The 144,179-nt window shown below is 32.6% G+C and overlaps 11 protein-coding genes across 19 annotated transcripts; 4 read left to right on the top strand and 7 right to left on the bottom strand.

The window, feature by feature from the left end:
* The first annotated feature begins 2,353 nt into the window (after nucleotides 1-2,353).
* COQ3 (coenzyme Q 3) lies at nucleotides 2,354-6,624 on the top strand. 2 transcript variants are annotated; one of them, XM_078313608.1, is made up of 10 exons: nucleotides 2,354-2,684; nucleotides 3,065-3,154; nucleotides 3,382-3,460; nucleotides 3,539-3,616; nucleotides 3,945-3,993; nucleotides 4,087-4,136; nucleotides 4,690-4,839; nucleotides 5,285-5,365; nucleotides 5,749-5,873; nucleotides 6,404-6,624. In XM_078313608.1, the coding sequence occupies exons 1-10, from the start codon at nucleotides 2,425-2,427 to the stop codon at nucleotides 6,438-6,440; spliced, it is 999 nt and encodes a 332-aa protein (XP_078169734.1). In that variant the 5' UTR covers nucleotides 2,354-2,424; the 3' UTR covers nucleotides 6,441-6,624. The 2 variants fall into 2 exon arrangements, with proteins under 2 accessions (XP_078169734.1, XP_078169735.1); XM_078313609.1 differs by having other exon boundaries at nucleotides 6,374-6,624.
* Nucleotides 6,625-9,763: 3,139 nt separating this feature from the next.
* LOC144564780 (abscisic stress-ripening protein 2-like) lies at nucleotides 9,764-10,660 on the bottom strand. The gene is made up of 2 exons (XM_078314380.1): nucleotides 10,498-10,660; nucleotides 9,764-10,140 (listed from the first exon to the last, which is right to left on the bottom strand). Exons 1-2 carry the CDS (start codon nucleotides 10,600-10,602, stop codon nucleotides 9,943-9,945), a joined length of 303 nt encoding a protein of 100 aa, XP_078170506.1. The 5' UTR covers nucleotides 10,603-10,660; the 3' UTR covers nucleotides 9,764-9,942.
* Nucleotides 10,661-26,698: 16,038 nt separating this feature from the next.
* Nucleotides 26,699-33,868, top strand: LOC144564090 (Nucleotide/sugar transporter family protein). Its single transcript, XM_078313607.1, has 12 exons — nucleotides 26,699-27,196; nucleotides 27,669-27,838; nucleotides 28,784-28,869; nucleotides 29,126-29,175; nucleotides 29,331-29,398; nucleotides 29,508-29,608; nucleotides 30,306-30,318; nucleotides 30,929-31,113; nucleotides 31,455-31,541; nucleotides 32,382-32,476; nucleotides 32,906-33,068; nucleotides 33,507-33,868. The coding sequence occupies exons 1-11, from the start codon at nucleotides 26,868-26,870 to the stop codon at nucleotides 33,030-33,032; spliced, it is 1,311 nt and encodes a 436-aa protein (XP_078169733.1). The 5' UTR covers nucleotides 26,699-26,867; the 3' UTR covers nucleotides 33,033-33,068; nucleotides 33,507-33,868.
* Nucleotides 33,869-40,249: 6,381 nt separating this feature from the next.
* Nucleotides 40,250-45,951, top strand: LOC144564813 (E3 ubiquitin-protein ligase CCNB1IP1 homolog). 2 transcript variants are annotated; one of them, XM_078314411.1, is made up of 10 exons: nucleotides 40,250-40,387; nucleotides 41,151-41,217; nucleotides 41,322-41,429; nucleotides 41,640-41,712; nucleotides 42,125-42,170; nucleotides 42,259-42,289; nucleotides 42,660-42,915; nucleotides 43,939-44,096; nucleotides 44,597-44,777; nucleotides 45,718-45,951. In XM_078314411.1, exons 3-10 carry the CDS (start codon nucleotides 41,360-41,362, stop codon nucleotides 45,722-45,724), a joined length of 822 nt encoding a protein of 273 aa, XP_078170537.1. In that variant the 5' UTR covers nucleotides 40,250-40,387; nucleotides 41,151-41,217; nucleotides 41,322-41,359; the 3' UTR covers nucleotides 45,725-45,951. The 2 variants fall into 2 exon arrangements, with proteins under 2 accessions (XP_078170537.1, XP_078170540.1); XM_078314414.1 differs by lacking the exons at nucleotides 40,250-40,387; nucleotides 41,151-41,217; nucleotides 41,322-41,429 and adding an exon at nucleotides 41,433-41,536.
* Nucleotides 45,952-46,277: 326 nt separating this feature from the next.
* LOC144564815 (profilin) lies at nucleotides 46,278-142,694 on the bottom strand. Of its 5 annotated transcripts, none has more exons than XM_078314420.1 (4): nucleotides 142,691-142,694; nucleotides 48,521-48,653; nucleotides 47,462-47,599; nucleotides 46,278-46,662 (listed from the first exon to the last, which is right to left on the bottom strand). In XM_078314420.1, the coding sequence occupies exons 2-4, from the start codon at nucleotides 48,641-48,643 to the stop codon at nucleotides 46,528-46,530; spliced, it is 396 nt and encodes a 131-aa protein (XP_078170546.1). In that variant the 5' UTR covers nucleotides 48,644-48,653; nucleotides 142,691-142,694; the 3' UTR covers nucleotides 46,278-46,527. The 5 variants fall into 5 exon arrangements, with proteins under 5 accessions (XP_078170546.1, XP_078170545.1, XP_078170547.1 ...); XM_078314419.1 differs by lacking the exon at nucleotides 142,691-142,694 and adding an exon at nucleotides 85,073-85,078; XM_078314421.1 differs by lacking the exon at nucleotides 142,691-142,694 and adding an exon at nucleotides 79,743-79,747.
* LOC144564812 (phosphatidylglycerophosphate phosphatase PTPMT2-like) lies at nucleotides 59,702-63,353 on the bottom strand. Its single transcript, XM_078314410.1, has 6 exons — nucleotides 62,779-63,353; nucleotides 62,228-62,350; nucleotides 61,697-61,790; nucleotides 61,492-61,574; nucleotides 61,141-61,230; nucleotides 59,702-60,544 (listed from the first exon to the last, which is right to left on the bottom strand). Exons 1-6 carry the CDS (start codon nucleotides 62,965-62,967, stop codon nucleotides 60,239-60,241), a joined length of 885 nt encoding a protein of 294 aa, XP_078170536.1. The 5' UTR covers nucleotides 62,968-63,353; the 3' UTR covers nucleotides 59,702-60,238.
* LOC144564808 (ATP-dependent 6-phosphofructokinase 6-like) lies at nucleotides 92,375-96,995 on the top strand. Its single transcript, XM_078314405.1, has 14 exons — nucleotides 92,375-92,828; nucleotides 93,388-93,434; nucleotides 93,538-93,577; nucleotides 93,885-93,947; nucleotides 94,172-94,309; nucleotides 94,755-94,913; nucleotides 94,987-95,040; nucleotides 95,138-95,206; nucleotides 95,442-95,571; nucleotides 95,731-95,771; nucleotides 95,862-96,086; nucleotides 96,190-96,235; nucleotides 96,331-96,485; nucleotides 96,586-96,995. The coding sequence occupies exons 1-14, from the start codon at nucleotides 92,604-92,606 to the stop codon at nucleotides 96,754-96,756; spliced, it is 1,563 nt and encodes a 520-aa protein (XP_078170531.1). The 5' UTR covers nucleotides 92,375-92,603; the 3' UTR covers nucleotides 96,757-96,995.
* On the bottom strand, nucleotides 99,700-105,416 carry LOC144564806 (uncharacterized). The gene is made up of 15 exons (XM_078314403.1): nucleotides 104,579-105,416; nucleotides 104,051-104,106; nucleotides 103,801-103,859; nucleotides 103,644-103,709; nucleotides 102,865-102,948; nucleotides 102,430-102,537; nucleotides 102,156-102,218; nucleotides 101,964-102,044; nucleotides 101,735-101,800; nucleotides 101,341-101,496; nucleotides 101,082-101,159; nucleotides 100,867-100,905; nucleotides 100,638-100,720; nucleotides 100,400-100,472; nucleotides 99,700-100,219 (listed from the first exon to the last, which is right to left on the bottom strand). Exons 1-15 carry the CDS (start codon nucleotides 105,280-105,282, stop codon nucleotides 100,043-100,045), a joined length of 1,893 nt encoding a protein of 630 aa, XP_078170529.1. The 5' UTR covers nucleotides 105,283-105,416; the 3' UTR covers nucleotides 99,700-100,042.
* Nucleotides 107,809-112,637, bottom strand: LOC144564810 (RNA-binding (RRM/RBD/RNP motifs) family protein). Of its 3 annotated transcripts, none has more exons than XM_078314409.1 (10): nucleotides 112,302-112,637; nucleotides 111,944-112,006; nucleotides 111,776-111,854; nucleotides 111,601-111,681; nucleotides 110,904-110,991; nucleotides 110,395-110,440; nucleotides 109,575-109,669; nucleotides 109,203-109,272; nucleotides 108,897-108,979; nucleotides 107,809-108,129 (listed from the first exon to the last, which is right to left on the bottom strand). In XM_078314409.1, the coding sequence occupies exons 1-10, from the start codon at nucleotides 112,554-112,556 to the stop codon at nucleotides 108,099-108,101; spliced, it is 891 nt and encodes a 296-aa protein (XP_078170535.1). In that variant the 5' UTR covers nucleotides 112,557-112,637; the 3' UTR covers nucleotides 107,809-108,098. The 3 variants fall into 3 exon arrangements, with proteins under 3 accessions (XP_078170535.1, XP_078170533.1, XP_078170534.1); XM_078314407.1 differs by having other exon boundaries at nucleotides 109,575-109,672; nucleotides 112,302-112,636; XM_078314408.1 differs by having other exon boundaries at nucleotides 109,575-109,672; nucleotides 110,904-110,988; nucleotides 112,302-112,635.
* On the bottom strand, nucleotides 122,132-125,293 carry LOC144563897 (GDSL esterase/lipase At1g28600-like). Its single transcript, XM_078313363.1, has 5 exons — nucleotides 125,116-125,293; nucleotides 124,644-124,862; nucleotides 123,189-123,337; nucleotides 122,631-122,904; nucleotides 122,132-122,340 (listed from the first exon to the last, which is right to left on the bottom strand). The coding sequence occupies exons 1-5, from the start codon at nucleotides 125,291-125,293 to the stop codon at nucleotides 122,132-122,134; spliced, it is 1,029 nt and encodes a 342-aa protein (XP_078169489.1).
* Nucleotides 132,060-134,912, bottom strand: LOC144564809 (GDSL esterase/lipase At1g28580-like). The gene is made up of 5 exons (XM_078314406.1): nucleotides 134,540-134,912; nucleotides 133,590-133,808; nucleotides 133,168-133,316; nucleotides 132,489-132,762; nucleotides 132,060-132,396 (listed from the first exon to the last, which is right to left on the bottom strand). The coding sequence occupies exons 1-5, from the start codon at nucleotides 134,784-134,786 to the stop codon at nucleotides 132,188-132,190; spliced, it is 1,098 nt and encodes a 365-aa protein (XP_078170532.1). The 5' UTR covers nucleotides 134,787-134,912; the 3' UTR covers nucleotides 132,060-132,187.
* Nucleotides 142,695-144,179: the final 1,485 nt, after the last annotated feature.

Here is a 144,179-nt window from a genome sequence, read left to right as displayed (position 1 = left end):
TAAGATATGATCTCACATCTTCTTAAATATATATTTTTTTAAAAAACACTATAGCACCACCGAGAATTTCTTTTTCTTTTTTGAAAACTCGCTAGTTGCTAACAAGGTTAACACCACCGAAAATTTCAACGGTAGAGAGGAGAGACATCGTATAATTTTTTTAATTGAGGATATGAATAAAATTTTGGGTGCCCAAGGGTAGGAGTGTCAATGAGTACGATACGAGTAAGGTGCAAGCATTTTCATACTCATACTCACTAAGAATGATCTTATTCGTACCATACTCTTACCCATTAAGATTTGACCTTATCCTACTATATTATTATCCGTTAAAATTATCGGGTAACGAAACGATAGCGGATGAATAACAAATAATACTATTATAATAATTAGTTTTATTACATTTTACAAATAGAACATCAAAACTCATTTATTTCTCACATATGCAATAATATTACTAATAAAAATAAATGTGCAATCAATTTCAACTAAATTGTATTTTTTATAAAACAAGATAATTCAAAAACAAAAATATATCTTTCGACAAGTTTAATTATTTAATTAAAGAACAAGACATACAAATAAAAATAATATGTTTAATATTTTCTTACAACAAAAACAATACACTAAATAACAAAAGTATTAACTAATTATTGCTCAAATATTTTCATTTTATTATATTTTATATAATTACCCTAGAGGGTAACGGGTACGAAATAGCTTTTACTCTTATCCTTATCCGTTTAGCTAACGGAAAAAAATCCTTATCCATACCCATATTCAATAAACTAACAAAAAAAAAATATTACTCATACACGCCTTATCAAATACGGTACGGGTCGAGTAAACGGCTAAAAGGGTATCATTGACACCAGTGTTTTAAAATGCGGCCGCATGGGCCGCATATGCGTATGCGGTCGGCAGCCGTGCTCAAAATGGCCATGCGGTTCTCCCATACGGTTTTGACCATGCGGCCGCATATGCAGTCCCAATATGCGGTCATGCGGAATAAAAAAGCGCATATACGGATTAAAAATGCGGCCATGCAGTTCTCCCATGCGGTTTTGATAATATAATTGTATTTTAATTAAAATTTATGTCAAAAAACTATCGTTGGTTATGTCATTATGTGGAAATAAATTCAAATATATGAATATGAATATATATATATATATATATATATATATATATATATACATAGAGAGATAGGCTAATGTGCTTCCGGTAGCATATGGGCCGAAGGGCTACCGGTCCAAATTTGAAATTTCAAAATTCAAAAAGTCGATCTGAACCGTTCATCTTGTTCTCCATATTAATATGTGCTTGGAGACCAAATTTTACATTTTTCTGAAATTTTTTACTATTTATTAAGCCACTTTGAAAATCGCTGATCGAACGGTGGCTTAACAAAACAGTAAAACCGTTGGATCAGCGATTTTCAAAGTGGCTTAATAAATAGTAAAAAATTTCAGAAAAATGTAAAATTTGGTCTCCAAGCACATATTAATATGGAGAACAAGATGAACGGTTCAGATCGACTTTTTGAATTTTGAAATTTCAAATTTGGACCGGTAGCATTTCGGCCCATATGCTACCGGAAGCACATTAGCCTATCTCTCTCTCTCTCTCTCTCTCTCTCTCTCTCTATATATATATATATAGGGTCTGTCTAAATTGCTGCTAGTAGCATTTCAGCAGAGGTGCTGTCGGGGCTATATTCAGTCGTATGATGTCCAAACAACAAATCCAAACCGTTAGATGTTTAATCTATATTATAATCTACTTGGAGACCAAATTTTACATTTTTTGGAATTTTTTTACTATATATTAAGCTGATTTGAAAACCGCTGATTTCAGTAAATTTCTGCAGCATTGAAATCAGCGGTTTTCAAACCAGCTTAATATATAGTAAAAAAATTCCAAAAAATGTAAAATTTGGTCTCCAAGTAGATTATAGTATAGATTAAACATCTAACGGTTTCGATTTATTGTTTGGACATCAGAAAATAAAAAAATGGTGGCAGCACCTCCGGCTAAAATGCTGCCGGCAGCAAATTAGCTAGACCCTATATATATATACGTGAATTTTTATTTTAAAATCCGCATGAAAATCTACATATACGGTATGCAGTGGCCTTCCGCATGCATGAACAAAACTGCATTTTAAAACACTGATTGACACCCCTACCTAAGGGCTTTTATGAAAAAAAAAAAAAAAAAAAAGCTTCTAACAGAACCAAAATAATGTTGGTGTCTATTTCGCTTTAAGATTCGTGTCAGAACGGACGGTTCATATTTTATTCTACCGCACTGGATCTGAATCCTTTTGTCTTATTATTATTATTTTAGTTTCGGAGAGCTTGAACATAAAAAAAAAAAAAAACCAAACCCCTACCGCATCTCCACCGCTTTGCTCCGTGTACCATGGCCATGAGATCATTTCTCCGGTCCCATCGATCCCTCTACCGATCACTTCTCCATCCCGACCTGCTGAGAAACCCGAATCCGAACTCTGTCTCACGCCCTCTAATTCCAGCTCTGCTATCACTGAGATCTTACTCCCCTGCGTCCGATCCTACAACAAAAAACCCCATCCGAGACGCTGCTGCTGAAGAAAGAAACGGATTCAAGTCCTCTCTGAACCCAATTGAAGTCGCTAAATTCGCTGCCATCGCTGAAACATGGTCGATTTTTTTATTTATTTTACTCTTATTTTATTTTACCAAATGTGAAAGGATTATGTTTTGGAGGGGTATTTATGTAAAAATTAGTGTAAAAAGTACTGTTGTATGCTCATACGGATAAATTTCAGATAGCACATCAGTTAATTAGATTGTAGAATTCGCAGTAGAGCTAATTCATGTGACACTACACCAAAAACTTGATAGTTTAGTAGTGCCCCCAAAATATCATATGACAGTGTAATTTATCTGAACTGGATGGAAAGAATAATATCTTTGCATATATCAAAAGGACCTGAATATCTTTTAATTCCATGACCTGAATAGTCAGTACAAATGGCATATATGTAACCTCTATTGACTAAAATTTAACTTGTAACCAGGTGGGATCCAGAAGGCCCATTCAAACCATTGCATTTGATGAACCCAACTCGAGTTTCTTTTATCCGCTCCACTCTGTGCAGACATTTCAGGTAGTTCTGTAGCAAAGTTTGATTGTATTGCTGTAATTTTCGTCAATTCCAGTTTGACCCTTTAGCATATCTTCATTGGCTTCAAATTATATATTAGCAAGTCCAGAGTACTGAGTGAACAAACTAAGTATTTCAGCTGGAATCCTTCTGGAAATCTCAATTAAGCACCGTGCAAACTTAACTGAGATAGAAAGAAAGACCTTATTCTTTGGTTTATGATATTGCAGGAGAGATCCATATTCACCAAGACCTTTTGAAGGCCTTAAAATATTAGATGTTGGTTGTGGAGGCGGTATTCTCTCGGAGGTGTTATTTATCTCTTTTACATTTTATCAGAAATCTCTCTCTCTCTCTCATTTTTGTTTACATGTTTTGTTTCAACAGCCTCTGGCACGGTTGGGGGCAGATGTCACTGGCATTGATGCTGTGGAGAAGAACATTAATATTGCAAGAGTTCATGCTGTAATGTAAATTTACCCTTTCTCAGGGTTTTACTTATAAGATGGTCTAAATTTTATTGCTCAGGGTTTTACTTACTAGCCGGCTTGTACTAGTACCCGAATCAGGTATAGTTTTCCTTTGCCTTGAACCCGATACAGATATTCGAGGGATAAATATTTGTGATGCTTGTACTATTTTCATGGAGGCTGTCTATTAGCTTTGCATCAAAATTAATTTGATTATTCCTGCTATATATATATTTATCTAGTGGGTCCTTGACTCCTTGGTATTTGATTTTATGACTCGTGTTTTTTTTTTTTTTTTGCTGGTGCATTTTGTGCTAAAATAGGCATCTGATCCATTGACCTCATCAATCGATTATACCTGCACGACAGCTGGTAATTTCTTTTTTGTTTCACACATGCACAAATGCCTTTTATTATATATTGTACTATAAAGCAGTAAGAAATAATTGGGCCTTACCTATGTAGAGGATTTGGTCAGGGAGAACCAGAAATTTGATGCTGTCATCTCTCTTGAGGTATCTCCTCTCTTCAAGATATCCTCTTCTGTTTACCCTTTACTTTTTGTTAGTGCTTATTGGTTCGAGCAATTACGATTGGGTCTCTAAAGGTGGAGTATACAACCAAGTTGTTACCAGGACCTTTTGTGCAAATTATTTCTCAAACTTACTAAAATAAGTTAGTAGTAGATATTTTGATTGGCAGAGAAGCAAAATTGATCTTGCATGTGTGATGCTTGTATCTTAACAGACATATACCAGGAGGACCGTGTTTCTTATTTTGATTTTTGATTGACAATTTGTAAAATGAAAAATAAAATATGAAATTTGGTTCTTTTGCTTAATTGGTGGATCTATTTGAACCTCTTTTGGTGCTCTGGAGGTGTTTTGACAGTTTTAGATAATATTTCGTGGTTTTGCACGGTTAAAAATTTGGAAAGCAACTTTGAAAATTTAAAGTATAATCATCATGTTAATTAGGAAAGTCAAACAAATAAAACAATAATTCTAAGTTGTTTGAAAATCAATTAGAACTAATAAAATAGTTTTTTTTTTTTTTTTTATATTACAGGTGATAGAGCATGTTGCAGACCCATTAGACTTCTGCAAATCGCTTGCTGCACTTTCAGTTCCCGGGGGTGCAATGATAATTTCAACCATCAACCGTACCATGAGGGCATATGCTACAACAATTGTTGCTGCTGAATACATTCTCAATTGGGTTTGTTCTCGAAGCCTTTACCTGTATTTTCATGTGTGACCCTGCTAAATTTGAAAAATGTTAAACAACCCACTGTAAAACAAGAAACAATTTTTATCATTCCTACTTGGGAAAAAACATGACTAATATCCCCTGTGCTCGTGAATTCTCTGCTTTCTTCAAGAGGTGCCCTAATTCCCTCCATGTTTATGTCTTAATGCAAATGAGGTAGAAAGGAGATTCTAGTTTGTGTTATTCTGAAGAAATGAAGAGGCAGAGTATATGCATTTTATTCCCCTTATATATTTAGGGATATATTTCTTGTTTGCTTGGCTTTAAATGACACCTTTTGAATGTAACAAGCTGAGAAAGTATCATTTCCAATGTATAATGCAAGTATCATTCTTTAGTACCAGAATATATTTAACTCTCTTATGGATTAATTTATTTTTTATGTATTTTTTAGCTCCCAAAAGGGACCCATGAGTGGTCTAAATTCGTAACTCCAGATGAGTTAGCCTTAATACTTCAGAGAGCTTCTGTCTCGGTAAATGTTCTTCTCTTTTTTCTCAAGTTTTACAAATAGTTCCTTTGTTTCCATAAAAAACTCAAAAACTTCTGTATTTGGGAAGAAAACAAAGAATATGCTATATGACAGTACTAAATGTTGACATTATATTGTGTAAGCCATGTTTCTTCAAAATTGAGACTTAGTGCAATAGACCAGAAAATTTCCTTATATCTTTATAACATTTCGTGCGAGATTTGAAATGGAGCCCAAAGTATGATAGGACTGCAACTATGGCTAGATGTGAATTGTAGTTTCTCAAATGTGAATTTGTAGAACTTCAAAGAGTTTTTTACCTGTCTATAAATCATACTTTTACTTTTTATTCCATTAACTTTTTCTTTTTTTGGTTGTATGTATAGGTGCAAGAAATGGCAGGCTTTGTGTACAATCCCTTGACGGGAAACTGGTCCTTGTCAGATGACATAAGTGTTAATTATATTGCTTTTGGCATCAAAGAGGGTAGCTCTGACAGTGAAAAGAGGAGGTTAGTACTTTCTAAATTGTAAAATGCACACAGACCCCGACCTTTTGTTTTATTATTTGGATAACGGACAGATACCCTACAAAGTATTTTGCCTACTTATTGCTTTGGCTGGTGTATTTCTGGTTCCTGTATTCCTGATTATTATGGCTAATTAAGCCTTGATGAATAACTAGGGTTTTTTTGTAAATCTAACTAGAAGTTGCCCTAACTAGTGAACACTTGTGTTATTGAGTCACAATTCAACCCAAATGCTGCTGCATGTCCTTTGTGCAGTTGTACAGTCCCAATGAAGCCAAGAAGAAAACTGAAAAAGAACAATAAGAAAAGGTGTTCATATGAGTAACTATACTTTGTCTAGTAAGGTGCCTTTAAGCTTATGCATTTGCACTACTTCAAAGGCGCTATTATTCTATATTTGCAGTTCAATTCGATTTGTGTCAGTTAATGATAAGAGGTTTCTAATTGTTTCTTAACTTACAGTTTAATTTGATTTGTATCAGGTTATGATAAGACGAATGTAAACTTTGCAGGACTGTTGTTGAACAGAAGACTGATTTAGTTTCTTAACATTTGTGGATCTTAGGTCATGAAACTTCATATGTGCACTAATTTCATAGAAGGCAGAAAAAAAAAATTATCATGTTGTTTATTCTTTAAAGCAAAATTTTTTGTCTGTTTTTTTTGTATGTTGATGTGATTATCACCAATAAAGAAAAATTGAAATGTCAATAACATAGGTGATAAGGACAAACACGTTTGGCAGTAAGTGCACTGAATAGTTCGGTTAAGGAATGAGGCTATGGTACTATGCATAGCGCACTTTGCTCTGTAATATGGATGCAGCCATTTTTATAGTGCAAACAGCCGATCCGAAGTGCTCAGCGGGATCTCCATTTTCCCCTTTTTTGAATTTTTTTTTTATAGATAGAAAATTACTACTTTCGGATGGTTGAGAATCTTTAGATCCAAGTGATTTTGTACTTGTTTAACTAAAAAATGTAAAATTTTACCTCTTAAGAATATTTTCGTATGGAGATTATGACGAATAGTTTGGGTCGATTGTTTGGACTTTTAAAATGAAGATGTATATATAGTATAGACCAAACTGTTCTATGCATAGCCTCACTCTTCGGTTAAGTATGTTACCTTAGTATGTAAAATCTTTTTGTTATGTTCTTGAAGCATATACGCGCCTTGCTAAATTCTAATATTGTTTAGATTTTGCTCTTTAATTATATAAACAAAAACCCATTGTGGATCCGGTTTTATCATTGTACTTCAAAAAGATAAGCTGCATGACGCTCAATTTTAGTCAGCAGAACGGTGAGTGTTCTTACGGGTGTAATTATTATTGAAGGTTTAATTGTGATGAAGTGAAGAACATGTAAAATTAGAAGCTCATCATAGTGATGGCTAACTGTGATAAATCATTACAAAAATTGCCTTCACTGAAGAGCATGGCTGTCACGTCGTCCAAAATGGCAAGTTGAGAAATAAGAAAAGGGTTGATTTGTTCAGACACTTCAATATTTGTGGGTTTGCAGTCCCACTCTTTTGAAGTTTCGAATGCAAGTCTATCAATAGCAGTGTTCGTTTAAAATAAAGATAAAAATGAATATAAAGTGCAGTTTGACTCTTTTGATTTGTATATTATCTGAAATTTTCATCCTTATTAGGACCTTATGTGATTTTTAATTTGAGCCGAGTATTGGAACCATAAATCTAAAACATGTTGCTGACGCTTCGGCCTCAAAAGGCTGGCGCCTCTTTTCTAGAATGATTGTTCAATTTGAGGTTAAAAACCTTTACTCGTACACGAACAATGCAGAAGATAAATTTCATTTATATCCTTCAAAAATCTCGAAATTATGTATTTTTCAACTTTTCAACTCTGCCAAATGGTTCAAATTGATTTACCCTTGCATTTTTCACTCCATTCTTTCTGAAGCTACCTTACAGCTAATGAACCCAAGTACCCAACCAACATTGTCCTTAAATTGATTCTAAATTCTTCCCTGCATGGTGCTCTTTACATGTAAATCATTTTACATGTTCATCAAGAAGTCGCCTTCTACTAGAATGAATATTTTTGCATGGTTAATGATCGGAAATCGCATTTTGTCAATTGACAACCTTAACAAAAGAGGTTGGCATTTAGTTAATGTGTGTGTTCTTTGCTAACAGAATATTGAATTGTGCGTCACCTCTTTAATGATTCCCTTTTTCTTTTAAGCTAATGATGGTAATGTTATTTCAGGTAACATTCAATCTGCTTTGAAATGATCATTGGAACATTCTAATCTCCAAATTCACCCAATAAACTTCACACTTCTGAACCACAGTCCACAGTGCATTCTTTTAATCTCTGTTTTCATTTATTTGGAGACAAAGGTGTAATCTTATTTTCCATGAACAATCAAAAGATGTCAATGCTCTTCTGGAAGAAGTCTATACTGAGTTGAAGTCGTGCAACAATCCAGCCCAATAGTTTACATTATTATATAGCAGTCTCATGATTTTTTTACTTTTTAACAAATTCCAAAACCTCTTGAGAATTATTGTAACTTCTGGACACTTTTTTAACATTTTTCTATTAAGACAAAAGGTAAGGGCTTAGACCTTACTTTTTTTCTCAAAAAAAAATGAAGATAATTCATCTAAATAAAAAAAATATTGATTAAGAAGGAAATGAAGTACATCAATACAATGGACGAGAGTGGTACATACACAATCCTGAAAGCAAATACTTTTAAACAAATGGATATAACAATGTGCAAAACACAGCACCGTTTAGTTTAGAAATAAATAAATCGAATCAAAGAACACAACTTAGGATAATTAATGACAATGCTTGTTGTCGCTTTGCTTTTTTGCCTCTTTAGCCTCTTTCTTCTCATGTTTCTCATGGATTGCAAATCCAACGCCTCCTAATGCAACGGCAGTAGCAATCTCTTGCTTTTTTCTATGTTCATGTGCATTCTCAGGATCTTTTTTTGCCTTGTGCTTCTCATGCTATTAGTAGAAGAAAAAAAGAACTTGTCAAATTAAGTTAATGTAATTCTTACAAAAAAAATATATAAAAACTAAAGAAGATGGAGATAATAAATTCATTTTAAAATGATCAAATAATATGTATTGCTATATATATTATTATTCAAATTTGAACATTTGACAAAAATTTATTTTAATGAACATCATTTCAAGATGTTGATTGAGGTACCAAAGCATATGCGCCGGCTGCAACCGCTCCAAGCTTGCCGAGCTGCCCCATGTGCTTGTGGTTTTTTTTTTTTTTTCATAATCAGGTTGCGACTGATCCGACATCCTTTAAGATGAAGAAAGGATTCAAAAAGAAAAAAAAAAGATTATATTTTTCTTTTCTTGATTTGCTATAGAGGAGAAGATAAATGTGTATTAGTTGGAGGAAGAAGCCTCGGCATAAGATGAGTACTTATAGGAGGAAAGCATGATGTTAAAGCACAGAGATTACAGTTTTGCCCTTAGCCATTCATACAAGAGACATAGTTTGGTTGACTACTCGAGGGTACTTCAGACTTTTTTCAATAAAAATGCTAGTGTTTTGGATTCTTTAAGCAGAATGTTGGGAAGCACTAAGTGTAATATTAATAATGTATGTTCTGTGAAATCAATAAATATGTTGTTTTAGTATGCTTGAATCTTTTTTATTTTTGAAGGTCAGAGGCTAAAGTTAGCTTTAGAAAAGTGTCATCTCTCTTAACCTGACACTAAAACTAGTCAAGCTTATAAACTTAATTAGCTCCTAGAGATATTAAAGACTTGCAAGCACTAGAATTAAAACATAATCTAAGTCTTTCTTAGTTCTTACCCGAATAGTCCATAACAACACCCTCACCTTATTATTAGTTCAAATAAAATATCTTTTAATGGTACATACATGAATCTAGATACATCAATACATTATAGACGCAATCCTGAAATCCAAATACTTTGCAACAAAGGATATAACAATGTGCAAAACACAACACTGTTTAGTTTAGACTTTAGAACATAAATAAATCAAAACAAATAACAGTACAATATTGGATAATTAATGGAAGTGCTTGTGGTCGCCATGCTTTTTTGCCTCTTTCGCCTCTTTCTTCTCTTGCTTTTTCACCTCTTTCTTCTCATGTTTCTCATGGATTGCGAATCCAATGCCTCCTAATGCAACAGCAGTAGCAATCTCTTGCTTTTTTTTATGATCATGTGAATTCTCAGGATCTTTTTTCGCCTTGTGCTTCTCATGCTGTTAGTAGAAGAAAACAAATTTTACTTGTCAAATGAAGGACATGTAATTCTTACTAAAATAATATGGAAACTAAAGAAGATTGAGAAAAAAAAATCATTTTAAAATGATGAAATAATTGTTTTTTTTTTTAAAGCTTCGCAAAAGGTGAGAAATCATAAGAGGCTCGAACTCTCAACCTTTTGGTAATCACAATCTTAGGACCTTTTCTTCCAACCAACTGTGCTACGCTGCCCCCTCAATCTCCGATCAAATAATAGGTTTATCTATGTATATTATTAATAATTATTGATATTTTAATTTGACAAAAAAAAGAAAAATTCAATGAACATCATTTCAAGATGTTGATTGAGGTACCATAGCATATGCGCCAGCTGCAACTACTCCAAGCTTGCCGAGTTGCTCCATGTGCTTGTGGTGTTTCTCTTGTTTGTGGTAATCAGGTTGCGACTTATCTGACATCTTAAAAGATCAAGAAAGGATTCAAAAGAAAAAAAAAAAAAAGTATTTTCTTTTCTTGATTTGCTATAGAGGAGAAGATAACTGTATTAGTTGGATGAAGAAGCTTCTGTGCATGTGTGATGAGTACTTATAGGAGGAAAGGATAATGCATAAAACATAGAGATTGCAGTTTAATTTGCCCTTGGCCATTCATACAAGAGTAGACACGGTTTGGTTGACAACTCAAGGGAACTCTGGACTTTTTTTTAATAAAAAAGGCTAGTATAATAGTAACATTTTGGATTGTTTAATCATGTTGTTGAGAATCAATAGGTGTAAAATATTTTAGTTTGCTTGGTAAAATACTTTTAGCTGATCTGGTGATATATATCTATATATATTAAAACAAATAAAGAATATGCCATATATGTATGAACCTTGATTCTTACTTTGTAATTAAGAAAAAATCATGATCGCACTTAATTTAATCTTTTTTTGCACGTCTTGTTTCTTTCAAATCTTTAATATATCATATTTATCACATCATAACTTTCGTATTTATTTGGTAGAGCCTGCGTTTTGAATCTTTCATGGTTTACAAAAACCTTTGTCTATACCAATTTTTTAAATGTTTGATAACAATATCCTTATTATTATAAAAAAAAAATCTGACAACACTATGTTTACTTTCTAAACACATACATTCACAAGTTATTCTAAATTTATGCATTCGGGTAGCTGAAAAATGTTTCTAAGCCAACATAAACAATTTAAATGCAGAACACTGAATCCATATACTAAAACAAATTTGGTACCAACCAGTTGGTACATATTAATTACAATGTTCCTAAAACAATCGTACACATTCAATCTAACCGTAGTCCAGCAACAAACTGCCTAACTAAAAAATACAAATAAGCATTACATCCAAACAAAGGGAATGCATTTTGGTTTTGACAATTCTAAACCAAGAGTGAGGTCATGGTACTATGCATAGCACATATTGATATGCACTATAGACTTAAATTTTCGGTTTGAAAGTCCAAACAGTCAATTCAAACTATTCAACATGGTCTTTATATGAATATATATTAGTAAACTAAATTTTATATTTTTTACAATTCATTTTACAATTTTTTTAGATGGGTAGAAAACCACTTGATCTGAAAATTCTAGACCACTCAAAAATAATGATTGTTTACCCATCTAAAAAAATTGTAAAAAAAAAAAATCTAACAAATGTAAAATTTAGTTTATAAGTTCATACTTATATGAAGATCATATTGAACAGTTCTGACCGACCATTAAGATTTTCAAAACAAAAATATTGATTCGTAGTAATAGAACAATCCACACTTTGTATAGTACCATAGCCTCACTCCTAAACCAATTCTAGCTCACATCTAATCATCTGCTTTTTATGCAATTTTTTATCACTTGCTTTGTACAATTTTACGTTCATTTACGAATTTGTACGGTCATATTTCTTGATATGGCTAATGGGACACTGTCTAACACATATCAACCAAAATGCCGTGCAAAAGGGCCGCACACGGTGTTTTACATTCTCTCTTTGTTCTTTCCATGTCATAAATGCTGAAACCAAAATAAATAAATATAGGTTTACACTCACATAGGTAAGTTCCAAAATGAGTAATGTTCAACCTCTCTGCTCAAATAACTTTGATTTTGAAATAAACATAATTAATGCATAATAAAGCCTAATAAAATAAAGGAAAAATTTCTGCTATACCCATACAAACTTTCGAAATAGCCAATATTCCCATAAAAATATCATAATATCCAATATACTCATGAAAACTCAAACTTCTTTCTTTTATCCCCTTTCATTGATTTGAGTTAGGCTGGGGTGCTATGGATAGCATAGTGGCCTCTATGCTACGGCTCAATATTCGAGTTTTCAAAATCCAAACGGTCGATCCGAACCGTTCATCTTATTCTCCATATTAATATCTGCTTGGAGACCAAATTTTATAATTTTCTGAATTTTTTTACTATTTATTAAGCCACTTTGAAAATCGCTAATCCAACGGTTTTACTGTTTTGTGCAGCCACCGTTGGATCAACAATTTTGTAAAATACTTAACAAATAGTAAAAAAATTCAGAAAAATGTAAAATTTGGTCTCCAAGCAGATATTAATATGGAGAATAAGATGAACGGTTCGGATCGACCGTTTGGATTTTGAAAACTCGAATATTAAGCCATAGCATAGAGGCCACTATGCTATCCATAGCACCCCAGCCTAACTCCATTGATTTAATATTATATTTAGTTATTCTAAAAACAAAAAAGACAAATATACCCTCCTCTCTCTCCTCTCTCTCCTTCTCCTTCACCTTAACCAGTATACACAAAACTAAAGATGAAAATTTGACATGTAAATTAGTCAATCGCCAAGCCCATACTTTTCTTGGGAAATACTGAATCCGTTCAAGCTCAAACTAAGGTTAAAAGCCCAAAGTTTCCATTTACCACTTTGCTTGTTGGCTCTGGTGCTATTTTCCGTCTGGTTATATCCTTGGAGATTAAATGAGCCTTAAGTCCTTAACATTATGATCAAAGATAAGAACAGTTAATACAAGTAAATGGCATATGGCAATTATAACTTATAAGTTGCTTGTTATTCAATGTTTTGTGGGATTTTGTTGAGCAGTTAATCACCATGTTTCTTCCTTTTGTAATTAATTTCTGTGTTAGCAGATAGCAAGTGGCATGCCAAAGGGAGCATTAGGCTATGGGGTTGTGAGAGGGGCACATGCGAAGCAACCTTGAATGGTCACAAATCAGCCGTGAGACGATGCTTCAGGACAACCCAGTAGGTCCTCTTCTTGATTCTGGGAGCAAAGATTGTGATGTCATTCTCTGAGATGTCATGGGTGGTGAAGCAGAGAGGAGGGAGGGGAGAAGAGAGAAAGAGGAGGGTATATCTGTCAATTTTGTTTTTAGAATAATTAAACAAAATGTTAAATCAATGAAAGGGGAGAAAAGAAAAAAAAAAAAAGAGTTTTTATGGGGATAATGAATATTATGATGTTTTTATGGAGAAATTGGCTATTTTGAAAGTTTGTATGGGTATACTAGAAATTTTCCCTAAAATAAAACTCATGTTAATATTTTTTAAGAGTACAAAAAAAAGAATATGCAAACAAAATGACTAAAACAGAGGACATGCAATTGTATAATTAATGTACAAATACTCATAACATGATCAAGCCCCACCTTTTATAATCAAAAGCGCTATATAATTAGAACAATATGATAAAACAAGTCATTCAAAAAAATTCAATTACTTTCATAAACACTAAATCTTCCAAGAATCCAGACACATTCAACAAAAATAAAATTTTAAAAAAAAAAAAAAAAAAAACTGAAAGGAACGGTAAATGTCCCTTAATAGTTTTAACCTTTTTTTCTCTAGTACGTTTTTTTCAAAATAAAAGAACCATTATTAACCAAATACTCTGATACTCTGCTATTAACATCTCTTAAGCAGTCTGACTAATTTTACACTTCTTTCTGGAACTCGAAAATTGTCTTGAAAAGACTGGAGATCTCGCGTCGGGAATGCACTTGGGAGCACTAAGAATTTGCCAATCCAATTCAAATGTAAGATCCGCTTTATTTTCATTCTCCAAAACATGTTCTTGCCCTTCGGCTTCATTTACATTCTCCGAAACATGGCTTTGCCCTTCCGCTTCATTTCCATTCTCCAAAAAATAACTGACTTGATGCTGAATGTCACCAGGAAGGGCAACAATTTGTGAAGTTGGTTCCACCGGAATAACTTTAAATACATTAACTACACATTGAATTATGAGACAATCATCCTTGACATTAGACTCTAGCACTGCTCTTTTGGCAAATGAAAAATAACCCCACTCTGTATCGGTACCGAATTTTGTAATTTGTGCTGTTTTGTTTAACAGTGAAGCACATCCACTTTGATCCAAAATAGTAAAACTATATTGTGCCTTGAGTTGTTTTAATATCATCACCCGCAATATAGGCTCTCTACATGTCTAGCCCATAATGGCCCATCTCTCTTTATCAACATTTTGATCCTCATCCGAAACGTCTCAATATAGAAAGTCTATCGGAGGCCTTAGCCGACCAGAATATTTTATTTATAGAAATTATAACAAATGATATAGAAAATTGGATGGAATGTAGATAGGAATATTTTTTTTTTGTTTGTTCAGAACTCCGTAATAGACTCACCACTAATGCTAATTCCGGTTCAGAATTATAAATTCGTAATTCGTTTATAATTCATTCGCTAACGGTTTGTTTTAACTCGTTTATTTACAATTTGAATTGACTGACTCGTTTAATTAATGAGTTGAATTTGAATATATTCCAACTCACTTATTAACAATCCGAGTTACAAAAAAAATGTAGGTAGCACAGTTGGCTAGAAAAGTCTTAAAATTGATAATTACTCAAAGGTTAAGAATTTGATTTCCCCTGACAACTTTGTAGCCTCTGTAAAAAAATTTTAAAAAAAGCTCGAGTTATATGAAAATTTGCTGAAGACTCTCTATTCTAAATGACTACCCAGAGTTACGGATCCAAACCCAACTCTACTCACCCAAATCCAACCCTACTCACCAAAATATGGACCGACATAAATAACATTATAAACGAATTATGAGCCAATTCGAGTTGGTAACCCAATGAATTGAGCACGAGTTGGAGATAATTCACTCAAATTCGGTTCATTTGTAGCTCTACTCTTGTAGGATACATGTGTTTTGTATAAAATTGATTGTAATTTTTTTTTACTTGTGACCCCTAAATGAGTAAAGAGAAAAAATAATTAAAGAAAAAAAAAAGGCAACTCCAAATTAAACGAGTAATATGAAAATAAATATAGTTAATAAGCTATGCTTATTAAGAAACAAAAAATATGCTTATTAATAGTGTTCAGTAAACATAACTTTCAAATTTATTGAATTAGTTTCAAATGACAAATTCAAATTGTTGAAATTGATTTGCTTTATGAATGATGTGTACATACAAAAATTTTAATTTTTTTAATTTATTTAGTATAAAGTGTAGTAAGAAAAAAAATAATAAGTTACTTTAATATATTCATTTTTCATCATTCTTTGACCGCTTGATTTTATACTAAATGAATTGAAAAAATTTAAAATTTTACATATACAAATACATCACCGATAAATTTTAAAATTATACTCGTCAAGTCCTCTTAAAGAGTATAGCACACCCTCTAGATTTTGAGAGGTTGCAAAAAATTAACACATTTTATTAATCTTATCTTCTCATAAAATTCAACCAAATTAGATTAATTTATATATATATATATATATATATATATAGAGTTAGGCTGGAGTGCTATGGATAGCATAGTGGCCTCTATGCTACGGCTCAATATTCGAGTTTTCAAAATCCAAACGGTCGATCCGAACCATTCATCTTATTCTCCATATTAATATCTGCTTGGAGACCAAATTTTACATTTTTCTGAATTTTTTTACTATTTATTAAGTATTTTACAAAATTGTTGATCCAACGGTGGCTGCACAAAACAGTAAAACCGTTGGATTAGCGATTTTCAAAGTGGCTTAATAAATAGTAAAAAAATTCATAAAATTATAAAATTTGGTCTCCAAGCAGATATTAATATGGAGAATGAGATGAACGGTTCGGATCAACCGTTTGGATTTTGAAAACTCGAATATTGAGCCGTAGCATAGAGGCCACTATGCTATCCATAGCAACCCAGCCTAACTCTATATATATATATATATATATATAGAGAGAGAGAGAGATGGGCTATGGTGCATTGCAATGCACCAACCCTCTTATGCATTGCACTATTAATCATGGATTTAAAGTCCAAACGACTAATCTGAACCGTTCATCTTGTTCTTCATATTAATATGTGCTTGGGGACCAAATTTTACATTTTTTGAAATTTTTTTACTATTTATTAAGTAATTTTGAAAGTCGCTGATCTGATGGTCCAGAAAATTTTACTGTTTTTTATTGTTCACAGCAAAACAGCAATTTTCAAAAATACTTAATAAATAGTAAAAAAATTCCAAAAAATGTAAAATTTGGTCTCCAAGCACATTTCAATATGGATTAAACATCTAACGGTTCAGATCGGTCGTTTGGACTTTAAATCCGTGATTATAGTGCAATGCATAAGAGGGTTGGTGCATTGCAATGCACCATAGCCCATCTCTCTATATATATATATATATATATATATATCTTTTTCCAGCTCTTTAACTACCATCGGTTCAAACTTCAAACTAAGGTGTGAAAAGTTTAATAAATGAAAGTATTCTCTGTGAGTATTGACAATCACACAGTGCGATACTGCGATGTGTCACTGACAGAATAAAGAACCCCACCTCCTTGTGGCCCCACGCACTTTTCCTCTTCAAAAAATTTCATAAATAGATCTTCTACAAACAATTATAAAAGTTAAATTTCCATAAATATATCCTCTTAAAAAATTCCTTAGATGATTAAAACAAATTTATTCATACAATTATAAAAGTTAAATTTATTTAATACATCATCAATTGGCGATTTTTTCATTTTCATTTCAAAATATTTCTATACAAATAATTTTAATTTCGATAACATTACAAAAATAATTAATTTTTAAAATTACCAAAGGGCGTAATCTTTTGCAATTGTATGGAGAAAAATGTGCTCATACCACTTGTAATGTAATTATAAAAGTTTAAATGCCACTTTCAATCAAATTGATAATTTAATAACATTGCTAAATTAACAACCATTTTACATTTATGAATCAAAATTGTAAATATCACAAAAATATTTATAATTTTCCTACAAGGGGAATGAAGATGCTCTATGCTATACAATCATTTTTTTAAAGAATAATTATATTATTCTCCTCACCTCTATCCCCCCCCCCCCCCCCCCCCCATTTATTCCTGCGCTATCGCTAGTAACAATCCCCACTAATAACTACCTTAATTAACTTTTGAATTAAATTATATTGTCCCCTAATAACTTCCTTTACTGTCGATAGTCCCGCTAATAAATGATGTAAACATGACTTGTTAGTAAGTTCAATAATACAGTATTCATTTTTCCCTTGTTAAGTATTTATCCATGTAACATAAAATATTCATAGATGTATTACTGAAAGTTGCAATTGAAATATTTAGAAATAAATGTTAATTAATGTTCAAGAAAGTGTTTATCATTATGTCTGGTAAGTATATATCATTATGTATGACAAGTATTTATCATTATTTCTGACATGATGATACATTGATTTGATTAAACATTACTTATTAGTAAGTTCAAGAACAAAGTATTCATTTTTGTGTCATCAAGTATTTATTCATGTAACATAAAATATTCATCCAATCTATTTAAGTCATAGATGTTTTACTGAAAGTTGCAATTAAAATATTTAGAAATAAATGTTTATCTGTTTATTGATGTTCAAGAAAGTATTTATCATTGTTTCTGACAAGTATTTATCATTATGTCTAAGAAGTATTTATCATTATCTTTGACATGATGATACACTGATTTGATTAAACATTACCTATTGACAAGTTTAAGAACAAAGTATTCATTTTTGTATCATCAAGTATTTATCCATGTAACATAAAATATTTATCTAATCTATTTAAGTCATATATGTTTTACTAAAAATTGTAATTAAAATATTTAGAAATAAATGTTTATCTGTTTATTGATTTTCAATAAAGTATTTATCATTGTTTCTAACAAGTATTTATCATTATGTCTTAGAAGTATTTATCATTGGGTGGGGGGTTATTTATTTAATGGTCCCCAGTTGTGCGAGGACGATACAAAGAAAAAAGAAAATTTTGTATGGGGATAACTGATGGATTGATGTTCAAGAAAAAAAAGAAATTGAGTAGTCTCCCCATTGTTGTTTTGGAAGTTCAGACCAAGAAGTTTTAGACCACCCAGTTGTGCGGGGACGATATAAAGAAAAAAAATTATTGTGCGGGGAAAACGGATGGATTGTTTTAGATCAAAAAATAGAGTTCACTGCATAGGCATTAATACTTTCCTGAGTAAAGGTAAATAATTCAATGATCCATGTTAAATACTCGCATTTTTCTTATGATTTAATGGTCCGTCATGATTTTTTTGGAAGTTAGTGCAAGATTTTTTGCGAGGATAAAGGTGCGGGGATTATTATCAAGATTAGGGCTGCACAAAAAATTCGTAGTTCGTGATTCGATTCGAGTTTGATTCGAAAAAGTTTGTAAAAAATTTGATTCGAAATAGTTCAAAATTGATAAGCCAAAATTGTATCTATTTAAACCTAGGGTTAGATATGTAAATTAAGCCAAGTTTTGGTTAAATTAGTTTAAATTAGGTTTAATTAGGTTAGAAATGTCCAAAAAGTTCAAGTTACTGCCCTAGTTATGTTTGTTCTACAGGTAATCAAGTTTATGGAGCTTAACGACTCAAAACAGGTGAGTTAGCACGAAGAAATGAGCTTCTGCCAACATTTATTGCGGCCCGGAATGGAGTTATTGCGGCCCGCAACCAAACAAGTCAGAGCCCCTTTTATTCCAGCAAAGTTATTGCGGCCCGCAATAAAGTTATTGCGGTCCGCAATACACTATAGCAGTCAGCCAAAAATTGAGTCTGAACTTAAAACGGCCATAACTTTTGACTCGTAACTCCGATTTAGGATTGCGACCACTTTTTGGAAAGCTAACGAGAAGATCTACAACCTGAGAATATAAAAGGAATGTATTGCGGCCCGCAAGGACTTTTATTGCGGCCCGCAAGGACCTGTTCAGAATTTTTCTGCGCAGTCTGTTAACTGCTACAGTACATTGCGGCCCGCAATGGAGGTTATTGCGGCCCGCAATAAACAGTTCCAGAAGCGATTTTTGCTATTTATTGGTTGTTTTTATTTCTGGAAGGATAACTGTTTTAGGGACGAATTTTAGACATTAGAAAGAGAGAAAAGCACAGGAGAATAAGGAGAAAAAGGAGAGACAAAAGAAGGGAGAAGAAGATAGCGAATTCTTCGAGCGGTTACATTGATTTCTTTCTTTTAGAACTCTTTTACTTGTTATTTCTCTTGTGTGCTGCAGCCATGATTGGCTAAGGCTATTTCTAGGGTTGATTAGGGTTAGAACTTGAAACTTATGTCATGGATTAGTTGATTTTATATTATATTTACTTGTTCCTTGGTATGATCTTTTCTTTATATTACTTGTTTGTGATGACTTAAGCGAAATTACATGAAACCCTAGGATTCGGTATTTACAATTGAGAAATTGAATATTTAGTCCTGACCATAAAGAAAAGAGTATTTGATAGGCTAAGTACCGAGAGGAGACGCTCATCTTATACGGGCTTAACCCGATAGGTTAGAAAATTGTACCAAGTACCGAGAGGTGACGAATAACTTTCTATACCAATTGGGACAGTTAAAGACTTAATAACTTTGGGTTAGTGTAACCAAGTACCGAGAGGTGACATTTATACTAATTTAAAGACGGTATTAACATAGAAATATCACTTTATACCGATAACATTAGACTGTGCCTTCATATTTATAAGAACAACCTTAATAAATCAATTAATCGTGACATTAGTGGATAGGAACCCTAAGAGACCCTAATTTCTCATTCTTGTTTAAAACCACATTTAGACCTAGAATTTAGTTAATTCAATTTGATCAGCAACACACCAAACCATCATAGAAAACAAACAAATTCCTTTATTTCCTTTTACTAAATTAAATTAGTTAGGTTAGGTTTAATATTCCGAATTGTCCCTGTGGAGACGATCCCTAAATACTACTTGACAAGGTTGTACACTTGCAACCGAATTGAGGGTAAATTAGGATTTATTACTTGTGTAGTAGTAAAAATCACATCAAGTTTTTGGCGCCGTTGCCGGGGACAACGGTGAATATTATTTCAGACCTAAGTAATTTAGTTAGTAATTGTTTAATTTCCTTTTTGTTTTCTTTCTCTCTCAATTTTTTTTTTTAGGTTGAAATCTGCAGATGGATACAAGTTGGTGGATGACATGGCTCTCAACCAAAGCCAATGGCACAACCCTAGGGAGACACCGATGATCTTGCAGCGGGGAATGAAGGAGGTGAATTCGAACCCAAACTTGGCTGCAGAAATTGCCGCTTTAAATCGCAAAATTGATCAACTGAGTGTAAATGCGGTAAACAATTCCTTTCCTCTTCCTTGTTCAATTTGTGGTGGTACCGACCATCTAGCAATTAATTGTGGTGTAGGTAATTGGGGTAGTTTTGAGGAAGTTAATGCAATTAACCAAGGTAAATTTACACCAAATAACAATCCTTATTTCAATACTTACAACCCTAGTTGGAGAAATCATCCAAACTTTTTGTGGAGACAAAATGACCAAAATACCCAAGGTAATTCAAACTTTAATAGACCAAATCAAGGTTATGGTAACCAAGGGTATAGTTCTAATGCACAACCAAAATCCAATCTTGAATTGATGATGGAGGCATTCATGTCAAGTCAAAACCAAAAGTTTGATGAATTGACCAAAAAGGTAGACATGTTGGCAACCCAAAATAAAATGCTTGAAAACCAAGTTGCACAACAAGCTACACAATTCTCCCGCCAACTAGGCACCCTTCCACCAAAACCTGATAACAATCCCAGGGATGTCAAGGCAGTTAGGCACGTGCTTCGCAGCGGTATGCAATATGAGGATCCACCCATGCCAACGGATGACTATGTGCAGCCGCAAGGTGAAGAGACACGAAGCAATGATGAGCACATCTCCACACATGAGGATTCCGCCTCAAAGGAAGCTACACCAATTGTACCAAGCGACCCTGCCAAGCAAGCAAAACCATCTCAAGATGAGCCGCCAAAGGTAAGTGCACAGGTACCTCTCTACATTCCTCCTCACAAATTTGCACCTTTTCCTGGTAGGCTTAAGAATGAGAAAACCGACAAGGCACAGGAATCCAACAAGATGAACCCATCTTGGTACTCGAAGAAAAAATACATTAATTTGATAAGAAATTACAAGAAAAGGAGAAAGAAGAAGAAGGTCAAGCCCCGACCTAAAACCAAGCGCTTCTTGGGAGGCAACCCAAGTCCTTCTCGTTCCTTCCCTCTACTTGAACCGCCATCTCTCCGCCTTTATGACGGTTCTTCACACAACTTAATCTTTCATATTTCTTTCTATTTACTTTTTAGTTTTAGATTAAAGCATTGGGGACAATACTTAATTTAAGCTTGGGGGTATGAGAAGAAACTGTATCTTGCATGCATGTTTATTTTTATTTTTTTTTCACCAAATTTTAGGATTTATAACCCTGTTTTTACTTGACCATGAATAGGATTTATGATTTTAAACTTAAATGATTGAAATTGCAAATTTGTCAAGATGTTTTACGAGGTTATGAAAAATAGAGTCTTGCATAATTGGACTTAATTGTTTGAAAATGCATAAAGTATAAAATCATGTTTAAATTTTTGTTTTAAAAAAATTGGCAAAAATAAAACCCTTGAAATTTTAACAAGTTTTTAGTAATACCCTTGGAATAATTTGAAATAACCACATACTTTGGCGAAAAACTTTGTGGAAATAAAGGTTTAAGAAATTTGGAAATTTAGGGATTTAAATTTATTTTTTTGAAAATGCAACTTGTTTGGGAAAAACGAATTTAGAAAGATCGGGATATCCATAGGTATGATTTAATGCCTAAGGATGTGTGTATTCATGATATTTTGTAAAAATGTTGAAAAATAGTCATTGAAAATTTTTAGAAAAGAAAGACTTCGTTTGCTTATGTTACGGCGACATGACGTACTTATAGCAATGAGTCATAGACACTTTGCTCCGCTAGTTTGCCCGATAAAGTGACCGGGTTTGCACTAACCATGTAGGTTCGTGTCATGGAAGGGTCGAACCAAGAGCATGCGAATGCACTTTTGAATTAAAACGGTTGGGCATGGGTTAGCTACCTATAACTAGCCGGTTTTGTTCTAAGGATAAAGATTTATAGTGTCAACAAAAGAAAAATAAAATTTTGCATATATCAACACACGAAATCCGCGACTTTCTAACCTAAGTTTGATTCAAGCTTGGGGGATTTTTAAAAAGAATTTTCGCAAATAGGAATGCATTTTTTGTAACAAATTTAGATATCCGAAGTTTACAAATTCTAAATCTTTAGGGAAATAAAAGTTAGAGTAATTGAATTGTGGGGTGAAGCATGATTAGCCAAGGGTTGCACTTTAAATTTGTACAAAATTTACGTTGAGATTTTTAAATTTTGGCAAGATCATACAAATTTTTCGATTGAAAAACATACTTGATATAGGGTTAAATTAGAGTTCCAAGTTTAGATGTTGCTTGAGGGCAAGCAATGTTCAAGCTTGGGGGAATTTGATAAGCCAAAATTGTATCTATTTAAACCTAGGGTTAGATATGTAAATTAAGCCAAGTTTTGGTTAAATTAGTTTAAATTAGGTTTAATTAGGTTAGAAATGTCCAAAAAGTTCAAGTTACTGCCCTAGTTATGTTTGTTCTACAGGTAATCAAGTTTATGGAGCTTAACGACTCAAAACAGGTGAGTTAGCACGAAGAAATGAGCTTCTGCCAACATTTATTGCGGCCCGGAATGGAGTTATTGCGGCCCGCAACCAAACAAGTCAGAGCCCCTTTTATTCCAGCAAAGTTATTGCGGCCCGCAATAAAGTTATTGCGGTCCGCAATACACTGTAGCAGTCAGCCAAAAATTGAGTCTGAACTTAAAACGGCCATAACTTTTGACTCGTAACTCCGATTTAGGATTGCGACCACTTTTTGGAAAGCTAACGAGAAGATCTACAACCTGAGAATATAAAAGGAATGTATTGCGGCCCGCAAGGACTTTTATTGCGGCCCGCAAGGACCTGTTCAGAATTTTTCTGCGCAGTCTGTTAACTGCTACAGTACATTGCGGCCCGCAATGGAGGTTATTGCGGCCCGCAATAAACAGTTCCAGAAGCGATTTTTGCTATTTATTGGTTGTTTTTATTTCTGGAAGGAGAACTGTTTGAGGGACGAATTTTAGACATTAGAAAGAGAGAAAAGCACAGGAGAATAAGGAGAAAAAGGAGAGACAAAAGAAGGGAGAAGAAGATAGCGAATTCTTCGAGCGGTTACATTGATTTCTTTCTTTTAGAACTCTTTTACTTGTTATTTCTCTTGTGTGCTGCAGCCATGATTGGCTAAGGCTACTTCTAGGGTTGATTAGGGTTAGAACTTGAAACTTATGTCATGGATTAGTTGATTTTATATTATATTTACTTGTTCCTTGGTATGATCTTTTCTTTATATTACTTGTTTGTGATGACTTAAGCGAAATTGCATGAAACCCTAGGATTCGGTATTTACAATTGAGAAATTGAATATTTAGTCCTGACCATAAAGAAAAGAGTATTTGATAGGCTAAGTACCGAGAGGAGACGCTCATCTTATACGGGCTTAACCCGATAGGTTAGAAAATTGTACCAAGTACCGAGAGGTGACGAATAACTTTCTATACCAATTGGGACAGTTAAAGACTTAATAACTTTGGGTTAGTGTAACCAAGTACCGAGAGGTGACATTTATACTAATTTAAAGACGGTATTAACATAGAAATATCACTTTATACCGATAACATTAGACTGTGCCTTCATATTTATAAGAACAACCTTAATAAATCAATTAATCGTGACATTAGTGGATAGGAACCCTAATAGACCCTAATTTCTCATTCTTGTTTAAAACCACATTTAGACCTAGAATTTAGTTAATTCAATTTGATCAGCAACAAACCAAACCATCATAGAAAACAAACAAATTCCTTTATTTCCTTTTACTAAATTAAATTAGTTAGGTTAGGTTTAATATTCTGAATTGTCCCTGTGAAGACGATCCCTAAATACTACTTGACAAGGTTGTACACTTGCAACCGAATTGAGGGTAAATTAGGATTTATTACTTGTGTAGTAGTAAAAATCACATCAAAAATTAATTCAAACCAAATTCAAACTGGACTTGGTTCGTTCGAAATAGCTAGGTTCACGAACTATTCTAGTTTGAATCTCAAAGTAACGTGAACCGTTGATTTCTCAGTTATAAAACCGTAGACGACTAAACCCTAAACCCTTCGTAAAAAAGTTCGTAAAAGATTCAAAACTGAGTTCGTAAAAAATTCGATTCGAAATTAATTCAAACTAAATTCAAACTGGAGTAATTTTGATTCGGTTCGATTCGTTTGCAGCCCTACTGAGGATCCTTCTTGAAATGTCATTTAAGCCCTATTAACAGCTAACCTTTTAATTCTCACAAATCTGAGGTGAGAGTTGGACCAAATTACCCTTTCTCCGATAAAGAAACAAATAGAGCTAGATTTTCCTAAAGTATGAGATAATGAAACACTTGTGCTGCTAGATTTCAAATTTTTTAAAGTAGAAGGCCATCTTAATGAGGATCCACCAATATTTATTTTTTACAAAAAAAAATATACATTAACAAGCCATTTTACGGTTCAACAATTTTTTTTTCAAATTATTAAATTCATAAGTTCGCTTTAATATTTCAGACGACCATACTATTTAAAATTTCTCGAATTTCAACTTAATAACAGTAATTCAATCTTTTTAATTAATTTTATTTTCAAACATTTTCAAATTATTTCTTTTTGCATATACCTAATTAGATTATAGAAGTACAGTTGTAATAATTAAATTACCGGTTCAAATAAAAACATTAATTATTTTATATATTCTTTTGTTTACTAGATGGATATTGATGAATCAACGATTTCATTCAAACATGAGACTGAAAAACTTGAATTTCTCAATTTTAAATATGAAACTCGTGAAGATTTATTTAATGGTGTTAGAGTTTTTTACTCAGCCAAAGGATACGCATAATTGATTTGTAGTTCAAAGTCAGAGAGATGTGTGGTTTTACAATGTGATAGAGATGAATAATATCGTAATACATGTGATGTGCCTTTAAATGAAAGAGAAAAAAAAATCTCAATACGTCGGATCAATTGTCCTTTTAAAATTAAATTTTTTAGAAGTGGTAATTTTTAATTTTAGGTCGTACGCTTGCAAAAAAAAATTTATTTTTATGTTTTGTTTGTTAATTTGTTAATTTTATAGTTTGAATTTGTATAGATCTTAATGAATGTCAATTGATCGTATTAAGGTTGAAAGAATCTTTTGTGTTATAAAACAGATAATATCCTTTTATGTATTATAGTTTGATTTTCATTTTTTTTTTTTATTATTATTATTATTATTATTATTATTATTATTATTATTATTTATCTGTTTAGAAATTCATTTTTTGATCCGCATGATTTTGTTTAGAAAATAATTTTTGTATTGAATAAAATAATGACTTTTGTAGAAATGTCTATTCTTGCGTTAGATTACATACTAATTATTATTATAATTAATGTCGGCAGATTTTAGATAATTTTTTAATTTACAAAGGTTTGATATCTAGCTCTATTGTTTCCTCACCGTAGAATGGATAGTTTGGTCCAAAAAAATATTTTTCTCTTGCCTCATATCTGTGAGAATTAAAAGGTTGGCTGTTAAAATTGGTACTCAGCAATTTGTATAGCTACGACCTACGAACCTTGGGTTCCATCGTGCGCACAAGTCTTAGAACCACAGAACGGAATTCATTTCCAGCGACTCAATTTTTTTATAACGGAATTCAATTCCAGTACTTCAGCTGTTTAGCAGTTTATTTTCTCGTCGTTTTATTAAATTTGATATTGATATTACCAGAATTCAAGTCGTGTATTAGGTGAGTCCACATACTCTTTAATATTCGTACGAAAGCAGTTCGGACGGACCGAATCTAAAGCCAAATTTTCTGTTATTACTATTAGGTAAGACACATTTCAGAGATGCACTATTCCAGCGAAAAGTTCCCACATGCAGTGCTATTAAATTTGGTGGAGAATACCTGCTATACTGGCTCTTTTGTCTTTTTGCACTAAGAGATAGTTATTAAACCTAAAATATTTCCCATACTAGCTGATCCTAAATATTTGTAAATTACTTAAATGTAATTAACCAATTATTCTCTCTCCTCACTTCCCTTCCTACTCCCGCGACAGCAACGCCCAAACTAAAAAGAAAAAATTTATACGAACTTTTAAACCAACAAACAAACCAACCGTACAAGATTACAAATCACGCAATCTCTCCATTTCAAAATCCCAATCCGCGTACCATGGCAAATGAATCCACCACCTCTATTGACCCGTCGTCACCTCCGAGTCCGACCGCCAATTCAACTGTGGAGATCGCATCTTCTTCGACAATGAATGGAGATGCGTCGCCTAGATCTCGGAGCTTCAGACAGAGGAGCATGACGCATTCGAATGGAGAAGTCTCCGTCTCTCCGTTTGATGTTGAGAATGGAGGGATAAGAACTAGTCAATCCATGACGAAGCTGGAGATGCTGGAGCAATCTGTACATGGATCCGTTGATCCAGTGGTGGTGTTTAAAACGGTCTTTTATATTTTGGTTTGGTACACGTTTAGCACTTGTTTGACACTGTGAGTGAGCATTTCTCTGTGTCTAGTGTTTTGGTGGATGTCTCTAGATAATTAGCTAGTAATAAGGTTTTGGTTTTTATGAAAACCAGCTAGTACTGGTACAATGTGTTGTTGTGTTGCTACTTATTCCAATTAAATGGTAATTTGGTTAGTATAAAAGCTACCCGTTCTGTTCAAATAGAAGCAAATGTCCTGAAAAAACTCAGATAATTTTTAGCACAGGTACTGTCCAGTATAAACTGGTACTTGCCTACTGAAACCACTGCATTTATCTTCTATCATATTTTGAGCATGTATAGATTGATTATGATAATTTGTTTTTCAAGTTGAAACACCCTAAACTTTATCAGTTTTGAAATGAAACGGGCCTTGCAGCCTTTTTATCAAAAAAAAAAAAGTTGAAACACCCTAAATTCTTCCACTAAAATTGATCCGGTGTTGAATTTTTTTTTTCTTTATCTTCATGGTGTAGGTATAATAAAACACTTTTAGGGGACAAATTGGGGAAATTTCCAGCGCCATTGCTCATGAACACATTTCATTTCACACTGCAAGCCGTTTTGTCCAAGATTATAGTCTTCATTCAATCCAGAAAGGATGATTCAAATTTAATCATGTCATGGAAAGATTATTTCATCAGAGGTACACATCTTATATATTTCATCATCTATATGCATTAATGCTTTCAGGTTTGGATATCAGATCTATGAGAGTCATAAGGTTCACATCAAATACTGATTGCATATTTCTTTTGAGTTAGTAGGCAAAACACCTACCATCTATTTGTATCAAATAAATAATACCTGTACAAGCAAGGAATAAAAAACAGAAAAGAAAATTGAAAGAACAAGCACACTTGAAAAGAAAAAGAAAAAAATAGAAAAAACTTTTTTAAGTACAGCTCGTGTCCAATCGGAGAAATCTCTTGCTGGAAACATGCCTTGTTGCATTGGATGACACATATCACTAAACTTAGCCACAAATTCGGCCTGTTACTTGCACCCTTTAACCCTCCACAGAAGCAGTGGCTATAGATTCTGAGATTTGACCTGTTAAACCCCATGACCTACCACAAAATTCACAAACAGTGTGCTATATGACCTCTTACATCTTGTGACCTGCTACATGCTGTTGCCGTAGAAACACTATGAGTCGATACAAAATGAACCACCACACACAAGGTCAGATATGTGGAGATAGAGGAGGAAAGAGGAAAGGAGGCCAACTGGTGCTGCCAAAGAAACTGTGGCCCTCCAATGTCAATTTTTAGTACAATCATACTAACTTATCGGCCCACCTTTGTGGTTCTGCTCAAGAGTTTGAAAATTACAGATAGAAAGCCAAGTGCCAACCATCTTATTAAATTTGTGTTAGCCTCTGCCAAATTTGAGGTTGCATATTTTTTTGTGTTTTCTTTTGATCTTTTTACGTTAGCACTAAATTACCTATTAGTGTTTGCACCATAACAAAAAATTATTGAGGTAGTACTGTAGTACTATGTTTCAATTATTTTCTGTTATTTTGGAATACCTGTTATCAAATTGGTTAATGTATTCTTTGATTGTCTTTATTCTGTTTTGTTTGTAGTTGTGCCGACAGCTCTAGGAACAGCATTGGATATAAATCTTAGCAATGCCTCTCTTGTTTTTATTTCTGTTACTTTCGCAACCATGGTTTGTTCTATTCTTTTCTATTATATATTAAAAGAAATCATATTTACCCTTGCAAAATCTTCTCTAGAAAAATGAGGTTGACTAGTTCCTTTTTAAAGACAACACAAGAAAAAGAATCTGATATATGTTTTGGAGGGTCAAATTATAATATGTCACATGTTATTCTTTTTATTACTTTTTTCAAGTATATACCTATAATATTTTGTTATTTATCTTATTTTGTATATTTATCTTTGTTACTTCCCTCTTGTTTCAGTGTAAATCTGCTTCGCCAATTTTTCTACTATTATTTGCTTTTGCATTCAGGCAAGTATCAGAGAACTTTGAATAATAAAAGACTTGTGTTATAGCATCTTACATTTAGGTTACTTATACCATGTATCTATCTATCTTATCTTACAATCAGGCAAGTATCAGACTTATGTTAGCATCTTACATTATCTTTTTTCCTTTTGCTAAAGATTGGAAAGCCCAAGTGCCAAGCTACTGGGGATTATAGTAATAATTTCTTTGGGAGTGTTATTAACAGGTAATTTTTATTTTTTGTGCTGACTCAAAAGATTGATCTCAAGAATTCCAAAAAGCTAAAAGGAACACCTTATATACTCACATGTTTTCTTCTGTTGCTTTCTGCTCAGTTGCTAAAGAGGCGGAATTTGAATTTTGGGGTTTCGTTTTTGTTATGATGGCTGCTGTCATGTCAGGCTTTAGATGGTCTATGACTCAGATTCTATTGCAAGTATGCTTTTAAATTGAATTTCCTTCTATTTATTTTTGCATAGAGACAATTATAAGCACCCAGCATTTCTATACTGCAGTAAAATGGGGAAAAACTAACAGATTAAAGAAACTTTAATACTGTATTTATATTTGAGTGAGGCTATGGTACTATGCATAGTGCAGTGGTCCATACTACGGATCAATATTTTTGTTTTCAAAATTCTAACGGTCGATCCGAACCATTCAACATGGTCTTCGTATGAATATGTACTTGTAAACTGAATTTTACATTTTTTAGAATTTTTTTACTATATTTTTAGATGGGTAGAAATCACTTTTTTTTGGATGGTCCAGAATTTTCAGATCAAGTGATTTTCTACCCATCTAAAAAATAGTAAAAAAAAAAATTCTAAAAAATGTAAAATTTAATTTACAAGTACATATTCATATGAAGACCTTGTTAAACGGTTCGGATCGACCGTTAGGACTTTCAAACTGAAGATTTGAGTTCATAGCGCGGGGCAATATGCGCTATGCATAGTACCATAGCCTCAATCTTTATATTTCCTTATCATATGTATTTAGAGAATTTGTATACAAAAAGTAAAGAAAGTTGTTTACTAAAAATTGTTTCCTGTTTCCTAATTTATATCTTTTTCCTTTGTTCTTTTGTTAAACTTCGCATTGTTGTGTTTGGTGTCAAACTTGGCTTGAAGAAAGAAGCATATGGTAAGTACATGCAATGTCTATCTTATCCTTTAAACTGCCAATTACAGTATCAATGTAACAAGATAGATCCATTCATTCTGTTGCTGCACCAAACAACTTCATTTTTCTTTCTGCTTTTACTAATTTCTGTCTAGTAGCTACATTAAAGCTCAAATTGAAAGTCACTTCTGCTAAATAAGCATGGAAAAACAACAATTTTGCGAATTTAATTGTGTTTACTCCATAACATTCTTCATATTCATACCTAACACCTTATGTTTGTGTGCTATTTAATTCAAACCCACCATTAAAAGAAATATTGTTGCAGTTAATTATAACTTAACTTCTCTACATTGCCTCTGAACTTTTGATCTGACTTGGTTTTCTTTCAGTTTGGGAGTAGGAAAATGGTTTCATAGAATTTTTAGGGGTAAAATTGTTAATAATTCAGCAAAAAAATGATTCTCCATTATTCGAGTCATAAGGTGAACGTCAATGGCAAAAGTAAGCTTGCAAATATGTGCAACACTAAGTGCAACTATGTCAAACTTTGCTTGTATTTGCAAGCTGATCATTCTAATTTAAGAAGTTCAAATAATTTTTATTTATTAACTCCTTTTTAATATTGTAGGTTTAAAGGATCCAATCACACTAATGAGCTATGTTACACCGATAATGGCGGTGGCGACATTTATAGGGTCTCTTTTAATGGATCCATGGCACAAATTCGATACGAATATGTATTTTGATAATCCCTGGCATGTTGCAAGGAGCTGTTTATTGATGCTAATAGGCGGCACATTAGCCTTTTTCATGGTAAATACTAAGTCTTTATTTTTTATACTAATCATTAAAGATATTAAATAAACCCAACACGGAAAGAAAATTATAGGCCAACTTAATTCTGTTCTAAACATGGGCCTATAAAAACATTTTTTTTTATTAAATTGTCTGAAAATAAAGATAAAAAGTATGTGATCTAAATTAAATTTACAAAAAAGGGAAGCTAAAATTAACATTAATGCAAAATAAAGAGCAATTTTTATACTTAAATTTCTCCTACTTATAATTTTGTAAATCTTTTTTTTTCTTCATCTCTATTTGTTTAATTTCATTAGCTATTTCCTATTTCCTTTTCTTTTTCTTTTTTCAATCAGGTATTGATAGAGTATGTTCTGGTTTCAGTAACAAGTGCTATAACTGTCACAATAGCTGGAGTTGTAAAGGAAGCCGTCACCATTGTGGTAACTTTTGTTTTCTATTTTCTAAGTATGTTGAATTGAGTTGTTTTATTTTATATTTTTTTTTTTTTCTTGCTGCAAGAGTACTAAAGTGAAAGCATAGTTTAGTTGTACATTATGCAGGGGTTTCAACTTCTGACCTAACCAGACCTATTAAGATTGAATGATTGGTTAACCAGGTCTGGGTCTAGAATCTTCTGACCTATCACATGTTGTGCTGACTTCAAGTAAATTGCTCATGATTCAACAAACCTGTTTTATTTCCCATTGGAAGAGGTTTTTTCTTTTTAAGAAATTTAAATTGCACCTGTTGTTTACAACTAGGAATTGGTATTTCCCATATTAAAAAGATCTCAGTTTTGCTTTCACAACAGTTGATCAATACAAAAGTGAAAGTGAATTCCTTTTATCTCTCGGAAAGTAAAAGCTGTAATACGAGTTTCAAAGAACTTTTTTGGTTTTCCTTTTACCTGAGGGAATCATGAAATACTCTACTTACAGTGACCAAGGTTTGAACAAAGGTTCTTTCTGGGGCTGACCGGTGAAGGAGGAAAAAAAACTTAATTCTCCCAATGGGAGATTGGAACTTGGGTCTCTCACAAGGAATCCAACCCAAACTACCAACTATGCTCCTTTGTGACTTGTGAAAAGCAAAGTTAAATTTCAATAAAATATGTACTGTTGCAATCTAATGCAGTTGGATTGGGTTCACCCATGACCTGTACCAGTAATTCCTGGTTGAGGCAATTTGGCCAATGGGGGTATGGTCGGGTCTGATCTGAATAATATAAAAATAATAATAATACCACCCATTGACATCCCTAATTTCATGCGTTATATCAGGTTGCAGTGCTTTACTTCCATGATAAGTTCACGCCTCTAAAAGGAGTGGGTCTTGTTACTATTATGGTTGGTGTCGGTTTATTCAACTGGTACAAGTATGTGACCAACATACCATTTTGTATTCACTTTTATTTATTTTTATTTAATTTTATTTTATTGCAAAAGGAAACACAATATTTTAAGTTACTTGCAAGAAATGTGAGCATTTTTCATATTAATTATGCACTTTATAATTAACATTGCTTTGTAAAATTTCAAATTACATCCAAATAGGTACACCAAACATATATTTACTTGACTTGATTTGAGTTCATTTAAGAGTGAAGGGAAAAAATAGTCTCAATTAAGGTTGGGCAAAATTGTCAACAAGTTATAGTATTCTCATCCCATATGATGTTTGGTTCTTATGTAAACTGTGTTTTAGTTGCTATATGAGAAAAAGGATGCAATTCCCAATTAACAGTGCTTTTGGTGATTCTGTATATGCTCAATCTAATTCTGTGTTCTATTTTTCCTGTATTAAGGTATGAGAAATATAAGAAAGGTCAATCATCAGAAGACGAAGAAAGTGTTCCACTCTCTTCAAATGGAGACCCAAAATATGTAATCATTGATGAATTTGAGTCCCTAGACAATGAATTGGAATCGTGACCATAAATGCCAATCCGGGTGTGTACCAATTAAAAGGTTAGTTCACTATCTTTCCTGGATACTTGTTTTTCTGAGCAAGTAACCTCAAAGAGGATACCACCTTTCGTTTCTTTTCGAAAGCGATCATCTTACAAAATAACAAAAAAAGGTCAAACTTTCATGAATATAGCATCTATCATGTTAATTTTATTATTAGATCCTTGCAACAATCACATAGGGGCTGTTGCTGAATTATACCTACTGTGACATATTGTACTGGGTTTTCCCAGTTACTGTTATTAAACCCAGTTTGCTGATTTTTTACTTTGTAATGATTTTTAATCTAGCCTAATTTATGGTAAATGAACCTATATTGTGCAACTGGGACTGGGTTTAACCCAAATTACCCTTGGTTTACCCAAACACTTGTGCTGCATCCTAAGCTTTGTAATGTATCTGCTAACAATTCTTTCATTTTTTTTTTACCTTTGACAGGATTTGTAAATCCCTATTCCCTTGGCAAACAGGTTAATTCGATTATTAGTGCAAAAAGAGAAAACAGCACACGATTGTTAAATCCAATTTTGGAAACAAGATTCTTTGTTTTTGTTTACACAAAAGCATAGGAATCGACACTCAGCTCTTTCTTATATTATTTTGGTAATGTCATTTTTTTTTTGGCATTATTTGTATAGCCTCCTCTAAATTTTTGTCAGTCAATTGTTTGTGATGTATAGATTGAGGAGTGCTCCGAGTTCATTGTATCTTTTTGCAATTTGAGTTGCATATTTTTTTTCCCCCACATGTAAAATTTGCACCATTTTTTTCTACACAGCGAAGTAGATATTCGTCTTTTTAAAAATTAGGCAAGCAGCCTACCTGGCATTCGCTTAAAAAAAATCAATTTACAAAGAGCAGTGATGTTTTATTTACTAAAATATCTCGCAGGAACTTTTAGGGCAGATACTTATATTATGGAGACTAGCACACAATATTGAAGGTCTCGCATAAAAAAACCAAACAATGAGAATTTATGGTGCTTTAACAAAAATAAGTAGTCAGATTCAGGTTTTGGTCTAGTAACAAAGGGCAACACTTTTTGTATGAGAGGTTGTGGGTTAGACAGTTAGACTATCATCTTTTTATCTCAAAAGACAAAAACAAAAATTAAGCAGCGATACCATTTTTGTTGTTCTAAACACTAGTTATTAAGCACAAAAATAAGCAGCAAGGTTTAGGCTCTGTGATGCAGCCAATTAATGAGAGAAACAAAAGGGAATTTAGTGCTGCTAATTAACGGCTCATTAAAAGCATAATATCATGGCTCATTAAAGAGAAAATAATGCTGCTTTAAAATTATATATTACAAGATTTTGTAACAACTATTTTTATTTTTCTTTTATTATAAATAAGCTCATAGGTTAGAGGAGAGGATATTAGATGAGAGTCAGTTTGTTTTTGTCTTAGTGTGATGCTAAGTTTAGTGTGAGTGAGTCCCCTTCGGGTCTCCTTTGGGTGAGCGAGTCCCCATTGGATCCATGTTGGGTGAGCAAATCCCTTGAGGGTTGAGTGAGTCCTCTTCTGGTTGATTAGCCCCAACAAATATCTTGTATCGTTACTATTTTATCAATATAATTTTCTGTTTTTTTTTATGTTTAAGCAATCTCCATTATGTTTGAAATATTTTCCGCTATCACTTTGTCTAGTAACAAAGAGCAACACTTTTTTGTATGGGAGGTTGTGGGTTAGACTTTCATCTTTCTATCTCAAAAGACAACAACAATAAATAAGGAGCAATATCATTTTTGTTCCAAAAACTAGTTATTAAGCACAAATATAAGTAGTAAGGTTCAGACTTTAGTTTAGTAACAAAGAGCATAACTTTTTGTAGTGGAGGTTGTGGGTAAGATTTTTCATGTTTCTACCACACTCTTTCCATTACCTGCTGATTTCTGCTTCCTCTTTGGTATCTCCTCATTCTCGCCCCTCTACTACCATTAGATTTGCCGGGTAGCTTCCTCTTCCACCTCTCCTACCACCCCGACCACAACCACGGCCTCCGGATTGCCCCTCTCACCTGCATATCGCTTCTTAGGTGACTTAGGACAAGTCTATTTCAGGTGACCTACCTCACCGCAGTTGTAACACCGTCGAGGATCGCTCCTGAACCATGTGTTACCTCAGTTGGAGACCGCTAGTGCTGAAAGTCCCGTTGCCCCAGCCTATAGCCTAATCCGGCTCTCCTCCTCGGTCAAGTACCCCTCTAGATCATTCGCTTCTAGAGTGTGATGCACCCGATGTGACCAGCTCAGATATATAGCTGGCCCATCAAGTTTCGTACCAATGGGTGATAGCTCAACTTTCTGCGACCTCGGCTCGCTCTCATTAGCTACCACACGGAAGACTCGCATCATGATCGAGACCTCATCAGGGCTCAGCTTTGATATGGCCTCGGCCAACGAATTCATTCTACCACTGTCACTCCCCTTTCCCTTCTCCATTGATCCGACTTAGATCTACTTCTCACGCATCGATCTAAGTCCGGATCCCTCCTACTCCTTTAGATCTGATCTTGCGCTCTCAAGATCTAGATCCACATCATCTCTCCCTTTCTGTCTCTTTTTCTTGACTTGATCTTGATTTATCGTATCAAGATTCGAGTTCAAAACCGATCAAACTCGCTTCTCGGGTATTGTGGGTATAGGCCCCCCACACCGGCCAAATCACCACAAAGAACCTACCTTAGGCTTGGCCAGCCTAGAGAAAAGGAGGATCGGCCAAAAAAGGAGAGAAAGAAGAGAAGACGGCTAGAGGAGGGTTGTTCTAGCTGTGCTTGGCCAACTAGGTGGCGGAGAAGGCAGAGTGGAGAGTCGATTCGATCAGGCGGAGCTCAGTAGACCCAATCAGGCAGAGCGGAGAGTCAGTCCGATTAGGCGGCGGAGCTTAGCGGACCCCGATCAGCAACTAGTCCGATCAGACCCGATCAGTGGCGTCAGAGCTCAGACAATGCTCAACGGAGCCAAGTGATCCGACCTGACAGAGCTCAGTGCGGTGCAGAGAGAAAAAGGGGCTGCTAGGGTTTCCTAAGCTCTGATACCAAGTGAAATTTCAGAAAAATAAATTGTATTTTATAACTTGTTCACTTTGAGCCTATAGGCGTTATAACTTACATCCAACTTACATCCGAGTTCCTATATTTCTCTATATTTTTTTTTACTAAAAAGACCCTATCAAAATTAGATATACCAAAAACATACAAATCTCAATGGTAGACGAACAGCATACATGAGGCATTCACTTAACAAATTAAAATTCAATTTACAAAGATGAAATGGATATATGCAAGAAGTAGGAGCAATACAATAAGAGAGGAATGGAAGGAAATTAGGTAAAACAATAAGGGTGTGATCGGAACAAGTAATTTTCGCTCAAACAAGAAATAGAATTAGAATTCATTCTCAATCTGCTGATCGGAACCCAAAAAGAAAAGAGAATAGAAATGATTCGACGGAATTTCAAGAGCTCTAAATCCTACAGCGAAATCACGGGAAAAAGGCAGGTATTTCGCGAGAATTCAATTTGCTGACGTGGAAAGTCCGTTGTACCCTTGTCTTCTTTGATTAGAGCAGCGCTGCTGTGCTGGAGCAAGAGAGCAGTGGAGAGGAGATGTTTCTGGACTAGAGAACTGGGCGGGAGAGTACTCGAGAAAGGGAGAAATGTTTGCTGGCTGATTCATCTCTCTTTCTCTGGTACGAAGGAGGGGAGCAGTGGAGAGGGAAAGGGAGAGAGAGAGCGGAGAGAAATTAGTTGAATGAGAAGAAGACAGGAAAACTTTCTAATGGCATCACGGTAAATAAGATAAACTTTATGACTAATTTAATTTATCTTGAAATCAATTCTTTTTTCTAAATTAACCGTTTTAATCACTAAAATTCAATTCCAAATCATCTCTTTTCAACTCTATTCAATTGAAATGAATTGAACTTTTATTATCCTCACATTCCGATCATACCCTAAAGGGGAAAATGATCCAACACCATATGAAAAGAAGTGATTGTACATGAAAAGAAGCCTAGTTCCAACTCTAGACCATAGCAATGCCTATTACAAAGTAAAGCTATTACAATAAGTATATCAAGTACACCAACAATGGGCTAACTTTAAACAAAATAAACTGATTTAGACAAAGAGAGCTTCCACTTCCTGTGTAAGCTGCTACACAATAATCCTTAACTAGTTTGAAATAAATACTTCAATCTGATGAACCCATGCCAAATGGATCGTAGATTCGCCATGTCATATTCAGGCGAAAGTATCGTTTCAGGTACATTGCTCCGAAGCCTATATTCTGAACTTGGCACCAAGTCAATATTAGAACGATCGATACGTTCAATCCGATTGCTGGATACTTGGATCTCTCCACGAGGCAGAAATAGGTATCCAAGGTAGGATAAAAAATTCTCGGCATTATCAATTTCAGACGCCGATCATTTCGATTCCATAATACTTCACCCATAGGACAAGAACTGGAGAAACAAATGCACCTCTGATATATATATAACATCGCCGTCAGGCGAGCAAAATGGCACGGCCAATATGCTTAATTTCACCATGTAATGGGTCATTTACGACCAGCTTGTTGCATCATGATTGACTGGATTGGAAATTTCGAAGACGACATATTGCGGCTGAACCGGTGTTGGTATACCGGTACCAACTTTAGCTTAGAAAGATTGTTATTTTGGCTTGCAGAAGAAAGATGGTTTTGTTTAGATTAAAAAGGTTCAAGGAATAACTAATGTGGGTTAGGAAATCGAAGAGAAGTACGGTATATATAAATACTTGAAACCTCTTACAGTAATAGTAAATCGGCTAAAAAAAATCACGTGTAATTTTGGAAAGTAGCGTAATTGTTTTAATTTGTTGTTGAAAATGTCATTTCTTAATTTAGGAATATTGCTGCATGTTTCCTTTTTCTTTTCTAATAAAGAGATCGAAGTATCGAACTTACGCATCAAGAGTCAAGAATTAGGGGCGAATCAGGATTTTTGTAAGTGAAGAAGGAGAAAAAAAATAATGAATTGGATTTGAATAGTTAATCGGGTTCAAATCTATTAGCTAATCGTGTATTAGATAAGAAAATAATGTTGTAACTTTTAATTTTCAATGCTCTTAACTTCTAATTCTAATTACCAATTAGAATTTAAAAAAAATATCATAATTTTAACTTTAAATTTAATATTAATTACAAACTAAAAATTTAGAAGAGCCAAATAAAATTTCAAAGATAAACAAAGTCAAACCAAGCCTATAAATTTATATAAAAAAATCGAGGGTGGGACAGTTGACCCCTTAAACTAGGTTGGGTCCGCCCTGACAGAATCCCTTTTCGGCTTCATGGAAGAATGTAAAAAAAATAAAAATAAATAATAATTGAGGGTTGAGGTACTCTGGCAACTGGCAAGGTTTTGTTTTTTTATTTTTTTAATTTGGCTGAATAATCTGGATTGAAAATTTACTTTACTTTGATTTGAGTTCATTTTAGACTCAATGGAAAAGGAAAAAAAAAAAAAAAAAAAGCTCAATTAAGGTTGGGCAAAATTGTTATTAAAATAATATTTTATTTAGAGATCATTTGATTTTGCAAGTTTAAAATGCGAAACCTCTCTTCTGGTTCCATAGTTTAAACTTGCGAAGAACTTTGTAAAAGTTAAATTTTTTTCTAAAAAAACGATTAAATATTTTTTTTACTTGGTAAAATAAAAAATTCTGTAGTGACTGGGTTTAACACATATTACAAGTATAGTACCATGAATTCCCCAGATCAGCGTTATCTTTGGTTCATGCTGCATCCTCAACATTATTATGTGTTTGACTAACAATGCTTTATTTTCATATAAAACAAAATTAAAAGGGGATAATTTTTTATATACATATAAAAAAAATATCAGATCTAATACTTTTATTTTAATATATCAATTTCAAGTTTTTATTATTAGAATATTAAAAATAAAATATGATGAAGAAACTAAAAATAAAAATAAAAAATGGTATCTCTCGTCTCTTTTTGGAAACACTAGCATTAAGATCCTTGAGCAAAAAACTTTAATATCCGTGCCAATTTAGCTCGCACGGATCTTAAAGAATATCTACCTCAGGCCGTGACACGAATCAAGCGGTGGAAGAAATAAGAACTATTTGGACCGAAACAACCAGAAAGTGTCAGATTATTTGTTCCAACCTATGTTACTCAGATACGTCTCATTGGGATTCGTATCAGGTGCGTATATGCACTTGATATGTTACCGATACGTTACCAATACGTGTCCGATACGCGATATGGCGTATCCGCCACATAGGCGTATCCTTACTCTCTTGATACAGGTTGACTTGCAGCGATACGCCTCCGACACACGTGGATACGGTCGGGATACGCGGATCTGAACAATTTTCTAATGCAGAAGAGTCGTGAACCGCGCATGAACCGCACCACATAGCGCTTAACCACTGCACTACTTCGCTTTTGTTAATCAAAGCTAGTAACTAATATATTTATTATATAGTTGGATTACCGAATTTTTTATATTTAATACAGATTTAAATTAATAATATAATTAATATAATAAAAAATAATAAATATAATAGACGTATCGTATTCTTAATTTTTGAAAATTGTCGTATCGCCGTATTCATATTCATGTAAGATAGGGTCCAACACTCTAAGGACCTGTTCGGCGGAGGCTTGAGAATAGGAATAAGAATAGGAACGGGAAATTTTGAATTGAAAAATTATTGTTCTCGTGGAAAAAAAAAAATTCAGTCTGAATGAATTTGTTTTTTCCCACGTGAACAGTAAATGCCGCCCTAAATAGAATCTTTTGCATTAGGCTGTCAGATGGACCCCACAGTGATCTATCGACTCATGCGCTTTCCAAGAGTATGTTGGTCCCACAATTCAGTGGCTTGGGACACGAAAGAGAGTTTGGATTTAGTCCGATCCTCTGGATTACCTCAAATTTTAATTTTATATCCCGTCTGTCCGATCAGAATCCAGGGCAATCCAGCCCGAGGTGGGATGCACGGTTCCCTTTAATATTCGTGCTTGAGAAGATCGGACGGTCCATATACAAACTCAAAATTTGAGTTAACTCAGGTGCATTAACTCTCCTCAGTTCTCAGGACTTGAAAAAGTTTCTATTACCGCCAATCCGCCATTACTCTCTCTCTCTCTCTCACTGCAACTCTCAAGGAAGCTGTTCAAACAATTCGAAGAAGTGCGAGGCGCAATTCTTGTTTTGCCTGACCTCCGGGACTTAGGGTTTTAAGCGCTGAATTCTCCGTTGAATTTCGATCTCTTCAATTCCGTTCTTCACAAGGTAAATGCTCTCCGCTTTGATTGGGATTTCTCCTTTATTTCACGGTTATTAGGTCCAACATTTCTCTAATTTCCGTGAACAATAAACTGTTTTCCTCAGTTATTTGCGTTCATTTTGCCTTTCTTGATTTTGGATGGCAAATTCAGCTTTTTGGCTTAATTTTATGTTTTAATAATACTACTAAATTTCTTGTTCAAATTAGGGTTTTGAAATTATAGTATGCTTGAAAGTTCTGTGAATTGGGCAATTTACTACTGTTCTTGGTACTTTGAACTCGCTAATTCAAGCTCCTCTCATTCTAAAGGATCTTTTTAATTGAAATAACTTAACATGACACAAAATATGAATCTGCACTTTAGTTAATTGTTTTATTAGATTCATGTTTGCAAATGGAACTCAAATAGCCCGATTGGCATTTCAGGTAACTTTTTAGTAGGACGTAATGATATTTTTTTCTTTTTCACCACCTGACCTCAAAGAAAAAGAAGATATTTTTTACTTGTGCTGCAAGAATCCCCTTTTTTATAATCAAGTATTGGCTCAATTTCTTTGTAGTATTGCACTGTACCATTTGAAAGGGAATTAAATTAGATAATTGACTATGTTGCCCTTGTCTTTTCATACCGATTCTTTACTTGGAATCAAACATATAAACTCTTTGTTCCACCTTAGCTTAATCAAAATCTTCGGAAAATTAGTTTATTGAAACTTGGTAAAAAAAAATTATCACATCTAACAGAATCTTCCTTTATATCCATCTAAGGTTGACCATGCTTGCAAATTTGTCCAGAAATTTGTGTCTGGGTTCAAAGTATCATAAAATGTTGAGGGTAATTTACAAAAGGCTTTTCCTTTCATTAGTTAGCATTCCTACATGTTATGAAAGTCTTGGGCATGTATTGACAAAGCATTACTAACTTGCATTTTTACAGAGTTACTGAAATGCCATAGAAGTGGAAGCATTGAGGTGAAATGAGGTGCAACGCATGCTGGAGGGAGCTTGAAGGCCAAGCTATTTCCACTACTTGTGGCCATTTATTTTGTATGCTAACTCATTTGTATCAGATTTGCTTTTTTTTTTCTCCCATAGCTCCTTTTAACAATGATCGTCCTTTTGTCATTTGGAGTGGTCACAATTCAAAAGGGCATGTAGGTGCTTCCTTTTTCTTTGGAAATTGTAAATATCATGATTTAAAAAAATTCTAAACTAATCCAATTTTATCCATTTTTTTTTGGTGGGATGAAACATAAGGCAAGGATGATGCTACTAATATACTTAGGACTGATGCTGCATGCCCAATTTGCGATCAAGTTCTTTCTAAAAGGTTCATATATGCCACTTTTCTATTAAAATACATCTCCTTTTAGCTTATTTATGGGCTACTTCATTGTATCCTCACAAAACCTTGAATTATCATGTATGCCTTTAATTGTAAGATATGCACCTGCTATTGTTGATGTAAAACTGCATGTGAAAACCGTGCTTATGTCTACAAGATAAAACCTCTTATATCTACAAGAACATTGTAAGTATCACATATGCCCCTAGAGAAAAAGGAAAAAAAAAAAAAATGACGAAGGGAGGGTCGAGTATATTGAGTGCACTGCAAGAGAGGAGGGCTACAGGTGACAATCTGATTTTCTACATATCATATTTTTAAGGTTCTATTGTGGCATAGGCATTAAAATTTACTTCCTTTTTCCTGAACTCTTTTCAAACTCATTTTGTGTTTGCAGCCTTATGAAACCTGTGCATACTAACCCTGATGATGAGAGCATGAATGTAAGCTTAAATTTTGTTATATTATAACAAGTGTGTATGTTATTTTTTTTCCTTTTACCTGCTTCTATTGGGTTTTCTTGTGTTGCAGATGGCAATGGTTGGGATATCTCCACAGATATGTATCCTGAGAAATATCAATTTTTTAATTATTTTTTTTCATTACTGCAATTAAATCATTTTTTATCCCTTGATAAACTAGACCCATCAATAGATATCGTAAGTGCATTACTGTCTGGAGACCCATATGTGCTTTTAATTTTTGTCCAATTTACTCTCCTCTTTTAGTCTTTTTAAGCAAATATGCCCAAATTACAGCCCCGCGACAATATATCTACCAATATCTTTCAACAACAAGAAAAAAACGAAATGATTTGCAACAGAAACTAATAAATAAATGAACTTTTTAGATCTAATTGCATATTTCTACCTAAAGCTAAATTTTAAGTAGAGTTTCATGGTTATTTTTCTCGACTTAACTAAAACCTATAGTGATGAAAAGCATGTACAAGAGTATTATGTTCTACATGGGGCAAAAGGAGCTGGAGATGAAGCACAAGATGAACATGGTGGTGGCCCAGTATCGTCAGAGATGTGAGGCAATGCAAGAGAAATTTACTGAGAAATTGGAACAGGTACATACTGCGTATCAAAAGATGGGAAAGAGATGTCAGATGATGCAACAAGAGGTTGATGCACTTACAAAGGATAAGCAAGAGCTTCAGGAGAAATATGCCGAGAAATCTAGGTGATCATTTTTTCGTTCTTTTGCAATAACATCACTATTTCAAATCTTCTAATCTGTAAATGATATTGTTATTTTCATTCTTTCATTATATTTTTGTTTCAAGTTTGCCCTAAATATCTATTTCCTCTCTTTTTTCTGACTTCTAATTAAATTTAAATCAAGCCCAAGACACTTTGTTAATTTCAAATTATGTGAACTAGTTTTGGAGGAATTTTCTTAGTTAAATTTAGAGAACCTTTAGGTAATGTTAGGAGATGTGCAAATTTAGTATTAATGGTGTAGTTGCCCTTTTTTGTGAACGGAATCTCTCACAAATATGCCTCACTCTTTTTTCCAAGGAGAACTGAGAATCGCCTATGTTTTCTATATTTAAGGTATTAGTTTTAAGTAATTTGGGGATTGGGTCTCAGTTAATACTCAAATTGTACAATGAATCCCAAATAGTGCACAGCTTTGCAATTAAAGAGTACAATGTTCAAGAAAAGGTATGAAAAATCTTACACAGGACAATAAAGAGCTTCAGTAAAATGTGCATGATTTATCATGTTCTTTCCTTATCTTATTATATCATCTTGTACAACTGCTTGGTGGATTACTCCTGATAATTGTACAACTGTTAGGTTTTGCTTAACTCACAGCTCTTAATGCATAGGTTAAGGCAAGAATAAAGGTAAGTCTATGGGAAGAATGAACAAATTAAAAACCTATGGTCAGGAATTTCTGATAAAGTATCCTTCGTCATTTATTTCCTGCAAATATGAACTTTAGAATTCTTGAATTTTTTTTTTTAATTTGTGAGTTCATAATGTAGTCTCTTCTTTACAAATTCAGTAAAATGTTTGGTATTGTTTACAAATTCAGTACAACATAGGGTACTGTTTTGAATTCAGTAAAATGCGGGGCATAAATTACAAAAAAAAAACTTTTATATTTTGTTAGATACTTAGCTTCAGAGTAATTACATTTTTCTCTAACAGAAACAATTGTTGCATTTTTGTATGTCTATTCTGAATAATTAAATAGGCAAAAGAGGAAGCTAGAAGAAATGCATGACCAACTAAGAAATGAATACGAATCTATCAAACGCTCAGCAACTCTTACTAATAAGTCATTTGCACGACCTGAACCTGATTTGTTCTCTGGTATCAACATCATGGATTCACGGCACATGCTGAGACAAGGTATACTCTCTCACTAGCATAATATTTGAATCTGACTACCTGACATTTAGCCACACTACTGAACCTGAGATTTGGTTAGTTCTTTATATTGCCCAATTAAAGTCTCTTTTTATATGCCAAAAAAATTTGGCAACATGTATTTCTGAGAGATTCACTCATTCTAGTGATATTATTTATCAATAGTATAAAGAAAAATCAAAATTGCACCCATACCATCAATTTTGTCAGATTTCAGAAAATACCCGGACTACTAACTTTCCCAGCGGGTCGGCCCAATTTGCCCGCTGGCAAAGTTAGCTGGCCAAAGCCACCACCAGATTGATAAGAGCCAGCACCGGATTTGGCCCGCTAACTTTGCCAGCGGATCGGGCCCAATCTTGCCTGCTGGCAAAGTTAGCGGCCCGGGTATTTTTCAAAATTTGACTCATTCTACAATCTACAACTTACCATCACACCTGACTTGTAGCATGTGTAAAATCTTTAATTTTTAACTTCAACAGGAAAGAGGGAGAGAGAAGAGGAGATATGGCCACAGGTTTCAAGGAAAACGAACCCTGGGCCATTTGAACTGGACACTGACTCAGTTGTCAACATGGGCCCACCAGCAGGTGAGACCAGCAGCCGAAGAGGCCCTACCTTTGGGTCCAGACAGATGTCACGCAGTCACAAGAACCTGTTTACGTAACTGCCTTCTCTCTTCTTTTACTAATATATTTTGTATTTCTCTTAATTTTCTGGGATAACTCTTAAGTTAGGAAACCTGTAAATCACCTAATGTGGTAGATAAATGAAGAGGAAAGGAGTTTCTTTTTTATTTCAAGAAAATAGGGAGTAAAGGGGATTGTTTTATTTTTTGGTTTGGTGTTTATGTTTTAGAGGGTTAATTTCGAGAGTAGTTATAGGGTGTTCCTAAGTTCACCAAGTCTCATTGTGAACTCAATTTTAAAACCTATCAGATTGGCTTGAAATGACGAATCTGAATCGTTGAAACCCGTTTATTTTACGAGCGATGCATCTACATGCAAAAAAATTAAATTTTTGAATTAATTTTTTATAGAGAAAAAGTAAAAAAAAATTAAAAAAATGAATGCATTAAAATTAATTTATAAACCTTCTAATTTTGACCGCTTGACTTTATACTAAATTAATTCAAAAGTTTAGATTTTTTGCATGTAGATGCAACACTTGTAAAATAGACGGGTTTCAACAGTTTGAATTTGTTATTTGAAATTAATCCGATAGATTTTAGAGTTGAGTTCACAAAGAGATTTGGTGAACTCAGGAACACCCTAATTCTACTCTAATTTCGATATATATAGAATAGTTGTTTCAAATTTTAGTGGACTGGACTGGGAATCTATTCAACTAAATAAAGAGTGTGTTATTGGTTAGCACACGTGATATGTGGTCTCAATTCAAAAATGATTCCAGGCCCAATTTTGCATTGTATTGAAAAGTATATTAATACGGAAAACTAGTTTAACTGTATCTCTTATATGGGCCAGTGCCTGAGTTTGTACTATTGTCATATTACTTACCTTGGAAATTTCCCTGCCATCACTTACTGACTTCTAGCATTGTATATTTACTGACTCTTGGCATGCCTAATACTATATTGTAGGTTATAAATTTGCCACGAGAATCTGGGACAGAATTGGACTTCTGTTTTTATGGAAAACCATTCTCAGTTCAATGGTACACGGATTGTACAGTGGGGAGATGATTTGATAATAATTCCGAGCCATTTTGTGTTAGTTGTTGTTGATAAAATTGAACGGTGAATTTGATTTGGAATAGCTGTTAGGTGTTGTATTATAATAGCTTTGTAATTGCTGTCAAATGGATCAATTTTCACCAGTGCTGTAATTTGGCTGCAGTTTTCCTCCTTAAATATTGGGATCTTTTTTCTTTTGTGCAATGATTTATTTACTCATTTAAAGCATTTTAGTATTATCATTTTAATTGTGTTATCTTTTTTCTTTTCTAAATCCAGAGTTCTCCTCTACTCAATTGAAGCATTCAAAGTATTCCTTAGCTCGTTTAACATGTCTTCTATAACCATTATTCATAACACGCTTGATATGCCTAGCAGAACAGAAGTATATATTTTTTTATCAAATTCATCACTGATAAATATTTTCTGCCCAAGCTTTATAATCTACAATTCAACCAGATAAATACTTTCAGCCCACCAGAAATTACTTATAGATAGTTGTTATCGGCAAACAGAAAACACCAACACAGCCCCAACAAAATTCAAAATTACAAACAAGTCCTAGGGATGTTCAGCAGCCCAACTGCTATGTTTCTTTTTTTTTTTTCCAAAACATCACAACGGACACAAGCTAATAAATTATTTAGACTGGCAAATGCAAGGAATAAGCTTGGGTTGAGACATCTTTCAGAAAGACCCAAATATATATTAGATTACTCAATAGCCCTGTTCAATCAGATAGTCACCAAGCCTCTCTACGATCATATTGCACTGGCCGGGAGTCATCGGTTCATCATAAATGCCCACTATTATAGCCATGGTTGTTTTCTTCACAGTTATGCCCCCAGGACCCTGGTCATTAGATAAAAAATATATATATATATATATTTAGATAACCAAGTTACCATCAGATAAAAATAGAGAAGTTTTCAAAGGTAACCCAGGTTAAAAAAAGGAATTAAAATCAGGAAAATTGCAAAGAACATAATTTGCAACATGTTTTCCAATTGTGCCACCGTTGACACAAAATTTAACCAATGTAAATTTTGCATGATTCAAATCTATGCGCTCAGAATCCAGCACGTTCAGTTAAATTACCTTCTACTGTTTAGTCCAGTGCATTCAGAATCTTGCACTGAGATCAAAAGCATTCACTAGTGTATAAGAAGATACCCAATCAATTCTAGAAATTGTAGTACTAGAAACTACTAACAGTAACAGTATGAGCTCAAATTTGCTGCCGTTTCCAAAATTTCCATAATAGTGATGCCATGACATCAAATAAAGAGCAAATCATATTGGAGCCAACAGATTGGATCAGCTAAAAATGCCACACCATTATGCGCCCCAACAAATATGTCACTTCAGTCATTTTTTCTTATGATAATACCCAAACAAGGTGACCTGCCTTAATTTCTTTTCAAACACATATATGAAAGAAAATAAGTGCTTTAGAGACTTCAACTGCAAATGACTACCAAAGCAAGCTACCCTAATCAGAAAGCAACAAACCCATAGCAGCTTAGTAAGCAACGATAGCAGATTGGATCAGCTCAAAATGCCTAAGCATGGATGCATGCACGCACGTGTGTGTGTGTGTGTGAGAGAGAGAGAGAGAGAGTTTTGGAAGAGGGGGGGAGAGAGAGAGAACCTTCTTGCCACGAATGACAGCACCAGGTTCACCTTGAATAACCATGTATTTGGTACCTCCCAGGTACAAACCAGTTGGTGCGAGAGTATTAGGCTCATTAAATTCATTCATTATCGCTTCTATCTCCTCTGGCTTGAACTAGAAACATACACAGTAAAACGAAAACATAGTTAAATGTTAATACATTAAACAGTTCTTCTTTCTACAATTAAAAGTTTCCAGAAAGTAGTACCACAGCTAAGTAAATAAGATTATTATTAAACCACCTGAGAACTATGTACATGTACACAATTGTAATTTAGGCAAACTCACTAATATCTTGCCTATAATCAAGTATAAGCTGCTATACTTGACTAAATGTAAGACAACATAAAAGGATATACCCACACTGATGTGCCACAGTTAGATTCTTGTATTTACTAATATGCCTTTATGATTTAGTTAACAGTCCCAGGAAAGAATAGCTGAAATTTTACAGTTATTGGTAATTAATTACTGAGATTTTTAATAAGATGGAGCTTTAGGCAATGATTGGATCAGCAAATAAATTAATGAAGCCAACCATTACTAGTTCACTACCCTTGACTCCAACCTTGACCTTGCAAATTGAAATCCTACTTTTTTTCCCTAAAATGGGAAAAAAGTAAGAAGAGTAGATTCTTCCATCAATCGTGTCCTATTTTAGCAATAGGTTCAACCATAGTTAAAAGGTTTTCACATCACAACCAAACTACTAGTTACTTGAGTAAGGGGCCATAGTGCCCTGAACTGCTCTATTTCAAACATGAACACTGAAATTAGTCAATTCAAGTGAGATCTGGATACTTCACAAAAAACATTTCCAGGGATCTCTTCTTATAAGTTGAAAAACTTTTTAATCTCTCGGACATTCAAGCAAAGAAATTGACGAACAATCAGATCCGGATCTATACAAGAATAACAGCACAATCTATAGACACCCTCCGTTTGATCTAAAGACGAAAGCATCAAGATTACTACACTCTGTAAGTGTTGTAAAAATCGGTAGAAAAATGAAACAGAATAGTAAAACTCCGATACCTGAGGGAAGTTGGGGCTCTGAGCCCAGGGGTTGCCATCGTGGCCGAAGATGGCGGCGGAGGTCAGATATTGACCGTCGATCTCGCACATCAGGTGATCGTCGACGTACGCTTGCCACGACATCTTTCTCTCTTATTATTTTTTTTTTTTGCTCTCTCTCTCTCTCTCTCTCTAAACTCTGCTTCGATTCTACGCGGCCTCTCTCTCTTTGATTCTTTCTACTTATCTATATGCCACGGGATTATATATCACTTGAAAACGGGAATTTATTCTTCACATGGTCTATATCCGTACATATCGAATATTTGCAAAATTTTACAAAAAAAATATTATCATCGTTTTATATTTTTTGCATATAATAATGTTATTACAAAAAATATTTTAAATTATATTATATAGATAAATATAATATTATATTATAATTTGATGTGTGGCTCGTGATATATATTGTATGAATTTTTATATAATTTGAATTGTGGCTCGTGAGTAGGGGTGGCAAAAAAATTCGTATTTTATGATTCAATTTGAGTTTGATTTAAGTTTAGTTCGATTCGAAATTAGTTTGTTTTGAAACAAATTAAATCCAATTGGTTCGAATTTTATTCAAATCAAACTTAGACTGGGTATAATTCATTCGAAATTGATTAGCAAACTATTTAGATTTGAATTTCAAATAATACAACTAATGGATTTAACCATTAATTTTAATAATGCAGGAATCAAACTTATATCACAGCTCAAAATTGTTAATATAATGGTAACTTATAATAGAAAAATATTTCAGGAGCGTAACAAATTAATAATGGATTAAGTTCCATTTGACTAGGTCCATGCCGTGATTTTAATCAATCCAACAATGTAAAGGGTAAGAAAATCTTGAACTAGCTCATAATCTATTAGTGTAAATTCATGAAAGGTAAAAGGAAACCGTGTAAATTTTGTCCCGCGAGAAAAAAACTAATGCATAAACTACCGGTATAACTAGGGTTGTCAATAAGAACTAGTCTTTGGTCTAGTGGCAAAGGCACATGGTCTCTATGTGAGAGGTCATGGATTCGAAACCCAGATGAAGGAAATCATTTATTGTATTACAAGGGTATTAAATAGTTGGGTGACTTGACCTCCAACCTTTACTCAACTAGGGTTGTCAAACAAATGTGTAGTTTGTAATTCGATTGAGTTTGATTCGAAAAATGTGTAGATTGCAATTAATTTGATTCAAAATTAGTTCGATTAAAAACAAATCAAATCCAATTCAGTTCAAATCTTATGAAAACTCAAACTCAAATTAAAATAAATTCAATTCGGTTTGATTCATTGCCACCCCTACTCGTGAGATACATCATTTTATTATGTTTCAAGGATATTAAATAAAAGGAACCGGGAATGGTCAAAAACTTTTCAGGAACCCAATTCATCCAAAAGAATCACTAAGACCGGATCTCCTTTTTCGGCTCGGCCACTACAGTTGGAATGACTGTATTATTTCATTATTTGTCAATATAAAAGAATTTTATGTTATGAATTTGATTTATTTTATAGAGTAAGGCCTATTTTATATTATGAAACAAAATCGGATCATTATTTGCTGTTCAAATTATGTCAGTTCTATCTGAGATGTCATTTTTTTCAGCAGGAGATAAAAGATGAAAAATTTCAAATTACTTTAGCAATAAATATAAATTATGTTAGTTTTATTTTAGTATGAGATGTCATTTTTTCTTCAGCAGGAGATAAAAGGTGAAAATTTCCAAATTACTTCAGCAATAAATACAAATTTTAAATACATAATTTTCCATACAAAAAAGTAGTTCATCAGACAACTAGATTCAGCAGCAGAGTGACATTCAACTAGGAGTAGACAGTGGGATAGACAACTGCTTATCTCTATATTTTAAAAATCGGTATATGTCTATGTATAATAGGGTTGCTACTTCTGAAAAAAAAAATTGTCTGCTCCTGTCTAGTCTACAGTATGATTTGATTAATTCATGACAGTCTGCAATTTGTTCATACCAGTAAAAAAATTTGGCTACCCATAGAAATTCCGGCCACTACTTGACTGGATCATACTTAATTTTCAAAATTATTCTCATTTTTCTTCATAATTTGGATGTACTTTGCATAACAAAGTTCATAATTAATTCAACTAAAACGTTAAAACTTTTGAATTAGTTATGGGTATTCAACTAAAACGTTAAAACTTTTGAATTAGTTATGGGCAAGGGCAGAATTAGAAAATTTAGATTAAGAGGAATTGAAAAATCAAATGTAATGTAATTTTATTTTATTAGAGGAGCTCAAAAATATTAATCCATATAAAATTTACAAAATTTAATGAACAATGTTATAAATTTTGATTTTATAGAAGTCGCTTTAGTACTTTTTCTTCAACGCTGTCTTTCGTACCTCTGTATCTCGTTACGGAGAACAATAACATCTCGCAAGAAGGAAGAACAACAAACTTTAAAAAAAAATTAATTATTTATGGAGGATAATAGTAGGGGTGTCAACGGTCACGGTAAAGATCAAGTAGAAGTATTTTCATACATGTATTCGTTACAAATTGTCCTTGTCTGTACTTTATTTTTACTCGTTACAAATTATTTTATATGTATCTTATCTTTATCCGTTATAGTTATCAGATAACAAAATAGTAGTGGATAAATAACAGATAATATTAATATAATAATTATTTTTATTATTTATTAAATAAAACAATAAAACATATACATCCATTTCACACATGTATAGTACTTTATTGAAAAAGAATTTCTAATCATGCTAAGTGCAAGTAAATCAATTAAAGTACTATTTTCAATGCTTATTAATATATATAATATGAGTAAAGCTAGGGTGTGACATGCTCACCAAGAAAGTTTGGTGAGCATAACTCCAAAAGTATATCGGATCGACGTCAAATGCCGAATCCAAACCATTGAAATCCATGTACTTCATGAGTGATGCATATACATGCAAAATTTTGAAAGTTTCGAGTTTATTTGCTACATGGTCAAGTGGCCAATGAAACAATAAAAATTGAATATATAAAATAACTTATAATAAAATGTTCATTTCTTTGACCACTTGACCGTGTAGCAAATAAACTCGAAACTTTCAAAATTTTGCATGTATATGCATCACTCATGAAGTACATGGATTTCAACAGTTTGGATTCGGCATTTGACGTCGATCTGATATACTTTGGGAGTTATGCTCACCAAACTTTCTTGGTGAGCATGTCACACCCTAGCCTTACTCATATAATATATATATAATTTTTTTATGAGGAGGGATCAAGTTATAACAACCATTTTCTACATTTTCAAAGTCTAAATCGTCGATCCAAACCGTTAGATGTGATCTCCACAATAAAATGTGCTTCCAGACCAAATTTTACATTTTTTGGAATTTTTTTACTATTTATTAAGATGGGTACAAAATTCAATGGTCTGAATTTGACTAGTTTTTGTACCCATCTTAATAAATAGTAAAAAAATTCCAAAAAATATAAAATTTGGTCTCCAAGCACATTTTATTTTAGAGATCACATCTAACGGTTTGGATTGTCGATTTAGACTTTAAAAATGTAAAAAAATGGTTGTTGTAACTTGTTGTAATTTAAAAATTGTTGTAACTTGATCCCTCCTCTTTTTTTATATAATTATCGGATAATGGATACAAAATAGATCTTATCTGTACCCTTATCCGTTTAGATAACAAAAAAAATATTTATCTGTACCTGTACGAAAAAAAAATTACATGTAAGATGTCCTATTGAATATGATACAAATTAGATAAACCGATAAAAGAGTGCCATTGACACCCTTAGATAATAGTGTCCCACAACAGGATGCTAATAATTGCTAAAGTATATACGACATATGAAATTAAATTTCGTATATGAATAGCCAAAAATTTTAAATATACTATGCTCCCAAAAAAAAAATAAACCAAACAATCACGATTTATGAAAAATTCGAATTTTGACACGACCGCATCTCGTAGGTGCGGCAACCTTTTTTTGGGTCGCATCCCCTAGATGCGGCCACTCCTTTTTTTTCTTTCAGATTGAACTGCTGCACGAGACGAAAAAAAAAAAAGTGGCTGCATCCCCTAGATGGCCCGTAGAAAAGTGGCTGCATCTTAGAGGATGAGGCCGTGTTAAAATTCAAAATTTTCAGAAAACGTTGGTTTATCTTTTTTGAGGTTATGATATATTTAAAAATTTCGGTATGAATAGCAACAAACACAAGGTTGATGTTTACAAGTATGTGACGCACGCTCTTTGATGAAAAAGCCTGAACAAATTAACAAAAAATAGTATTACCCGTTCAGAAAAATCCTAAATTTTATAATTCACGCAACCTTAAATGTGATGTTTACACAAAGAGAATATTCCATTTTAGAAAAGAAAAAGAATATCAAAACCAAGTGGCCTTCAAAATTTCAAATTAAATATGCCAAATTTGCGGATGCTGTCATCAAGCTGAAAAGAGAAAATATTGTGCCCATAAATAAAACATGTTGCGAAAATTGAACATGAGTGGCAGAATTTTTATTTATAGAAATTAATTAAAAATAATATAGAAAAATGAATTAATAGTGTTGGTATTTCGATGTCATAGTAGAAATCAATTACATGTCCTGCCACAAAAAAAATCCTCAATATCCCCATTTTATCTCTAAAGGAACAGAATAAATTAATCGGTTCCTTCGATAAAATTGAAATTTTCTATCAATTCATCTATTTTCCTATATTATTTTGAAATGAATTTTTATAATTATAAATTCTGCATGAGCAGAGTTACATATTCAAAAGGACAGTGACAGGAGTGGAATAACAAAGACAGTGCAATATGTTTAATTTTGCATTGCACAATGATTAATTTAGAAACCCAACTGTTTTAATTAGTCATCTAATTTGCACTGTGTGCCAGTTTCATTCGAAGCCAGATTATCTTTTTGAATAATTGGTGACACAAGTATTCTTTTTTTGTTTTGACAAAAAAATTTTGGGTAAAGATTGAAAGTGAAGACACTAATTGTTTAATATCTACAAGAGATTTTTTTTATTCAGATTTTGAACTGACGAGTTCCTACAAAGAGCATATATTGTCTTTGTCACTAAATCAAAAACGGATTTTCCTTTTTCTTACAAAATTTGCATATATGTCTAAATTTTAGTACTTTCTAAATTGAAACTGAAATTTATTCCAAGCAAGCGGACCATTATACGTAAACATAAATGCATAAATAGTACAATAACCTAAAAAAATAAAATTTAAATGTCAAATTAAAACTGCTAGATATGATCTATATCATTTTCTCTATGCACACATATAAAATTATGATATTTCGATTTTGTTTTTATTAGTATCAAGAACTTACAAAAATACACAGATGTGAATAAATTCTGAATATTGATTTTTCAAATTGTTAATTTACACAAAACTAAAATCAAAAGGTGATAATTTTTATGTGTGTGTAATAAAAAATAATATATATCACATTTAACAGTTTTATTTTAACATATAAATTGTAAGATTTTTGTTATTATACTAGCAATTAAATCATATTATAATATCAAGAAAACATAATATTGTAGAGACTAATGAAATGTTTTTCTTGCAAATTTTTTTTTTCATGTTTTAAGCTAGCTATACCTGCAGGCTGCAACATATACTTAAAATCACAATTCACAAGTAAATATGCATGCACATGCTTGCACCAATACTTCATAATTTCGGGAAGAAAAGAAAATTACGACTTGAGCAGAATCATCAAGTCTCATCCATATATGAGGCTTGTCATGTCTGTGAATTTTGTACAGTGAACAGAGGCCCGAATAGGGAAAGAAATTAGTCACAATTTTATCCATCACGTTACGTTATGTGTGTCGATCACGTGATGCAACTGTCATTTATTATTTTAGTCATGTTACGTATGTGATCATTTTTTTAATTACATCTTAATTATAATTTAATTTGTAACGGTTTCTTTTTTTTACATTTTGTTATTATTTTCTTTAAAATAACTTAAATTTGAAAATAATAATTAAGTACGTTTAGTCACTTCACGCGAATAGTGGCGTCACATATTATCATGGCGTGACCACACATGATGTGACTGTACTCCATTTTAATTACGTTGCTTCACGTCATGTCACCTAAAAATAAATTTTTGACATGTGTCATGACATGACCAAGTCACAACGTATTAGTCATGCTACATCATATCATGTTTTTCCTTCTTTAAACACGATAGTCGACAACTCAGAGGCAAAGAGGAGAGTTTCTCTTTCGCAATCTCCTTCGTATTTCTGAATTGAGCTAGTCATGAATAGACAAATCTAATTTCAAAAATAAACAGAGAGCTCACTGGATTCCAATTTATTTATTTATTTTCAGAAGTAGACGACTGGCTATCATATTGCTAGCTTCGCCTATAATTCACACATATATGATATGAGAAGTGTTCAAATGCCTCCATTTTTTGTGTCTCCACCATGTCTTCTTTTTTAAAAACTTTTGTTACGTTACGAAATTTTTACAATTAAAATTTTAATGATTTAAAAGCAAGAATCAAAAATCGTGCTAACAAAATGGAAGTTTAAACCTTAATTAAGGTTCCTCTAAATAAGTAAGTTAAGTGTAAATCGAAACCGCGTCGAAATTTCGAAGTTCTGAACCTTTTTAGATCCAGTGCGTCCGCACTGGTGGTGAGTGCGGGTGACTGACCCACACTGGCTTCTGTTTTCCTTAGAATTTCTTTCAAAATTTCTGTGAGTGCGGATGGATTGACCCGCACTGGATCTCAGTGCGTCCGCACTCATGATTTTCTGTGTTGATCTGAATGTTCTGAAATCTGCTAAGTGCTGGGTGCGGATGGGCTGACCCGCACTGGAGTCTCAGTGCGTCCGCACTAGGCTCGGACTTTTCCAAATTTTGCTGAAAAATAACACTAAGTATTGAGTGCGTCCGCACTGATGGTGAGTGCGGATGGAGGACCCGCACCGACACCAATTCATCTTCTGGAAAGCGCTGGAAAGATCAGCTGAGTGCGTCCGCACTTAGGTCCAGTGCGGGTGAGCGATCCGCACTGGATGAATCTGAGGGTTTATTTGCATAATTCCGGTGCTCTCTCTCTCTCCCACTTCATTTCTTTCATATTTTTGAGTGAATTTCTGCCAAGAGAGAAGAAAAAGAGCGAGAGAGTTTCCCTTTCCTCTCAAACCCCCGATTGTTGCGAGAAATCGAAGTTGGAACCGAGTAAGCGCCTGTGGATCTCTCCTAACTCTCTGATTCGGTATTCCTTCCTCTCCTTCTCTCTTTCGAAACCTCGAATTTTCTCGATTTCTCGGGTTTTTGTTTTAAACCCGAGATTTGTGTTCGAATTGCTCATGGACTAGTTCCTCTACACTCCTTGCTTGTTTATTTGTCAATCTTTTTCCCGATTTCCTTCCGATTTGTGGATTTCAATTTTTAGGATTTTTCTTGCCAAAACTGAAACCGGGCATAATCGTGAATTGATTTGTTTAATCCAACCGATTAGACTTGTAATCGGTAGGGTTACCTCTTGATCTTAAAATTCTAGAACGTTGAACAGTTAATCTGAGGTTTTGACCAAATTAGGGTTTAACCAATCGGTAAATCGAATTGTTACGAGAACCAAAATAGTGAACTGATAAGTGAAATTGTATATGGCTAGAGGGCCTAGATGCAAATGTGCTCAGTTATAGAGATGGTTGATAAGAAAGAAGGAACCGACAAGAATCGATACCAAAGCAAAAAAATTGATTTAGGACTGTATAAACTATTAGTAAACTAAAGTAAGCGTATAGACCACTGAACCCGAATTAAACCAGGCCTACTTGTCATATAGGTGTAAACTCGGTCGAGCAAGACTTTGCTGGACATTTCGAGACGTCTGAACCATAATTTAAGCGGTACGCTCGTCGTAATCAGGTGCGAGATTCTTGGACTTGTTTGATACTTTATTTTCAGGAATTAAACTGTGTATTCGTTTGTCATGTTGAATATCATTGATTGCATCATTGAATTGTGTAAAGCATTTGCATAGCCCAATCAAATTAAACTCGAATTTATGTGACTTGAGTGATTTGCATGCTGGTATGGTTGTTGGTTGTGTCGATCTATTATGATCTGATTTTGATTGAAAGTCACCACGAACTATGTATATGAATGGATTTACGAAGTTAAGCACTTGGATCCAAATGAATTTGCAAAGTCGGGTTGTATGCTGGCTTTGATTCCCAGGATCCTAATGGCCTTAGGTGAACGGCCCTCAATGTTTCCCAGTACCGGTTGGGACGAGGGAGGGTGATTATGTTATGATGTGTGAATTGGAATCGTGGGTGACTAGTGTGTAACGTCTGTGGCTCGGTGGCATTCTCCTACGTGTTAATGCATTTGGATGGTCAATTGAATATTACGAATATTGGAAACGATTCGAAAGAGAATTTTCTTTATGTGACTTGAACCAGACCTTAATAACTGTTAAGCCAAGCAATTGCAGATGGGTGTCAGATAAAGGGTCCAGCTCGGTGGAACGTCTGTAGGTGTCAGTAACCCTACAGACGAGGGTTTGATAAAGGATCCAGCTCGAAAGAACATTTGTAGTTGCTACAAGCCCTAATGAGTTGAGTTAAGCCAAAATATGTGTTGTGTTTGAAATTCATCTTGGAAATTCCGTTAACTGTGATTCATCTGATTAATTGTTGTCGAGCATATGCATTCCTTTTTATTATGAATATGAATTGATTTGAATTGTTGTTGTATGGTTTCATTGTTGAATATGGAGTTTGATTGCAAGTCCAATAATCTAACTGTGGCAAATTTCGCACTGAGAATTTATTCTCACCCCCACCCTTTGGGTCATTTTCAGGTTTATTACACGGATACAGAGAGACGATTCAGGATTGCGTCTGACAGCATAGCCACGTGAAATTTAGGATGTGGTTATTATGTAATGATGTTATTGGTAATGCGTATAAAAGATTCACTGCCTTGCGTATATATGTCTTAATAGATATACGCAGCAGGCTGTTATACCCGGGATTTGGGGTGTGACAACTTTAATAACTCAAAATTTAAAATTTAAAAGTTAAAATAAAATCGTTAGATGTGATCTATCTTATTTTCACTATGTGCTCATAAAAAATTATCACATTTCAATTTTGTTTTTATGTGAATCAATGAGTTCAAAAATCAACGTCTAGAAATCATCCAAATTAGTACGTTTTTTACAAGCTCTTGATGACAACCAAAATAAAATTGAAATGTCACATTTCTCTAACTAGCTTGTTTTCTGAAATTCTTTCTGGAAAGACGTATATTTAATGAAAAAATATTTAGTATTTTAAGTTAAAATATTTTTTTATATTCAGCAAAAAAATTACAAAATATTTATTTGGAAGCGCCAAGAACAAGTAAAACAGGAATTAATATAATAAGTCGTGCGGAATTCTACGGAGAAATACCAAAGAATTGGATTGTTTTAAAATAAATTAAATTCAAAATGCATCTTTTGCATCCTCTTTAAATAAATAAAAAGTAATTAATAATGTGAATAGAATAAAGTGTTTGAAAATTTTATTAGTTTGCTCAAAAGCATGCTTTTATCTTTCTAAGTGCGCTGTGAAAGATTCGAATCATATTATTGCCATGATCCATCACATGATGTCAGGGAATTATCAAATCAAAAATCAAACGGTCCAAATTACATCTCAACATTTTAGAGAATTTTTTTTAAATTATAAATCGTCTGGTTTGAAAGGTAAGGTTCATAGCAAAGACAACACATTCTTTGCCATCATATTTATAGCAGCGATTGTGGGGTCATATGGGCATAGCGTTAATTAATTATTCAATACAAGTTGTCAAACATGATCTTGAAAATTTAATCATTGACACTTATCTCTGCTACAGCCTGTGATGTCACAATTGGTATTCAAAGCAACCAGTACGGAGTCAGAAAATTAAGATTGAGACATGAATAATCCAGGTAGTTTTATTTTATTTTATAACGAAGGCTAGATAATATTGATGTGTGATTTTTTTTTTTTTTGTAAAATATAGTGAACAAAAGTACAAACTTTTAATTTATAAGATTACTTCAGTGCTTTTTCCTCACTTTGCTTCGCCACTCAAACAACTTACAGCACAAAAGTGGGCAATTGTCATTTCCAGCGCTCGTGCAGAGCTGTATCTGATTTTCTCAACAGAGAGAATCACGATGAAAGAAAAAGGGTTATATTAATAAGTATAGATTTTGTGAACTACTCGAGTTCCAGTTCGCGCTGTGTTAAAATATACGATCGAATATGTGATTTTGATGTCGAACTTGTATTGGTTCTTTCTGTAAGCTAGCAACTCTGAATCTCTGATAGCTAGTTAACGAAGGAACTGATACATTGAAAACGAACTTATCTGATTATAACAACGTTAGAACTAAAATATTTTTTAACCTTCTATAACTGACTGCGTCAAATTTGATCAATTGAAAATATCATTAAAATAACCAACAAAAATATAAAATAAAATGATTCTTAATCTTTCAAATCACTAGATAGACACGCAATTACTAATCAAATTGGACCAAATTTTAATAAATAACACAACCAAATCATAAAATAATCCATATTAACTTTTATTTTTAATAAGCATTTTTTCGGTTGTCACCATCCTTACACAAGTTTGTTTTCTAATATAAAATATTTCATAATCAGATATAAAGCTAACCAAGCTAAACCCAGTATGTGTGCTTTTGGTCTTTTCAAATAAATAGAGAACAAAAACAATCCCTTGGTAGCCAGTTATCACAAAAGACTTTAAGGTTTATATGAAAAATACAAGTAATGCAAATTGTACAATATTGAAAAAATATATATTTTCAACAAACAAGAATAGTAGTCTTTTGTCCTGGAACTTCAATGACAGAAAGCAAAGGCCAAATTCTTTGATGTCAAAAGTCAAACCACATTGCATCCAATTACATCAACCTTAAATAATTGTTTTGTAAACAAGAGGCATCCCATAATTCCCATTACATCACCCTTAACAATGGTTTTGTAAACAAAAGACTTCTTAGTTCTAGTTAAAACTATAAATTTGTGCTACAAGGCATCTAGAATAGGAAAAAGAAAAAGAGGAAGTCATGTAATGAAAAGGTCAGGACACTAGATTATATAACTGTCAGATTTTGGATAAATTTAAGATTGTACAAAATAACATTTCAGCTTAACATTCATGCTTTTAATCTCACTTTTATCTACACAAGGCCGCAGTAGGAAAATAGAAAGGTAATTTGCATAATATTTTCCAACTTCACTATGCACAATAGCCTCCAAAAGTATATACACCCCCGCAGCAGCTTATATATGTGCATGCAGTAATATATAAGGTTTTGGAGGCCACTTGGCAGATTATAAAAGAAATCAAGGAGCTTTTATCCATTGACCCTTCTATCCAAATTTGCACTAGCAAATACGACTCCAAATATTGGTACTTGCATGCATGAACAATGCTAGAAATGCACTTATTTTCGCTCCATGCCACCACTATTTACATAAACAAGCTCAACTTGAGCACTCACAAGCCAAAAGCAATATCATTTTCCAGAGAAGGTATTATTATAACTACTAAATATGAAACTTCGAGAGCATATAGGTAGAAACAACTACCATATTAGTTTCACCTAGCATGCTGGTACTTCAGGCAATGGGTCTCTGACAAGGTGTGGCCTGGTACTAGAGACCCTGAAGGAGGTGAATAGACATGCCAGCATAGCAATCACTGGCCTTCTATGGCTGTCAGGTAGGTCACGATAGCCCTCTAGATCTTCTTTTGTTACCAAAACAGCATCGTCAGATAAAGAATCACCGGCTTGAGATGGAAGAAGTTTGATTTGCTTGGTAAAATTTTGTACCAGTACAGCATCATCAGATAAGGAATCAACAGCTTGAGATGGAAGTTGGATTTGCTTGCTAAAATCTCTTACTGCCTAGATATAAAGAAAAACAGGCAAACTGCATTTAGCAGTAATAATTGTTATGATAAATAGTAATAACAGCCAATGAGGCAACTGTACACCCTCACCACAACTAAATTAGACCTTCCAAAATAACAGCAAATATCATATACTGTACAATATTTGCAACCAGCAATCTTTTCTCATATTTGCAACAGGCAAAATAATTTCTTGGATTGCTTCAAATCACAAAAGCCTAGGACAAGTACAGTGTCATCAAAATATAAGTCACAAAATGGCACTGTACTTGTGTTTTAACTTCACAAAGAGTTCATACAATTTTGGAACGCAACATGTAAATCTGCTTTAGCTTCATTACAGTTCATTCTGTATTTAGCAATAAAAGTTTCATTACAGATACAGGCTAACTGTCAATGATCATTTTGTTTCCTATAACCAGTGATTGCATATATCAGACCCTGATAATTAGCGAGTATGAGAAACTATTGGCTATTTGAGGAGTACAGTAAATATTTTGATCCCGATATGCAAAAGAACCCAATTATATATATATATGTGGCATATTACCAACATGCATCCCTAGTTACAAAATGATAGTTATTATGCACCTTCCACTGAGACCGAGCCAATAATACACGCGGGCGTATTAATCTAACATGCTCAAATGCTTCTTCTGGTGTCATGTTCTTGTACTTTACCTGAAGTATTTTTAAAATATCAGTATAATTCAGATAGGTTTATTTTTTTTTAAAAAGAGCAGCATAAAACATATAATCACTTTATTGACAACAAAACCAAAAGTAGCATCAGAGTTATTATTGTGGTCCTTTTCTTTTTCTTCTCTTTTTTACAATCTTCCCAATTCTAAACTCAGGGTCAATCCAAAAATACACAAAAACCATCAAATTAAGCAAATATGTAAATTTCCAGTCAGATCCCCTCAAAGTTTAGGATTTTACCAAATAACATAACACAATAGTGGTGCTGCGCCCCCTCCCCGCCTTGCAGTGCACATAAGTTTTCTTCCCAGAAACTGCATTCCCTGAAACAAAGCACAAAAAACAAAATCTTAAATTGCCAAGAAGTACAATATCAGATTAAATATGAAACATGTGTAATATCAGATTAAAAAATTTGACTTCCACTTATAAGTCATGTACTTACTATAGATAAAATCAACAGCACGGCAGATGTTCCCAAATGAAGGTGCAAATAGGTAATCTCTTGTGGGGAGGACTAGGTGATCCATTCCATGTGCCTAGAACAACAACAGCCATTTCAAAATAAGATATAGTTGAAAACTACAGTAAAGGAAAAGATGTCTACTTATAGTATATACCAATCAAGAAAAAAACTCTTCTGTATTCTCTACACCAGAGTTCTTACCATCCGTTTAGCATGTCCATTTGAATTTTTCTTGCATGTCTATTTAATTACAACCTGTACAGGGTTGCATGTATTGGTACAGGTACACTTAACAACAACAAGCAGGAAATAAATAGCTTGCCTGGTACAATTGAGAAGGCACTAAAACAGGTACAGGGTTGCATTTATTGGTTCAGGTACACATAACAACAACAAGCAGGAAATAAATAGCTTGCCTGGTACAATTGAGAAGGCACTAAAACCAGTACAGGGTTGCATGTGTTGGTATAGGTACACATAACAACAAGAAGCAGGAAATATATAGCTTGCCTGGTACAATTGAGAAGGCACTAAAGTCTCATAAGGTTCATTTAGGGTCACAACACCTTGCACTCCTAGCATTTTCAGCCGTGCCACATCACTTGGAAATGGAACCGCCCCAAGCAAAATATTCTATGAAATAGCACAAATTGAATAAACAAATAATAGACACAATATGCATATGGTATCAGCCAGTAAAAATGAGAGTCCATATTAGGGTGTGCCATATATGCTTGGAATTGGAAATATTAAAAAGTATATGCAAACTGAAGACTGGAGAATCTAGATTGTGATGTTGATTTAAAATTAAAATAACTCCAATTGAGGAAAAGGGCCATGATTACACAAATTGAAACTGGCTCCAAGGAAAAATTGGAGAAGCTACTTTAGAGGAATGTATATGCCCTAATCTCCAAACAATTTGGTGCTATGCGCGATTTAAGAGTTATAAATATCAAACTTCTCTCCAATAAACTTGAATATATTGAGATTCCAATAGAACCAAAAAAACATAATGAATAATTATAGGTCAAATTGAAATTGGGAAATAAGAATTTTACTGGATCAACTTCATCCCACCATCTAAACTCAGCTTGCGCCTTGTTTCTCACCACATTGTAGAGTAAAGTAGGGTAAAACAAAAGCCTAGCCCCAGCCAACACAAATACTTTCTTTGCTTTTACGGATACCATTTCACCGCCACTCGATTCAATTTCGCAATTGTCTTCCCCTAATTCAATAATCTTCATACTAGAATCGGTATTTTTTCTGAGTCAAAACGATCAAGAGAATAAGAACCTAACCCTAATCAACGCCTCTCCTAACTCCAATCCAACAACAAAGAATCCAAATTCGCGAGAAACCCCTTCTGATTGATAGAGCTGATTGGGATTTAGATCGATTCAAGCAAATCTGCATGGGGATTGCAAACTGATTCTAAAATTCGAAAGGTTCAAGCAACGATGCTCAACCGAAGTCAAATCAGCGCGATTAAGAGCTATATTGGAGAAAATGGAGAGAAAAGGGTCGATTAAACCGACACCGAATTGAAAACTTTTCAGGAGGAAATTTGAATGAAGCGCTCCCCAATTTTTGTGTGGGTATCTCTCTTTCTAAAGGCACTAGTGTGTATTTCGGGAAGGTAACAACAACCATTCCCTTCTAATTAAAGAAACTAAATTACTAAACTACCCTTCCGCAATTAATCAGTGTTAGTAATCCTGATCAGTGAGTTTTGAACTCCGGTATTTTCGGAAATGATAATTATATTCATCTCCACACTTCTATCTCTCTATTTCCAATGCTACAATTTAAAAAAATTATATTATGATTTCCATTAAATATTTAAAGACTTCTAAAATTAGAGGTTATACTATGGTTCCCACTAATTATTTATCCATACAAAAAAATATTTATCACGATAAACGTATACGAGATGATTATTTAAGTATTTTTTACATAGGTAAACACTCTAGTGTATAGGTATATATACTTGTAATACTTGATATCAGTGTTTTAAAAGTCGGTTTAGTCGGCCGAATATTCGTATTCAGTTGGAATCCGAATAGAAAATGAGTATTCGGTTTAATATCCAATTTCGAATATTCGGCCGCATATTATCTATTCGGCCGAATTTTTCCGAATAAAGAATAAGAATCCAAATAAGAACAGAATAAGTTATAATTTAATTTATTTAAGTTTGAACTTATGTTTTATTTATGCTTATTTGTAGTTTTGTAATTTATATTGTGGGTTGTTAACTTGTTCTAACTTATGTTATGTTTTATTTATATTTATTTGTAATTTTATCTATGTTTATTAGAGTTAATACCTACGATTTTTCATTTGAAAATCCGAATATGCGGCCGCATACCGTGTATGCGGTATGCGGTGGCTTTCTGAATACCGAATAAGAACTGATTATTAAAACACTGCTTGATATTAATACTTTCATATGTCACTTAGTGTCATATGTAAAAAATACTTTCAAGTATATGTATAAATACTTGCACGACGAGATATAAATACTTCTGTAACGACGAACCTGAAAGTATGTCATCATGGATCTCATTTGAAAGAGAAAATTACGTAGAAAATATTCGTGGTTTTAGATTCATAAAATTCTTCTTAGATCGTCAGAAATATGGATGAAATTGAATGAAGAAAAAAAATTCACCTCTAAAACATGTATGGTTCTTCCCCCATGTAATTTGAGATTTGGTTAGATATAATTATTTATGTAAAAATTATTCACCTTGTATGCATAAATACATCTATGCATGGAGATTAATACTTTAGAAAAAAAAATCAGTGCTGGATTTTTATGGTCTCCAAGGCAGTTATGAAAGTTAAGTGTAGAGATAAATGGAGAGATAGTGGTGCGGGAACAATTATCATGATCCTTTCATAAATTATTGTACAAGGGCATAATAGTAATCTGAATTAAATTAAAAAAAGGAGGTCGGACCAAGTCTGTTTCTTTGGGAGATGATATTCACACTACTGAATTTGTAATTAACACAATAGAACTTAAAATTTAATATTGATTGACAAGTATGCCCTTACTTATTAGTCCAGCAGTTACGACGTTTGTCATACTAAATTGGTACATCTTTAGTTTTCTTTTGCTTATGTTTCCTTTTATTTCAATCGAATAAAATAAAGAGAACTTTATACTGTTTAATAGTAATTAGATATTTTAATTTTCCTAGTTAATATGCACAAAACAAAATAACCATTAAAGAGAGAAAACAAAATTGCATGGTAGTGAAATATCAAATTAAAAAAAAAAACTAACTGATGCACAATATAATAGTTATCTAACAATGATATTAGTTGGGCAAAAATCAAGTTAACTACACAATTTATAATAATAAGAAAAGAGAAATATTTTTTGCAACAATTATAGTTATTTTTTCTTTAATCAATAAAATTTCTAAGCGATTATTTTAAAGTTGAGTAATTAATTTGATTATGTTCTGTTCTCATTTCCACAAAAAAAAAAAAAATTCAAACCTCAAATGTTAGATGGAATAGGGGAAAAGAAACTTTTACAAAATATACTGATTAATTCATTGCACAAAACATAAATTTTAATTCATTTTCTATTATTTTCATTGATTATATTCAAATTCAATTCATGAATTGAACTTGATTTTGGTCCAGTTGATTTTAGTATTTCATAACCATTATACTTTTCATTAACTAGTTCTTTTATTTAATTTTATATTCCACTGCGGTGCAACTTTTTATTTCTCGTGTTAGTCGTGTTAGTTCTTTTGTCTGGTGCATATTAACTTGGAAAATTAAATGTTTAATAAAAAATAATCAAAATGAAAATAGTATCAGGAGTTCTATTTATTTTGTTAGATTGAATAAAAGGAAACTACAGCTGTGCTAATTTGGTATGAGATGGCAATAATTGCTAGATTAAGTTTTTAAGTAGGGGAATATTTATCAATTAATTTTAAATTTTATGTTGTGTTGTGTTAATAACAAATTTAGTAGTGTGAATATCAGCTCCCGTTTCTTTGCGGTGCACGTGAAAATCCCTAAATGTGGGACCCAGTGTTAAGTGGTTGTTTCCGTTGTAGTTCCAATCTCGCTTTAGGATAAAGAAGGCGGTTCTGATACGGAAAAGGAAAGGTTACCAAAATAATGATTTTAAAGTTAGGTATTGATTTCCTCTTATAAATAAAAAAGCATCGTTTATATCGACATCAATTTTGTGTCGATTTGTCTCGTCAACATTCCTAATTTAATTGACTCGGAAATAAAAATAGCGACTCCATTTTAACAGGAATTAATTGACTCCAAAATAGAAATAGTTATTCCATTTCAAGAAGACTGTTAAATATATTTTTAAAGACTACAAAACAAATCTCAAAGCTACAACGGACTGTAAAATATATTACGCGTAATATTTGATCTAATTGGTTGGTTATTGTAAATAAGTTTATACGGTTACATAAAGAACATATGAATATATGATATAGGTTATCCGTCATTTTTAGCGACATTACAATTATTAATATGGCTTAAATTGATTAAAATGATCAACATACTACATACATAAATTGATTAAAATCATCGGCATACATGCATAATTTATGGTAAATGCACGAGAATAATTTATGCATGCGTATTATTTAATCAATCTACTTAATTTTTGCACAAATAAATTTATGCACTTGTAGACGTATTTTAGAATAATATTGTGTGTGATATTTGTTTTATATGCTTCAGTTTTTGCATAAATAAATTTATGCATTCACAATAGATAAGTTTTTATGGATTTTGAAATTTTATGGAGATGTATAGACCTATTCGGACCAACTTTGTCCTTCTCTCGAAATTTGTTTATCCTCGTCCGAAATTTTGATATATAATTTGAGTTAAATTTAGGATTAAAATTAGAATAAATACTTTGAATTAGAATTATAAGTCAGACCATTAGAAATAGAAAGTTAGAGCACTATTTTTTATCTATTATTTAATTACCTAATTTGATAATTTTTTTCTCTCTGACGAAAATTCTGAATATATCCCTACTTGTTTATTACTTGTGGTAGCATTAGAACCATCAATATGACCTGAATTAATTTGAAATATCAACAAACATTCATGACGCATTGTAAATGTATCTTAGAATAATAGTGACTCCAGCAATACGCACGGAGAGCCGGAGAGGGAAAATTTTACAAATTGCCCTGCTTCTTAAAATTTTCAAACAAAATGTCATTTTTTAAAAATAATTAACAAAATATTCTTGTGGAGGTCTCCATTGCCCCCCTTCTTTCCCCTCTCTCCCCTCCCTCTTATTTACTCTCAAAAAAATTTAGCATCTTCTCTCTCATTGAACTTTAGAGAACGCATAATAGTCAACAAATATTTTATAAACATGCGTCAGAAATATTTAATATATATTAACAAATATATGTTTTCCAATTAAGTAACAACCAATGCCAATCAAAATAAAATATATAGAAAGTAGAGAATAATCAGGAGAATTACAATGCAATATCAAATCATAACTATATATGTTTATATTTGTACTTCATTTCAACTTTATCTCTATCATATGTATATAAAGTTCAAGATATTATTAAAGGACAGTGATAACAATCCCCGCAGGTTTATCCCCGCATTTATCCCCGCAGATACTGCCAAAAAAAACATGGGGGGACCGCCCAATCATTAATGAGCGTTTAAAAAACTGCGGGTATTTAACTTGAAGCATTAAAGTATTTACCTTGAATTTGTCAGGTATTAAACCCTATGCAATGATCTCTATTTATGAAAGAATAAATCAATCCATTAATTGTCCCTGCACAAAATTTCATTTTTTTTTGAATCATCCCCGCACAACTGGGGACCATTAAACGTGGGGGGACCGCTCAATCATTAATGAACGTTTAAAAAACTGTTAGTATTTAACTTGAAGCATCAAAGTATTTAACTTGAATTTATCAGGTATTAAACCCTATTCAATGATCTCTATTTATGAAAGAATAAATCAATCCATTAATTGTTCCCGCACAAAATTTCTTTTTTTTTTGAATCGTCCCCGCACAACTGGAGACCATTAAATAAACAATTCTCTCACCCAATGATAAATACTCTGAGACATAATGATAAATATTTTATGTTACATGGGTAAATACTTGACATTATATGGATAAATACTTTATGTTACATGGATAAATATTTCTCAGGCATACTTGCAACTTTCAGTAAAACATCAATGATAAATACTCTCATGCATAATGATAAATACTTTATGTTACATGGATAAATACTTTGTATTGCATAGATAAATACTTCTCAGACATAATTGCAACTTACAGTAAAACATCAATGATAAATACTTTTAGACATAATGATAAATACTCTATGTTACATGGATAAATACTCTATGTTACAAGGGTAAATACTTCTCAGAAATAATGATAAATACTTTTTTGAACATCAATTAACAGATAAGCATTTATTAACAGTGATTGTTATTAGATAACAGTATAATTAATGCGCAGATTGTTTTTAAAGCAATAATTAACGCAAGAATTGTTATTAGAGGAATGCATAATTAATGCGGGGATGGGAGTGGGGGGTTCTTATAATTAGTGGGGGGATAAAATGAAACTTTTAGGGAAATTAGTGGGGGGATAAAAATAAACTTTTAGGGAAATTATGTTAGTTTGTAATAATCTAGAAGTCAATAATACGATAAATTATCATAAAGCTTTGTTCATGAATTGAATGTTTATTTATATATCATTTTGTTGCCTTGAGTATTATTGAATTTATGGATCATTTCGAGTTCATGACTGAAATTGTGAAACTCCATAATATAGATAATATATACTCTTAAAAGGTCACTGACCAAGGTAATTAGCAGGAACACTAATTACCGCGATAAGGTTAGTATGTGGATTAAAAGATGGTTAAGTTTTACAAACCACCTGACACGAGATGTCATTTTAATCACATAGATACATGTTCTAGGAACATGGTATTTGACAGACCCCGAATGAAACATTAAATAGAATTGTGTTCGTGTCATTTATGTTTTCATTCAGTGTCAGGTTCTACAGTATGAGGTATTTATCGTTCCCACTAAGAAATATGTATGTGTGATTGTTATCTACCGCTGTCCGTAAAAAGCAGTCATAACGGTAACTTTTCCATATGTATAGCTTAGCTGAGGAAGTGATAGTTTACCAAGAATACTATTTGTCCCTCGTATCTCTATACGAGCTATAGCATCAATGGGCCCCTTGATAGAGTAAGATTATCTGCTAGCAGTATAATTACAAGAGTAATTATATTTGATAATCTGCTCAAGATTAAGAAAAGATTCAGTTAGCAAGGATGACACACATCTACCTTGAAACTGATCTGATAGCTATGAGACAGAAGAACAGACACAAGTAAATTGTTTACTGGATCGTGATATTGTACAGTACAGCATCATCTGTGTAATTGGATGGTCATGATGTGTTTCCAGATGTCACCCATGATTATAGAAGTTAAAACAGTTTTAACTCTATTTACCAACATAACACAGATCCTAGTGGGTCACACCATATAGGAGTTAATCGGAGAATCTTATTGTGATTGATTATAAATTGGTTATGATCAATAGTAAGATGGTTATAATTAATTATACGTGTTATAATTAAATTATAAATGTTATGTAAAAATAACAAGCATAAACATTGGTTAATTTATAAACGTGTGTGACACGTTGTATAAAAGTTAACCGGTTAATTTATAAATGTGCAGGACACGTTGTATAAATTACCGAAACAACAAACCGCAAGAAAAATATATATATAATTGTTCAGAATAATTATACGAATATTATTTGTGTTTGGGCCGAGGGCATTCGGGTCTTTTCAAATTCGTCCTTATCCGCATGACATGTCATTGATCATATCCAGATGACATGTCATCAATCCTATCCACAAGGGCAAAATGGTCATTTCACACCTATGCCACCTTGCATGTGTAGAAACATGGAGAAGAGTGTGGAAGGGTGTGGAAAGGGTATTTTGGTCATTTCACATATAAAATGATGAGGTGTCAATGGCATACCTTGTAAATAGGCCGAACTTGGAGGGCATTTTGGTCTTTTGCAACCGACCCTAAACACTATAAATAGGGGTGGAGGGGTAGAGAGAAATTAGCTAATTTATTCGTACCGTTTCGTGTCGAAACGGATCGGTATTTTCTCTCTTTCTCGGTTTCTCTCCCAAATAGTATTTCGGTTGAGAAAAGAAAGTTATACGTACTTGACGTATAATCTTGCGGGTTGTTGTGGAGTATATTTACGGGATTGATGAATAGTGTTTTACCGAATTTAGCGGTATGTCAGTTTTGCATATTGATGAAACTGAGCAACCAAAAATTCGTGTTTACGGGTTTTCATCTTTTCCCTGTGAATAGTGTTTTTGCAGAATTCCGCGGTTTACGGTATTTCTGGCAGAAGAAACAAACCGCTCTCTGGTTAGTCCTGGTGGATAACCGATAGAGGTATCACACGTGTGATACTCCGAGTCGATTCCTTCCCTGGTGAGGCTCTACTCGCTCGGTCTGCATTCCAACTGTGATTTGGAAACAAGGTATAAATATGTTATATTAATCTATTTAATTGGTAAGTAGATTACTGAAGGTGGACCGCCTTGGAAAGTTTCCTGACATACCCCGTTTAGTCCTGAGCTTAAGTTGGCCGTAGAAATTTTTGTTCTACGGTCATTCCGTGACTTAAGCCTAAACGAGTTTTTGGTTATAGCACCCCGTAAACCCCAACAAATTAGTGGGTGGATATATGACAGTTAAGGAAGAGAGAGAGTGCGGGAAAAATGGGGGGATGAGAGTGGGGGTTTGTTATAATTATTCATTATTAAATTACTGTACTAACAAACTAAAAGAGTAAAAAACATAAAACATGGATATAAATTGCAAATCATAAATTTAATGGTTTATGTAGCCCTCTATGTCCAATATTGTATAAGCTTTCAAAATGTGAAGAACAATATTATATAATCATCATTAAACAAGTCTAATTGAAAATCACGTACTGGAACATTAAATAAAGTATTTCAATTTTAAACTTTGAAAATCACATATTGGGCTTATATTTTATTTTTATGCGTCCTTTGAAAAATAAATCAATGAAAATCTTTTTTCACTTCAAAGTTTATAGATTGAAAATGGAAATTGTTGGCCCTTTCTTTGACTCTTAAACCTACATATTTAATTCTTTAGACTATGGATTGAAAATGATTGAAAATAACATAGTATTAAGTCCTTTCGTTTGACTAATTCAATAAAAAAAATTGAAAGTTAAAATTAATTATAAATATTATTACATATTAAATTCCAAGCAAACAAGAACTAAATATCATAAACCAATAATAAATTGATACAAAATCCGAAAATAGAAATACTAACTGATTGTAATTTTCATCCATCATCAAACGAGAACTAAATGGATGCTTAGAGGGACGAACAAATGCTAAGAGGGGCAAATCTATTATAAGATTTTGAGTTTAGAAAGGAAGATACAGACATAGAAAGTGAAAGACGTCAAAATTTGATGAGAGTAAAAAGGAAGAAGGGGAACAAAAGAGAAAAGAAGAGAAAATGAGAGTGGGCATTTTGTTTATTATTTTAGAAGAATGGTATTTTGTTTTAAGATTTTGAGAAGCAGGACATTTTTGTAAAATTTCTTACAGGAAAGGACATGCGGTAGAGTTTTTTCGCCAACATTTACGATACTCGCATCAGAAAAGCAACCAAGGTTGAGAAGAACTTTATATTTAACATTTGATCTTACTTTTTAGATTTAATGTAAATAAATTTGCACATATGTAGAAAACATGTATAACAGGTTATCCGCCAAAAAACATAAATTTAGAAGTATCTTGAGTAGGTTGATTTAAAAAAGAATAATTATTTTAGTACCCGCGCTACAGGATCACACTTAGAGAAATATTGTATTATGATCTCCACTAATTATATTGTGTCCACTAATTATTATTCTAAAAATATATTATATATAGTCTCAACTAATTATTTTTCTAAAATTTCAGCAACATCCTTTCTCCGTGGTCCCCCTTTCAAAATCCCGACACTAATTCCGCATCAACCTTTCTCTAACAAAAATAATTGATCTCGTAAAAATAAATACTTCAGTGTATAGATATAAATACTTTCAATACTTAAATATTAATACTTTTAGTGTCATATGTAAAAAATATTTAGATATTAATTTATACCTTCGCAGATATATATAAATACTTAGAAGATAAGATATTAGCACTTAAAAAAGTAAGATATTAATACTTTGATGTGTAACTTGTTATGATAATCTCTTTTCGAGTTTCCCAATCATTCTCGCATCAACGTTCCTCTAACAAACATAGTTGACCTCGTAGGTATAAATACTTCAGTGTATAAGTATAAATACTTTCAATACTTGGATATTAATACTTTCAGTGTCATTTAAAAAGAATACTTGCAAGTGTAGGTATAAATACTTGTTAGGCAAGGTATAAACACTTGTGTGATAATGAGCCTAAAAGTACATCATCATGAATCTCATTTGAAAGAAAAAATTGCATAGATATTAATACTTTCGAAAAAAAATCAACTTGTGGAGTTTTTGCGGTCCCCGTAGGAAATTATATTTATGCATTTAATTTTTGGTAGTCCCCAGGTACTGTAGCGTGGGTATTGTTATCTTTGGGCTTTAAGAATCAACGCAATAAATAATTGTTCACATCGTAGGTACAAATACTTCCATACATAGGCATAAATACTTTTGTTCATAGGTTAGGAAAAAATTCGAATTGTGCAGTTTTTGCGATCCCCGCGAGAAATTATATTTGCACATTTAATTTTCGGTAGTTTTCCTGCGGGTACAGTACGAGTACTATTATCAGCTCCCTTTAAAAAATACACAGCGCGATCTGAAAATATTTCAAAAGCATTTTATAAATTAATGCGTGATTTATCTGGCTGATTTTGCACAAATCAATTTATGCACTTACATAGGACTTAAGGTAATTCACTGGTTATTGGTTTTGGTGTTTTGTGAGGATCATAAATGATCAAAATTGATTAAAAGCATCAATATACATACTAAACGTCTTGTGAATACATTTAGAAGTATTTTATGTGTAATATTTGATCTGTCTTCTTGATTATTATGTAAATAAATTTATACACTTTGTAGATGACACATGTTATATGTTATCCGTCAAATTGATTAAAAAATATATCAATAAACACACGTACTGTAAATCAATTTTAGGAGAATTTTATGGATAATATTTGATCGACATGCTTGATTTTTGTGCAACTAAATTTATACACTGTTACATAACTTGTACAGTGAGATTATCAATTATGTTGGTCATGTAATATTGGCATGTGTAGATTGTCAAACATTATTATGACTAGATTTATACATTGCAATTTTTAGTGTTAGAAATGTATTCATTTATATTATAAATTGGTTGAAATCCATTGATTATGGATTAGTTTGACAGTTTTACCAATTTTAACGATAAAATAATAATATGCAATTGAAATCCGATATGTAATTTATACTCAATACATACCATGAACATGAAAATGTTTTTTTGTTCGTTCATCAAAGGACATTAAATTTACAACGGTCTCTCTTTAACAATTTTTTATCAAACATCAAATGATAATCAAATTTTATGAAAATTAACATGCAACTAATCTATAGAAATGTCGGTAATATGTTTTATTTTTTAAATAGATTTGTTGTCGACATTTTAAAATTGAGTGATGCTTCTATGGACATAAGGACCTATTTGTAAAATGAACGCCCTTTTTATTTTCAAAGTTCAAATAATCGATCCAAACCGTTCATCTTGTTCTCCATATTAATATGTGCTTGGAGACCAAAGTTTACATTTTTCTGAATTTTTTTACTATTTATTAAGATGAGTACAAAAAATATCAAATTCAGACCATTGAATTTTGTACCCATCTTAATAAATAGTAAAAAAATTCAGAAAAATATAAAATTTGGTCTCCAAGCACATATTAATATGAAGAACAAGATGAACGGTTCGGATCGACTGTTTGAACTTTGAAAATAAAAATATGTTCATTTTACAAATAGGTTCTTATGTCTATAAAAGCCTTTGCCTTCGAGATAAGATGTTGCCAAAGGAATTCTATCCGTTTGAAATTTTATTGAATTTCATACATGATCTGTATTTGCACGTGTATGATCGTAAATTTGTCCATAATGATACATCACATCTGCATTAAATATCCGTATCTTGATATTCGGTCTACTATACTTAGATATGGATGAAAATATTAAAATATTTATGAACAATAACTAGCCTGTTTGCTCAAAAAAAAAAAAAAAAAACTAGCCTGTTTGTAAAAAGCCCTCCCGCACCTCTCTAAATATGCCATCCTAAAAAAAGAAATAAAGATTTTTTTTTTTCAAATACACGTTATTATTTGCTGCTTTTGTCGTCCATTAATGGCAAAAATAAAATGATGACAAAAAGAAGAAAAGATAATTTACTGGCAAGGTTTACTGCAACAGTTGGTGAATTATTTGTGAATAATTTGAATTTGAGTTATTGGTGAATCAATCTGCATATTATTCGATATACGAAAATTATTTCTGAATTATTTCATGAACCAAAAAAATTCCTAGTATATAATTTTTTTACTCTCTTAGGGAACTAAGATCTTCGTTCCGACCTCAATTTATAATTTTGAATTATTTTTTATTATATCTGAATTATTTTCGAATCACGAACTTTTAATTCCGTTAAATTTTTTTCATGAATTATTAACTTGTCCCTATATTATTGCTTCCGCTATTATTTAATATTATTAGGCCATGATTAGTTACATTGGATAAAATCTATGTTGTATGGATACGAATGCGGGTATTGTATCAGATACGAATACAGTTATCGTATCATATTCAATACGTAATATGTCAGTACGGTAATTTTGAACAGATACGAGTATCGTGCGATACGATACAATACGATACGATACGGGTATAATAATACAATGCATATCGGATACATCGGGGTAACATGGGATAAGACACACGAAATCCGAAGCTCTTCACACCCTACAACGGAGACGATACAAAATTATTTGCATCATTTACGCCGCATTAGCGTGACTAAACAAGGGGTGTAGTAGTCCATCAATGTAAAGAGGGATGCGTTGTGTCAGTGTGTGGTCTGTCTTCATTACTCTGTAGCTTACTTTGCTCTGTCAAATTCAGAGCACTATTTTCAAGGGCTGTATAGTAAAAAAACCGCGGTACAATTTGCGGTTTCGGGAGTACACCGGTTTTTTTCCTTACACCTTTGATGGAGCACACTGACAAGGTACCCGAATTATATCCGTTTAATTCTTTTTTGGGGTGATATCGAACCGAACATCGAATTATTCGGTTGGCCGAACTTTGACCGAATTAAACCCGAATAATTCCTGAATTTTACAAACTTTTTCCGAATTTTACGAATTATTCACGAATTTTTCCTGAATTTTTCCAAGAACAATTATTTTTTTGGTTTTTTATTTTTTTGCTCCCTTGCATGACTGAGATTTCTGGTCCGGATAATTCCGAATCATTCCCGAATTATACCCGAATTATACCCGAATCACGAATTTTTGATCTCGCCGAACCGAACCCGAATAATTCATTTGTCACTATGGGATGGAGAGTATAGGGTGGGAGGGAACGGAAAGGAACAAAGACTTTCCGTTGAATCGTATTTGGTTGATAAAATTATGTCGGAAATGAAGGGTACAAGAGGTTAAATGTTTAACCTTATATCATTATAATTAATAGAATCTCTTTCTCTCTCAAATTGAAGTGTAACGGATGTAAATAAATTTTATTATAAATATTTTTTTAAAAAATAACACAAATGTCGAACCCTATATATTACATGTATAATTCTCATAGAAAGTTTTTTCCTCAAACTTACAACAGTCACTGAATTTCTCATTAATCTCCTAAATTTTAAATCAATCAAACAAAAAATAAGACGAAAAGAAAAGTTAAAGTTATTTTCTCTCATTAATCATCCAAACACGAAGAGGTTAAATATGTTAATCTTTATTTCTATTTCATTCTATTTTTTTCTATTCTTTACTTCCCATTCCTTCTTCTACTCTCCATCCAAACAGGGTGTTAAAGTTGAGTAAAATGAACGGATGAACTGGATCCGTGCACACTGCACAGGAACTTTTCTGTGCAAAACATTTCCTGCGGTACTGAATGTCAACTGCCGGTTTGAGTTTTAAAAATTCGAATATGCTAATGAGAATATTCGAATATGGATGAGGGCCGCTTTGCGATTCGGTCCTTGGAATTGTTCTCGCTGGGCTCCGGATCCATTTGACAAACCAAACTTATGATTATTTGATATTGTGATCCATACCTTAAAAATATGCGGTTAATGACTGATAAGTAGAGTGGAAAAAATGTATCGTGCTGTACTATGATTGATACGTTGTGATTTTGATCTTGTGTCATATTTTGTTGTGATCAAGTTAATTTTTCGCGTGTCGTATTTGTACTGTAACTAAAATATCAAGGGATAGTCACGGCACGCAAATAGTCATGCTATACCAAAATATGAATCGCGTGACTATTTGATCATAATTTATGTTAATTTATTCAAGATTCACTATTTGGTCAAGATCTAATGGTCCTAATGCACGTAACTCGTGTGACCATGTGTTGTGTCGTGACTAAATTTTTCGCTGACGTACCGTGTCCTGTAAAATTTTAAAAAAATGATCACGGAACATGCGAATCATAGCACATAACCTACACGCGTGTCATATCGTTCCATGTCGTAACCATATTATTCTGTAACGGAACCGGCTCCACAGTATCATTTTTCCTACTCTACTGATGAGGCAGGAATTCACATCCTCCTCGGTACCTAAAAGGGGATCTTTTAGGGCGTGTTCGGCCGAACCACTGTTCACGTGGGAAAAAAAAAATTCAGTTCAACTGAATTTTTTTTTCCCACGGGAACAGTGTTTTTCAGTTCAATTCCTGTACTCGTATCCATTCCCATTTGTCGGCCGAAGAGGCCCTTAATGAGTGAAGCTGTATTAACTTTGCACGCATCTCAATGTCCAAATAATACTGTTATATGTATTAGTTCGAATCTCAAAGCAGTTGAGAATAAATATGAAATCATAAAGTGAAGAAAATATTTTACACACATGTGCGCTAAATAGAGTTAAATTACTTTTTAGACTCATTTAGATCCTATTCAGCGGACACATGAAATTGAAAACGAGCTTACGTAGGCTTACGAGGGAAAAAAATTAATGACGAAAATAAAGATAACATTTAAGTTATAACATGGCTGCTTAAAACAATTCATCCTTTTCCGATAATTTATTTTTTATATTTCTAAAATAAAAAATGTTGTGTATGTTAAACAGTGTATTATATATTTCAAATAATTCCCTAATAATTTATTTGATATAAATTTTTGTGACATTGTCATAAAAAAATATGAATCATTACAAGGGATAGAGTTGGTAATATTACGTCTAATCCATTAATTTAGAGGAACGCTTACGTAATTTAGCATGTCCGTTGTCAATTCAATGATATAACGATTCGTTTACTTTAATTCTTGAATTGTAAAATCCAATGCGTCATCAAGTATTTTTTTTTTCCCTCAAATTATTCCTATCCAGAGAAACAAGCAATTAGCAGATACTTTCTTGGAAAAAGTAAAATTAAAAAAGAACTTGTCATTGTCAATTTTTTTTATACAACTTTGATAACCACGGGTCGGCAAATCTTTCTTTTGGAAATAAAATTTAAAAAAAATTATGCAACTGTTGATTTTGATTAAAATGTCAAGACTAGCCGTATGGATAAAGAAAGTTGATTATTATAAAATTAATCTCAAATGAAAACTGTGGCACTCTATTTTTCATTGGATTGGAAAAAGAAATATTCTAAAATAGTAAAATTTCATCAAAGAGAATCTTTTCTAGGAATATTCTATCTGATGATACTTTTGCATGTATTGACTAATTCTAGGCAAGCTTATATTTTTAATTAGTTTATATTCGGTGATCCTATTTTTTTTATATGTTTTGTATGTTTTTAATATTAATATCCTGGATAATTGAACACTCTTCATTTAATAATTAATAATTAAATAAAAAATAAGAGACATGACTTAAGTAGAGAACACCAATTTTTCAAAAATATTATTTTCAAATAGAATGTTCCCTGGATGATCAGCAAGCATATTCTGTTTATTAATTTTATATCCGGGAATCCTAATATAGTTTTCTGTAGTTTTTTACTTTATAAAAACAATTATATATATATATATATATATATATATCGACGCATACACAAATTACAAAGTTTAACGAATAAAATTATATATTTTTAATTTTTAGACAGAACTTAACCTATTTCTTCTTAACTACCATCCATCTCTGCGTTCGATATGTAAGACGATGGAAATAATGTTGTAAGTAAAATGGAGCGGTAGTACAATTGGTTAGAAAATTTTTTTTTCTAAAGTTGTAATTATTCAAAGATTGAGAGTTTGAGTCTCGCTCATAACTCCACAGTCTTTGTGAAAATTTAAAAGAAAATAATGTCGTAAGCTAAATAAAATTTGCAAGATACAACAAAAAGGGTTGTTTAAACATAATAAAATCAAGAGGAGGGTTCAAATGCCTCCATTTTTTGTGTCTCCATCATGCCTTTATTTTTAAAAACTTTAATAACTCATAATTTAAATCTTAAAATTCAAAATAAAACCGTTGGATATGAACTACATCATTTTATTTATGCACGTGCAAAAAAAATATGACATTTCAACTTTGTTTTGGTTGTCATCTTGAGCTTATAAAAATAAATATATACTAATGTGAATAATTTATAGACGTTGATTTTTTAACTTATTGATTCACATAAAAGCAAAATCAAAATGTAATATTTTTTTTATGAATATATAAAGAAAATAATATAGATCACATTTAACGATTTTATTTTGACATTTAAGTTTAAAATTTTGAATTATTTAAGTTTTAAAAAATAAATACATAATAAAGACACAAAAAATAAACATTTCAATCCTCATCTAAAATCAAATGCCAACTTTAGTTTTGATAGATACCTAGTCAACGTAAACATTTGATTAGACCATTAATGCTCAGGCCTCAGGGTAGCGTCAAAAGAAAGCCGCCGCTTTAGTTGTCATGTACCAGATTATCAGCCAATTGCTTATCTGACTCTAAAACTGATCAAAATATGATAGGAGCGGGCGAAGATATGTTTTTTTTTTTTTTTTTTTAGAGGCTTATGCTAAACAGTGTATTTACTATTGCAATATGAGGAGGATTCAAATGCCTCCATGTTTTTGTGCCTCCATCATGACTCAATCTCTCTCCATTATTTTCAAAGTTCAAACAGTTGATCCGAACCGCTAAACCTAACCTCCATACTAAAATATGTTTGGAGACTAAATTTTATATTTTTAGGAATTTTTTTTACTATTTTTTTAGATAGGTACAAAAATACTATTTTTAGATGGTTCAGATTTACTGATTTTGTACCTATCTAAAAAAATAGTAAAAAAATTTCTAAAAATATAAAATTTGATCTCCAAACATATTTTAGTATGGAGATTAAGTTGAGCGGTTCGAATCGACTGTTTGAACTCTGAAAATGATGGAGAAAGATGGAGGCATGATGAAAGCACAAAAACATGGAGGCATTTGAACCGTCCTCTTGCAATATATTATCTAAGAATTAGTTAATATAACTTTTTTGTAACATTGACATAAAAGCATGAATCATTACAAGGGACAGAGTTGTCAATATCACATCTCCTCAATTAATTCAGAGGAACTATTACGTGAGTTAACGTGTCACTGATTTCTTTATTCAATGCTTGAATTATGAAATGCAATGCGTCATCAAGTACTTTTTTTTTCATCAAATTATTCCTGTCCAGAGAAATAAACAATCAGCAGATACTTCCTTGGAGAACAAGTAAAATTAGCAAAGAAATTGTCATTATCAATTTTTTTTTATACAAATGTGATAACCACGCTTGTATTCTAAATCTAAACCGCTTTAACGGTGCGGCAATTCTTGATTTTCAAAACATTTTTTTTTATGCAACTGTTGATTTTAATTTATATTTTAATATTTTAAGACTACCAGAATGCACCAAGATAGTTGATTTATTATAAAATTAATCTAAAAAAAAACCATGGCATTATATTTTCTCAATTGGAATGAAAAAAAAAACATTCTGAAATTTCAACAAAGAGAATCTTTTTCTAGGAACATTCTATCTCATCAGTATATACTTCGGTGCATGCATTAACTAATTCTTGGCAAGTATATTATGTTTACTAGTATTTTATATTCGTTTAATCCTAGCATTTTTTTAACAATAATTTTTATGTTTTTAATGTTATCTCCTGTATAAATGAACGCTCTTCGTTTAATAATTTAATTATTAAATTAAAAAAAAAGCAAAATTGACTCAAATATCAGTAAAGAACACCAAGTTGTTGAAAATATTATTCAAATAGAATGTTCCCTGACCCTGAAGATGGTCTTGCAAATAAAACTATAGTATGATCAGCAATGAACATTATGTTTATTAGTTTTTTTATATTTGATAATCCTAATACAATGTATTTTTAATATTAATCTCCTATATAAATGAACACTCTTCATGTAATAATTAAATAATTCAATAAAAATTAAGAAAAATTGACTCAAATATCAGTAAAGAACACCAGGTTTCTTAAAAAATATAAAATAGTTTCAAATAGAATGTTCCCCCGAGATGGTCTCGTAAAAAATACAATTGTATAATCCACAAGCGGTTTCCTTAAAAACCGAACACCTGTGCGTTAATGCATATGCAGTCTGAGGAAAAGGAATACATTTTGGGAACTATGATGTTATAATATATTAATAGAAAAAATCAACCTATCAAAATGTGGTGTTGAAAGTTGAAACAGAAAGTTTTTATTTAAAGTTTGAAATAAAATCTATTATAGTATTATTGTCCTATTGACTAGTTGTTTTAATATTTCTTGTTAATTTAAAAATTTTAGTTGTGGGCCCTGAGTTAAAGTTTTCATAAGGATAATATATTGCATGTTGATAATTATCCCCGCATTTATTCTCCCATTAACTTCCATAACTATCATGAAGAACCATAAAAACTCCAGTACTGATTTTTTTCTAAAGTATTAATACTTACGTACATAAGTATTTATCTTTAAGAATGAAAATATTTATACTAATAAGATAAATAATTATCTCTTTAAACAAACCTCAAACTAAATGGGAGAACCATGCACGTTTTTAGAGGTGAGTTTTTTTTATCTCATTTCAATTTCGTCCACATTTCTGACAATCTATGAGGGATTTTGCGAATCTAAAACCACGAACGTCTTCTACGTAATTTTCTCTTTCAAATGAGATCCATGATAACATACTTTCGAACACGTCGTTACACATGTATTTATATCACATCGTGCAAGTATTTATACCTATACTTGCAAATATTTTTTAAATATGACAGTGACTGACATATGAAAGTATTAATATCAAGTATTATAAATATTTATACTTATACACTAGAGTATTTATACATATGTAAAAAGTACTTGAATAAGCACCTCGTATACGTTTTTCGTGATGAATATTTTTTGTATGGACAAATAATTAGTGGGGATCATAGTACAACCTCTAATTTTAAAAGTGAACCCTCTAATTTTAGAAGTGTTTAAATAATTAGTGAGAACCATAGTACAACATCTAAAATAATTACCGCCTTCTTTATTTAAGTTGGATCCTTTAATTTTAGAAATATTTAAATAATTAGTGGGGATCATAATGTAATCTTTCTAAATTGTAGTTGTGGGAATGTAGAGGGATAGGAGTGTGGGGATGAATATAATTATTTATTATTCTAATATATTTAGAACAAGAATTCAAAGTCTTTATTTTTTTTACTTTTCATTATGTGTCTATTTTTTAATTTTATAATAATCAATTTATATTATATATGTCAAATAAAACCATCAGATGTGATCAATATTATTTTATTTGCATGCAAATGAAAAATTAATACTTTTCAATTTTGTTTATAATCTAGCACAATATATTTTATTTAAGAGTATGATTAAAATGTACTATTGGTTTTGTACTCCAATCATGTTCCACATTTTTTTATTCATTTTCAAAGTCCGAACAATCGATCCGAATCGCTCAACATGATTTTCATATTAAATATGCTTGAAGACCAAATTTTATATTTTTCTTTAACTTTCTTTACCAAATTTTAAGAAAAGTAAAAATTATCACTGCGTGCAAAAGAATTCAAATTTGGTAAACAAAATTACAAAAAATTTAGATCCATTTTTTATTCTAGTAGCAAAGACAACACTCTTTGTGTGAGAAATTGCAAGTTCAAAATCTGAAAAAAAAACAATCCTCTATGAATATTAATTAGTTTGATGATTTTAATTCTAAACTTTACTCAAAAAAATTACAAAATTTCAATTTATAAAAGAGAATTTGGTCTTTTCTTCCTTTGCTACCATCCACCTGTGCACAGTGACAAAGCATAACATACCTACAAGAAGATTGAAATAATACTATAAGTACTGAGTGAGTCTATGGTACTATGCATATTACGATTTGACACCGTACTACGGCTCTATATTCGAGTTTTCAAATCCTAACAGTCGATCTGAACCGTTCATCTTGTTCTCCATATTAATATGTGTTTGGAGACCAAATTTTACATTTTAAAAAAAAAATTTACTATTTTTTTAGATATTTAGAAAATTACTTGATCTGAAAATTCTGAACCATCCAAAAACAGTGATTTTCAATAAATTTCAAAAAATAGTAAAAAAATTTCAAAAAATGTAAAATTTGGTCTCCAAACACATATTAATATGGAGAACAAGATGAACGGTTCGGATCGACTGTTAGGATTTAAAAACTCAAATATAGAGCCGTAGCACGGTGTCAAATCGTAATATGCATAGTACCATAGACTCACTCATACTATAATCCCAAAAAATAATTAAAAAAATTGCAAGGTAAACAAAAAGTCTTGTCAAATCAAATGCCAACTTTAATTTTGATAGAAACCTAGTCAACCTATACATTTTATTAGAGCAATAATGTCAAACTGAATAATGTCATGATAAAGGGAATAAATTAGTGCCATTTGCAGTAATATAATAGTCTTTATTAGAATTTTAACTAGACATTATTTCAAACTTTGCTTTATGCGTACGTGGCGATCGGGGGAGACAAAATTGTTTTTTTTTAGTGCAAGAGGGAATTATTTTTTTTTGTTGAAGCAAAAGCTTTATTTGGCAACGACTTTATTAATTTTTAGCAGCCGTGGAGGCGCCGAAGAAAAAATTGAGGCGGTGTTGCATGAGAAATTAATTAATTTTTATATGAAAGTTGGAGATTGGATCTTCAGATAAACAAAAAATAGTGGATAATTCAGATTGTGAATTGTTCAAAAATTAACAAAATTTTTTCAACAATAGGAAACAACTCGATTATACATAGACATATACTCGGTTTTGAAAATTCAGGACAAGCAACTGGCTATTCCTAATCCAATGTGGCTCCGCCACTGGTTCGAATCCAGACAATTTATTAAATATTTACACAAATTTTAAACCATCACGTGAATTTCGAATTGACTGCGATTTAGACTGAATGGTCCGATTTTAAACTCAATACTTATGTTATTTTAGAGGATATGTACACCCTTGAAAAGCATAATTTACATTATTTTTTTATAACATTGAAAAAGAAATGAAAAAACATATACTTACGTCTTTATTCTTTGAAAAAAAAAATTAGAAAGGCCCTATTTTTTCTATAATATCTGTATAATATAGAGACGGATTTAAATTTATGAAAAATAGAAGTGTTGAATTAGATGGATGGATCCACATGTCTTCCATCGGAATCATGATCTAAGCCGCAGCTAGCTATATAGCTTAGGCTACAATTTTTTGTTGTTGTTGTTGGCCTTCTCTCACGGTGGAACGGGGATTCTATAGATTATTTTAAGAATAAATAAAGCGCAAAATCTTGCGTTACATGCAAAGATTTAAATAGCATTTAAAAAAATAGCGCTATGCTCAAATAGCACTGCTATAGCGCGGAATAGCGCCATAGCTTTTATGTTCTGAAAACGCTATAGTGCCGCTATAACGAGCTATTTAGAACCTTGGTTACATGTGATATTGTTAAATTTTAGTAAGATTACAATGATGTCTTTAATAATTAATTTTATAGTGGGTGTTAGGCAATTTGGTTAGTTCAACTTTTTTAATTTTTACAATATAATATCTTTTTATTGTAGAAAAGAACATTTTAATCAAACTACGTACATATTCCTACAAAAAAATATAAATAAAGAATCTACGCATTCTGTAACATATATAATTAATATAACACTGTATTGGAAAAAATAGAATTGCAGGCTTAGTGCAGTGGCACGAGATTTCATCTCTCTTTAAAAAAACTTTTCAGAGCGACGAAGGTCTAATTTTTGCAAGTAAAGTTCAATGGATGCTGAGGTATACCAGTGCTCTTTAATAATAACATATCTAATAAATAAACACTTTAAAAATAATTTTAAAGAGAAGTGTGTAAAATTATTAACTAAGCGAAATTGATTTGAACAATTAAAATAGTCAATAAGAACTGGAGACGTTTTCTTAATACAAAGAGAAATTTATTTCAATAATTTTAAATCTTAAATAAAAGACACAAACAACAACAAGAGCGATAAAGGACAGCTTGAATACTGCACAATGCAAACATTCGGACAATTTTGAAACAAAAATGAGGCAGAAAAAAAAAAATTTGAAAATCCTTTCTTTTTATGAAAATTTTCTAATGAAGTGCAAAAATTGAACGATTGGAAAATATGAACAAAGTAAATATTTTAGTTAAGAAAACTAATTCAATAATTACATTTAAACAAGTTGTAGAATATATACGAAGCAATCAACTTGGTCTTGTATTTTAGAAGTAATATTACTATTCTGTTTTTGAGGAGAGAAGTAATATTACTAACGCTGGCTTTCAGCCTTTATTTTACCAATGACAGAGATAAGTCTGATTTGTTATATATAGAAAAGTTAAGGACTAATATGTTGTTTTAAAAATTTTAAAGATCAAACTATGAAACAAGAGATACTTCAAAGACCACTTTGAAGACTATTTATTTTACTCTTTTTTTTCTCAGTCTTTGAATTTTTCCAACTTCTCTTCAAAAGATTCAAAGTCATATATAGTTCCTATATAGGAGTTGGCTATGGTGCTACGCGTAGCATAGAGAGTCTCTATGCAACAGCTCAATATTTGAGTTTTTAAAATCTTAACGGTCGATCCGAACCGTTCAACATGTTTGACATGTGAATATGTACTTGCAAATCAAATTTTACATTTTTTTAATTTTTTTTAATTTTTTTAGATATGTAGAAAATCACTTAATCTGAATGGTGCAGAATCTTCAGATCAAATGATTTACTGTAATAGATATGATTGTCATAATCTCAACATGCACTTAACATTTACAAATTTTAAAGTTATTATAGTAAAAGATCAATAGATTCAAAAATGAACACAAAATTTTTCTATTACAGTTCACTTAAAGTACATTTAGCTTGAACACATAATTTATAGATCTTTTTATGTGCATGCATCGGTTAAGAAGAGATTAAAATCACAACGAAGATTCAATATTGAAATTTTAAATTTTGAAGTATTAATTTTTTTAAAACTTTTGACAACGACACTAAAAGTTGTAGAAAAGGAACATTCTTCGTCTAGAAAATACGACTACTTTTTTAATGTGACTTTTTAGTTTTTATTATATTAAGTTTAGATGCGCCGCTGCCTTTGAATTTTAAGGCGTGCGAGAAAATTGTCTCTCGATAGCTCGACATATAATTGCAAATTATTTTATTCAGATAATTCTCGGCGATTTTTTTTAATACCCAAAATTTTTTTTTACAAAAGTGCCCACAGTTTCGTTTTTTTTTTTTAAATCTATCCAGACCGCCAGGTCCAGAATCCTAGCAGACCGCTTGGGGCTGGGGCGGTCCACTAGGGACCTGACCGTCCTCTATTTTTTTTTTAAGAGAGATCTTAATATTTTTATTTAAATAATTTTAGTTTTTTTTATATATTTATGAGTGATGTCGTAACTCTTTATAACTTTGATTTGATTTGTCAGTTGGATATCACAAATCTAAAGATAACACTGATTAAGGACTTGGTCTTGATTCAATAATTTCCAAGCTCTGACAACTTGTTGATATTTCAAAAATTTTGATTAAATGATATCTTGGAGCTTTGATTTTCTTCTCTTTATTTCTGGTACTAAACAATAGTTTAGAGTTACTAAAATGTGTTCAAATCTCAAATTAGATCTCTGTCCATGCACAAAGCACCATAGACTAACCTCTGGTATGGTACCAAGTCCAAACTCAGCAGCCAAGCACTAGGCAAAGGCCACTGGTATAGTGCAATGCACTAAAAACATCAAATTTGACCTCTGCTGGTAAATTAGCAAGTATGAACTGATACAGGAATTAAACTGCAAAAGTGATTACACCAGCATGTAGAGCAGTAAAAAATACACAAAATTGATACAAATTTCAATTTATTTGAATTTTTCTATAGTTCTGAATTTCCAAAGTTCAGCTTTTGAAAAAACTTAAACAACCATAACTTTGGCTAGAAAAATCGGATTTGCGCATATGACCACTTTTCGGAAAGGAGGGACGAGACGGATCCGTATTTTTGCAATTCAGTTTAAGTTTTTTTTTATCAACGTTAGACATGCAACAATTGGTATTTTGTTTAGTCAAAAGCTTGAGAGATTATTTAAGAATTATCTATATAATTATTTTTAAATGCATTTACTATTTATTGTGTGTGTTTGCTTATTCAAGCAAATGGTATATGTTGACAATAATCAAATAATTCAATTATTCTCTCTCGCTCTCCACTTATTCTCTAAAAATAAAAAGTTGACATAATTGATGCAATCTAACCAAATTTTATTGTGTATATTTGAATAAAATAAATTATTAAGAATCAAGGTCAAATCCTTAATTAGTGTTATCTTTAGACTTGTGATATCCAACTGACAACTTAAATCAAAGTTATAAAAAGTTACAACATCACTCATAAACATATCAAAAAAATAAAATTATTTAAATGAAAATATTAAGATCTCTTTCTAAAAAAATAAAAAAATATAAAATAGAGGACCGCCCAGCAGAGGGGCGGTTAGGTCCCTAGTGGATTGCCCCAGTCCTCAGCGGTCTGCTAGGATTCTGGACCGCCTGTGGACCTGGCAGTCTGGGTAGATTTAAAAAAAAAAAACTGTGGGCACTTTTGTAAAATCTCTTTTTTTGTGTATTAAAAAAATGGCCGGATAATTCTAGCAAACGAATAGCAAAATAAATTTTGTTTTCGCCGCAATTGCCAAACACAGCTAAATTCGAATTTAGCACCATTTTTTGCAAGCATTGAATTCACCGATTTTTTTTTTTTTTTTTACCATATTTGAAATAAAGAAAAAACCTTCAGTCAATTTTCGTACAGGTCCGCAAATTATAGTTGTGCAATACTAGTATGCTAGTTACGTAGATTATAAAAACTATTTACTGGGGACCTTTTTTCAAAGATTAAATCCAAATTTCTTTTGTTGCCGTCTTTTAAATTTTTTTTTTTTATCAAGAACGCAACTAATAGCTGCGCACCGCCGAGGACAGAGACAACTATTAACTGCGCACTTAACTGGGTTAGTCACTCAGTCCATTTGATGGAAAAATTGAGTGCGCAACTAATAATTGCGTCCTGTCTTGAGTGGTGATGCGCTTCCATAAGTTGCATTCTTAATAAAAATGATTTTATTTTTTAAAATTCATATAAATTTTGTTTATTATTGTTTAAATGATGGTGACTAAATAAGCAGTTATCAAAGACCATTTAAGCTAGACAAATTTTCAAAGACATCAGGAATTAATTGCAAAAATATTTACATCTCGCCATAAATATGTGTGTGTGCAAAAATGAATATTTATCTAGTTTTACGACCATCATGAATGAAGAATATTTTTTATATAAATCGAAGATTTTAACGATCCAATTATAAATAAGCGATATTTTAGAAACTATTCATGTAATTACTCGAATACAAAAATAAGAATAAGAAAAAGACGGCGCAGAAGATAAATTTTATTATTAATTACAATAATAATATATAACGGGGTTCAATTGACCCATACTTATAATATATATATACTAAGTAAAATTAAATTAATTACCATACGATTCTTATGTATTAATAAATAATTGCTTCCTATTTCTGCATCTCTCTCTCTGGTGATGACCATAGGAGTCTATGATTTAATTTCTAGACATTTTTTTCCTCGAAAGAAAAAAAGGTCAAACAAAATCTATTCTGATTTAGTAGCCTTTTTAAATGTTGTATATAATTTATTTTCTTTCTCCTTTAAACATCTTTCGGATTCTCTGCATGATATATTTGGTGATTAAATTTCACAGCTGTATTCACTCTGCATTAATTAATAGGATCATGATGGTAAATATTGTATATACATAATATAATACATTGCAATTTAATACAACATAAAGAGAATGTGAAGTTGTTAATTGAGATTTTTTGCAATTACCCCTTGATACTTTCCATATTTTTCAGTTCGTATGATATAAATTATGAAAAATTTCAATTATTAACTTCCTCATTATTACCATATTCACATCTACATGCATAATTTATAATTTACATTTATAATAGCGCTTCGTGTGAAAGTTTGTTTATATGTTTGAAACTCAATTAGCGAATCAAATTAAATATCTTCAATTGATTTGAGAGACTCGATTCCAATTTTTATCTAAATAAACTAAATATTTGAACAAAGAATACTTAATTTCTCTGAACATGTTATCTCTCTCACATAATATAATCTATGGCGGATTTAAGGAAGCAGGAGGGTTTGCTCCCCCAATAATATAAAAATTAAATTTTTATATATATATTTTTATTTATTTAAAAATATTACAGATTTGACTTTCGTATAAATAAACATTTCTTTCATTTAAGCAACAATAAATATGTTAATTTGTACACTATCTTGTCTAATTTTGTATATCAAGAATTCCCCTCTGTGGATGCGCTGATTCATTTTTTTTTTTATATGATTGTAATTTTATCATTTGATATAAATGATTAGGTTTCTTTTCATTTTTGCTCCCTGCAGCTACCAAAAATATCGTATATATAGCCCATTTCCATATATATCTTTTGTTGGCAGAGACTGAACAAAAAAAAAAATTGAAGGGAATAAAATCTTAATTGGATAAAGATAATTGATATCAAATAAACTAGAACTAGGAAGAAATTTTTTCAAGTATGATTTCAAAACAAGGAAAGATACCAAATTTGTAAATCTCGCTGAACAAATTAAGATAAGATTTTTTTTGAAAAACACAAACAAATCAGAATAAAAGAGGGAAGTTTCCTGAATTCTACAACTCACACCTGATAGTTGATAGCAAATCTTTGGTTGATGTTTTGCATATATGTCAAAATATTGTTATTTTCAAAGTAGATCCGCTCACGGATTTTCTATTAGCCAAAGCTTTAAGTTTAAATACTGTGACTGGATTAAAGGCAATATTGCAACGTCATAATTACAGAGGTCGGAAATTATTGAAAACTTCAATTTGGTAATAATAAAAAAAAAGAGGACGGTTCAAATGCCTACATTTTTTTGTGTCTCCATCATGCTTCCATTTTTAAAATCTTTAATAACTCAAAATTTAAATTATAAATATCAAAATAAAATAGTTAGATGTGATATATGTTATTTTCTCTATATGTTCGTAAAATATTATCACATTTCAATTGTGTTTATATGTGAATTAATAAGTTGAAAAATCAATGTCTATAAATTATCCACATTAATATATTTTTTACGACATCTTGATGACAATCAAAACAAAGTTGAAATGCCATAATATTTTACACGTGGATAGATAAAATGATGTAGATTATATCCAACTGTTTTATTTTGACTTTTAAGTTTTAAATTTTGAGTTATTAAAGTTTAGAAAATGGAGTTTTAGAGCATCTACAAAAAATAGAGGCATTTGAACCCTACTCTAAAAAAATTTAAAGAAACTTTCTTGTTTAGTTTTAGATCACGTCTTTGATCTAAGCAATATATTCAGCTTGCAAGAACGCATAATCGAAATTCAAACAAAAAAATATTTTATAAATATTAAATAGTTTGATAACTTGACTTTCAATTTCTTTTTAAATTTGTTGTTGTTGTTTAATTGAACTGAAATCAAGAAAGTAAATTAAATCTCAGAGCCAAAAGTTGCAGAGATAACTGTCAAGAAATGATTAGACAAATGTGAACGGGCACCGAAAGTTAAGATCAACATTGTCATTTTTTAGCTTATTCGTAGATATTGATGATTCAGTGGTTGACATGTAATCCAAAAGGAGAAAAATGTTTTCAATGGAAATCAAATGTATATTATTTTGGAAATTTGGTAAATAAATATATATTTGACGCAGTTTTTTAGCGTGTCACAACATTACACAATTGATTACGCAGTCTGCTGTCCTCCCTACAGAATTATCAAATATGTGGTTCCTTATAATTTTTTTTTAAAAAGTACATATTCGGTGAAGTTTTTTTAATGTGATATATTGTTGTTTCACAGAAGCACGCAGTTTGCATATTTATTTGGCCATCTCTTGTTCTATAAAAATATTTATTTATTTTCTCAAAATAAAAAATTCTGGCAATATCTTGTTAATTAATGGGTGCAATTGTAAAAATACCTCCGTGATTAAAGACTTGAAAACCAGCTAATATTTTCCTCCACAAAACCAAGGCGATAATTATTTGATTCACGCACGCTGTTTTCTTTTCGTTCGCCCGTGATTAAATGACAAAGCAACAGGTTCCTAGAAGGCAACGATTAATGCAGATAGGTTGATTTGATCTTCTGTGGCATGAATAAACAAGCATATTCGTGTATGATTTCGCTGACAGGTCAATCGCGTACAACGTTACAAGGTGTTTGGTTCCCCGCCGGTGTCAGAGGTACTCCACACCTTTGTCTTTACCCAAGCTGTACATGGAGGATTTGGCTCTCTATCTGATCGTTGTTATTGCAATTCTTCTAGAGTAATTTCTGCACACAACTAAAATAATTCAACAAAAATTATAATTTGTGGTACGAGAATAATTTTAAAAATAATATTAAAATGTTGATATTTAAAAACAAACACTGAAATTTATAATTTATTTTATGAATTAAATAAATAAATATTATATTATTTGTACACTTTAAATGAAATTTTAAAACAATTTAAAGAGGTTCTAAAAATATATTAAATATAATACATGTAATATTTAAAAATCTTTTTATTATCTGAACTTGAAAGATTGCTGGACCAATGTTCTAAGTGTTGATCCAATTGTTCTAGCCTTCTAGGCGTTGAGAAGAAAGAAATGTAGGAAAGGGGAAAAATATGAGCCTCCATTGTTGAAGGCTTGATGCATGCAGCCGTCAGTTGTCAAATTTGGTCATGGATTTCAAGATAATATATATTGTTAGATGGTTACATTTAATGCAAAAACGGGTGCCACGTTCTAGAATTTTCATTACATCTTGAGCAAAAAATAAAATGTTAATTTGAATATAATTAAGTGTAAACTTAATAATACATGTGTAAAAAGAACAATATACTTGTGAAAAATATAGATTCAATACAAGATGCGAATGTCTCATAAGAAATATGCTTTCAATACTTGGGAATTGAGATTATCAAAATGTTGCTTATACAACTTAATTTAATACTCAATAATTGTAAAATAACCTTTTTTCCCATGTTTTTTTTTTTGGCCGGCTGTATCCCCTCATATTTCTTTGCTTAGAGAACTGTTCTGTGGAGATAACAAGTGGAAAATGAGCTGGAGAAAGAAATCCACCATCACCCAATAGACCAAAACCGGGTGAGAATTTTAACAGAGAAGTTTCGGCTTCATGCAGGGCACAAACCATATTCAGTGCTATTTTGATTTTTTCAGTTCATGAGCTGCATGAAGCAAAAATTATTCTGTTAAGATCTTACTTCCAAAACCACATGACCACGTCAATATCAGTCAATAATCGTAAAAATCACAAGTTCCATTAATTGCGTGAAATTTTCTCATTAGTCCACCTGCTCGTTTCGTCGAATAATATCACCCAAAGGTAATAGAATATTTATGTTAAATACTTGGACCATCTGATCAGAATCCGCACGAATATTAAAGTGTACAGTGCATTCCTCCTCGGGCAGGATTGGTCCGTCTTCTGATCGGACGGTCTGAAGTGAAACAGAACTAGCTTGTTACCTCAGAGGATATGGACTCCTCGTTTCGTCTCTCCTCTCCTTTTTATTTCCAATTTTCTTCTCTCATCAACCCATCGCCATCTCCAGTCGTCAACGAATAAAAATAAAAATAGAAGAACCCAAAACGAAGATTGCCTTCTATAAACAAAATTTCGAAGAGAGAAGAAACCGATAATTAATTTTTTTTGGAGGTTTTACTCTTTCTCTGTTGTCCTATATAAATTAGTAACCTTTATGGCCTTTTCCCAACTCGGGAAGAAGAACAAACAATTTCTCACTGCTTTGAATTCTTTCTGTCTCTAATGGCGTCTGGTAATTCCAACATTCGTTTGACTAACTCGTACACTCAATTGGCCGATCTGACGATTACTCGCAGTGGAAGCTCTGCTGATATACCTCGATCCGCTAGAATTAGACTGGGAAGCATGGAGGATATTACAAAGTATGAGAAGAAAATTTATCAAGGCGAAGCTGGTTATGTGTTGGAAGATGTGCCTCACCTCGCTGATTATCTCCCTGATCTGCCAGTGAGTAACTAATTTTATTTTTCTCGAAATATCCCTTTTTTTTAAGTATTTTTCTTCGATTTAAATGGTAGAAACAGTACTTTTCATTTTCGTTCTAGTTATTGTTTTGAAGTTTTGTTCTGAAATTTTGCTAAGATATTTTCTCAAAAGGCTGTATTGATCTGAATTGTTCTTAGTATATTATTCACTTTAATTTAGGCTTATTCGCAATTCTTTATTGGTCTTAGAGAAGGAATATGCGATGTTTTGGGATCAAAACACGGATTTTTAATATTGCAAATGTACCCTTGTAAGTCCTGCTGTTGACATTTAAACCCTCCGTAAATATTGCATATTGTTTCGTCACCTCTTTTTTTGTTGACTTCAATACACTCCGTTATTTACTTTCTCCTTCCAAGAAGAAAGAAATATTTACAATTCTGAATAACCTTGAATCATCTCAGAACCATACTAGAGCACTACCTTTGCACATTTTTCTCTATTTAATTTATAGTTTTTGTTCTATAAATTTAATCTCCAAGAACAGTCTCACTGATTATTATTATTTATCCCTTTTCAGACTTACCCAAACCCACTTCAGGATAACTCAGCATACTCAGTTGTCAAGTAAGTGTCCTTGTTTTATCATTACATTTTGTTTGTCTTTTACTTAAACATTTACTTGTTATGTAAAATCTGACTATGGAGGTAATTTTGTTGTTTTTTTCAGGCAATATTTTGTCAATACGGATGATACTGTTGTCCAGAAGGTCAGCTTCACGTTCCTGAATTTTTTACATACATGCTAATTATATGCATACACAATTGTTCTAAAATGAAGGTCTTTTTGTTCAATAAATTCTCCTCTCAACAAATTTATTTAATTCCAATAATATTTTGTTCTTTGTATAGATAATAAAAGACATTCAAAACAAAAGGTTGAGCATTTACAATAAGGACGTTAAGATCTTTTTTTTTATTTGCTGCTTACCTGAAGATCCTCTTAAATTTTGAGCAATATATTTTTGCTGGAAAATTCTAAACCTGTTCAAAATGTACATTTATTTTGTTATGTAGGTTATTCAGCACAAAAATAGTTCCAGAGGAAACCACTTTCGGCGTGCTGGACCTCGTCAGAAGGTACGATATCCTCATTTTTCCCTTGATCCTTAAAGTAAAAGGATACTCTATTGAAACAAGTACCGTAAATTATAGTAATTTGAACATTTTATATTTTATCAGCTGAGAATTGAAGATCATCTTGGGTTGTCATTGTTCAGAATTTGGGTTCATAAGTAATTGGGTAATGTCATTGTATTTAGCAAAAACTCAAGGTGCCTTCTAACAGTTATTCAACATTTTAGGTTTATTTTGAATCAGATGAGGTGCGGGCATGCATCGTAACATGTGGTGGTCTCTGCCCTGGACTCAACACAGTCATAAGAGAGATTGTGTGCGGCTTGCAGGTTATGTATGGTGTCAAAGAATTGATTGGTATTCAGGTACATGCTTGTTTGTAAATTAAACCCTGTATTTGAAAACAGCGCACCCTCATTTCCATACGGGCTAGTAGATTGAGTATGTTATAGTTAAAGTAAGGTTAGTTTGCTCGAAAGCTGAATATGATGAAAACTGCTGTGCATCCTGGGTTCTTTGGGAGTAACACCCAACATTTTTTCCCTTTGTAATTTAATCTCAATTTTCTCACGTCAACCATGTTTTTTTGGATTGTTTGCAAAAAATGCTAATGTTGAAAACCAACATTAAGTCAGCTTCTTTTGTTCTGGAAACCACGGTAAAAATATATTACAAATCAGGCATGGGTGTCTTACTGGAAGGTAACAAACTGCATTTATCTTGTATCAGGAACTTAACTATGCATTTGATCAAATTTTATTCTCTTAAAATGTTAATCTGCCTTTCTTTCTGCGAAATTGAATTTTGAAGGGAGGATATGCGGGTTTCTATTCAAAGAACACTGTTGCTTTGACTCGAAAAACAGTTGATGACATACACAAGAAAGGTGGCACTATTCTGGGTACCTCAAGAGGGGGCCATGATACGATTAAAATTGTAGACAGCATCCAGGACCGTGGAATAAACATGGTAAAAAAAAAACTGAGATTTTCTTTTTACATTCTGGTAAATTAGCTTTTTTACTTTTCTAAATATTTTCCAGGTCTTTATAATTGGAGGAGATGGTACCCAGAAAGGAGCTGCTGCTATATACCAGGTAACCATTAGTGCATAAAAGGAAATTTTGCATTTTGCTCCTGAAAAATATTGTAGTTCCATTGATAAACCTGTTGTGTTTTCCTGAATCTTTGCAGGAAGTAAAAAGAAGGGGCTACAAATGTGTTGTTTGCGGCATACCAAAGACTATTGACAATGATATTTGTGTAATTTAATTTTCCACTTGTTTCAACTTTTGTTTATGTACCAGGTAGATTTATACTATAGCACACAATGACTTTGACCTATCCACCAAACCTTATTCAAACAAAACCCAACATATATTTTCACCTACCCTCCCTTAGAAATGATTCAAAAGTCCAGATCGGTGGCTTGTTGGTTCAAACTCTTAGATGGTGATTTTCTCTTTCTTTTTTAAAGTATCTGTCTTGATTTCTGTAGGTGATAGACAAGTCTTTTGGATTTGACACAGCAGTGGAGGAGGCCCAAAGGGCCATAAATGCAGCTCATGTGGAGTCTGAGAGTGCAGAAAACGGTATCGGTCTTGTCAAGTTGATGGGTCGCTACAGCGGTATGTGTGAGATATAAATTTATGGATTTTTAAGTTGTACCAAACACCAGCAGTGATATCATGACATCGAATAATATGACACTGACCTTCATAAAAACTAATATGACTTCAATTGTTTTATCAAATGAGACCTTTACCGTTTCAGTTTCAATGATGCAGGTTTCATAGCACAATATGCTACCCTCGCAAGTAGAGATGTGGTATGTAATATTTCCGAATGTGCAATACTGTTCAAGATCACAAACAAATAAATGGAAAAAAGAAATGATGTTCATTGTTCTTTTTTTTAGGATTTGTGCTTAATTCCTGAATCACCCTTCTACTTGGATGGTCATGGCGGTTTGCTTGAATTTATTGAGAAAAGGATCAAGGAATTCGGCCACATGGTTATAGTTGTGGCTGAAGGTGCCGGTCAAGATTTAATTGCTCAAGACATGAAATCAATGAATACCAAAGATCCCTCTGGTAATAAGCTCCTGCTCGATGTTGGTCTATGGCTTTCTCAAAAGATCAAGGTAATAACACTTCACGGAAATTAATTTGGATGTTTTTGCATATCTACTTAAATAATAGAAACCCAGAACATTTATTAAGCTTGTGAAATTTTTTTTAATGCAGGAGCATTTTGCAAAAAAGAAGAAGACCCTGAACCTGAAGTATATAGGTAACTTATCAAACCCCAAATGCAGTTCTTAGAATTACGTCATAATTAAAAAATGTGAATACCAAATTAATGGAATTCTTTCTTATGTCTTACAGACCCGACATATATGATTCGTGCTATACCTAGCAATGCATCAGATAATGTGTACTGCACCCTTCTGGCCCAGTGTGCTGTTCATGGTGCCATGGCTGGGTTCACCGGTATGACTGTGGGTTTGGTCAATGGAAGGCATGCTTATATCCCCTTCTATGTGAGTACTAAATGCTTCATCATTTCTTCTTAACGTCAAGTATTTTTAATAATGAAACATTTGTTGTTTACATAGATCTAACTTGGTATTGTTGTCGCAGAAAATAACTGAGAGCACAAATAAGGTATCTATCACAGACAGGATGTGGGCCCGGCTTCTCTCCTCAACCAACCAGCCAAGTTTCATGCACAAAGGTAATGTAGAAGAAGAAAAGAACGAAGTGGAGGAACACCTACAAGCCCCAGTTACTGCAACAAATAATGGTAATTAATAAATTGCCTAAAAAATTGATAACCCTGTTTAAGTATTTCCAGAGTCACCTACAATCAAACCTATTGGCAAACATTAAGACTTGTATCAGTGCTTTCTCTTTTTTCTTTGGTTTTTTTTTATTGTAAAAAGGTGTCTTTTGTTCGAATAAGCAAATAAAGCGTACTTGTTTATTTTGTATATTGTTGTCGAAATCCTTGTGCGGGATAGATCTTGAATAATTAATTCCTTGAGTGTGTACTTGTGTTGATTTTATTTTCTTAAGTGCGTTTATTGTAGCTGACAGCATCTTGAAACGAACTGGTTCGGGCTTCTCTCCGATTCTGACGCTTTCACTGTATCATCCTACATTCATGAAGACACGTAAATAGCTTACCTCATCGTGGGATCCACACATTAGTCCTATACACTGCATTTTTTCCCCCCATCTCCGTTTGATTATTTCATTAAATTCTAAATAAGAAGTTTGAAAGTTTGATGAATCAACTTCGTAATAATTGGTGCTGATGTAAAAAAGAGTGAAATACAAATGTAAGAAAACATGTTGTTTGACTAAAATCTCAGGAATATTTTGAAATACCTACCGTGTTTGAACACAAGCTTTTTACATTTTAAATTTTAAAAATTTAAGTATAACATAGAACCCACGTTACCTGAATACTGAGAAAGAAGCTTGCCCTGCCTGAATAGAGGAGACGCATGATGAAGTGCGTCTCAAGCATCTTTTACATAACAGCAAATAGCAGTCCCGGTTTTTTTTTCCGAGACTAATGTTATGTTCTGTGAAGTTAATGACCAGAAATCCATTTACTACTGCTAAATCCTTACTGAGATATAAGAAAAAATCGATTTATTCTTGCTTTCACTTTCTGGATTGTTTTTGTGCAAGAAAATAAGGAGGTATATATTGATTTGTTTGGGGGAAAGAAGATACATGTATGATGTACTTATGTTCTCCAGCTAATTTTTATTAATATCCAAAATATTTAATAAATTTCAAATTATACCCACTTTTTGGTGGAATTTCCAGAAATGACCAAACTGGTCAAAATATTGCCGGTTTTAAATTATCTTTCCGGTCAAAATTTTAGAGGTTAAAAATAGAAAATCCACCTTTTTTTCACCGGTTAACAAAAATTCACTTTTTTTTTTTACAAAATTGAATTTTATGATTTATTTATTTTTTGTATTGAAAGATTAGAAATGTTTAATATATTTCTTTGAAAATAGATATAATACAATATAATTTGATTTATTAAAAAGACTACGACAAATAACCTGGATCAACATTTTTCAGGTCGGATTTTTTGCGGCTGTAAGAAAAATTAATATATTTATGTGTTATTGGAAAAAAAATAAAAATACTTGGATTCTTAGTTATTGATTCCAGTTCAAAAGTCACTTCTTGGTATATAAAAAAAAATATTGTGATCCTTCTATTTTTGAAAAAAAAAACTTTAAGTTATTTAATGATTGTTATTTCAAAAAGAATTTTCAAAATAGATTTAACTTTTTAGAAATTAAATGTACTAGAAGGTATACAATATTTTTTGTATTACCTAGAAGTGACTTTTAAACCGAGGTCAATAACTCAAATTCAAAGCATATTTTTTTTTCCAATAACACACAGATATATATTAATTTTTCTTACAACCGCGAAAAATCCAGTTTGAAAAATGTTGATCCGGATTATTTGTCGCAGTCATTCTAATAAATTCAATTATATTGTATTACATCTATTTTCGAAGAAGAGTAAGGCTTGGGTGTGTTACGGATAGAATAAGACTATCCATGCTACGGTCTCAAAAAACCTATCGAAAAAACTTTACACTTCAATCTAAGTAGCTCAACATATTGATTATATAATGAACTTGTAGAATACAAATTTTTACTATTTTTGAATTTTTTTTACTATTTTTTATGATTTATGAAAGATTATAAAAAATGACTTAAAAATAAAAGAAAATTGCCAATGCCATTTTTTGTCATATTTCATAAAACATAAAAAATAGTAAAAATTAGTATTCTACAAGTTCATTATATAACCAATTTAATGAGCTACTTAAATCGAAGTTTGAAGTTTATATGATAGATTTTTGAGGCTGTAACACGGATGACCTTATGCTATCCATAGCATCCAAGCCTTACTCTTCAAAGAAATATATTAAACATCTCTAATCTTTCAATACAAAAAAAAATTAAATTTTTTTCTGTTTTGTTAAAAAAAAGTAGATTTTTGTTAATCGGTGAAATTTTGGCCGGTGGAAAAAGTGGATTTTCTGTTTTTTAATCGGTGAAATTTTGGCCAGAATGGTGATTTAAAACCAGCAATATTTGGGGCGATTTGGTCATTTCTGGAAATCCCATAAAAATGTGGGTATAATTTGAAATTAATTAAATATTTTGGATATTAATACAAATTTCGGGCTATTTTATATAACCTCTACGTTAGATGTCTTATCATATTTAAAATCAGAACAGGCTCAGCCCAGAGCTAAACAAAAGACATAAAATAGACGGCTCAATTAATTCTAAATTTCAAAGCAAAGTGACTATCAATGTGTTTAATACACAGACGAGTAGTTATCATCTTCTGCATTTACTGATACGCCGCTTACAATTTCAATTACAGCAAAGTGAAGCACTAGTGCAAGTTTTTGCAATTGCTTTGGACATAATATGAGCATCTTCAATTCTTCATTCCAGCAATTATATAATATTATTCTATATTAATTCTGAAAATTATTTCTTTTGCCACGTCAACAAAATTGTGATTACAAAGATGGCAGCATTCTAAAATTAATCTGAAGAAAATTAAAAAAAATATGATGTGGCAAATAAATTCAAATTTACTATTTTAGATGAGATACTGTAACAATGTAAGATGAAATGTTGCGAGTTATTCAATCATCAGTTCATCACTTTGCTTCAATAAAATAACATATGTGAAACTCCAATTATAATTTAAGAAAATGTTGAGGCCCAAGTACTTCCATAAAAAAGGAAAAACAGTACATTCTTTTAGGGCAAACCAAAAATTTTCAATTGCCAACATATTGATTTACAAGAAAAAAGAAATGAAAAACATTGAGTATACACATTGATCCTAGATGGAAACATACTAACACCATAAAGTACCTCGAGCCTAGAGGAGCCATGTACATTACAAATGGCCAAACCAGAAGTTAGACAAGCTAATTAGATCTCCAGAGATCCCCTTTTCTTTCATTTTTTTTTTTTTGGAGGGGGGGGGGGAGTATCGCACAAAAAATGTCAGTTTATGAGCCTTAGATCTCCAGATTCTGATTGAAGACGGTGTAAATCATGTCTTTCAGGTTCTTGCATCCCAAAATTGTCATCTCTATGCCAAGAGTGTTCATCGATTTCTCAGCTGATTTTGGCACAACACATCTCTTGTACCCTAGTTGGGCCACCGCCATTACCCGTTTATCCATTTTTGGCACCTTGACAGAAGAGAGAGAAATGACAATTAATAAAATTTAGTGGCTTTATTAATTGTCATACACTTCTCCAAACCAGTTGTCATCAGAGTAGCTCGAAAAGGACCGTTTGGTGACACAGTTGACATTTGTTTCAAGTGTTCACATACATGTGCATGCAGGTAGGGATTGTAGCAAACTTACCATCCGAAGCTCACCACCAAGGCCAATCTCTCCAATAAATGCAATATCATTAGGAAGGGGACATTCCAAGAAGCTGAAATTATGGTCAAATTATTAAGTTTGAGAACAGAATTTTTGATTCATCACCAGAAAAAATAAAATAATAAAAAAATAATTTTCAGACTTGAAACAAGGAGAACACACACAACAACAATAACAAATAATAGGAAAGTAAACCAAAAAATGGAACGAGCAAAACCTGCTAGAAATGGCAGCTGCCACTGCCAAGTCACCTGCTGGCTCTGACAAACTAATCCCGCTAACCACATTCAGAAATATTGTCTACGAAATAAGAAAAAATATATATAATGGAATGCTAAACAGGTGTATACATTATAAAGGCCAACTAATCAAATAGGTTTCAATAAAATGCAAGTCATTAGATTCAAAGACAACGAAGAAACTAAACCAAGTGTGGTTTCTCTTACATTGTCCTGCAGCTTCATACCTGCTTGTTTCACAAGTACCTTTACAGCATCAGGAAAAAAAAGTATTTGTCAGCTTTATACTGTATACTGTTGCAACTTCATAATACAAGAACACACATAATTATTTTAACATTTTCTTACACCTCTACCCCTGTGCACATGTCTGGAAGGGAGGAGGGGGGGGGGGGGGATACTGGAGAAATTCTAATACCTACCGCAATTATGAGGTCAGCCCTGCTCACTTGTACTCCATTAATATGCCTTCCAGCAGATTTACTAGGTACACATAATGCCTTCATGAAAATAACATATGAAGGAAAATTATTTCCACTACTGGGGAAATAACAAATGATAGGAGTAGGTCAAAGAAAGAAAGATAAGGAAATCTTAATGCACCTCGACATCTTTGCATTGACAAGGAGTATGGATTTGCAAAAAAAAATTCAAATATGGAAAATTATGACAACAAAGTACCTGCACTTCTATAACAAAGGCACGGGACCCTTCAACCATGACACCTATAGCAAGGCCAGCTAGTATGTCTGATTCTGTGTTATGATCTGTTAAGAACATCTCACTAGGGTTTGTAACTGCCTGAAGCCCCATACCTGACATCTCTAACACTCCCAGCTGAATTTCAACCAACATTGCAGTAAAAAATAGAAATAAAAATAAAACAAGTAAACAGCATGTCAATAAACCAGCAAAAAAGATAGACTAAACACAAATTGATGCAAGAAAAAGACTTTCTACCAACTTGTTAAGATTACACCAGCCAAGTCTGCAATTGTAATCATAAAACTAAAACAAAGCATTCTAATATGTGATATGATAAAGAGGTAAACAAATACAGAATGGATAAATTTACCTCATCAGTCGAACCGAACCGATTCTTCACAGATCGTAGTAATCTAAAGGACGAGTACCTCTCTCCCTACACAGATTATATATTCCTATTTAATTAATGAAATATTCAATGAGAAGATATGAATTTTTTTTTGTTCATGTATGCCTATCTGCTACTTTTCTCTTTCTAACTGTCACTAAAACAGTTTTTGGTTTGTGTATACTGTACAGTAGAGAGAGAGGCAAGACACCTCCATGTACAGAACAACATCAACTATATGCTCCAAAAGGCGGGGACCGGCAATGTCACCAGACTTCGTGACGTGACCAATCTGAAATAGGCATTCAAATCATGTCACCATTCCATCAACTACAGAAACAATATTCTTGTAAAATATCAAAATGGAAATCATGAATTACAAAAAATAATAAAATAAACTTACCAAAAAGACGGGGATATTTGTGTCCTTTGCAAATCTAAGTAAGGCTGAAGTACACTCCCTCACCTTCAGGTAAAAAAATCTATTATCAACAGTGAAGCAATTGTACTTGCTATTTTTCTTCAACGTTTTGTGTTTTGTAAAAGGTTCTCAAGTTGTTTGCAGATATTCATATTTGTTTCAACTTAGATTCTTCTTCAACAAAATTAATGATAGTAATAATCAAAAGAATCCAAAAATAAAGAAAAAAGACAAATGCTGTTGATTTAGTAAACACCTGAGAGACATTGCCAGCACTACCGGTAACTTCTCTCAAATAAACAGTCTGTATTGAATCAATGATAAGAGCTTTTGGTTTTAGTGGTTGGATCTTCTCAAATATATCCTGAAAATGAAATTATCAATGGTTTGAATGTTCTTGCAGAAGGACTGTCAACAATGTGTATAAGAGTCTTTTTCTCATAGTTATATATGATAGTTCATGAAATTTGTACCTTAATAGAAGTTAAGTATATGATACTAACAGTGTTGGTCTTTTAGCATAAGTATCAGGGTGTATCATGGCATTAACTGTTCATTTGACTAGCTATCAAACTTGGTTCTTGACTTTGTTTATTTATTTGAGGCTTTTCAATTTAACTAACCATTACATTCTTCAACAAACCTAAAAAGCTCGACTAAGAAAATGAAATAAGGACATAAGGATATGTACCTCAATGTCTGTGCTAGAGTATAGATATAGATTGTCTGTAGTAATATGCATCCGATCAGCTCTGTTTGCAATTTGTTCAATGCTCTGTTCATTCAGAACAAGTGTTTTACAATTGCAGTTGAAAGAAGTAAAGAACATACAGTGTTTAAGTTGGAAAAGAAACCCTAAAAATAAAGTAAGCTAAAACAAACATAATTGATATTCTCAGAAAGCAATGGATAGCTGGTGGACTGTATATTAATTAGTTTGCGAAGACATATTGGCAATAAAAAAAGCAAAGTCCTATGGAATTAAACTTGAGTGTTGCAAGAAAGCACCATCTACTTTATAAGCAACTGCAAAAGATCAACATGAGTTGTTTACTCCAAAAGAGAGCCATACCTATCATTACCACGTCCATGGTATCCTTGATTCAACATTACTACCACTTTGGGAATATTTCGTGCAAAATCAACATATTTGGCCAATTTGTTTGAGAAATGAATAATTCTAGAGCAGTACTCACTTGAAGAATCAATTTAAATAATATAAGGTCAATATCAGACATTATATTTTTTTCAACACATAAGCATATTAATTGACTTTCAAGGCAAAAATACACTAATTATGACATACAAACACAATCAGACAAGTTCCATGATCGACATTTTATTTGTTGCCTTCATTTACTTGTTGCTTTTTTGACGATCGACATTTTATTCATGAAAAAAGGACTGAGTGTTTGATGACAAACAAAGGGTTGATAATAACAAACAATTCTAACAATGGATATGACAAACCTCTTCACCGGAAACATATACAATTGGCTCACCAGAATCTGATCCTTCAGCTACATTAGCGGAAATCTTCAAATATCCAAAAAATAGCACTAATTAATAATAAAAACATATGGATTTAATACAAAATAATTTACATTTGACAGAATATGATACAAACCTGCAACAAAAGTGTGCTTTTGCCAACACCTGGATCTCCTCCTACTAAAACCAATGATCCTATATAAAAACAAAGCCAATTACATGGAATAAAAAGCTAATAATTCTCAATTTCAAAATAATATTAACTATTTATGTTAGAATGGTTCAACCCTCTTTGTATAAAACTTGATTTTGTTTGTTTTTCTTGACAATGACAGCAATACATCACAACAATCAAATAAATCACACGTCATCACAAGCCTGCATACCAGGTACAATGCCTCCTCCAAGCACTCTTGATACCTCCATTCCAAACAGGCCAGAGCTGCAGTTTGTAAGTGAATTTTTATAAGAAACTTGATCCTACAGATGGGCAAACATCATAATAATGATAAAATATAACGAGTGAGGCTACAGTACTATGCATAGTGCACACCAGTCCGTACTATGGATCAATATCTCCGTTTTCAAAGTTGAAATTCAACACGATCTCTTATATGAAAATGTACTCGGATACCAAATTTTATATTTTTCAGAATTCTTTTACTATCTTTTTAGATAGTTCGAAAATCACTTAATCTAAAGTTTCTTGATTATTCAAATTTAGTGATTTTCTACCTATCTAAAAAATAGTAAAAAATTTAGTCACCGAGTACATTTTCAGATGAAAATCATGTCGTGCGGGTTCTGATCGACTGTTTGATCTTTGAAAACTTTGAAAACAAAGATACAAATAAGTAGTATGGACCGATCTGTGCTATGCATAATACGATAGCCTCACTCTAAAATAAACTCACAGTTGTATCCGCCAGTCAGACTGTTCTCTTCCCATATTAACATCAGCCAGTGTTTTTGGTATCACAGAACCGGGCTTTTGACGGAGCCATGTTCGTACAGCTGCTTCTGACACCTCAGCACCTCTCTTAGGGTTCACCTTTAACATGTCATGCTCACGCTCGCTTACTGACCCGACACTACACTTGGGACACCGACCCCACCACTGAGAAAATTCACTACCACAATTGTCACATCCATAAGCGATCTTAACCTTATTGTTTTTTCCCTTTTTCCTTGATATATCAGAATAAATCTTGGAGCTTCCAGTTTTTTCTTCTTTTCCATTCTGTTTACTTGACCTCTCCCAAATTGTTGGACCCAATTTCCTTCCTTCCTCCTCTTCTCCTTCAATTTCTCGATTGGAAGTACCTACTTGACTAATTGAGCCGTATAATTCGTCCATTCGTCGATCATTTGTGACTACTCTGTCTTGAACAGGGTCATAGTAGGTAGAGACGCTGCGTTCCCGACTAGTTCCTTCCTCTTCTTCGTCTGATTTGTCGAAGGAAGTAAAGCGGGGGTTAATACCAGTAGAAAAGTTGAAGGAAGCCCTAGGTGGACATGATCGGTATATTGGAATTTTAACGGTTTGCGTGTAAGCAAGGAGGTGGCGACGGAGAGATAGCGAACGGAGATGAAAGATGCAACGGAAGGATGATTGCATATTAAAATTTGGAAATAGCGCTACTAGGGTTTTAGGAGGCAGGGAAGCACTGTAGGGAAATGGTGGCTTCAGTGACAGTGAGAACTAAGAACGGAGGAAAGAAGGGAGGGAGAGAGAGGGAGAGAGAGGTGGGAACTGTGAGATGGACCACCGAGTAATGGATTTATGTTGGACCCATTATCAGAGAGGGTGGGTTAATAATGTGCTCCTGACCTGTAATAGACCTGGTGTAAGAGAGTTTTTGGAAAATAGGATTAGGGTATGATCGAAGAGGCGGGAAATGTCGATCGCAGGCTCCGAGTCCGAGGAACGGCCGAGGAGCTCGAGAGGCGAGAGCCCTTTCCCTTTATGTGTCGGATCTTCTGTTGCAAGTTTTTTAAATTTTTTTGTACACCAAGTCGCGACCACAGTGACAAGATACTTGAATTATATCCGTTTAATTCTCTTTTGGAGTGATGCCGAACTGAACGTCGAATTATTCGGTTGGCCGAACTTTGACCGAATTAAATCCGAATAATTCCCGAATTTTACGAACTTTTTACGAATTTTATGAATTATTCACGATTTTTTTCTGAATTTTTCCAAGAACAATTATTTTTGTTTTTTTGCTCCCTTGTAGGACTGAGATTTCTGATCCGGATAATTCTGAATCATTCCCGAATTATATCCAAATTATTTCCGAATTATACCCGAATTATTCCCGAATCACAAATTTTTGATCTCGCCGAACCGAACCCGAATAATTCATTTGTCACTATGGTTGCGACTGCGAGCACAGTGACAAATGAATTATTTGGATTCGGTTTGGCAAGATCAAAAATTCGTAATTCGAGTATAATTTGGATATAATTTGAAAATAATTTAAAATTATTGTGTTCAGATCAAAAATCTTAATTTCAAAAAATAAAAAAGACAATTTAAGACATTTGATGAGATGTTCCACATCACTATAAAAGTAGTAACCATTGAATATATATGGATTAGTGGATTATTCATTTTCTTAATCAATTAACAAATTGTTTTATCTGGAATTTAAACCATATGATTTGTATGACAGAAAAGTTTTAAATTTTGAACCTCCTTTTATATGAGATTAAGTCATTAATATAAACAAGCCTTACAAAAAAAAAAAATGCTGAGAGCAATAGATTCGAATGCATACTTTATATTGCTTTTTGCTTCTGCCTAGTCCCACATGCCACAACCAAGACGAAAAGCGCTAGAGCTCTTAGATAGTGCTCGGCACACTCTCCTTGGACCTCCTTAGAGTTTCTTAAGAGACTAAGAAGTCTTAACCTTGTCAAACACTTACTTCTTTGTAAAGCTTAAATTCACTTTTTTAAGCTTCATTTTGCTCATATTTTTAAGCTTGTCCAAACTTTCAAGGAGTCATTCTACATGACTTAAGCGCATAAGCCTCCTTAAGAAAGCTAAGCATCTACTTTCTTAACTTTTTGTTGCTGAATACCTCTTCCTTAACGGAGCTTAAAACTCAATCCTACTAACCTTGTCGAACACCCTCTTAGTTCTTATATATTAAGGGGCATGAGAGGGTTGTACTCTTGGACGGGGTCAATGAGTCATCACAAAGACTCGGCTCGCGGCCTTGGGTACTGGGCAGTTGCCCAAAAAAAAATGCTTAAATATCGCAAATAATTCGTTAAAAACGTGAATAATTTGTAAAATTCGCATTTTATTCGTAAAATTTGCGTTTTATCCGATCAAAAGTTCGGTCAACCGAATAGTTTGCTGTTAAATGCAGAAACTTCATAAAAATATTTTATTCGCGAATAAAATGCGAACCTTGTTACTATAACTGCGAGTATAGTCTACAAAAATAGACTACTGTACAAGGTTTGGATTTATTGGCTACAATTGCTAACGGAACAGATAAATTATTTTTTTACAACAGTGTTGTAAGAAACATCCGTTTAGGCTAATTAATCAGCCGATTAGTCATTGGCGGTGATCAAATTATTATGGTTTTTTCCGATAAATCGGTCAATTATGATCAATTATTCTTGATTAATTGCTTGATGGTATCTTATCCGTCCAACGACTGCATACGTTATTTACAACACTTGTTGGTTCCGTACATGTTCGCATGATTATAATATCCATATATCATTCATATTAAAAACAAAAAATGTTTTTTTGTATAATTAATTTCATGTGTAGTTGCATTGATAATATCTGTATGCAACCATCCATAAACTAATATTCGTATTTACATGGGAGTTGATGGGACCCACTGGTTTAAACTACTTAAATACATTATGACATAATTAACAGTAGTTTTGGGTCTGGGCAGCCTAGCACCGTGGCACATCAAAATGATAAATTCCCTCAATTATGAATTCCCGGTTACCTACGGAACTTCAATTTCTTTAAATCAAGACACAAATTCAGAATACCTGTACCAAAAAGATTAAGCTTATCTGCTTATGCTGTGAATAAAAGCCTATCTCCATCTTTTATTTATACACAAGTTTATCTATTACAGTAGTAGATTAAATGCTCTGCAATAAATAATGCAACAATGTATTGAATCAAAAGGATCTGGAGTTTATATTGACACAGAGATCTGTCTAGGCATCAGTATTCTTAGCTAGTTTCTCGTCTTGCTTTAACTCATATGTTTACAAAAGATATGTTATACAGTGCCATTTTTTTTTTCTAACTTGTTGATCCGGCATGATGACACACATAAGTAGAAAACCTAACACATTATCCTATCAAATAAGAGCAAAGTAAAAGATTGACCTAAAACCTTGTTAATAGAGCTAACACATTTATACAGCTCGTCTCAGCTGCTCTCAAGATCTTCTCATCTTCGATCTGGCATATCTTTAAATTTGAGTCAAGGAAATAATCATGACACTCAAAACACAGGTTGTTCATACAAATTGATACTGTACTGTTCAGTACAATAATCATTATGTCGAACCAAGAACTATAAAAGCTGATCATGGGCATGCAAATCGAAATTTCTAAATAAATACCAGACAAGAAGAAATTTTCAATTTATGCTGAGTTTGAAAAAAAAAAAAATCGTCACGATTGATAGTTTAGGTAAAATATAGTTAATATTAGTATTAGTATTATTAACTATCACTATCACTATCACTATCACTTTCACTTTCACTTTCACTTTTATTTTTATTATTTTGTCATTTTTATTTTCATTACTACATTATTACTACTTATCTTTATTTTATAATTGTGATTGGATTTCATTTCTAACCTACCCCAACTTGTTTGGGACTAAAGGCTTGGTTGTTGTTGTCACGCTTCAAAAAGATTATAAACACAAAATTGTATTATACTGGCCTTGTTAAATTCTTAAGAAGCACAATATTTTAATAGATTAAACAATTTGGATGCAAGTACCTATGAAGAAAACCAAGTCCTTATCTGGGAAGTAAATTAGATTGTTTTATCACGCTAAGGACAACATTGGTTTATGATAAGATTAGTTCTGTTAAAGTAACTGCAGCAACTGCTATCAGTTTAGTTGATAAAAGTGGAATTCCTATTTCTACTTGCAAAAATTTCCATGATTTAAAGTTTGAAATTTTATATTTCAGAAAAGAAAATTCATATTTTAAGGATACTCTACATGCATGGCACCGCGATCTGATGAAGACAGATAGGTGTCTTGAAGCCCATTTAATGCTTCTGTTGATGATTCAATATCCTACATACAAATTTATTTAAATAAATCTTAATTGATCTCTCATTAAACCCCAATGAGTGAGAATTTTAGCATCTTGTGGAATGTTTGGTGTTATTTAGAAGTTCTGTGAAACTTGGAAGGGCATGTATGTACTGGCATAGTGCTACCATTTGTCATTTGTTTTTTTCTTTTTCACAATCATAAAAGAAATAGCATAAGAAACTATCTAATCAAAATTACATACTTGAAAGTCAGCAAATGCCACTGGCATACCACCTTTTCTCAGGAGCTTTAGGGTTTGCAATCCTGGGTACCTAAAGAGAAAATAAGATAAAACCTCTGATACTTGATCATGTCATGTAAGATGGCTGCCACCCAGACAATTATTAGCATTTAAAATGAGGAATATCATATATGCTTCTGCATCACATGGGTTCCATATACCCTTTAGAGTTATTACAGCTATCTATCTTCTTCTTCTGAATCGGATGAAGAAAGAGATTTATAAAATTTGCACGAATTAATTCAGTATTCATAGATTTTTGAGGTATAACATGAAAGTTCTCCAGTGAAATATAACAAAACGAAGTGGTAGATCTGACAAATGAAGACTTACTTCGACAATACTTCATTTAACTCTTCCTTAGAGCAAGCCGGCCCTAAGTTGGCTATAAAAAGTGTCGTACAAGGCTGTCTTTCCCCCTCTACTTTCTCCTAAAAGACAAAATTAGAAATATATAGAGATCTGGGGACCTCATTGCAAATTGGAATGGAGGAGAATACAACGAAGCAAAATAATTAAAAGAACTCAATTATCAAAACAGAAAGACAATGAGAATTAGTTGTATATATCACCAATTTTGTAATGTTGTAGAAAGGACAATGAAGAGAATTAGTTGTATATATCACCAATTTTTTAATGTTATGCTGCCTAAATTTCAAGAGTTCCTTTTCAGTTAGCCATGAACATTTTTATTTGCGATATATTAGGCTGTAGCAATAATTTATGAAACATACTTGGTGCTGCCACATGCATTAAATATTTTTTTCGTTTTTGTGATAAAATTTCCCACTGTATTGATTTATTCGAGGTTAATACTATGTGCCTAATTATATGGATAACCGATGTGATCCCAATGTTGAAAGGTAGCGTTACTAGCGTACAAAATCCTTGTACCTTGAGAACTCTTGTAATTTTCTCTTAATATAGAGACTCCTATTAGGTGAAAATGGGTAGCATACCGAAACCCTGAGCAACTTTTGTTGTATTGCAAGAGTAGGGGTAAAGAAATACTCCTTACAATATTTGCTTGTAATGACAAAGAATTTTACACAGGTGACAACTGTGTCTTGTGTGTGGTAGGGGTGGTGATATACAAACAATCATCTTAAACTTCTTTGCAGGAAAAAATAGTAATATACAGATGATGACTTACATCAGAGGAAGGCTGACCTTTTCTCTTTCTAGACTCCATTTCGACACTATACGGACACAAAATTACAACAAAAAGAGAATGAAGGAACATTAAAAAACTGTTACATAATAATATATAATTTGTAAGGAAAGAAACAATAACAAATTAATTCATGTGCACAAAAAACATCAAAGCATCATATATGCTGGAATAGCAAGAAATGTCGATATGCCTTTAAAAAAAAAAGTAGAAATGACCTATTCACCTCCCCTACATACTTAACAGATACCCATATTATCCCTCTTTTCTTTGATAGATATATATACAGTGAAAAGAGGCAAAGTTTCAGTATTGCAGGTGTATACAAAGATAGTTCACAAATTTGTAGAAACATGCATGACATTTCCCCTGTATACAAAGATAGTTCACAAATTTGAAGGAGAATACATTTCATTTAGAGGATTACCGAGATGCATGCGAATATAGCGCAAATAGTAATAACAAACAGTAATATTAGAGTATTGTTCTACCTCTGGTCAGTGGAAGATCCAAAAGTTCTATCAGGATATTCGCCTTCACTTCTATTCTCGGTTTGTTCATCCAATCCATGATCATCTCCTATTTGAAAAAAAAAATGCAATGTACAGTTTTGATTATCTTATTGAAAAAAAAACTAGAACTCTTTATTAACTTTTCTCAGGTCCAATGGACTTCTCTGTCTATAACCTATAACCTTTGAATATAGGTCAGCATTTGCACGTGCAGCTCTGGAGTTTGATTTACCAATCTATGCCATACAATAAACTATAAAATAAAATAATTGGGGCTCTATACCACCAAGATGCCATATGTGCAGCACACACGAAGGTCAATCACTCTGGAACTTGATGAACTCGGTTTTTCTCTTAATTAGTTTAGCTTTTCTTTTTCTTTTTTTTTTGGGTAATTACACTGTATATTATTGAATATGCAAGACCTTTTTCTTTATTTAATACAAACTGTACAAAAAAAAAAACTAGAAAATCAATAGGCCCAATAGGAACAAAAAGCAACAATAATGTACAAAGGGTGCAACAAAGTTCATGCCTTATAGGGCTATACATGCAAATCCAATTTTTCTTAAGGTTCTTATGCATAAGAGTACATTCAGACAAGGAACAGACATAGTATACTGTGTTGTTCTGCTTTTGGCAGAAACAAATATAAGTGCTGGATTTAAATGCGTACCATATTGTGTATGTGCCTCATCAAGAGATTCTTTATCTTTTGCTCTGTTTCGTTTATCTATTATTCGGTAGGGTCCACATTCTACATGGACAAGCAAGCAAATCCAATTAGTATCTGATAGTAAATTGTTGTGTAAGCATGAAAATTCCAATAAATTGGGAAAAAATAGCTGCACCTCGAGTGCTTCTGCGTGAGTTTGATCTAGCTAACTCGATAAACAAAGTATCACCAGTATCAGGATCAAAGACGGTTCCCTTGAATAAATAAAAAAACAAATTTTATAGTACAACTCCTAAATTGATCATTTATACTAAAAAATGAAAGAGAAAAAATATTAACTCACATTTAGAGCACTCATAGTTGCCACTGCATCTTGATGGGTAAAGAAAGTTACAAAGGCTACAGCCTACAAAAACAATTTAAAAAACAGCTTTACACAGAAGGGCAACAGATAAGACCACACTAAACTAAGTTAGATTTCTCCAATTTTGCAATTTATGTCTCAACTGTAGGCTCAAATCCAAACATGAGGTAACCATTACCAATATTTGGTACAAACCAGGAGGTGATTCTGTGAATGGAACAAAATCAAAACCAACCATAACAGAAATCAAGGGCTTGAGTGAATAAGTGCAGTTTCAGGGGCTAATGTACAAAAGTAAAATTGAGGGGAAAATAGAGAGAGAGAAAAAAAGGGTTACCTGATTGCCTTTTCCAGTGAATTCAAGAAGGCAGGATTCGAAACCGGGTCGGCGAGAGAAGAGATTGTGAACCTCGCGAGGTTTCACATCATCTGGTAAACCAGCAACGAAGAGGGTGGATATTTTTCCGTGGTCCCGTTCCACGAGGTTGTGGTGCACCGCGAGGGATTCTCCAGGGGGAACTGGGAGGGCTGCGTAATATGGGTCGTCGTAGTACGGGTAGTGGTGAGCGTAGATAGGCGGTGGCGCTGCCATTTCTGGAAATCCGGTGAGAGAATGGAGGAATGCTGGATTGTTAACTTTGCCTCCCAGTAGGACACTACGTCACTACCCCCGCCGAAATTTTTATTAATACCCAAAATTATTATAAAATAACGCAATCTAACTACTTTTTCGTGAGATCTCGAAAATTGCCGCTTTCAGTTACCAAGGGCGTGCTCCACGACGGAAAAGTAAATCCCTCGTTGAAGGAAAGGAAGGGGAGACGAAGGCGTGCCCGCCACGGTTACTCGTTTTAAAACGAAGAAATTGGAGAGGAGAGGAAGGGAAAATGGTACTGTTGCAGTGTAACTCTACGTTGAAAGTTTCCGAAATTCGTAACCCCCGATTCGGGGTGTAGACAGAGTAACACGAACCGTGTAACCCTCCCTTCTTCTTCCGTCCCCTTCCTCTGCGTGACAGGTTCTGGAACACACCCTAAATAATCGGAACAGGACATGATTTCTGGTGATTGAATCACCGGATCAATGTTCTTGGTCCGATGACTAAATAACCGGAAAACATGCCTTTCGCATTTCTTTAATCATCGGATCAAAAAAATGACTAAATAATCAGAAAGCACGCCTTAGTCCGGTTATTTAATAACCGGAAAACATGCCTTCCGCATTTCTTGCTTACAATATATATTGTGTTGACCTTTCGATGCTTTTCATACTATCCCTTAACTGTGAACAGTATTAATTTTCTTATGATGGACTGTGCATTATTGCTAGCCCCATCAACACAATAGATCTATTTCTTATCATAAATTGTGCATTGTTGCTATTCGGTTATTTAGTCACCGGATCAAGAAAATTGGTCCGATGATTTAATCACCAGAAAGCATGCCTTGGTCCGGTTATTTAGTAACCAGAAAAGACAATTTTCAAAATCTCTCAAAAAATAGGTAGATTGCGTAATTTTATAATAATTTTGGGTATTAATAAAAATTTCGGCTATCCCCGCTGGCTCCCATTGCAAATTACCTGAGGTAACAAAATATTTATTTTAGATCTAGACTGTTCGATCAGAATACACACGAATATTAAAGGAACCTGATTTTAATCTAATGGTCCATATCTAAACATAAATATTCTGTTACCAGAGGATTGGATTCGCTCCCGTTTGGAGTCGCTGAATTGCCATTCTAGACCCGCAAATTTAATTTAATTTATTATATTTTGAAACAAAAGTCCGGATGCAAGGGAGTTAAAATATCTGCATTCTTTGTGTCTCCGTCTCTCTATTTATAAAAACTTTAATAATTTAAAATTCAAAAATTAAAAAGTTAAAATAAAACAGTTAAATATGATTTACATTATTTTATCTATGCACGTGCAAAAATTTATGACATTTCAATTTTATTTTAGTTGTCATCAAGAGCTTGTAAAAAATATACTAATGTAAATAATTTTTAGATGCTGATTTTTTAACTTATTGATTCACATAAAAATAAAATTAAAATGTAATAATTTTTTATAAACACATAAAGAGAATAACGTAGATCACATATTATTATTTTGATTAAAGTGAGGTAATCAGGTAAACATATCATCAGTTTCTATGATATATATATAGAGTTTTTACGAACCGGTACCAAACCTCTGGTACGAACTTGTAGAATTACAATCTAAAGAGCAAAAGAAAATTTTACAATTTCATCCCTAAATTTTTTACATTATTACAGAACCAATATTTCACAAAAATAAACATAATAGCACTAGGATCAGTAAACTATCACAATTCAGACACAAAATACTTTTGAGTCAATATATCTCTGTCAACTACTCAATAGCCACGTCCCTAGTGCAATAAAAAAAAAAAAAATTCTGCTTTACTCCCGTCATGTTAGGTATATAATTTCAACAAAGTCGATGTTTTCCTTTATAATAAATAATAAAATGATAACATGTTTATCTCCGTATATAAGACCCCTCGAATAATAACGAAAGAATTTAAAAAACGATAAGAATCTAATATTAGATGTGAAATTACGTTCAATTCACATTTTTATTAAATTAGAGTCTGATCATGCTAGACTATGAATCTGATCCATTAATAACCTTATGGGCTGCTAAATAGCTTCCCTTTTCATGTAACTGTCTTCTATTAATTCTGTGTGGTTTTCTTCTCTGTAATACATGGTGTTGGATTTCCTCAAAAAGCTTAAATTAAAATTGTCTGTTCTGGTCAGGGGCGGACGTAGGATTTTTGTCATGGCGGGGCAATAATCGGATGCAAATAGCTTATCGGGTACAATTCAACATAACAAAAAAAATACCAATCAATATAATAAAAATCCTAAATTATTTGAAAAAAAATCAACAATTCAACATTTATAGGGAATTTGAAATCAACATTTTGGTTCAACTTGGCAGCCTCTACCTTTGAATTCAAAAAAATAAAAATAAATAAAAACATTTTGGTTCAACTAATTTTCGCTATTTGGGATCAGCGCCTATTTGGGCTCCGCTAATTTGTTTTGCTCAGAGTTTATATGGGCTCCATTTTGTCTATTAGAATTCCAGAATGGACTACAGGGGGGCAATTTGAATTCCAAGGAGGGGCAGAGGTCCGAAAAGCAGATTTTTAACACTATTTTTAAAAATTCAGCCGGGGGCAGCTGACCCCCTGTGCTACAGTGGGTCCGCCCCTGGTTCTGGTGACTTTATGGGATAAGATTTTTATGCTTAACAGAGAAGACTGTAGTGGCAGGAGAGACTGAGAGAGCAACAAGAGCTATATTGGATATTCTAGAAAAAAAAAAGAATTATAAATAAAATCAATAATGGGGTATCTTTGATCTTCAATTGAGGGCTGGGGTTGAGCAGTGTCTGGGCAATGCCATTTCCATCACAATATTGGGTTGAGCAGTATCTTTGATCTTCAATGGGCTAAGCATGAACAGAGTTTATATTTGCCCGTTAGTACCCATAGAAACAATCATAGTTTAAACACAATTTATTGCACTAGACTACTAGATTTTATTTTTTTGGGCGTACAAACAAATTAAGCACGAACAGAACATATAAAAAGAAAATTATTAGTAGAACACATCTGACATCCCAATAGTAGCAGCAGGTATATATATGGTTTGCGTCAATTTATCTCCAAGTGAAAATAAGTCATTTTGCTCAATGGAGGTTAACACGCCGTTCCAAGCTGTTTAATTTATAATACAGATAGAGTAGGCTCCAGCAAGAGTGGAGGCAAAGCATACGGTCCATACAGTATTTCATTAGCAATTATATGGTTTGCGGCCTCTGTCAAGTGATTTCCGTCCCATGAAATATACTTCGCTGGATCGGGACATGATTGTGATCCCTGTGGACCCACACGGGATATTCAATGACATATTATATGGTTGACCCGGAGCCCCACAACATGCAAATAAATAAGGAGCTGTAAAACCTGCATACATAAACTTTGAATTAGCAATAGTTTTAGAAGATTATATATATATAGGAGTTAGGCTGGGGTGCTATGGATAGCATAGTGGCCTCTATGCTACGGCTCAATATTCGAGTTTTCAAAATCCAAACGGTCGATCCGAACCGTTCATCTTATTCTCCATATTAATATCTGTTTGGAGACCAAATTTTACATTTTTCTGAATTTTTTTACTATTTATTAAGCCACTTTGAAAATCGCTAATCCAACGGTTTTACTGTTTTGTGCAGCCACCGTTGGATCAACAATTTTGTAAAATACTTAATAAATAGTAAAAAAATTCAGAAAAATGTGAAATTTGGTCTCCAAGCAGATATTAATATGGAGAATAAGATGAACGGTTCGGATCGACCGTTTGGATTTTGAAAACTCGAATATTGAGCCGTAGCATAGAGGCCTCTATGCTATCCATAGCACCCCAGCCTAACTCTATATATAGAGTAGAACTAGGGTGTTCTTAAGCTCACCAAAGTGTTTGGTGAGCTTGACTCCAAAACCCGTCAAATCGGTTTCAAATGACGAATCCGAACCGTTGGAACCCGTCTATTTTACGTGTGATGCGTCTACATGTGAATTTTTTTAACTTTCGAATTAGTTTAGTATAAAGTCAATTGGTCAAAATTAGAAGGTTAATAAATTAATTTTAGTGCATTCATTTTTTGAACATGTTTTGACCGCTTGACTTTATACTAAACTAATTCGAAAGTTTAAAAATTTCACATGTAGAAGCATCACACGTAAAATAGGCGGGTTCCAACGGTTCAGATTCGTCATTTGAAACCGATTTGACGGATTTTAGAGTCAAGCTCACCAAACACTTTGGTGAGCTTAAGAACACCCTAGTTCTACTCATATATATATATATATATATATATATATATATGCGTCAGAAAATCACAGTAAACAATACTTGTGGTATCTTACCAAGCGCTTTTGCATTTAAATACAGTTGAGATTGGGCCCCATAATAATCAGCGTATATGATTCTTTTAAGGGGGTGAAGTAGCCTTTGCTTAGACAACTCTTCCATTAGCATAGTATTATGATAAACCGAGAGCTCATTTATCCACTTGATACAACCAAAGATGTCATAATCTTCACTGTTATTAATCTTATATAGGGTCAAGAACCAAGGAGCACATCCAAATGCATAGTTTCCTGGTATAACCAATGTGGTTGCTCCAAGGTTGATTAAATCCTGTCAAATAATAAAAATAAACATTAAGACTTTTTTTAACAAAAAATTCAAATGCTATATGACAGATATCTTGCTATGCCAATGGATGGAGGAGCAGGATTCTTCTGCCCTGTAGAACCTAGAGTGTTGTGGCTTGAGGACTTTTAAATGTTAGTGGGTTTCGAAGATATCAAGAACCTGATGACATACGAGGGGCTTGACGTCTCTATTCTACAAGTCTGGACATTGTGAGTCTTCCGAATTTTAAAGGTTTTTATTCTTTCAGCAATTAACTATTTCCTTGTATTTTGAAATTTGTTGTTTTCAGGTATTGCACAACAATAATTTCTCCAACTGAGAAAAACAATAATTATATTGCTTTTCTGGACGCAAATATGATATGCGCCACAAATATAACCTATTATAGAGAAACTTCCATGGAGTACTTGGTTGATGCCTTGCTAAAGTATAAGGAAAAGAAACTTATATTTGCATCATACCACCAACTTTAAGATGTTAATTAATTATACTCATGTAATTTATTGTCTGTTTTTAACAAAAATTTTTTTTATAGCTTCAATTGTAGTGACCATTAGATGCTTTTCGTTATAATGCCACAAATCTCTACTGTCTATAAGCTGGACTCGTTGTCAGATCCAGACAGAGAATTATTATTCATATATTACATACCTTAGAAAGTAATTCAAATACATATATATAATTTAAAACACAAAACACCGATCTGACATACTTCTAGATACTACACACTGATCTTCAGTATTATTTTCAGGGCTCATCCGCAATACTTACCAAGGAATAAAAATGAGCAGCCTGGATGTTAGAGACTATTCGGTAAGAAAATATTCCAATCTAAGTTTATCATTCTAATTTATTACAATTTTCAATTGCACTACTAATTTTATTTTGTTTAAAATAATACACATTTCAGTTCCCTAGACAAACGGGACGTTGGGAATGCAGCTATTTTGTGATGAAGAACATGGAGTTCATCATCAGAAATTATTTTAGATCTTTTCCAAGGGTTTGACAATTAATCACCTGTTTTGATCTATCATGCATGTTTTCAGATTCATTTGTTAATATATGTATATGTTGTTAATATGTTCGGGGTTCATTCATGCAGAGCAAATTGAGTAGTACACCATACAAGGAACGTGAACATGGTGTAAGTACTTCTTGGATCATGTTTTACCTCCTCGGCAAAGGCACGTCTGAATTGAAACTTGGTCAGTTTTTGGTACGTATATATGATATATATTTTTGTGGTAATTGGGAACAACCGTTAGTTATTGATACACATATATGATGTACATTTTTGTTGTTGGTACAATTAGTGGATACAATTGCATGAAAGTTTTGTTGATGATAATTATGGCTTGTCGGTAATCTATAATATTGTTATGTTATAGATATGTATGTTGTTGTTGGGTACAATATGCATTATGAATGTTGTCTATTTATATATATATTTGGTTGAATGCATGTTTAAATTGTTGGTTGAAATGATGAGTTTAAAAAAAGGCTAGCAAATGGAGGCTAGCTAGCTAGCTCCTAATTGGGGCGTAATTGAAATATATATATATATATATAAATCACCAACAGTTCAAATTAAAAACAGATGCAAAGCTAAGATAACAATGCCAACGCAAATAAAAGCAAAAACGATGTTGTATGCGACATTTACCATCGGCAACAAAAAAACTCAAGCGATGCCATAAAACGTGCAGCGACACACCGTCAATCACACTTACCATCGGTTGCCAAACAAAAACGATTGCGTTGGGTACGTCCCACCCGATGGCCGAACGACCTCTGCCGATGATATATTGATTAACGCCGTTTGTTATGAGCCGATGACAGTGTATACACATTTCCTATCAGGTCGATAAGTATTGGTTCAGAACCAGATGACATAATGCGATTGCAACCAATATAAAAGTGTTTTTTTTTGTAGTGTAGCGTTTAATATTCACTTCTTTTCCATCTCATTTTGAATGATATTGTCAATTGAAATTTCATGATTTTAACGGTTATCTATTAAATAAAGTTATTTATCCGTATTAATTTATATAGATTTCATAACATCCTTATTGTTAATTGACATATATATATAAAACTATCATATATAGTAAGGCTATTATTATACATAGCGTAGACCCCTAGCCTTCTAAGCTAACGATGCAGATTCGATTCTAGCTACCCGCTCTTTTATGTCTTGATCCGTATATATTATGAATTAATATATTTACTTTTAGAATAATTATACTAATCCCCCCACCCGTCCCTCCATTTATCCCCGCACTCTCTCATTTCCTTAACTGTCATATCCCCTCACTTATTTGGCTAAAAATTTTCATTTATCCCCGCATTAAATTAGAGTCATTTAATACCAATCCCCGCATTAATTATGCTTTCCTCTAATAACAATTCCCGCATTAATTATTCCTTTAAAAATAATTTCCGCATTAATTATATTGTTATCTAATAACAATCCCCGTTAATAAATGTTTATTTGTTATTTCTGAGAAGTATTTATCCATGTAACATAAAATATTTATCCATATAACATAAAGTATTTATCATTGATGTTTACTGTAAGTTGCAATTATGTTTGAGAAATATTTATCTATGTAACATAAAGTATTTATCCATGTAACATAAAGTATTTATACTTATACATGAGAGTATTTATCATTATGTCTAAGAGTATTTATCACTGATGTTTTTACTGTAAGTGCAATTATGTTTGAGAAATATTTATCTATGTAACATAAAATATTTACCTTTGTAACATAGAGTATTTATCATTGATGTTTTTACTGAAAATTGCAATTATATCTGAGAAGTATTTATCTATGTAACATAAAATATTTATCATTATGTGTGAGAAATATTTATCATTGGGTGAGGGGATTGTTTATTTAATGGTCCCCAATTGTGCGGGGACAATCCAAAAAAAAAGGAAATTTTGTGCGGGGATAACTGACAAGTATTTATGAGGGGATTGTTTATTTAAAGGTCCCCAGTTGTGCGGGGACAATTCAAAAAAAAAAAGAAATTTTGTGTGGGGACAATTAATGGATTGATTTATTCAGTCATAAATAGAGATCATTGCATAGGGATTAATACTTTGCAAATTCAGGATAAATACTTTGATGCTTCAAGTTAAATACTAACATTTTTTGCGGAGTATTAATGATTGAGCGGTCCCCCCCATGACTTTTTTAGCAGTTAGTGCGGGGTTTTTTGCGGGAATAGACCTGTGGGGATTGTTATCATGATCCTTACTTTTAACGTTTAAACAGTTAATTAGAATCATTTAATATGAACTCTATTTGAAAATGTATTTGTCGATTAAATTTTACCTTATTTACAATCGTTTTACTATCTTTTTTAAATAAATACAAAATATATCACTTGATCTAAAAAATCTAGACCATTCTAAAAATTATTTTTTTGGGACAATTAATATAAGTCGTCCGATGATCATAAGGGATTTTATAATATTTATAGTATCAGACTATCAGTGATGTTCTGTGATTTCGATCCCGTGATGTTCTATGCCTTGTTACGTAACGTGCCTTGATGAATGATGAGTCACAGTATGTCCACGTGACGTACGTACTATGTCGTACTATTTTTTAAACAAGGGGAGGCACGTCCAACGATACTTAGTGTCACGTGAAACGTTAATACGTCACGTGATAATAAGCATGCATGTTGCGACGTACCGATAACGTGTGTATCACGACGTTCCATTATTTAGAAATAAAAAATTTGGATACAGCTAGATAGAAGTTTAATGAGCGGGCGGATACGGGTATCTCGGGTATACCCGAGACGGGTACGGGTAGGACGGGTACAAGGGTATACGGGTACGGGTACAAGGGTATACGGGTACGGGTATGGTCGGGTATATTTTTCAAAAATCATACCCTACTCGTCCTATACCTGTACCCGTGTACTCTTGACGGATAGGACGGGTACGGGTATTTTTTATTTTTTTATTTATTTATTTTTTTTTCTGTTTTTTTTTTTTTTTGCTGTTTTTTTTTTCTGGTTTTTTTCTGGTTTTTTGTTGGTTTTTTCTGTTTTTTTTTTGAGGGAAAAACAGAATTTTTGAATTTTGAATTCAGATGAACAGTACTCGGGTATTAGGGTACGGGTATAGTCGGGTACGGGTAAACTCGGGTAGGGTATGGTCGGGTATTGGTCCAAAAAAACGGGTCCGGTCTGGTTTATGCCCGTACCCGCGTACCCGAGTACCCGACCCATACCCGGGCTCGGGCACGGGTACCCCGGGTGGCGGGCACGGGCGGGTATGGTCGGGTATACCCGACCCGGGTATTGTTAATCCACTACAGCTAGAATATGGGCTCTTTAAAGAGATCAGATCTCCTGCACTGGGGTGCAGGAAATTCCTGCTCTCAGAGTTACTGCGGAGTGAGTCCGATTACTGTTAAAGGGTTAAAGTTAACTGGTTACTGTTTACTAGAGGCCCACTCTTCAGTGACTCTGAGGACAGGAATTTCCTGCTTCCAGAGGGACAGACGATTCGGTCTCCTCTTTAAATTAGGCCCAATAGCATGGAAAGAAGTCAGATCATTTGCACCTTTAGAAGTCATGATATCATCAAACACAATTTATTCGGTAATAGTACTGGCACAAGTACATACATACATATATCCCAACAGTTCCACACAACATATAGCATGGAATAAAAAATAAAAATAAAATAAAATAAAATGAAATAAAATGAAGAGGACAGCAATACACATCCGATCAAAGGTACGTAGTTGCTGGTCCGATTCTTGTACATCTTGCATCAACGCATCTTTATTATATTTTGTCTTCATGATTCGAGACTAACAAGCCAATATTCCAATTTCCAAGTTCGATAATACATTTAGATTTTTATTTCCAGCTAGAGTGGAGGGAAAGCATATGGTCCATACAGTATTTCACTAGCAATTAAATGGTTTGCGGCCTCTGTTAAGTGTCCCCCGTCCCATGAAATATATCTCGCTGGATCTGGACAAGATTGTGTTCCCTTTGACCCACACGGGTGATTCAGGGAGAAATTATATGGTTGACCTGGAGCCCCGCAGCATGCAAATAAAGGAGCTGGAAAATCTACATTCCATAAAATTAAGTTTATTTAAATTATGTGATTAATAGTACGATTAACTTTGATTACCAAATTTTTTAACATTAATTATATATGCGTCAGAACAGCACTGTGTATAGTCTCAGTGAACTTTATTATTTAACTACCAATTAACTAGGAACCCTGAAAAAACACATGTTAAAAGCATAGAAACCCAATTTCATGTAATTGAACGGGTACAAAAGCTTAGAAATATCATTTAGCCATGCAAAATGAGATTTTTTGCATTGACATAACATAGCATTTTGTATCTTACCTAGCGTCTTTGCATTTAAAAAGAGTTGTAACTGCGCCCCATAATAGTCAGCATATACAATTTTTGTAAGGGGGTGAAGTAGTCTTTGCTTGATCAACTCTTCCATTAGCATAGTATTATGGTAAACTGAGAGCTCATTTAGCCACTTAATGCAACCGAGGACGTCATAGTCATCAGTGTTATTACTTTGAAATATGTTTAAGTACCCAGGAGCACAACCAAATGCATAGTTTCCTGGTACTACCAACGTGGTAGATCCAAGGTTGATTAAATCCTGTCAAATGAAAACATACATATTAAATTTTTGTTAAATATACATTTTTAGTATCCCGTAACTTTACTAACTAGTCCTTTTGTTGCTTAATTACATCAACACCCCCGCAGAGTGACAATTTTTTTTTTTTATAAAATTTTATAAAATTGTGAACCGGTCCTTTCCTCATTAATTAGTCAATTTTATCTCGTGAGAATTTAAAAAATATATATATTGAGGATATAAATTTTGTTTTAATTTTATCATATGGAATAATGGAAAATAAATGCTCAGAAATGAGTTACAGTGACAGCAGAACTGATGGCAGCTACAACATATGGAACCCAAGGTTTCATATCTTCCAAGGACTTGTTGCTGCTTAGACCATGAATGTAATCCACACCTCCAATTTCTCCCACAACAAACAACGAGCTAGCCATGATGGCACTGACAGCTGTTTGGTTAATTGTTAACATAAAGAGAACAATTAATTACTACCTACAAGCCAACAAATATATTAGGCAGATTTGGTACTTACCCCTCGAAAACCTCATAATTAATATGTACGTCATATATGATTGTAATATTACAAACTTGTCATATTACAGTGAAATTCAATATGTTTAATTTTACAAGTATTAAGAATTCCTATGGTCAGCCTGTTAGAAATCTGCTATTAGAAACTGCAAATGGCTCATTTACTTTTAACGTTATGCAGTTTCTAATCTTAATGTGACCCGATTAATTAAGTCATAAATAGAGCATTAGATCCGTGATTAATCTTAAGCGTTGAATTGGTATATGATGGACGTACCAGATTTAAAGTTAAATGTTATATAAAGGATTGGGTCCTCTCTCTCCCTGCCAAGAGTCGCATTCTTCTCCATCAAGAAACGCATAAAGAAATAGGGTTAGAGAGAGAAACCGAATTCTGAGAAGAAGAGTAACCGTCAGGAGTCAGAAGAAAGAAGATGGCAGCCATTACATCTTCCGCTGTTAATCAAGGTATGTCATCTTAAACAATAGATCATATTAAGCTTTGTTTGTGAAATATTCGGTATTGGTGATCTTTGGGCTATTAATTGAATTGTTCATAATTGATCATGAAAGATCTCAAAGAATAGAACATGGTTTACACAGCCGTGGTACTCCAGTTGCTCTGTAGAAGCATTCGTGATGCTTTAGCATTTGGCAGAAATACGTACAGGTTGTTACAAGCTACTATTTTCATTTTAGTAGGAGGACATACATATTCAATTAAATTTCCAAGTAGTTTAATATAGTACGAAGAATTAATATATAATTACGAGATCTAAATTTTTTGCAAAATGCTTGCAAGTTTGCAATAGAAATGATAAGTACTATCTGACATGTTATTGTACCGTGCAAGCAACAGTATTTTCTACTGTACTTGGATGAGAAAAGGATCGATACATTTATATGTTTCTTTTCCTAATAAGTCTTTATAATATTTGTTTCCCCTAGCACCGACAAATTAAACGATGTTCACTAAAAAGTCTAACACCATCTCTGGCTCTCAGTATCGAGGTTAATGGTATATAAGTTTTGTTAATTTCTTGTAATTATGCCTGCTGCATTACTAATGGAGCTAAATCTAAAAACAAAGAACACAGAATAATTAGTAAGTTAATAATACTAGATGTAGGTAGACGGAAGTTGAAAATCTATAATTTTGTATATATTGATATTTGAATTAAATATCAAGTTCACTCTATATTGAAAAGTATATATATACTTACTAGATCCTTGAGAGATAATAGGTAGGAAATCCTTAAAAGACTGAAGCTGAATGCCCAAAGAGTGATCAGCCCCTGGAGGATCCAACCCAGTGACTTTCTTATAGGTTGAATAATTAAGCGCTTGTGCTGCCGCCACCGCAAAGTTTGCTCCGTGCTGAAAATACTCCGGTGTATTACCTGCCATGGATGGTGGCAGAAGCGGTAACCCATATGCTTCAGCTGCACGGAGCAAATTAATCATCAAATATTTTCTGATACATATCATTTATGTTAAGATATATTGTTAGTTCTGGTCATCTGAAACACCAGCATAAGATTAATAACCCAAAAAAAAAAAAAATGTAAACTAGCGCACTTGTTGGATTTAAATGTTAAGATATATTCTGATGAAGACTTTTATATTAACCTATGTGTGGTCTCTGATCTTCATAAAATATATGCAATGATTACGAAAGATTGATTCGACATATACCAATGAAGTCGACAATCAGTCTGCCGTCGCACCACCTGCCATTGGGCTTATGGAAGTATGTCTCCCCATAAGGAACTGGAAGACAGGGTACACTCGGCTGACTGCAATCATTTCCTGTATCTGTCATTGAATCACCAAAGCTGAAAATACGGTCGAAGCAACAAAGCGATTGGACCATGTCGGTGCTAATCAAGGGGATGATCAGGAATAGTGAAAATGTAATGACAAGAGAAAACTTGGAAGAATCCATACAGAGGTCGAATTATTTTATTTTTATTTTTATTTTCTTCAATAGCAGTATATAAGAAAATTGATATCTGTTGCGGAAAAGGAATCAAAATGGAAATGGAAAGTAATGTTTTAAAGGACAGAAAGGCATTAAGATTATTTTTGTGAGGTTGTTTGCTAGATCTTACACCGTTTGTAGCTACTAGGCAAAAAACATTTCTTTTATAGCAGAAATTACACGGGTGTCAATGGCTACGGTACGGGTTGGGTGGAGCTAGGCATTTTCACACCCATACCCATTAAAATTGATTTTATTCATACCCTATTCATGCCCATTAAAAATTAACCTTACCCTACTCTACTCTTACCGTTAATATTATCGGATAATGAAACGATAGCGGGTAAATAACGGATAATACTAATATAATAATTAATTTTATAATATTTTACAAATTAAACATCAAAAACTCATTCATTTTACAAATATGTAATTGCATTTCTAATAAAAAAATAAAAAAAAATGTGCAACCAATTCCAACTAAATTGTTTTTTATAAAGGAAGAAAATTCAAAAACCGAATACATACATACATATATATATATATATATTTAGGTGTGAAAATTGAATTGAATATATATTAAGATTTTAATTACCTCCAGGGTAACAGATACAAAATAGTCATTACTCATACCCTTACCCATTTAGTTAACAAAAAAAATAAAATCTTATCCATATTCATACCCAATAAGCTAACGAAAAAAAACCTTACTCATATCCGTCTTATCGAATACGATACGGGTTAGATAAACAGCTAAAAGGGTACCATTGACAGCCCTAAGCAGAAAATTAGTTATTGTCTGTGACTGATTCCCAGCCTTTCTTTCCACTAGTATTATATTTAGTTTTTCATTGGAACAATTGCTGACATCCTCCTTGTTCATCATGTCATTTGTATTTGGAAGCAATAGCATTAAGAATTTAAAATGACCTAGTTGCGTCAAATATTTTGGGCCCAAGTGAAGTGGCCCAGCACAAAAATGTAAGAGAAAGATAATTCCTCGGATGGGCCAGTGACTGATCAGACTTCAGAGAGTTGCGTGCAAGTCGTATTTTGGACGATTTGTATGACCTGTAGACCGTAGTCTTTCTTTTTACTCCTTTCTGTACTAGGTTCGCTAGACGACAGTCATATTGCGTACGTAAAAAATGGTTAGTGATGATTTGAAATTAATGTAATCATAATTACTCTAAACAAGAATTCTCTGTGCTTAATATATATAATCAGTACGTTAAAATTTCACCTATTGTTGTTTGTTGCATTATAATTAAGCACAGTATGACACGTTAATTTGGAGGTGTACGTCCCACATAGAGTTCATTATTAGTTTTTTCTTTGAGAGAGAATGATGGAATTTAATACTTTAATTTCAATTTTTATAAGGACCTCCTTTTGAATAATAGCTAATTTTCTGTGAAATCCTTTTATAATTTTCCAAAAAATAGAGTGTTTACGTGGCTGTTATCAAAACACAAACTTCTCATAAAAAATAACCTAGCTAAGAGAGGATGGACATGAAATACAAAATGCCATTCTGTGATCACACTGAAATTGTAGACCACTTATTTTACTTTTTACAATATCATAAAGCTAGACATGTTTTATTTTGGTTTGGAAATTACCAGAATCTTATTGGGGAATGAAATACATTACAAGATGTTCTCAATTTTGCTTATGCTTTACCTAAAAAACACAGAGCTTATTTCTTCATAACATTTAGTGCATTTGCATGGACCATTTGAAATATGGGAAATAAACTCTGCTTTGAACATGCATCTCCCTATACTGTCAAGCAACTAGTTGTGTTAAAAATAACAGCTAGTTATAATTTTTGTTTTATAATTAATAGGCTACGAGATAGTGATTAGTGATTAGTAATTGATAGTTGTAATTAATAGTACAACGGCTAGTTTTTAAACTTCTTCTATAAATAGAGATAAATGTAAAACTCACAATAAGATTGCAATCATAAGTTGTTTTCTTAATTTCTTTTCTCTCGTGTCTTATAAAAAATAACTTGGTATCAAAGCCATAGATTTGAAATTCTGCACAAGTGTCATCTAAACTAGCAAAGTTAGTCGGTACCAGCAAAGAGAAGAAAAAATAGTCAAGAGCCAAAGAGTCAAGAACTCAATCAGTGTTAAGAAAGTAGAGCCACGAACCAAAGAGCCAATAACTAAACAAGTGTCAAGAGAAAAAAGGATAAGAGCTAAAGACCCAAAATAGTCTTCTCTCTGCATATGCCATAAAACTAGGGGTGTCAATGGGTACGGTACGGGTCGGGTGGAGACATTTTCATACCCATACCCATTAAAATTGACCTTACCCATACCCTACCCATACCCATTAAAAATTGATCTTACCCTACCCTACCCTTATCCGTTAATATTATCGGATAACGAAACGGTAGCGGGTGAATAACGGATAATACTAGTATAATAATTAGTTTTATTATATTTTACAAATTAAACATCAAAAACTCATTCATTTTAATACATATATAATTGCATTTCTAATAAAAAAATAAAATAAATGTGCAATCAATTCCAACTAAATTTTTTTTTTATAAAGAATAAAAATTTAAAAACACGAATATACATTTAAGTGGGTTGGAAATTGAATTAAATATACATTTAAGTGAGTTGGAAATTGAATTGAATATATATTTGGATTTTATAATTACCCTATAGGGTAACGGGTACGGAATAGTCATTACCCATATCCTTACCCATTTATTTAACGAAAAAAAAATTCTTACCCATACTCATACCCAATAAGCTAACGAAAAAAAAAACCTTACCCATACCCGCCTTATCGAATACGATACTGGTCGGGTAAACGGCTAAAAAGGTACCATTGACACCCCTACATAAAACTGGTAACAATATGCTAGTATTTATTTTTAACAATATTCTTCAAAACTCATTTTTCAAAAAAAAAAAAATCTTTCTAGCATTTAATCGGTTTCAGCATTTGTTCTTATCAGGAAAGAATCAAAAAAAGAAATTAGGATCTGCTTGTTCCGATTAAATTCATACCAGAAACAAAAAAGAAAAAAAAAACTTAATTAAAAGTTTTTAATTACTTTACTTCTGTAAGCATTTGTCATTCCATGATCTTTGCTCATTTAATTACATTTCTTGATCTGTGCTCATTTAATTACGTACCTATATAATTTTAAGAAGAAAAAAAAACCGAACAGCCATGATACAAAGTTGAATCAACAATATAAATTTATATCCAAATTACCAAAGTTATCCCAATAGATGCATAAATTGCAAAAAAGAGGGCCACACCCGAGATCCGTGATGATTCTTGCATCCTAATCTCGGGCCGAAAGGGTGGAAAGTAGCAGAGAAAAAAGGGTGAGATAAATTAGATCGGACCGGGGTTGATGTATCTGTTTCCCACTCATGTGCCACAAATAATTCAATTCCAGTGTCACGACATCTTTTCCAACAAATTCTCGGAATGCTTGCTAAACAAATTCATGCCACAAATAATTCAATTCCGGTGCCACGACATCTTCTCCAACAAATTCTTGAAATGAAAAGATAAAAATGTAAATTCATTTAAAGTTGTAATATTTACATACAAATTCATATTTAATAAGAATTTGAGGATCTAAATACAGATACATAAGGAATATCATAGCATTTCAAATCGAATTTTGATGACATTAAATATTGTAGTTAGAAGATTTAAATAATAAAATAGAGATGCACAACACGAGTAAATATAATTATTTTATATTACTTATGTACAAATAACGAATAATAAATTTAATTTAATTAATCTATGACTTTAACTACAATTTAATATCTTTATATTATGCATATAGTTATTTGTTTCTCATATTTCTGTCTGAATTTCTTAATCAATTCCATTTTCATTCCTTAATATTGTTTCCTTTAACAGCAATTTTAATCTCAACGACTTATTATCCACATAAAATATGCTATCATAATTCAATATGGATTGTTTAATCAGTCAAAACAAAAATTCAAATTACAATGAAGACCGATAATTTTATATTGAGCTTGGATAGTAATGATTATTTAAAATCATAAGCAACATGCATTCTAAATTTCAATCAGATACGTACAGATCAAATTCTCATTTTTTTTTTTTTTTTTTTTTTTTTTTTTAAGGGAACAGCTGGTAGGTATGACATTACCAGTAAGTGATGGTATAGGAGAGTTGAGATATTACATATATGACAGCATTAGCATATTACAAATATAGCTGATGATAGAAGCACATCCCAAATGCTGAACATTAACTACAAAAAAAACATGCAACGAAGAAATCAGAAGGTGCTATTTGGATCATTAAGTCTTCCAAATTTAAATTCAAGATGTTATTTATTTTGAACAGAAGGAATTAACTAAACGCTCCAAAATAAGAAAATATTGTATTCAATTAATGTTTCCCCATTTGATATTTGATATGATTCTTTATTCGGAATTTAATTTTAGAGATGTCGAAAATAAAGTTTGTCAGTATGGTTTCTAATTTCCGAAAGTACTTGCGTACAAGACAAATCAAACTCAAATTGAGTAATGAATAAAATTTAGGCCTTGGTTTAAAACTTGTCCTTCAAAATGAGGAAGTTTTGCGTGATATCACTGATCCATCAAAACTTGGTGTGTATCCCTTATCTGAGCCCTCCAAAACTTTTTTACACAATTATTTTTTGTTTTGTTTTTCAGAGTCGGCTTTCTAAAACCGGCCCCTCAAAACAAAGTCGAGGATAAAAATATTATCGATCTATGGTTGGATTGATTTCTTATTGTCGGATTGAATTTTGTAACCGTCAGCTGTCTAATTATTAATTAGCTGACCTGCTGTTTGGTAATAATGTAAAGTAAACATCTAAAAAATAGACAAAAACCTTTCTATCCATGGTTTTATCCTCCGCATTTGAGGCTCAGGAGTAAGGACCAAAATCAACCGCACAAAGCACATAGCTTCCCCCACAACATATAAATATAGTTTCCTCTGTAACATATTACGTTATCAACGGTTATATGTTGTGTTTGGGTCTACAAAAGGCCTTTCATATATTCAGCTTTTACAAGAGTATTTAATTAGGTTTCAAGTTATTATTTATTTATATGATTAAAGTGAGGTAAAAAATCTCACTAGTTTCTATTATAGAAACTATAGTCTTTACAAACCGATACCAATCCTCTGGTACCAACTTGTAGAATTACAATTTAAAGAACAAAAGCAAAATTTTACAATAAATAAATCTGCTTTAATTAGCCTTAAAAAAGTATCCGCTTTACTCCCGTCATGTAATTATGTATATAATTTCAGCAAATTAAGTTGATGTTTTACTTGATATAAAGAATAAAATTATAACATGTCCATCTACGACCCCTCAAATTATCACAAAAGAATTAAAAAAAATGAATGAAATCTAATATTAGATGTGAATTCACATTTTTTTATTAAATTAGAGTCAGATCATGCTAGACTATGAATCTGATTCATTAATAACCTTATGAGCTCAATAGCTCCCTTTCATGTACAGGTTAATGCTGAGTGGTTTTCTTCTCTGTAATACATGGTGTTGAATTTCCTTAAAAATCAAAAGCATCCATATACGAATGTTTTTTATGATTTAGCCTTCAAAATCAACAATTTCTCATAGATTGAGAACGATAGCATGCACTTGATGAACTATTAATTGCCGTCAAACTCATTGCAGATCACCTACTCAATAAGCAGTTATTATATTATTGTTATTTAAAGTATATTAATTTAAATTTTATAGTTAGTAGTTATTAATTTTTTTATCATATTAAATTTGTGTTCACTAATGAAATCCGTGAAACTTGGAACGCTTAAAAAATATTATAAAACCTTCAAATTAAGCATAGTTCAGATTGAACACCTATGTAAAACCCAACAATCTGATTCATTTAGACCCTAGCTAGTTGTGGTGTTTCTAGATGAAGAAGATAGCACCATGCCGGACGATTGGTGGAGGAGTATAATGGTTGATCGAAGATATTTAATGCTTTTTTTTTTTCCTGTTTCTATTTCTATCTCTGGAAAGTTGGACTGGGTTTTGAAATTAAATATGTATAATTATTTGTTTCAACTTCTTTTACTATTTTTTTTTGTGCCAGTGATATTGAATTTAAGTTTTTGTTATTTCCTCCAAGTAAGAAAGGAGTGCAAGGAACCCGAAGCTGAAGCTGCAATTAGTAGGAATGTCGAGATCTTTACAAATTAAAGAGAGCCAAGATAAAATCTTAAATTAAAATTGTATCATCTGGTGCCTTTAAGGGATAAGATTTTTTGCTTAACAGAGACTGTAGTGTACTACCATGGCAGGAGAGAGAGAGAGAGAGAGCAACAAGAGCTAAACTGGATATTTCCAGGGAAAAAAAACCGAAAGAGATTTAAAATGAATTTTTTTTTTTCTTTCTTTTTTCAAATTAGGGGCTGGCGTTGGGCAAGGCCATTTCAAACAAAATTTGGGGTGAGCAGTGTATGGGCAATAGGCAAAGCCTGCCTGTTAGTACCTCTAGAAACAATCATATTTTAAAACACAATTTATTGCACTAGAGTTTATTTTTTGGGTGTACAACAAAGCGCGGAACAGAACAGAAAAAGAAAATTACAATAACATCGAAATAGTAGCAGCAGGTACAATTCTAGTATCTGATTTTGGTTCAATTTTTCTTTCAATTTAAAATATATTATTTTGCTCATTGGAGGTTAATTAACCCACCACTCCAAGTTTTAAAATACGGATAGAGTAGGCTCCAGTCAGAGTGGAGGGAAAGCATATGGTCCATACAGTATTTCATTAGCAATTTTATGGTTCGCAGCCTCTGTTAAGTGATTTCCGTCCCATGAAATATATTTCGCTGGATCGGGACATGATTGTGATCTCTGTGACCCACACTGGATATTCACTGACCAATTATATGGTTCACCAGGAGCCCCACAACATGCATATAAAGGATCTGTAAAACCTGAGATTGAACAAATAAACGTTGAATTAACAATAGTTTTAGCCAATAATATATGTGTCAGAAAATCACAGTAAATAATTAAGGTAGCTTACCAAGCGCTTTTGCATTTAAAAACAGTTGTGATTGAGCCCCATAATAATCCGCATATACTATTTTTGTAAGAGGGTGAAGTAGCCTTTGCTTGGTCAATTCTTCCATTAGCAGAGTATTGTGGTAAACTGAGAGCTCATTTACCCTCTTAATGCATTTGAAAATGTCATAGTCTTCAGTGTTATTACTCTGAAATTGGGCCAAAAACCAAGGAGCACACCCAACTGCATAGTTTCCTGGTACTATCAACGTGGTAGCTCCTTGACTGATTAAATCCTATCAAATGAAACAAACATAGACATTACATTTTGCTATGTCATTTCTCTGCACAACACCTTTGGTGTTTTTTTAATATTGTTGATGTTGTAGAAAATCCCTCCAGTTATCCCTTTTCCTTTCAAAAATATACAATTTCAGGAAAGAAAAAGCACCAAAGATGTGTGCTTTTCAGAACTTTACCAATTAGTCCTTTTCGTGATTAATTAATTACATCTGCAGGGCAAAGTGACAATAATTTCTTTTTAATTTTCCCTAGAAATGTGAACTGGTTCAATCCTCTTAAATCACTCTTTACCCTTGTGATGATTTCAAAAATATATATATTGAAGATATTTCCCATTAAGTCTGTCACATATGCAAATAAAGGAAAAATAGTTAGATAGATGCTCAGGAATGAGTTACATTGACAGCAGAACTGATAGCAGCCACTACAGATGGAACCCAAGATCTCATTTCTTCAACTGATATGTTGTTGACTAGACCACCAATGTAGTCCACACCTCCGATTTCTCCCACAACAAACAATGAGCTTGTCATCACAGCACTGGTATCTATGAGTTGTTAACATATACAAGAAAAATTAACTTTGGCATGAAAAAATCCTTTCTAAATATCTTATATATGCTCCAGCAATTAAAACATCGAAATATTCGGAAGCCAAAGCTAATAACAAAGGAATGGAATAATTAATTATAACTGAATAATTAATGAATGAATAAAATAGTACGCTGAAGCTAGTTGAGTTTCACATGTATTGATATTCCTTTCAAGTATCAAGTAAACTCTATTCCATATTACAGAGGTTATTGGAAGTATATGCTTACTAGATCCTTGAGCAATGATAGGCAGGAGATCCTTTAAAGACTGAAGCTGAATGCCCAAAGAGTGATCCTCCCCTGGGCGATTCAACCCAGTAACACTCTTATAGGCTGAATTATTAAGTGCCATCGATCCTGCCACAGCAAAGCTTGCTCCGTGTTGGAAATATTCTGGTGTATTACCTGCCATGGATGGTGGCGGAAGCTGCAACCCATATGCTTCAGCTGCATATGGAGCTAATCATCAAATACCTTTTTTCCGGTGCATAAATACTATTTATTTTAAACAGTCAGTAAACGAGTTCTCCTGAATTGATGTAAACAAGTTTGGGGGAAGACTTAAATGTTAGCCGTAGTTCTCCTGAGTCGATTAGGGTTTCTGTTAGGTGTACCCCATTGTGTGCACCCAGAAATTATCTAGAACTTCAAAATTTCATATATATTCTTCCATTTTTAGTTTTTAGGTTTCTTTGTATCAAAATTCATGATTTTTTATGTAGAATTTTATCATGACTTTTATTTCATGAAAATCATAGTCTATTATTTAGTGACTTGCAAGAAATTGGGATTTTAGGATATTATTCTCACTCAATTTTCTAGGAATTAATATGGTAAATTTCTTAGACATATTCCTAAACTATTTAGGGCCCAACAACAGTTCATTTTAAAATCCAAATATATAAGTCTACATTAAAATTCACATACCAAATATGTCGTATGCAGTAACATTCCGCATGCATAAACAAAACTGCATTTTAAAACATTGTCGGTGCCTATTGTAGATATAAGAGCTCTGCTTTTAGATTCATGCCAAAGTTAAAGAATGGTCTGGATTTCCTAATTGTACCCTCAGGTAACTTGAGGAATACAGATACGATCTTATCTTGGACAAACACACATATACATACATACATACATACATACATACGGTCATAAAAACTTGATTTGACACATACCAATAAAGTCGACAATCAGTCTGCCATCACACCATCGGCCATTGGGCTTATGAAAGTATGTTTCCCCATAAGGAGGTGGCTGGCAGCTTCCACCCTGCATGGGGCATCCGTTTCCAGTATCTGTCATCGAATCACCAAAAATGAAGATGCGGTCAAAGCAACAAAGTGATTTAACGGCGTCGGTGCTAATTAGGAGGATGAGGAATAGGAAAATCAGAACAACGGGTGAAAGCTTGAAAGAATCCATAGGGAAATCAACTTTCTCTTGTATTTTATTTACTACTACCGCAATATGAAAATGGAATTCCTTAGTGGGGAGATCAGCAAAATGGAGATTGGAAAAATTCAGATATATATGTGTCTGTGAGCTCAAGAATGTATCACGTTCATTTCAGGATCACATGCTACACCATTATTTGTAACTACTAAGCAAACTTCTCGTCTCCTTTTATAGGAAAAAATTCTTGTTCTCTGTGATTGATTCCCTGCCTTTTGTCCCCACGTTTATTATTATTTGTTTTATTGAGACAATTGCGCTGTGTGAATAGGTGGCAACGACCAGGCCAGGTCAAGCTAGGTCCAGTTCGTAATCGTCATGTAGTAGGAGCCGAGTGAGCCGAGTAAGCTGGAATTACGAGTCTGAACTAAAACTTTAGCTTCTAATTGGTCTGAGCTAGAGACCAGCTGGCTCGTAGTGGCTTGCTGGGTTCTATTAGGGAAGTAGCTTAAAGAAATTAGATAATGAAGCTAAAAATGTTTTCTCTTACTCTAATCTTAATATTCGTTTTACTAGACAACTAACATGCATTTTTTTAACCGAATGGATCTATCTCTCTAACTCTTTAGTTTATAGAAATTTATTTACTGATCCAACCTCTTTCGATAAAATTTCTTGGCGATGGACTAATTCTGGTTTATTCACTGTTCACTCTCTTTATTTGTGGTTGTCTTTTACTGGTATTTTAAATAAATCGTATTCTATTTTATAGCATTTAAAAATTCCACTAAAAATAAAAAAAATTATTTGGTTGCTTAGACAAGATAAATTACTCACTAAATGTAACTTAGCTAAAAGGGGATAGCAAGTTAGTATTAATTATCATTTCTGTGGTGAACTCGAGATCGTTGACCATCTTTTTGTGACCTGCCCTTATATTTATTTGCTTTGATCATGGATAGAGAATTACAATAACTTTAATTACAATTGTCGTACTATTTTTGACTTGTGGCTTTTTGATAACTGGATTCATTTAAAGGATTCATTACTTGTTGAATTAGTTCGTACTGCTACTTTATGGTTGGTGTGGCTTACCAGAAATAGGATCTGTTTTCAACACGTACCAGTCTCTAATGTTAGTTCTGTAGGTTTCGCTATTATAGCTTTAATTTCTTATTGGTGTAAGGTGAGACTTAATGATTCATACTTTAAATTAACTCTCATTTTACCTATAGATACAACTTATTTGAATCAAGCAGGTCCTTTAATGATACTCTCGGATACAAGCACTCAGGAAAGGAAAAGCTCTATGGGGGATTCAGACAATAACGTTTTTCTTGGTTTAGAGGGGTCGGACCTCTCTAACTATTTGCGTGATAGGGCCGAGTATGGCTATTGATGGTCTCCTCAATGATACTCCTAATGAGATTTTCTAGTTCTATGAGTGTTGTGGTTCGAAGTGATATATCTTAATTGCTTTAGTTGACTTAGCTGTTATTGGTTGTATTTTGCCTTAGCTGTTTCTATTTTCAGTTTAGTTGTTATTGTTTTTGTATATTTTGGATTTTGTAAGAACTTGGACATTTCATAATGAAACAGGTGGTATCCCCACTTTTTCAAAAAAAAATGAAGCTCAAAATACAGCATAAGATTCACAAAAATTCATACAAAGTCATACAGACGAGCTGGCAAGGTCGAGCTAGCTAGGTCCAGCTCAAACTCGCCAATTCTGGATCGAGCCAAGGACAAACTAAATTGGTAACAGCTCGGACCAGCAACGACCAAGTTATTACCAATCAAGCCACGGGTTGATTCCAAGCGAGCCATTTGCTACGGGTTTTTTTGTTAGCACTATTTTCGCACATCCTCCTCCTTGTCCTTCGTGGTCTTCTACTATCGATCATTTATACTCCTATTGTTGCCGCCCCTACACAAATTGCCACATCAATTCGATCTGATGTTTTTTTTTTTATATATATATAAATTACTTCATATATTTTTCAATTGTTAGTACTTTCTTGTAATTAATGGATCTAAAATTATATTAGAAATCTTTCATAAACATTCAAAATCTTATCAAGATTAACTCAATAAGCATGCTTTCATATTAATGCGTAATATGAATATCCTTGGTTTCCATGATTGAACCAAAATATTTCGAGTTAATTTTTTTGTTCTTAGGATATGTTTTGTATTACATCAATGGAGCGATATTTTTTTTAAAAGGAAACATCAAATAATTTATTTTTGAAGATATTCATCTTATAAAAATTATATTTTAAAAATGAAGAATCTATAATAATATCGGTGCTAACATTTTAAATATATCAAGATAATTAATACTAGCTGTATTCAATGATTTGAATTCTCTCATGTGGTCGCAATCCCTGTACCAAAGTCTAGATGATATTAGTTTGTATTTGAAAGCAATTAATACCATTAAGAAATTAAAATGGTTGGACAGATAATATAATGAGTGAGTCTATGGTACTATGCATATTACGATTTGCTACCGTGCTACAGCTCTATATTCGAGTTTTCAAATCCTAACGGTCGATCCAAACCGTTCATCTTGTTCTCCATATTAATATGTGTTTGGAGACCAAATTTTACATTTTTTGAAAAAATTTTACTATTTTTTTAGATTTATTGAAAATCACTGTTTTTGGATGGTCCAGAATTTTCAGATCAAGTGATTTTCTAAATATCTTAAAAAATAGTAAGAATTTAAAAAAAAATGTAAAATTTGGTCTCCAAACACATATTAATATGGAGAACAAGATGAACGGTTCGGATCGACCGTTAGGATTTGAAAACTCGAATATAGAGCCGTAGCACGGTAATAACCCGTGATATGCATAGTACCATAGACTCACTCTAATATAATTGAATTTGAGTGAGTCTATGGTACTATGCATATCACGAGTTGTTATCGTGCTACGGCTCTATATTTGAGTTTTCAAATCCTAACAGTCAATCTAAACCGTTCATCTTGTTCTCCATATTAATGTGTTTGGAGACCAAATTTTACATTTTTTGAAAAAAATTTACTATTTTTTTAGATATTTAGAAAATCACTTGATCTGAAAATTCTGGACCATCCAAAAACAGTGATTTTCAATAAATATAAAAAAATAGTAAAAAAATTTCAAAAAATTTAAAATTTGGCCTCCAAACACATATTAATATGAAGAACAAGATGAACGGTTCGGATCAACCGTTAGTATTTGAAAACTCAAATACAGAGGTGTAACACGGTAACAAATCGTAATATACATAGTACCATAGACTCACTCATTGAATTTTGCGCGTCATAATAACCGATTAGCCTTAAATATTTTCGGCCCAAGTGAAGTTCCAGCAAAAAAAAATATTAAGATAATTCCTCGGATGGGCCAGCAAACAAAGAGTTGGCGTGCAATTCGAATTTAGGCCGATTGTTTCTGCACGACTTGTTGTCTTTCTTTTGTATTCTTCTGTACTATCCTCGCTTGTCGACAGTCTTATTGACTTGTAGAGTAGTAGCCTTTCTGTACTATCTTTCTCCTCTCTCCGCTGGCTTTCGTGAACCCTTTCACACCTTCTCCTTCCCTTCTCCCTCCCTGCTCATCTCCCTACCAGTGTTAAGGTAATCAACTCATAACGTAATGAACTAATTTTAATCTGTAACTACCTATATAATTAGCGAAGTTACTTCCATAATTTCGGTTAGTAATTCATTGAATCAGGTAATGAGGGCACATTGGGGTTAATTGAAGTTAAATTGGTTGTATTTGAGCCTATTTTTGGTTTATAATAAAAATGTGGTCGTACCACTTCGATTAATTAAAGAAATAATTTCTGAGTTATGGTTGTACAAATTAATTTCATGCAAAATATGATTTTCTGATACGAAATTTATAGTAATCACATCAGAAATTCAGAGAAGTCCCAAGTTGTTCCATGCAGAATGAAGTGAGAACATCGGTAGTCCAATAGAAACAAACTGAGAAAGGGAATTCATATCACCTAAGGTACCTCAAAGTTTGAGTTTGGATCTGAACCAATCGATTTATTTTGGCACAAATATTAAAGGTTGTATTCCATCTTGAACTTAAGTTGGAATGGTTCGAATTCTGATTGAATTAGATCCGAATGCAAACTCAAAATTCCGACGGATGGAGACAGAGACCAAGAAATGCTAAGCACACTTATTAATTGAAACTTTTTTTTTATTTCTAACTTCTATAAGGTCTCCTCATAAAATAAAATTACGTGATATTTATTTATTCAACCTCTCAATCTCAATAGTTTAATTTAGTTCCATATGTGAAAAAGTAACCGATAAAAATTAGAATAATCGCAAAGAATAATTAATATTGATATGTAAAACAAACTAATGAAGTATATGTTGGATTATATATCCAATATTAAGCCTATATGTAATATAACTATGGATTGTATATTGTCATATATAATTGTTATAATTAAGTAATCTAATATGGACTTAAGATATTAAGCAATTTATGTATTTAATAGGGTGTGGTTTATAAATGTGTAGAACAATTTAGATAAAGATCGAATCATTAATAGATTGATTATGATATTTGTAAATTTGAAAAACTGTCTATTTAGAGAATATGTGCAGCTCACGTATGATCTAATAGTGCACTCATATATAAGGGTCAAAAGATGGGTCCCTAAGATACAAGATAACGAACAACTCAGACTTCTAAACAGTAGTTATTATAGACAGAATATGAAAGTCTTCTCCTTTCTTCCACCATCAAAGAATATAGAAAAGAAAGTTATTAAGAAATTTGGAGAGTATTTCTCAAGGATCACATCTTGTTGTCTTGAAAGACTTGATCCACAATCATACAATGTAAAAACAAGAAGGTCTTCTTACCGTTGAAGACTTGTCTCGTACTAACGGAAACAGTTCTTCGCACTTGAGAATTCCATGGCTAATACTATGAATCAGGTATTATAGTCCGCACTTATAATTATATTTTATGAGTCGGTTTTAACATAGAACGGTCTTTAGATTAAGATGGAGAACTGTTTTTCCTTTTTCAAAATGTAAATGTTTAATTCGAGATGAAATGTAATTGTTTGATTGTTAAATAAAACGTAATTATTTGATGTTTATGATTCTCCAACAGGGCAACAGTATATCACAGGGAGCTTATACGTGCGCTAAGTCAAGAAGAAACACTGGTGTAATGTCCCAACTGTTATCTTCCTCTTGTAGTATTGACTTTACATGGACGCTACATTTGCCTTCATCTATTCAATTCTAATTTAGCTCTTGATCTTAAAATTTTATTTTGCAATTTTCTTATTACTTATATGAACTTCTTCCTTGACAAACTGAATTTTTTTACTAGCTTTACATATCTAAAAAAGTTACGGTATGACTGGATACGTCACGACATAGCATGTGTGTTGGTTATGTTATTTGAATATTATTGTAACGTGACTATCTTTTAAAATTTGACACGACACATTATGTAGTCATACGAGTCACATGTAATTAAGACTATTAGATCTTAATCAAAAGATGAATCTTGAATAAACTAACTTAAATTATGAAAAAAAATAGTTAAACGTGACCAACGTAATCAGTCATGTTTGGACACATTATGTATAATCACAATATAACTAACATGATGTAATTATTCACGTACCATAACCTTCATTCCAAATTTAATCACAGTACAGTACAACATGGTACATTACATATAAATCTAACTTGATTACAGCTGGCACGAGACGTCACGTATTTAGATTCCTAACCAGCTCTCAACTTTATTTTAATTAATTAGGAGCTTCAAACTTATAGTTACTTGTTTGAATCAAAATTACCTACGGGTCCTTGGAAGGAGAGAGATGAGGGAATTTTTTTATAAATCATAAATAGAAAAACAATTTTTAGGAAATCAGCATGATTGTTTTTTTTTTTTGAAAAACCACAAAGACCAAGTGGAGCATTCAGTCTCCACTTTTTTTTTTCTCCAGACTGAATGCTCCACTCGGTCTCACTCTTTTTTCAACTTTTCCGTGCGGCAAACGGTGTGGCATATGTTTTATGTATATGTATAGAGAGTGACTTGAAATTTCAAAATTCAAAAAGTCGATCCGAACCGTTCATCTTGTTTTCCATATTAATATGTGCTTGGTCACCAAATTTTACATTTTTCTGAAATTTTTTACTATTTATTAAGTCACTTTGAAAATTGTTGATCCAACGGTGGCTTAACAAAACAGTAAAATTAGCAGCCACCGTTGGATCAACAATTTTCAAAGTGGCTTAATAAATAGTAAAAAAATTCAGAAAAATGTAAAATTTGGTCTCCAAGCACATATTAATATGGAAAACAAGATGAACGGTTCGGATCGACTTTTTGGATTTTAAAATTTCATGTCACTCTCTATACATATACATAAAAGGATTATTCGGATCTTATGTGGCCGAATCTGTGAAAAATTGAAAAAAATGGTGAGACCGAGTGGAGCATTCGGTCTGGAGAAAAAAAAAAGTGGAGACCGAATGCTCCACTCGGTCTTTGTGGTTTTTCAAAAAAAAAACAATCATGCTGGTTCCCTAAAAATTGTTTTTCTATTTATGGTTTATAAAATTGATCCGAGAGATGAGAGCATGTGGGTTTCAATTACTAAAATATAAATTTAAACAATTGGCGTGTTGACGGTAGATATTCTAAAAAATAAAGAATGAAAAACATATCAAAAATATATTAGCTAGCTTTCAGAATGATGAATGATGGCTTATTGGAAATTAATCTAATTAAGAAAATATTAACAGTTAATTTAGTCAAACATAGCTCAGTCAATTTGCATTTTCTTTTAATGAATATAAATTAAAAAGGTTCATATATTAGTTCCATTTTTATAAATTAGTCATATAATAACAAATATTCAGTCTCGTAGAGCGACATTACAAAATTCTAGGAGCTATATAACATAGATTATAGGTAAAGTGTTCTTAAGCTTATAAAAAGATTGGTGACCTTAACTCTATAGAAATCCAAATAGTTACATTTACAGGAGTTGATACATTTACATATTAAATTTAAACTTTTTGAATTAATTCAATATTAAGTTGTCGGTAAAAAAAGAAAAAGATTTATAAGTTTATTTTAATAGTTACATACTTACATTTATTTCATTATTTTTTTAATGTTTGATTTTATACTTCGTTAATTTAAAAGTTTATAAAGTTGACATGTGAATATATAATTTGTAAAGTAAACCAGTTTTAATGATTTGAATTGTCGTTTTGAAGCTAAATCACTAAAGAGCTTGGCATGTTCTTTGCACATAACATACTGTTTTTTTTAATTAAAAAAACATAAATTACGAAGAACATACTGTTTTGTATCAGACAAAATATACTGAATTTTCACTCTTGAGGGGAACAGTTTCAGTTGCAAGTGTAAAATAGGTATATGTTTCTTTCCATTATGAATACTGATTGTATGACCAACCATTGAGGATATAATAGTTGATGTCTAAGATCAAGTGACTATTATTTCTCTTTCCTCCTCCTTTTTGATTTTCTCAGATATTTCCGATAAATACTTAGTTACAAATCTTTTCTTTACTACAATTCTTTTTTTGACAGTCCTTCTTTTTTTTTTTTTTTTTTTGAGGGTTAGTGGATAATGATCCACTAAGATAGATTGATACTAAGAAAATCGTACATTGTGGCTACAAGGATCAAGTAATTCCTGTAGCCGGAAAATTATTTACAATCCTCTTAATTATTAAAAAGCCCAGATAAAAAAAAAAAAAAAAAAAAAACTCCCAGAATGTCCATGCCTCTCCTGGCGCTCTTGCATCTAACTAAATAATAGCCAATTATGTATGTCCGTTGATGACTCATTAATCAGAATAACCTCAGTCCTTTTTTCACATATAACAGCTGATCATTACTCCTTTTTTACATAAGTATTTTTACATCTACCATTTTCTTTATAGCCCCTAATTACATTCATCAAATGTAGGTGACATACTTGATCTCGTATTGAGTTCATCGAATTGGGAGAAGAATCGGAAGAAAGGGGGTCGGAACGAAAACTAGAGAGAGAAATGAAGCTGTGCAAAAGAGATCAATCGGAAGTGTGGTACTGGTACCGACTGATATTGTAATTGTATCTGATACAATTGTTAATATTTCCCATGTAATATCATGTTATACCAACCTTTTTTTTTCTCCTTTTGAATTAAGAAAAAATAAATAAATGGATAAGCAAGTCGAGTTTTATGTAAGCCAGTATCCTAGTACACGTGAATTATTTTACATATAATAATTGTATTAAGCCATTAATATTTAGAGCATGCTCGGCAAAGAGATATTTTATGGAGCCAAGAATCTTTAGATATAATCATATAAAAATGAGAATATTTTTTTTTTTATTTTGAAAAAAAAATGTAGGTGTTCGATCAGTACTGAATTTTTTTTTTAAAGTTGTTTTTTTTCTTTTTTCTTTTTTACAATTTTTTTTTTTCTAAAAAGAAGTTACGCTAACATTAAATTTTGTTAAGTGCATTGATACTTGGCACTAATTCAGATTATTATAATTGTACATATTATATTCTCAACTATTTTAATGTGTAGTTACACATCAATAATTATATTTATAAAGATGAGGGTTCAAATGTCTCATGTATTTCATACCTCATTGCGCCTCTTATCTTATATTTCTGTTTTTGAAGTTCAAATTGTTGATCCGAATAGCTTTACTTGATTCTCCATATTAAAATTTGCTTGGAAACCAAATTTTATTTTATTTTGAAAAAAAATTACTATTTTTTAAGGTAGGTACAAAATCATTGTTTTTCAACCATCTGAAAAATAGTGATTTTGTGTCTATCTAAAAAAATAGTAAAAAAGTTTCAAAACAAATATAAATTTTGATCTCCAAACATATTTTAATAGGGATAAAATGTTGAGCAGCTCGAATCGACATTTTAAACTTTGAACAAGAAGATATAAAAAATGAGACACACGATGAGACATGAAAAGCATGAGTTTGAACCCTCCTAATGAAAAACTAAATTCACTATATATGCAAGGTGTTGTTTATATTGTTCAGTTTCAAATCTTACATATTAACATATTTAAGCTGTGTTAATTAGAACTTTTGTATTGTTTAATTATGTTTTGTATAATTAGTTTTTGGCTTATCAAACAAAAGTCTTCAACAATTAATTTACAAGAATCTGCATTTGATATAGTGATAAAGGTACATTGGCTCTTATGTGAGAGGTCATGTATTTAAAGTTCACAAAGTGAAAAAATTCTCTATGATATATACAAAAATTTGAAAATTTATTGGATGGCTTGACCCTCAGACTATGATTTAAGAAAAAACAATTAATTTACAAAATTACCGTAAAAACAAAAAAGAGTTAATTGAA

The sequence above is a fragment of the Carex rostrata genome, chromosome 13 (genome assembly GCF_964058835.1).
Source record: "Carex rostrata chromosome 13, lpCarRost1.2, whole genome shotgun sequence".
In the NCBI taxonomy this organism is placed as follows: domain Eukaryota; kingdom Viridiplantae; phylum Streptophyta; class Magnoliopsida; order Poales; family Cyperaceae; genus Carex; species Carex rostrata.
This window is presented reverse-complemented; position numbering and strand designations above follow the sequence as displayed.

Bases quoted from the DNA above. Each gene is read 5' to 3' on its own strand.
- LOC144563897 (XM_078313363.1), bottom strand. From the start codon at position 125,293: ATGGTCCAATCGCTTTGTTGCTTCGACCGTATTTTCAGCTTTGGTGAT. The intron at 124,863-125,115 runs GTATATGTCGAA...TGCTCCGTGCAG, and splicing joins ACTGATTGTCGACTTCATTG to CTGAAGCATATGGGTTACCG. The intron at 122,341-122,630 runs GTAAGATACAAA...TATGGAATGTAG, and splicing joins TTTAAATGCAAAGACGCTAG to ATTTTCCAGCTCCTTTATTT.
- LOC144564813 (XM_078314411.1), top strand. From the start codon at position 41,360: ATGAGGTGCAACGCATGCTGGAGGGAGCTTGAAGGCCAAGCTATTTCC. The intron at 41,430-41,639 runs GTATGCTAACTC...ATGAAACATAAG, and splicing joins TACTTGTGGCCATTTATTTT to GCAAGGATGATGCTACTAAT. The intron at 42,916-43,938 runs GTGATCATTTTT...ATAATTAAATAG, and splicing joins AAATATGCCGAGAAATCTAG to GCAAAAGAGGAAGCTAGAAG.
- LOC144564809 (XM_078314406.1), bottom strand. From the start codon at position 134,786: ATGGATTCTTTCAAGCTTTCACCCGTTGTTCTGATTTTCCTATTCCTC. The intron at 133,317-133,589 runs GTAAGCATATAC...AACAACTCATAG, and splicing joins TATCATTGCTCAAGGATCTA to ATACCAGTGCTGTGATGACA. The intron at 132,397-132,488 runs GTAAGCTACCTT...GTTCAATCTCAG, and splicing joins TTTAAATGCAAAAGCGCTTG to GTTTTACAGATCCTTTATAT.
- LOC144564815 (XM_078314420.1), bottom strand. From the start codon at position 48,643: ATGTCGTGGCAAGCGTACGTCGACGATCACCTGATGTGCGAGATCGAC. The intron at 47,600-48,520 runs GTATCGGAGTTT...GTATGTTTCTAG, and splicing joins AGAGCCCCAACTTCCCTCAG to TTCAAGCCAGAGGAGATAGA. The intron at 46,663-47,461 runs GTTCTCTCTCTC...TCTAATGACCAG, and splicing joins CTGTCATTCGTGGCAAGAAG to GGTCCTGGGGGCATAACTGT.
- LOC144564808 (XM_078314405.1), top strand. From the start codon at position 92,604: ATGGCGTCTGGTAATTCCAACATTCGTTTGACTAACTCGTACACTCAA. The intron at 95,041-95,137 runs GTAACCATTAGT...GAATCTTTGCAG, and splicing joins GAGCTGCTGCTATATACCAG to GAAGTAAAAAGAAGGGGCTA. The intron at 96,236-96,330 runs GTAACTTATCAA...TATGTCTTACAG, and splicing joins CCTGAACCTGAAGTATATAG to ACCCGACATATATGATTCGT.
- LOC144564806 (XM_078314403.1), bottom strand. From the start codon at position 105,282: ATGCAATCATCCTTCCGTTGCATCTTTCATCTCCGTTCGCTATCTCTC. The intron at 102,949-103,643 runs GTTTGTCATATC...CTGAATGAACAG, and splicing joins TATATGTTTCCGGTGAAGAG to AGCATTGAACAAATTGCAAA. The intron at 100,220-100,399 runs GTAAGTTTGCTA...TCTTCTGTCAAG, and splicing joins TTGGTGGTGAGCTTCGGATG to GTGCCAAAAATGGATAAACG.
- LOC144564780 (XM_078314380.1), bottom strand. From the start codon at position 10,602: ATGTCAGATAAGTCGCAACCTGATTACCACAAACAAGAGAAACACCAC. The intron at 10,141-10,497 runs GTACCTCAATCA...TTCTACTAACAG, and splicing joins CAGCTGGCGCATATGCTATG to CATGAGAAGCACAAGGCGAA.
- LOC144564090 (XM_078313607.1), top strand. From the start codon at position 26,868: ATGGCAAATGAATCCACCACCTCTATTGACCCGTCGTCACCTCCGAGT. The intron at 27,839-28,783 runs GTACACATCTTA...TTTTGTTTGTAG, and splicing joins GAAAGATTATTTCATCAGAG to TTGTGCCGACAGCTCTAGGA. The intron at 31,542-32,381 runs GTAACTTTTGTT...GCGTTATATCAG, and splicing joins AGGAAGCCGTCACCATTGTG to GTTGCAGTGCTTTACTTCCA.
- COQ3 (XM_078313608.1), top strand. From the start codon at position 2,425: ATGGCCATGAGATCATTTCTCCGGTCCCATCGATCCCTCTACCGATCA. The intron at 4,137-4,689 runs GTATCTCCTCTC...TTTATATTACAG, and splicing joins ATGCTGTCATCTCTCTTGAG to GTGATAGAGCATGTTGCAGA. The intron at 4,840-5,284 runs GTTTGTTCTCGA...TGTATTTTTTAG, and splicing joins CTGAATACATTCTCAATTGG to CTCCCAAAAGGGACCCATGA.
- LOC144564812 (XM_078314410.1), bottom strand. From the start codon at position 62,967: ATGAAGATTATTGAATTAGGGGAAGACAATTGCGAAATTGAATCGAGT. The intron at 61,575-61,696 runs GTAAGTACATGA...GCTTTGTTTCAG, and splicing joins TGCTGTTGATTTTATCTATA to GGAATGCAGTTTCTGGGAAG. The intron at 61,231-61,491 runs GTAAAATCCTAA...AAAATACTTCAG, and splicing joins CTATTGTGTTATGTTATTTG to GTAAAGTACAAGAACATGAC.
- LOC144564810 (XM_078314407.1), bottom strand. From the start codon at position 112,556: ATGGCAGCGCCACCGCCTATCTACGCTCACCACTACCCGTACTACGAC. The intron at 111,855-111,943 runs GTGAGTTAATAT...TATTTATTCAAG, and splicing joins CAACTATGAGTGCTCTAAAT to GGAACCGTCTTTGATCCTGA. The intron at 108,130-108,896 runs GTATCCTTAAAA...TCAAATTTAAAG, and splicing joins CGCGGTGCCATGCATGTAGA to ATATGCCAGATCGAAGATGA.